The sequence below is a fragment of the Megalobrama amblycephala genome, linkage group LG17 (genome assembly GCF_018812025.1).
Source record: "Megalobrama amblycephala isolate DHTTF-2021 linkage group LG17, ASM1881202v1, whole genome shotgun sequence".
Taxonomy (NCBI): domain Eukaryota; kingdom Metazoa; phylum Chordata; class Actinopteri; order Cypriniformes; family Xenocyprididae; genus Megalobrama; species Megalobrama amblycephala.
Genome location: NC_063060.1, coordinates 20,157,724 through 20,301,902, shown reverse-complemented (window position 1 = coordinate 20,301,902; position 144,179 = coordinate 20,157,724). Strand labels below are relative to the sequence as shown.

The 144,179-nt window shown below is 36.9% G+C and overlaps 3 protein-coding genes and 2 long non-coding RNA genes across 11 annotated transcripts; 1 reads left to right on the top strand and 4 right to left on the bottom strand.

Moving 5' to 3' along the window:
• The first annotated feature begins 7,404 nt into the window (after positions 1 to 7,404).
• LOC125251508 lies at positions 7,405 to 10,429 on the top strand. Its single transcript, XR_007181018.1, has 3 exons — positions 7,405 to 7,718; positions 8,722 to 8,792; positions 9,174 to 10,429. It is a non-coding gene; the product is annotated as an uncharacterized LOC125251508 (long non-coding RNA).
• A 30,899-nt stretch (positions 10,430 to 41,328) lies between these two features.
• fgf24 (fibroblast growth factor 24) lies at positions 41,329 to 58,871 on the bottom strand. Of its 4 annotated transcripts, none has more exons than XM_048164043.1 (5): positions 57,920 to 58,871; positions 57,669 to 57,705; positions 52,747 to 52,909; positions 44,587 to 44,693; positions 41,329 to 42,877 (listed from the first exon to the last, which is right to left on the bottom strand). In XM_048164043.1, the coding sequence occupies exons 1-5, from the start codon at positions 57,949 to 57,951 to the stop codon at positions 42,599 to 42,601; spliced, it is 618 nt and encodes a 205-aa protein (XP_048020000.1). In that variant the 5' UTR covers positions 57,952 to 58,871; the 3' UTR covers positions 41,329 to 42,598. The 4 variants fall into 4 exon arrangements, with proteins under 4 accessions (XP_048020000.1, XP_048019999.1, XP_048019998.1 ...); XM_048164042.1 differs by having other exon boundaries at positions 52,738 to 52,909; positions 57,920 to 58,861; XM_048164041.1 differs by lacking the exons at positions 57,669 to 57,705; positions 57,920 to 58,871 and adding an exon at positions 55,856 to 56,933.
• A 14,089-nt stretch (positions 58,872 to 72,960) lies between these two features.
• Positions 72,961 to 84,274, bottom strand: LOC125251299. The gene is made up of 4 exons (XR_007180964.1): positions 81,695 to 84,274; positions 80,974 to 81,009; positions 75,983 to 76,221; positions 72,961 to 74,422 (listed from the first exon to the last, which is right to left on the bottom strand). It is a non-coding gene; the product is annotated as an uncharacterized LOC125251299 (long non-coding RNA).
• Positions 84,275 to 86,134: 1,860 nt separating this feature from the next.
• On the bottom strand, positions 86,135 to 125,045 carry npm1b (nucleophosmin 1b). Its single transcript, XM_048163769.1, has 11 exons — positions 124,918 to 125,045; positions 124,452 to 124,534; positions 123,896 to 124,015; positions 117,224 to 117,317; positions 116,700 to 116,797; positions 115,790 to 115,869; positions 115,598 to 115,655; positions 109,386 to 109,469; positions 94,727 to 94,834; positions 91,592 to 91,666; positions 86,135 to 86,531 (listed from the first exon to the last, which is right to left on the bottom strand). The coding sequence occupies exons 1-11, from the start codon at positions 124,964 to 124,966 to the stop codon at positions 86,487 to 86,489; spliced, it is 894 nt and encodes a 297-aa protein (XP_048019726.1). The 5' UTR covers positions 124,967 to 125,045; the 3' UTR covers positions 86,135 to 86,486.
• A 6,403-nt stretch (positions 125,046 to 131,448) lies between these two features.
• Positions 131,449 to 142,674, bottom strand: tlx2 (T cell leukemia homeobox 2). Of its 4 annotated transcripts, XM_048164573.1 has the most exons (4): positions 141,567 to 142,664; positions 135,200 to 135,437; positions 132,331 to 132,511; positions 131,449 to 131,825 (listed from the first exon to the last, which is right to left on the bottom strand). In XM_048164573.1, the coding sequence occupies exons 1-4, from the start codon at positions 142,045 to 142,047 to the stop codon at positions 131,814 to 131,816; spliced, it is 912 nt and encodes a 303-aa protein (XP_048020530.1). In that variant the 5' UTR covers positions 142,048 to 142,664; the 3' UTR covers positions 131,449 to 131,813. The 4 variants fall into 4 exon arrangements, with proteins under 4 accessions (XP_048020530.1, XP_048020529.1, XP_048020528.1 ...); XM_048164572.1 differs by having other exon boundaries at positions 131,449 to 132,511; positions 135,200 to 135,434; positions 141,567 to 142,670; XM_048164571.1 differs by having other exon boundaries at positions 131,449 to 132,511; positions 141,567 to 142,668.
• Between the last annotated feature and the right edge of the window lie 1,505 nt (positions 142,675 to 144,179).

Genomic DNA, 144,179 nt, shown 5'->3' with positions numbered 1-144,179 from the left:
TGAAAATTTAAGATTTGAAGAAAGAATATTGTATATTCTAGTAACCTGACGCTTTTGCTATATGAAGGAGCGGCATGTTATGTAGCCTAATGAAGACTTTTACCTCAACAACCAAGAAGAAACATGGTGGACAAGAATGTATTTCATTCATTCAATTCATTTAGACAGTTCAACTGATATCTTACTCTTCAATAGCATGTAATCGCTGGCTTTCTTACTCAATGACTTATGGCAATTGAAAATAAATATTAGGGATGTCAAGTGACATTTTTAATTGAGATTAAAGATCTGTTCACATCAAGAACGATGACTAAAGATAACAATAAAGCTATAGTTCTAAAAATCGTTCTAAATATAAAAGAATAGCACAGTCCACACCACCATAACAATATAGAGAAACGATTTCGTTGGGATCACTTTCAGAACGATTTTTTTTTTTTAGCTGTTGAACGATAAAACACTGACAACTAAACCATTTGAATTCAAGGGTTCGCACATTTAAAATGGCAGATGACATGGCGGAGAAATTAATTGCCGAGGTCCAGAAAAATCCACCCCCGTTTGACAAGTCAACCCCCCTTTTCAAGGATAATTTAAAGAACATGGATATATGGAAAACAATTGCCCATACCCTTGTAATAAATGAAGAGTTCATTTGCAAAAACAGATAACTCTCTTTATTACAGAGCCCCGGACATGACATGCAGTAAAAAAAATAGTAGGCTAAATCATGCGCATGATTTGTTAATTCGTTCCCTCTATTTACTAAAACGTGTGCACGATTTACTATTTTGTTCCCTCGATTTATAAATCATGATTTACGAAAATGAAATGGTAAATCGTGCGCACGTTTTAGTAAATGGTGTGTACGATTTAGTAAATCGAGGGAACGAATTAGTAAATCGTGCGCAGGATTTAATTTTTTTTCTTGCATGTCATGTGTGGGGCTCCTTATTTTTTTTATTATGCATTCCAAGTAATATCAATCAAACTGCAGTTTGGTTGTTTGATTAAGTAATAATATTAAAAGTTTGTTTCTTAGCAAAAGCAGATAACTTCAACAGTCGTTTTTTGGCAAAAGCAGATAACTCCACATTTCATGTTTCAGAGATAAAGAAAACCAAGTGGGCTAATTGCTTTGTAATTACATACACACACACACACACACACACACACACAAACGCAAAAGGACAACCAAGGGTTCAGCATGTAAGACGTGTATGGTGTACAAGGACTTGCAGGAGTTGAAATTATAAAAAACGTCGATCACTTTTAGTCAGCTTTGACGAAACTTCCCTCAGCTAGCGTGTCTTTTTGAAGTGACTAGTAGCCTTGTCACCTGACCTAAATACTGTGCGCCGATTTGCTAAAACTGTCTTATTGGTTTCTGTACACAAACAACAAGGACCCTTGTCAGTTTCTGCTGTACGATGCCTTGACAGTGGACAATACCGGCTTTTCTGACAAAACATATTTAGGGTTCATAACGTGGAGAATAACGCACAGCAGTCAGTTCATTCTTTTTTCTTTTTTTAAAAAAAAAGTGGTGTTTATCGTTTTTTGCAAATTAACTCTTCAGATGTTGAGAAGCATTTATAGTATTAACGTGAGTCCTAAAGCTCTTGCCTGATCATAACCCTTCTTTTTCCAGCGATATTCCTATGACCTTTTCTCTTTTGCAATGTCTCTCAGCCATCTCTTTCTACAGTCTTTCTTCAAATCTCCCTCTTGCTCTCTCTCTCTCTTCCCCCATCATGAATGGACACGCCCCCTTCTTCTGATTGGCTCACTCTCTCTTTTCCCCCCATCATGATTGGCTGCAGGTGTGTTGTGCTGCTCGGTCCGATCCACTTTCAACAGTGTTTTTCAGAAATCGCTTACTGCACCTTTAATCTCATCCTAAATTTGTTTCACTTGCACAATAAACATCAAATTCTGTATTTGTTAATTGGAACTAATCTGGAATAGTTTACAAATAGTTATCAGCATTAATAAAATTAAAGGATTGCTGATATCTTACTCCACAGTAAGCATGTAATCACTGGCTTTCTGATTCAACAACTCATATTTTTCAGCTTGTGTAAGAACGATGAACAAAGAGGAAGAATCTACAGTGAAGCAACCGAAATGGGCCTGACAGGCATGGCTCAAACACAGAGCAATACAAGCTGAGTAAGTACTTAAACATCCTATTAATAATGCGCCTAAGTCTGGAGCAACCGTCTGATGTTGCTGCGATTTACTTGGTTTGAATATAATTATAGGAAGATAGTATGGAATTTGTGAACACCCAAACTTTCAGCAGCCTTTCATCGGAATAGCTTTGTCTTATAAACATGTATGTAAACATACTGAATGATGCTGAGATGTTCAATGAAATCCCTTCAATCTCACCTAGATGAGTAAGTTTGCAGTGCCAGAAAGAGATCACATGTAAGCTTGTGTTGTATAGGAGGAGATTAGTCCTGTTGAATGCGTGGCTTTGTTTACGGCTCCCCGAGACACTTATGGACACTCTCGTTCCTAAATTTTTGAATTAAGGCTCTTCGTTTTCAGCTGCACTCAACATGCCGTGGCCAAAACCGCTTGTTGGGCTGTTAAAAGCCAGCGGTACATTACCAGCTCTAAGCCTTATCTTTTTACACATGCTCACATAATGCCTGAGATCAAGACGGGTCCTCTACAATGTGCCGTTAATTTCATCTTTCAGGCCTCCTTATCAAAATATTTTGTTCCAGCTTCCATCAAAATACTTCAGTAACCTTGGAATCTGTCAAAACATTTGGGTATTTTGGAGTTTACCTGACGGCAAATGATTCCATCTGAAATCGCTGCCTGAAATATTCTCCCCATCGCAGATTAAAGGGCTGTGTGCTTTAAACAAAGGTGTATTTGAGTGAGTCGAGCCGGGCTGAACTCCACCTTGAACGGTGATATTACTGAAAGCATGAGCCTTTGACTTGGTGTAGAGAAGCCAAAACGGGCTGGGAGGAAACATGAGTGAGCAACGTTTAACCTCTGACCTGTCTATCGGTCTGCCTCTTTCCCTCCCTGTCTCACTCACATACGCATCAGCACACCACAGATATGTAAACAAATAACTACAGTGTTGCCGTCACCATTGCTATTATTAGTAATTCAGTCTGAGCGCCATATCTATTGCAGGATGTATTTTAATTTGAAATCAGTGTGCAACTAAATTAACTCTATTATGGTGTTACATGATGACATTTTGGTGCCTGTATATTTTACAGTTCATAACAAAATAAATATATATATTTTTTCTGATATAATGTTAATAAACAAAACTTCTTGAAAAAAAATAAATAAAATAAAAATCTGCTGAGTGCCTTAAAGGGATAGTTCACCCAAAATGTACCCATGATGAAAATTACCCCATGATTTACTCACCCTCAATCCATCCAAGGTGTATATGACTTGCTTCTTTCAGACAAATATAATCGGAGATATATTTAAAAATATCCTGGCTCTTCCAAGTTTTATAATGGCAGTGAATGGGGGGCGAGATTTTGAAACCAAAAAAGTGAATCCATCCATCTTTAAAGTATTCCACACAGCTCAGAGGGGTTAATAAAGGCCTTCTAAAGTTATGGGTTTTTGAATGAAAAATATACATATTTAAAACTTTATAATGTAAAATAACTAGCTTCTGGCAGACAACCATATGCATACTGCGCAAGCCGACTTCCGCCACAAGAGTAACCGCTGCCCTGACGCAATGTATGGCGTACGATGTAGGACGCCTTTTGCGGTTTAAACAAATAGGGCCCCCCATTCAGTGCCATTATAAAACTTGGAAGAGCCAGGATATTTTTAAATATATCTCTGATTGTGCTCGTCTGAAAGAAGATAGTCATATACACCTAGGATGGCTTGACGGTGAGTAAATAATGGGATAATTTTCAGTTTTTCACCTTTTTGGGTGAACTATCCCTTCAAAATAGATTAATAACCACTATATAGAATGTTACTGTAAATTATATCGCAATATTTTTTGTTCTTCAAAAACATAGGTACATACATTGTCCTGGTAAATCTATTCTAAGTTTTTATCATGCATGGTATTTTATTTTATTTTATTCAGTTATGTTTTTAGTTAAAATTGCATTGCTTAAAGGTGCTACAGATGATCTTTTCGACGACTGAGAAACCAAAGACTGTTAGTGAGTTTTTGAAATGAGTGCATGCATAAAAACAACTGCCCTCCTTCACAGCTCATTTCGAGGGAACGCCTCCCAAAACTCGTGCACGAGTATTGGAACACGAGTGTTTACCACCGGCATTCGCTGTGTCATGTTAGTGGATTCATTATGTCGGACTCACCGCAGGTAACTCATAATCTGCAGTTGTTACTCCTGTCTCCTGACAAAAACATTGCATGCCGCGCCTGTAGAGTGTGGAAAGTTACTGGAGCGCGCAGCCGCGCACGTCTCTCACAAGGAACGTAATGGCAGATGTAATATAAATCTCATTTGTTTAAAAGACCTCCGAAGAACAGGCAAATCTCAACATAACACCGACTGTTACGTAACAGTCGGGGTGTACGCCCCCAATATTTGCATATGCCAGCTCATGTTCAAAGGTATTAGACAAGGGCAGCCAGTATTAACGTCTGGATCTGTGCACAGCTGAATCATCAGACTAGGTAAGCAAGCAAGAACAATAGCGAAAAATGGCAGATGGAGCAATAATAACTGACATGATCCATGATAAAATGATATTTTTAGTCATATTTGTGAATTGTCTTTCTAAATGTTTCGTTAGCATGTTGCTAATGTACTGTTAAATGTGGTTAAAGTTACCATTGTTTCTTACTGTATTCACAGAGACAAGAGCCGTCGCTATTTTTTAACATTTTTAAACACTTGCAGTCTGTATAATGCATAAACACAACTTCATTCTTTATAAATCTCTCCAACAGTGTAGCATTAGCCGTTAGCCACGGATCACAGCCTCAAACTCATTCAGAATCAAATGTAAACATCCAAATAAACACTGTACTTACGCGATTAGACATGCAGCATGACGAACAATTTGTAAAGATCCATTTTGAGGGTTATATTAGCTGTGTGAACTTTGTTTATGCTGTTCAAGGCAAGCACGAGCTCGGTGGGCAGGGAGCGTGAGCATTTAAAGGGCCAGCAGCCCTGAATAGGTGCATAGTTAATGATGCCCCAAAATAGGCAGTTAAAAAAATTAATTAAAAAAAATCTATTGGGTATTTTGAGCTGAAACTTCACAGACACATTCAGGGGACACCTTAGACTTATATTACATCTTGTAAAAAAATGTTCGATGGCACCTTTAATGTAAACATGTATGCATATCTGTGCATTTTATTCCAAAATGTTCGACTTTAATCTTCCTTCCTTTCTTTTTCAGATAATGTGACATATTGTTTCTCTTTTATTATCCTATTTTACTCTGACATATATTACAGTAAAACAGGCTGTGCTATTATATGTAGTTCTACTACATGTTTTCATATGCTACTGACCAAAGTGTAAAATTCATGAGAAGAATGAACAGAAACTAATTTGGTGATATATGCTTCCTTGTGTGTAATTGTATAAAACAATTTCTGTAGGTCTGCACATGTATCTGGGATGTTTGAGCAGCTGGTCTCTCTTAAAGGAGAGTGATTTTCTCACAGGGTCTTTCTCCTGAGGAAACAGCTCTGCGGCATTTAAGATGACCACACATCTAGCACAAACCAAATGCTTTTGTCCCACCACCCATCCTTGCGTTGAAATTTCCCAGTTCTTGAATGGATGCCAGAGCAGCCATAGTTTAGCTTTGTGCGAACCTGTTTGTTTGGGCCGTATACCGAGCAAAGCTTCTTCTGTCACAGAGCCGTCACTGTCTGCCCTTCTACTAAACCTGCGAAGATTCCTCAGGGATGGAATAATCACAGGTGAGGTTGCAGCATGACAGCAAAGTGAAATAGCCCTATATTGTATAAACATTACATCACTGCTTCTATAAGTTGGGGCTGGCAGTGGTCCACATGTCATTAGCTCTTGTGCGCTTGAGAAAAAGGAAACTGGTTTTTATACCTCGATGTCCATTTCCCATCACAAACAACAAACACTAGATATTGGTACGTACCTCGGTTTTGCGGTCACGGTTCGATACGAGTTCGGTACAACAGGAAAAAGCAACAAAACCCCAATGCTAGGTTTCTTTTTTTTTATTTTGAACAGACAGGTACAGTGGTACAGTTGGTACAGTACAGCCTCCTTTAAGCACTAAGCAGTAAACAGAATGCACTCTTGCATAGCTCTTTTTTTTTTTTTGTAGGGCTGATAAACAAAAGGTATTTGGTCACAATCAGCTTCAAAAATGATTTACTGAAGTCAGTGAAGCGTGTCACAAAAATTTATCAAAATTAAGTGTAAATAGATAACTAGCAAGCTCTTGTGTGCCATCTGATCTCTTGTTTTAGGTTGGTGCATAGATCATCTCTTCTTCTTTTGCTCTTTTTCCTGTTGTGGCAGTTAGCAAATAGTGTTGCATTACCACGCACGCCAACTTCTGGAGTGTGGATCATCGTCTGACTGAACTGAACCGTGACGTGCGTACCATGACCGTTCGTGACGAACACATGTACCGTTACACCCCTACTAGATAAACATCATTTAGATTAATTGTAATCTCATGGAAAGGATTGCTTAGACAAGCATCCCTATTACTATTGCTATTGCTCAAAGGGCTTTTCACACTTGAAATAGTTAACCCTGGGTCATTGTAAACCCTGGCTAAACTGAATCCTGGGTTATCTTGTTTCACACTGCGCATAATTTACCCTGGGTTAACAATCAATCCTTGGTATTCATAAAATGACATTGCTCACTGTACATTCCTAAACCCTGGGTTAACGTTCTAATTTGCATATTTGTGGTGCCTTTAGGGGCTTTCACACAGTTGTTGAAGTTTGCCACGCTTAAATGACATCGCTGTCGGCCGGCTTACGTCACTCCAAAGTTCCTACTGGTGGTGCGAATGCGACCAGGAAAATAGCCCTAGGGGAACAATTAGTTCTCGAGGAACCACCCTGGTGGCTAGTTCCTGTAACTAAGTTCTTATAACTACCCGGTGCGAAAGCCCCTACTGATTGGACGAGGCACTGTGCGACTTGTTTAGGCTATAGGCCAGGGGTGCCCAATAGGTCGATCGCGATCTACCAGTCGATCGCAGAGACAATGCTGGTAGATCGCACACAATTATAATAAATGCTTTAAATTCTAATAAAAAGAAACATAACGATGCCCTTCATTATGCTTTTAGGTTCTGTCTGACTTGCGTTTCACTGATACATTTTTACTAGGCAAGATTTTTGTTTATTCAGTTGCCATGGCAACTAGCCGGAGAACAGCGCGCGAAGTCGGCTTCCTCCAAATACGCACGAAACAGCCGGCTCTAAAGTAAGCGTTCACGTATTGAGCAGACGATTTTCATGGACACATCCACGATCTCTTTCATGTTCTGCATTTTCGCACATAGAGCTTGTTGGTGTAAGAAAGTCGGGAAAAGCATCCTCCTCCATAGCTACTTAATAATGAATCCGTTTGAACGGCTGACCATCGCATGTGCTCCGTCAGTTGTGATTGAAAAGTTTACACATTGGCAGCAGTGTTTTGTCGACAAAGATTATGTAAAACTGTCTGATTCTATTCAGTGCAAGTCATCAGAATAAGGTAAATTCCCTGGCCAGTTGTAATCTGTTGTGCTGTAAGTCCTCATATTATACCTTGCCAACTGTACTATTAAGTTTTTTTTTTTTTTTTTTGATTTTTCATACTATAAAGGTAGGAATGAAATGGTCTCTTCTTCACTCCAGTTGACTGGTTGCCATTTGACATTTTTTCTCCTCAAAAACTGAAACGACTGTTTATCCAAGATGCGTGTTTCAGTGACTGTCCAAAGCACGTGAATATGAGGCACGCGATTGGCTCTTGCTAAGCATCATGCATCATTTCACACTGCGCACGTTTGGCACCGCAATGCGCTCCGGAACAGGGTTTCATTAGGCTGGGTAAAAAAAGCTATGAAAACTCCGCTTCTAAGGGTACGTTTACATGACAGCGATGTACTAAAAACTGAAAAGTTTTTCTTTTGTTTTTGTCAAAACATTGTCAAAACTATCCCCGTTCACACGGATCCGCAAAAAAGTTTTAAAAACGCTATATTATCATGTCAGGCCAGTAGCTGGCGACGTCTCTTCATAAACAAACACTGCACGAATATAGACTTAACACGTAATACATATACGCATGCGCGTGACGTCAACTTTTTCACAATTTTTTGTTTTTGTAGTTTACATGGAGATGATAACAGTATCATTTCAAAAACTTGCCTTTTGAATCCAGTTTTCAAAAGTTTGCATTTTCAGGCCCCCAAAATGCCACTGTCAGGTAAATAAACAGCCAAAACAGAAAAAGTTTTCTGTTTTTAGTTTAAAACAGTGTTGTGTAAATGGCCCCTAAATTACAAGTGTGAACTGTTCCTTTTCCCAGAGTTAAAAGCGGGGTTTAGAACAATGATAACCTGGGGTTAAGCGTTGTGTGAAAAGCCAAATTTAGGGTTAAGGGTTTATACAATCAGTGTCCATAAGTATTACATTTTGCATATAACTCATCCTATACCATTATTTTGGAAATGTATATTTTTGAAAGCATTTGGATTTACCTTGTTTTATAGGCAATTTTAAAGACCTACATTTAAAGGAGGCACAGAATAAACGAGAAGGTGGGCTCTTTTGACTTGGACCGGTAAGAAATCACCTAACACCCTAAAAACCACATAATGGCTAAAAACCACTCAAAACACCTTAGCAACTGCATAACAACACCCTGAGCATCATAGCACTGACAGCACTATTTCTATTGTATTGTTGCTAATATTGTTTATTAGTATTAGACTGAATTTATTAATGAAAATATGTACTTTTTATTTCATTTTCGAAATGTATTTTATTTTTTATGATTACTGAAATGGTACTGTACATTCAATTGCCTCTCACTGGTTAATTACCACTTTTTAACTTAAACCCAACCAGCAACTGGGTCAAAACGAATCCGTTTGGAGCTCACAGAAAGGTGATTCACTCTCTGTTTCTTTGTCACGTAACATTTCTTATTTTGACTCTCTAGGATATCCGAACCCATCAGAATTGAACTTATTTTGTCTCCTTCACAATAAAAGCGGATGAAAGTATCTTTTTTCACTAAAGGCGAGAGTAAGGCCAAGACAGAGAGACAGATTGTTCGGAGCGATACGACTTGCAGCTGAGAAATGGCGCGTTTTTGTTTATGGAGTGCGCTCGAATATATTCCAGACTTTATTAAATTGTGAACTCAGTGGGAAGGAGAGAGGACCGAATAGCACTTTGGAACAAAAGGCCTCAAGTTTCATGTTATGTCTTGGTTACAAATGACACAGCTTAACCCGGCATAGGAGACAAAGGCATAAATTGAATCTGGCCCCAAACCACAGACTCCTTAAGTGAAGGAAGGACATATCTGCAACACTTCTCTGACACCGTGGAGTGATACTCTTTTATATTGTTATGGTTAGACTGACACCCCTAGCCAAAGAATGGCAGAAAATGAATTTCCACCCTACAACTTTTCCAGCTTTATCCAGCAGATTTCATTCCTGAGTCACGCTCCGAGCTTCAGTGAGTCTGCAACGAGCAGTGTGCGCGTGAACGCTTTGGAATGTGCATCATAATGAAAACTCATCAATATCCAGAGTTCGCTGTTGCGATTTAACGTCTTTTTCCGTGCCAAGAAAAGAGCCATCAAACACAGACAACTCCTTCTGCTTCTATTGTTATTCAACCCATTAATAATTCTGTTATACCTCTGATCTCCCATTGAAATTAAATATATTCCCAGATGTTTTTCTTGTCAGTTCTACCACTCCTGTCCTGAACATCTTTGCTATTGTTTAACTTATGAGCAGGAAAACCTGCAGCCTTTAATAGACTAAAGAAAACACAGGGTTGTCATCAATCATTGGCAGTGATTTGCAGCGCGGCTACACGACAAAGCAACACCTACAAATTGGCTTTGAATTGCTAAATAGTGAAATCAGTGTTTCGGGGCAGGGCGTCATTTTTTTTTCCACCAGGAATGAATCACTAAAATGTGACATTCATCTTTTTGATGAGTTTTGCTTTGATTAATGAGTGTCTGAGAGTGGAAAGTCCCTATCAAGCATGGGGAAGTAGGCAGACGTTTAGAACGCAGCGCTCATCAGAAATCAGAAGTCTTTCTGAAAACAGCCTACATGATTTCGTTTTTACTTGTCATGCACAACTTGTCAGCATGCCCCACAAAAGCAAAAGTTTGTCTATGGATTGTTTATAAAAAAAAATTTAAAAAAAAATCAACAGTAATATATATGTGCAGGGACAGTGTAAATATTTCAGGTCAATATTTCATTTCATTTTTAAAAAACTTTTTTTAAACATTTTTTAAAAATGCATGTATAACAATTCTTTTAAAAAGTATCAAAATGCTGTTTAAAATAGTTTTAGTTAGATAAGAATGCTCTATTTACATACTTTTTACATAATTGCTTTTACATATTTTTTACGTTTATATACATATATAGGCTATGTATAGTTTATATCATTTATTTTATATACTTTTTTTTTTTTTTTTTTTTTTTTTTTGAAGAAAATACATTTTCAGCATGTTTTAATAGACTATACAATTGTACAACCTCCTGATGTGGGACTTTATTTGTAAATACCATCACAGATTTCGCTTCACGACTAAGACGCAAGAAGCCTTGATAATCGTGACAGGCATTGTGAAACACTGCAGTATGGATGATAAAGATCGGAATTTCATTGTTTGTTATTGTTTTAGCTGATTCATCCTGAAATTGACTGTTCCCGGTCCAGGGCCAAGCGCTGTCATGCAAACCTCTGCTCTAATAATTTCAGAACATGTGGTAGGATGATATTTGCACAGCAACACCTGTAGGTACTTCCCCAGACTATAAAACACAAGAATGCTACTCTACCTTCACGTCTAACATTTGAGTGATGGCACACGATGTGAGTTTTTTACAGGACAGAGATTAGTGTATATCTGCTTAAGGCAGCTTTATCTGCGCTCAAGTGAAACTTCCTTGTGATTCCCTGATGGACAGATAAAACCCTCAGTAGCACAAAGTGCCTGAATACTATCTGTCTCCACAGGACCTGCTGAAGTCCAGCTCAATTTGAGCTTCATGTTCAAAGTCAGAAATCATCATTTAACTCATTTAAATTGGGTTTGTACAAAACCCAGCAATTTACGTCCAATCCACTTAAAGTTGTAAAAGGGATGTTAACTTAATCCTTTTGTGCATGAATATTTTTTGTTGTTAAATGACACTGTACAGTAGATTTCTAGTTCCCAGTATGCTTCGCATGGGAGTGCATTAAGAGAGTAAATGTTAAATTAAGTGTTTTTATGTCTTTTGATTAAAGGGAAAAACTTGTTAGTGTCCATTGTTCATTCTTATCAAACCTTAAAGAGTTTTAGCAGGCGCTTCTTTGGCCCTGTTTACACCTTTAAGATGTGTTTTGGTCGATCAGATCACAAGTGGACGACACTAAATATGGGTGTAAACGGGGTCTAAAATGTTTTGAGCTTGTCCACTTTTGACCATTTCCAGAGGTAGTCGAAAACGCATTTGACCAGATTGCTTTCATAGTGTAGATGCTCATGTGGTCGAATGTGTTCAAACAGCCACAAAAGACCTACTTTCCACCTACTGACCTAATGCGTAAACATTATGGGAAGCGCGCTAGCCAGACAGGATTTAAACTTTGTCAGCTGAAGACCCAAGTTTGGTTTGAAGACGAAAAATCACAAAGCACAATGTTCTCTCACCATTCTTTCAAACACACACTAACAGCATTCAGCGTAGTCTTGCTGTCAAGGCAGAAATGAAAGCTGCTTCATATTTATTTCCACTGTTTCTGTTCACATTCTTATGTAAATTGAGCTTATTTCGTCCGTTAGATCGAAAGATCTGAAAAAGGCCATACATCTACCCGCCCATAGACCCTCCCCTAGAAGAAATCAGGACAGAAGTGGTTGAAAGTGGACAAAAGAGACAGATTAAAACCCCAGGTGTAAACAGGAATGTGTCTGCCTCATCTACTTGTGATCCAATCCACCAAAACGCATCTTAATACAAGGCGTAAAAAGGGCCATATATAGAATCTTTTAGGGGTTCACATAATGAGATCATTTTTATGGATTTAGTTTTTATTAATTAATTTTCCTTTAAGCAGCTCGTAAACATACTTTATCACTAGAAAAAAAAAAAAATTAACACATTAAACATGAAAGAAACTTTTTGGAATAAAGTGTTCTTTAAAATTGAGTCAAGAACCCTAGGGTTCTATATAGAACCATATCAAACCTTTTTTTTCTAAGAGTGTTCAGTCTTCTTTAAAGTTACTTATTGTAAATAAAATGTGTAAAGTGGATTAGCAAAATAGTGTGCAACCAGTTTTTCATCTTGCTCATGTCATATATTGCATACAACAATCGCTGTGTCCGAAATCAAATACTTGCCTACTATATAGTATGTGAAAAACAGTACGGCAAAAGACTAGTACTATATGTCCAAATACATAGTATTCAAAAAACAGTAGGCGAAAAGTCTGACCTTCTACTTCCGCTGAGATTCTAAAATGCACATTCGATGGATGTTTTACTATCCCATGATGCCACGGGAGAGGATTTATGAATGGAAGTGAAGTGACACAACTGACACTGTTAGTTCACATGACAGTAACAACATGGCGGATGTAATATGTCCAAATTTAATTCATACCAACCATATTCATACTCAGGTCCTAAAATTAACACTCGCCAAATGCGAGTAAAAATCAGTGTTGGCGAGTATATGAAATGGTGTCAACTGCCAGTTGGGCGATAATATTTTTTTGAATTCTAGCAACACAATATTGTGAGAACACGAATGTGAACAAATGTGAATGACTCTCAGGACAGCTGACAGGCCAGCGCTGCGTCGTCACGAAAGTTTAAGCCTTGCCATTTGAAATCTATGTCTCAGACAGTGTGCAAATTGTGCTCTCTTTCATGTCTTCTTATGCTTGAACAGACATATTCAAACAAAATTATATCAAAATAATGTCAGATTGCCTGTCTGCATGACACATATCCTCGTAAACATAGTCAGTTATGTCTTAAGTGAACGTAAAAACAGAAAATGCACGTGTATCAGTATATTGAGTCCATGCATTAGTCTTAAAGTGACAGCAGCCTAATAATCCTGCTGCTGTCTGTGTTTTTAATGTTAATCTAACAACAATAGACAAAGAACAATCACTCACTGCTCTAGACTGAATAACTTTTGTAACTTTAATAAGGATTAATCTATGTTTCATGGCTGGTGAAAAAATATGTAAATGGAGGCCTGATTTTGAAGCAAAAAAAGTGTATCCATCCATCGTAAAAAGTACTCCACACGGCTAGTTATTTTAGATTATAAAGTTTTAAATATGGATATTTTTCTAACAAAAACCAATCGGTTTACATCAGAAGGCCTTTATTAACCCCCCAGAGACGTGTGGAGTACTTTTATGATGGACAGATGTGTTTTTTTTGCCTTCAAAATCTGGCCCCCCATTCGCCGCCATTATATAGCTGGGAAGAGCCAGGATATCGTCTGAAAGAAGAAAGTCATATACACCTTGGGTGGCTTGAGGGTGAGTAAATCATGGGGTAATTTTCATTTTTGGGCGAACTATCCCTTTTGACAAGTGAGCATACTTTTTCAACGGTCACGAAGTAAATTCAAATTCAAATGTAGTACCAATACTGAAACCGTACGCAGTTTCGGACTCAGCGAATACGTTAGGTTTTATTTAGCATGCTAAAACTCAAGATAACAATTTGTTGTTGTTCATCAAAATGACTTCTTTCAATAGACTTGTTCTAGTCTTGTTGTATGAACTTAAAATACGTTTTCCCCAAATTAAATTACTTTATATTATTTTTTGAGTAAATTATAATGACTCACTGAATTCTTTGCATGACTTTGGAAGCATTTTCTGCACTTCAAGAGAATGAATCGCAACCACTGTAAGGGTGGTCTCTGGTCTGCCATGTTTCTGTCTGTCTGCTTGAGTTTGTCCTACACTATAGAGTCTGTTTTCACTCTCAGACTGTCTCTCTCTATCTCAACCTCTTCGCTCACACACTCAGTCAACTCTATAACCTGTTCAGTCTTCTCTGTAACCCAATCCAGCATTTAAAACAAAAAGGTAGACACTCTTCAACAAGGAAAGGTCCTTTATCGCCTTCCCAAGAGGTTTTGAATATCAGCCTGTGGAGATAGCATCTCTCCCTGGCTATTCGAGTGTGTCATGGCCTCTTTCATTTGATCTTTATTTACATCTGCCATTGTGTGGCCTAAGCCATTAAACTAGAAGCCGTTCTGAATGGATGAGAAGTTCAGGATAATGCCTCCGCACTCCATTCAACTTCCTTCATTAGCAAGCTGTCCATCCGTAGTGACGGATGAGAGAAAAAGTAAAAAGACGAAGGGGGATAGAAAGACAAATGGAGACCCTAAAAAGATTCACTGTAATGCAAGTGAATGGCTCACCTCATAGGATGCCATTCAAATCAAGACTTGAAGGCAAAGTCAAGCTCGGTTTCCTACAGACACAAAGAGAAAAAGAGAGATAGCAACTTTCTATATGATGATGTATGAGGGGCGAATTCACTAAATAGGTACTAACCACTTTGTCCGGCAGTAGGTCCTGAATGTGCAGGTATAGTGCTGCATTATGTGCATTTAAATTCTTCATTGAAATTAAAAATCATTATTTATTTTAGCACCAACACTACCTTACTATATAATTTAGGTTTATTCGCAAAAGTTATTGCCTCATGCAATAAAGAAAAATTAATTCATTACATGATGATTAATATGTAAATATGTAACTATTATCGCTTTAAAATGTGATTATTTTTTTATTATTATTTTTAAAATTTTGTTTATATATAGCACCATTAAAAACATGCACTACTAATAATTATTATACCAAATAATTATGACAATTTAATGTTTTTGAAAAATATTGTAAGTAATATTGATAAATATTATTACAATTTAAATAACAGTTTTCTATTGTTATATAGTTTAAAATGTAATTTATTCCTGTGATCAAAGCTGAATTTTCAGCATCATTACTCCAGTCTTCAGTGTCACATGATTCTTCAGAAATCATTCTAATATGCTGATTTGCTGCTCAAAAACATTTCTTATTATTATCAATGTTGAAAACAGTTGTGCAGCATAACGTTTTATGGAAACCATAATAGATTTTTTTTTTTTTTTTTTTTTTTTTTTTTTGATTCCTTGATAAATAGAAAGTTCAAAGGATAAAATTTATTTGAAACACAATTTTTACTGGTCTTCAATCTTTACTGTCACTTTTATTAATGTGTGCTTGCTGAATAAAAGTATTATTTTATTTTATTTTATTTTATTTTATTTTATTTTATTTTATTTTATTTTATTTTATTTTATTTTATTTGATCTCTTAATCACCCCAAACTTTTGCATTGTATTATATAAAGGTTTCCACAAAATATGAAACAGCACAACTGTTTTCAACATTGATAATAATCAGAAATGTTTCTTGAGCAGCAAATCAGCATTTTAGAATTATTTCTGAAGGATCATGTGACACTAAAGACTGGAGTAATGATGCTGAAAATTCAGCTTTGATCACGGGAATAAATAACATTTTTTTAAATATATATATATATATATATATATATATATATATTTTTTTTTTTTTTTTTTTTTTTTTTAATTGCAAAGATATTTCACAATATTACTGTTTTCTACTAAATTTTGATCAAAGAAATGAGCCTAAAAACATAAAAAAAAAGTATTTATTCCAAACATTTGAGCGGTATACACTAGTATCATATAACAGATTATAAATACGCCTGAACTTTTATCATTGCTCATAGATGCACAGGGATTGTGCCATTCATATTAAGTTTGCGTCATTGCCTCATTTGCATAATGCCTGTGCTAAAACAATGCAGATTGTGTATGCAAATAAATACTATCAACAGGCACAATTCATTCTTAGTGAATTCCCCTCGGTGTGTGCAGTCTGAATGTTTTAATGCATTCATGTGTGTGTGTATGTGTGTGTGTGAGCACACGCTCATCCTGGCCCTTCTACAAATTGCACAGGGTGTGGGAATTTCCCTCCTGTAGTGATCTGTCAGTCAGAGTGTGCGTTTGTGTGCATGTGCACAACTGTGTGACTCTACTCGTGTATGTGTTTTCTCTCCATGCAGTTCCTCTGTCAGCCTCCTGATGTTGGTTGTTGTGTTAGTGATCATTCATGGCTAATCCTGCTTCTTTCCCTCCCAGGTTGCTGTGTGATGTTGGTTAAAGGTAAAGCAGGGTGGTGGGGAGACGGATGAGAGATTTTAGGCCTCCAGGGTGAAGACAAACAAGAGTTCACAAGTTTAGATGTTCATATAATCTAAAGGATGAGGGTAGACAGGATTGGTGTGCTGTCTGCAAAGGAAGTCAATCCTGAGACTCAAGATCTGATTCTTTCAAACACTTGGAGTGTTGGAGGAAAAACTGTTGAAAGAAGAGTATACAACTGTTTATTTTACTACTTGTTACCTAGCATGCTTTTGAGTTTGATCTGATCACATGCTACTGTGAAAGTGTGTGAAACATTTTAGGAAGGTGGTTGTAGTCACTATCGTTGAGCTTCATAGTCCAATAAGTATAGTGCCAGCTTGCCAATCTTGTTTGATGGTACATTATTTTCAAGTACAATGATTGCTCTCTGTATACTTGTAGTGTGTTTTTGTGATACAACAATGTTAATCAAGGGCCTGATGCATGAACACAGCCATTACTGTATGTAATGTGTGTCAAGAACTAGTTTTACCCACTAGCCAAAAGGATAATCATATACTTTTTGTTCTCAAATTAGATATTAATAAATATAGACTATAACCAATAAGCAGTGTTGGGGTTACCCATTACAAGTAACTTGAGTTATGTAATCAAATTGCTTTTTCAAGTAACTAGTAAAGTAACATGTTACTTTTACAATATACAACAAAAAGTTATTTTTTCACATCTATAGACTGACAGCTCTCCTGTCCCCATGTTGAGAGAAATAAAGTGCAGAGGTGTTGTGTGCGCTGTGTGAACATGATGGTTATTGTAGGTCTAGACTAATTGTGAACATGCATTTACTCATCTCACTTGCACAAAAACAGAATTCAGAATTCCTCAAAATTAATAAAAACAGTAAAATGCAATCTCAGAATTTTATGCAAACCTGTAATAATTAACTATATTACATTACACAAATATACTTTATGTATTTAATCTCACTTTATTAACCAATGTCTTTGATGCTGACCTTCAATGATCTAATTCAACCTTACTAATAAGCAAAAAACCTATTCTTCTTTAATCCAGAATGGCAGCACAGCTGAAAGGTTTGTTTGAGCTGCGCCCTCTACTGTACAGGTGTAAATATGCATTTCCTTCAGCCTGAGGCTTATTCATTTCACTTTTTTGTGTGAAAGGGCTTTAACATTTGCCTAAAATAGAACGTTTTTCGTTGTTCTTAAAAACAAACAAGCAAGCCCAGCCCAGGTGAGAAAAAGTAACTAAGTAATGCAATTAGTTACTTGTTTAGGGAGTAATGCACTACTGTAATGCATTATTTTTAAAAGTAACTTTCCCAAACACTGCCAATAAGAACCAGAGCTATCAATTCCCATAAGATTTGTAAATAAAATCATTTAATTACAGATGGACACAAGGAGATAGCTGCATAGTGACAAAAAATCAGATTACAACATCATTAACAGTTCCTGGTTCAAGAGCAGCATTTACATACACCCGAAAAATCTGTTAACAATCGGATTAATGGCTAAATTGGGTTGAAAAGCCTTCATGTAAACACCTCAATGGAGTTGAGTGAGCCATCAATCTGAATGAATAAATGCAATTGTAAATGGAAATATGAACTGAATTGAAAGTTCAGGGTTCATATAATAATAGAACTTTCAGAATCTGAAATCGGATTGGATTGATTAGGATTGACGAAATCAGTGGATTAAAATGTGTTCACTCAGGTGAGCTTCTGCCCCGCTCTAGTAACTGGTGCTGGTTTGTGTGTTGAGTTAGCCGTGAGCGAGGGGTGGGGATGTCGAGCCCCCGCTTTCATTGCAGACGGCACATTCCAGGCTCAGCTTTGATAAGACACAGGGCAGTAGAAGACAAGGAGTCAGTCAGCGGTGGGGTCCACAGCAGGCCAATGATTAATCCGGCCCCAATCATTAGCAGACTCAAAACTCTCACAGACGCAGAGGAGAGATGAGGGCCAGCCCTGGCTTACAGATTCAAACTAAAATCTAGCAGAATGTGGGAAAGTGTTTTCACATGACAAAAGCACCAAAATCATCATGCATACACCTGTGAATCTTCAAAACTACCAATATGATGATGTCTTTATGAGCAACAACCAACAGTTTTTTTTTTGCGAACTGAACATGGTTTTTAACCTAAGCCACCTGTATAATATATGATACGCAAATTTCTAAAGCCTCTAAATCAACATGATCAAAACTTTGCTGAAAAACCTGTTGTACACAATCTACTACATGCCTTCTGTTATCTGACTGATAGCTTATATTTTTTAGCAATTAAAGGCATAATATGTAATTTTTTGCCACTAGAGGTTACCTATTCAAAACAAGGGCGTAGCTTGATGACGCTGTGAATGAGCGTGGAATCCTGGGAGATGTCATCTTCAGCTCCACAGCTGATGAAAAGCAACCCGACGGGGCAGAAATCATGTTCATGGATGAGCTAATATATTAAAGCTTTATTAACGTTACTGTGGCATGAAGCAGGGCGGGGCTGAGAGCCGCGGGAGTCCAGCAGAGCTTTTATTATGCTTATGCTGCAGTTGGCCGCTTCTGCTTTTTCCGTTGCAAATGAGGGGTAAAGCAGAGCTGTTTTATATGGTTAAAACAATCAAACTAAATACATTTGAGTGTGTTGAAAGTTATGTTATAATGTTATGTAATGGTATAAGAGACTTGTTGCAATTTGCAATAGTCTAGATCGATATTAGAATGTCATATTAATAAAAACTGGATGACTTGTGTTGCTAAATGACATGCATTTAATTAAAAAATATATTGTATGATGGAAAAAGCTCTCTCTGATTATGCTATGTTAGCCACTTGACAAAATAGTGTCTCTGAGGCATGGTTAAAACATGGAACTCGTGGTAAAGCAAGAAAACAAGATATTCAAACAATAAGACTTATGGTGTTGAGATATATAACAATGATTAGTTTTCTAATGATAAATGTATTGAAAGAGTTGCTCACTTGTCTGATAAAACACATGTTAAAGCGTCTTTGGTGTTTCTATGGTTTCTACAAAAGTAAAACTGGAAATCGAGGGTCACACATTGACATGGTCCTTGTCCTGGTGATTTCTCTGGATTTAAACATTGTTGGAAACATTTGAGATAATGTAAGTACACAAGTCAACAAAATATATAACACTGTTCTAGTGGTTTTTGGATATTTTAATCTAAAAATCGTATATATTGTGCCTTTAAAATGCCTTTTTATTATAACTTTGACCCTTTTGTCAAGATAATGCATCTTACTGTTTTTGATTTGGACCCGTAGTAATGGGCCTCTGGGTTTGGAGATAGAAGGCAGCTGCAAAATCACTAGTCTCATGCTGTGTTTCTCCGATCCCTTCGGTCCCCTTGATTCCGCTGGCTCCCGCCTGGCCTGGTTCCTCCACTGTTGAGTTTTGATTAGTTGTTCATCAGTTTCATTAAAAGGAAACCTAACCTGTGCACTCGTTCTTACGGTGATGGATTCCCTAAAGCAAGCCTGCGAAGTCGGGAGAGTTCCTGGTACCATTTAGCATTACCAAACACAGGAAGGAGTGTTGCAGGGGTCACTGTGTGTGTGTTATTCTGTATGAACCTGCACTACAATCCATTTTTATACATCTTTCTGTTTCTTTCTTTGAGGTAGAGTTGTTTAGGGTCACCGGTTGGTTTTAACTTCTGAGGGGGTTTTATTTGGCTTGGGCTTTTTCTCACCTTGACCTCTTCACCCTGTTTAAACACTCTCGACCGCCAACACAACACCATCCAAGCCGTCAAGTGTTGAAAGAAAGGTGTGCAAGCAAGTAGGCAATCAAAGTATGCTCTCAAAGTCCAGTAGTCTGCTGTCCATGACAAGCCCAAGGCTTCCCAGCATGCTTGACTGTGTAAACACATTAGTTATGCACACGCTAACGCAAGCTTTGTGATGAGTCTCTGTTGTCAAAGCAGTCCTACGAAAAGAAAAGCACAATCAAGATGGCGAATTGAGAACATTTTTACTGTTTTAGTTGAAACAACTGCATTAATATGCTTTTGGTGTTTGTTTGGTATGGATGTACTAGAATATTAGTCAATGTAGATGTTTCAGTGTTTATCTGTAATGCAGATAATATAATACAATGACCAGCAACATAAGATGCTTTGATTCCCATTTAAAAAAACTCCTTTAAACTCCTTTAAAACTAAAATATTTACTTGAAGTACCCCCCTGGGATTTTAAGTTAATATTTCAATAATTTAGCAAAACATTCGCATGTTCATGGTTCTCAGGACTGATTAATGGTCACATGACATGCATGTAAACATAATATTTCCTCTTTTTAATAAGTGTTTTTATTTATTGTTTTTATTTTAAACTTTTAATTTAACATTTTTATGATTTAAATATTAGCTCTTCGTCAACTCGCAAATCCCCAAGAGTTTCACAAAGTCTAGTTTGGGAAACCCTATTGTAAATACAGCAGCCACTTTATTAGGTTCACCTGTTCAACTGTAAATGCAAATATCCAATAAGCCAATCAAATGGCAGCAGCTTAGTCCATTTAGGCATGTATACAAGGTCAAGACGATTTGCTGAAGTTCAAACTGAGCATCAGAATGGGGAAGAAAGGTGATTTAAGTGACTTTGAACGTGGCATGGTCATTGGTGCCAAACGGCTGGTCTGAGAATTTCAGAAAATGCTGATCTACTAGCGTGTACAGACAATGGAAGATTGGAAAAACTGTTGCCTGGTTTGATGAGTCTCGATTTCTGCTGTGACATTCAAATGAAAGGGTCAGAATTTGGCATAAACAACATGAAAGCATGGATCCTGCCTTGTATCAGTGGCTCAGGCAGCTGGTGGTGTAATAGTGTGGAGGATAAATTCTTGGCACACTTTGAGCCCCTTAGTACCAATTTATCATCGTTTAAACGCCACAGCCTACCTGAGTATCCATCCCTTTATGATCACAGTTTACCCAGGTCTCCGGCATGGGAGGCAGGCACAGAACAAAAGGCTGCAGCCTCTAACACCAGTTGCTAGTGCGAGTTTTGAGGCAAGGGGATTGAGGTTTATCCACACAGCTCTTATTATCTGGCCTCCGTTACAACTCACCCCCTGTAAACCTCACTCCCATCCGGGTCATGGCACCAATGTAACCCCTCAGATCCTACATGCCCTGCTCTGTGCAGGCCTCGAACCCAGGTCTCCGGCGTGGGAGGCGGGTACGCTAACAAGGAGGTTAAAGACTGCAGCCTCTAACACCAGTCGCTAGTCTTGAGGCAAGGGGATTGAGGTTTATCCACACAGCTCTTATTATCTGGCCTCCGTTACAACTCACCCCCTGTAAACCTCACTCCCATCCGGGTCATGGCACCAATGTAACCCCTCAGATCCTACTCACCCTGATCTGTACGGGCCTCGAACCTGGGTCTCTCTGGCGTGGGAGGCGGGCACGCTAACAAGGAGGCTATAGACTGCAGCCTTTAACACCAGTTGCTAGTGCGAGTCTTGAGGCAAGGGGAGTGAGGTTTATCCGCAAAGCTCTTATTATCTGGCCTCTGTTACAACTCACCCCCCGTAAACCTCACTCCCATCTGGGTCATGGCACCAATGTAACCCCTCAGATCCTACATGCCCTGCTCTGTGCAGGCCTCGAACCCAGGTCTCCGGCGTGGGAGGCGGGTACCCTAACAAGGACATTAAAGACTGCAGCCTCTAACTCCAGTCGCTAGTCTTGAGGCAAGGGGAGTGAGGTTTATCCACACATCTCTTACTAGCTGGCCTCTGTTACAGGATATTTAAGTGGTTCTTATAAACGTGCCTTAGAAAAAAAAAAACATTACTGGTGTGCATCTTGAGACAAAACAATGGCACTGACATATTCTGAGACATGTCAGTGCAAGTTGCTCTCAGTTAAAACAGCTCAAACATGCATTTTAGTCTGTGACTAGGCTTAAAGGGTTAGTTCACCCAAAAATGAAAATTCTGTCATTAATGACTCACCCTCATGTCGTTCCAAACCCGTAAGACCTCAGTTCATCTTCGAAACACAGTTTAAGATATTTTAGATTTAGTTCGAGAGCTTTCTGTCCCTCCATTGAAAGTGTTTGTACGGTAGACTGTCCATGTCCAGAAAGGTAATAAAAACATCATCAAAGTAGTCCATGTGACATCAGTGGGTTAGTTAGAAGCATCGAAAATACATTTTGTTCCAAAAATAACAAAAACTACGACTTTATTCAGCATTGTATTCTCTTCCGGGTCTGTTGTCAGTCCGGGTTCATGACTCCGCAGTGACGCTGCTGATGTAAGACGCTGTTGATGTGTTATCCGGAGCTTCGTTTACAGTCTGAGGGAGACGCACGCTGTATTCAAGCTATTCTACATTGTTTGTATTTTGGTATTGCTATAATTTTTAAAATGGTGCATAAGTGTGCATGTCGCGGATGTCCTAATCGCCAAAAACAACGACGTAAAAGTGCATTACCAACGCCGGCAGATGAAATGATTCAATGGAATCAATTCAATTGAATCAATTCAATGGAATCAATTCAATGGAATCAATTCAATGGAATCAATTCAATGGAAAGGATTACGGAAGAGAAGACAATGCTGAATAAAGTCGTAGTTTTTGTTATTTTTTGGACCAAAATGTATTTTCGATGCTTCAAAAACTAACCCACTGATGTCACATGGACTACTTTGATGATGTTTTTATTACCTTTCTGGACATGGACAGTCTACCGTACATACATTTTCAATGGAGGGACAGAAAGCTCTCGGACTAAATCTAAAATATCTTAAACTGTGTTCCGAAGATGAACGGAGGTCTTACGGGTTTGGAACGACATGAGGGTGAGTCATTAATGACATAATTTTCATTTTTGGGTGAACTAACCCTTTAGGCCCTGTTTGTGAAACCAGGGATTAAAATTCAGCAATATTATTGAGCGCTGACTTTTTAGAGCCGCTTTACAGCAGAAATGAACTCTGTTTGCATCATTGAATCATTTTCCTGTTATCACTGTAAAGCTTCTTTGAAACGATCAGTATTGTATAAAGCGTTATAGAAATAAAAGTGACTTGACTCGAGCGTCCAGTGTGACGAGGGATGTTTCGGTGTGGGCCGCGGAGGGACTCCCCGCTGTTGGGTGCAGCATGTAGAACAGTGGGGGGCTGTGCTGTGTTTGTTTAAAACTCACAGGAGCCCCATTAAGCCCTGATTCCACTCATTTAGGGCTTCCACAGGAACAGGGGGCCGAGCCCCTGGGAAGCGGCACGTTGCAAGGGACACCAATTATGCGGCGGAGGACACAGGCCCGCCTGTTCCTGCTCAGGCCAGCTGTCACGTCGCAGGATGACCCTCTCTGTCAAACCCATTCAGCGGAGCGCATGGAAAGCCAGCCTAATTGGTGTTGGGCAAACAGATTTTGTCACAAAGTTGCAAAGGAAGCTAAGTAGCTGAACGTTCACATTGTCCAACCCCTGACCTGCGGTTCGGGGCCGTTCCATTCTGTTCCGTTCCGTTGAGTAATCGTCTATGACCTCTGACACGTCCTTGCGAGCTCGGGAAATCCAGGGCAGCAATTAAAATCAATATTCTAGCAATAAGCAGCAACGTAAATAAGAAGTGAGCCCTTTTCTCCCTGTGGAGTGATATGATATGAACAGAGAGCTGGTAGGGGTCTTTTGGGGCACATTCGATTTGCTTCTCTATTGTCTCCTGGTTCGTCTGCCTTTTTTCTCCGCCTGTACGCACTTCTCTCCTCTGCTTTCGGGGGGTCTTTCATTCCGCATGTTAAAAAGAGGATTTTGTGAGGGATTCACTTGACATCATTAGCTCTGGAGAAGGGCCACAATGGCTGATTGCTTGTCTTGGCTTATGAAAACATATGTTGGATCAGCTCTCAGGTGAAAGGTCCAGCTGGTTTTGTGCTAGTTTATCTTTAGTTTTATTTTAGTTTAGTTTAACTTCTTTTTCCCCTTTCGGCCTCTCTGCTTTAGCATCCAATCATCAAAAACTATTATTCTACTGTGGTACTGTGACTGTCTCTTGCTTCATACTGTATCTCTCTGCTTTCTTCAATCATCCCTTACTTCTAGACAAAAATAACAGTAATTAATAACAAATCTTTGCGTATCTCTCTTTTTCTTTATCTGTTGTGATTCACTTGTACGTGCTGTACAAAAATGACCACAAAATCAGGCCATGCACAATGGTTTGACTTCAACAAAAGGGCACTTTAGTCATTTAATGAAACAAACAACACATTGTGAGTGCGTTTAAACAGCGGGATTAGGATGATGAATGAAGAAAGAGTGCAGTGATTGGGAACCCTGTAATAAAAGCTCATTGTGAAAAGCGAAAAACCTCACGTTGAGGTGGTTTTGTCATTCAAGATGATATTGCTACCTGATACGAGCAGCTCGTTTTTCTGATTAATTACACGTTAGGTGGGAGGTGACGTCAATAATTCTCAGTGGGGTAAAGAAAATAATCTGGGGCCGGCCACCCACAGAACTGAAGCGGAAATAACACTGGCTGCAAATGTGTAAATATCTGCAAATTAATGACCTTCATTTTGCTCTGTCTTTTTCAGGTCATTGATTACAGACAAACACACTCAATGGTAATTAAGTCTTAGAGAGAAAGAGAGAGAGAAATAGGGAATATATATAAATACACATACATTGCTTTTATGTGTAAGCAATAAGGTGCGAGAGGCTGTGCTGTATCGCGAATAAATCACGGCTAAAGGGCGTTTTTAGGCACGACGCGAAGCGGAGGTTGTCTCAGTGAAACATATGCTGGCATGTTTGAATGAATGTAATAGCCAACTATTTTTTATTTTATTCTAATTTTTTCAGGTCATGTGGAAAGACTGTGGAGATCTACAGCAGCATATGTTGTAATTGTAAAAGGAATCATTCAGAAACATGTATTTTCCTTTCACTGATATCCTGACACACATCTCTACTTTTCATTCCAGCCAGATGATCAACCAGTAGCTGCTCACATCTCAGCCTGCTTGATGGAAATTTTTGACTTTCACCTGGATGACCTTTACCTTCAACTCCACCTTGCCAAGACAGAAGTGCTCATGGTTTCAGCCACCCATCCATTGTGTTATAATCGATCAGTTAAACTTCACAGATCACAGTGCTGGAACTGCCCGATCTTACAGATCAAGCCATTCCTATCGGAACATGCTACACAACAGAACAACAATGGGCTCTGCAAGCCTGTACCTAAACTCTCTGCTTCAGACTTATACGCTCTCCAGAAGCTTGCGCTCTGAAAGTGAACAGTATCTTGTGGGGCACAAACTCACTTTAACTGAGCTTTATCTGGACTGTTCCCTGCTGGTGGAATAACCTGACTAACTCAAACCATTTTCAAGAGACTGCTAAAGATGCATCTTTTTTGTTTTTTTGAACAATTGACCTGTTAATACTATCTTTCTGTTTAACTGAAAAAAAAAAATGCTATGCATACTGTGCTAGACTAACTGGAAATTGTCATTGTACTTATTATTGCTTCCATTGTACTCCTAATTTGTAGTCACTTTGGATAAAATGTAATCATGTATGTATAAAATAACAGCAATATTACAGTACAAAAGTATACAGAAATTATCTTTTAATGTAGATATTTTAATGTAGATGTTCTATATACTAAGCTTGTATTTCCTATAATTTAAAGGTGCCATCAAACATTTTTTAACAAGATGTAATGTAAGTCTAAGGTGTCCTCTGAATGTGTCTGTGAAGTTTCAGCTCAAAATACTCCATAGATTTTTTTAAAGAATTTTTTTTAACTGCCTATTTTGGGGCATAATTAGAAATGCACTGATTCAGGCTGCGGCCCCTTTAAATCCTCACGCTCCCCGCCCTCGGAGCTTGCGCTTGCCTTAAACAGCATAAACAAAGTTCACACAGCTAATATAACCCTCAAAATGGATCTTTACAAAGTGTTCGTCATGCATGCTGTATGCATACATCAGATCACGTGAGTATAGTATTTATTTGGATGTTTACATTTGATTCTGAATTACTTTGATAGTGCTCCATGGCTAAAGCTAACATTACACACTGTTGGAGAGATTTATAATGAAGTTGTGTTTATGGATTATACAGACTGCAAGTGTTTAAAAATGAAAATAGCGACGACACTTGTCTCCGTGAATACAGTAAGAAACGATGGTAACTTTAACCACATTTAACAGTACATTAGCAACATGCTAACGAAACATTTAGAAAGACAATTCACAAATATCACTAAAAATATCATGATATCATGGATCATGGCAGTTATTATTGCTCCATCTGCCATTTATCGCTATTGTCCTTGCTTGCTTACCTAGTCTGATGATTCAGATCCAGACGTTAATACTGGCTGCCCTTGTCTAATGCCTTGAACATGAGCTGGCATATGCAAATATTGGGGGCGTACATATTAATGATCCCAACTGTTACGTAACAGTCATGGTTATGTTGAGATTCGCCTGTTCTTCGGAGGTCTTTTAAACAAATGAGATTTACATAAACAATGGAGTTTGAGACTCACTGTATGTCATTTCCATGTACTGAACTCTTGTTATTCAACTATGCCAAGATAAATTCAATTTTTGATTTGATGGCACCTTTAAGTAACTTGACATACAATGTCTTATGTACAATGACTAATACTGTACATGTGCATGTTCCTTTGATTAAATGTATTTGGTACTATATTTTGTTAATTTAACAGAAATTGGTTGTAAAGGTTGCTATTTTTATGCATTTCTAAGTAATTAATTTATAGATTGATTGAAGTTGTGAGTGGTTCTGTAAAAATAAAGATTAATACTGTAAAAATGCAAACATTTCTTTTTGAATTTATGAGCCAATTGCATTTTTATAAATCATCTCTTAGTTATTGTACATGGAAAATCTATATTTTAAAAGTAAATAACTGTAGATGGACAGAGCAACTGTAGTAAAATAACTCATAAAAACCTTAAATTTGCAGAGATTAACCTGAAAGTTATTTAATCTGACATAATTTATCATTTTTTCCCCCACGATTTAATAAATGATTATCAACAGTAATATACTGTAATTCAATTAATTTTGACTGTAAAGTCTGTTCTGTATTTTTACAGTTTTTACATGTAATTTTGTGAAATGGTTATTTGCTGTAATTTAACGGAATTTCTCTTGAAGCTCTGCTGCCAGACTTTTTACCGTTTTTTTGCTGGATTTTTTTTACAGTGTATGTGATGGGAAAAGGGAGAAGAGTGAGCTCCAAAAGGTGGATTTGAACCTGGTCAGTCACATCACAAGTTAGTTCTCCGCACCCAATGCGTTACTGCCTACACCGCTGAAGCCATTAATCACACAAATCCTTGTGTGGCATTGGTGGGTGGAGTTACTGTAAATTTGCATTTAGTAATAGACACTCCAAAAAAATAGACATTCTTTAAAGTGCTTGCACTTTAAAAAGGGGGAGGAGACCAAAAGAAACTCTGGGTTTACCAAACAAAACCTGCTAGCGACGAGTGACCATGGTAACTGACTCTCAGTATAAGTTAACTCTCTTTCAGAAACAGGCTTGACTTACCCTTCTTTCTCGGGTTTGACATACCTCCCATTCTGAAACGGAAAATCCTGAGTTTCCCTCATTCAAGGGTTAACATACTCAGACTTTTCACTTAACCTCCTTTCTGAAACGGCCCCCTGGTCTAACACTTATAACGCATCCAACAAACTTCTGTGCATAACCTCCTATAAATATGATAATGCAAGGTGTGCCTTTACCTGCCTTTTAAAGTTTAATTTCTGTGTTATCTTTCTGTGTTCTAAAATTTTATTTTAATTAATGACAATGGTAGAGAATTACATGTTTTCATTGCCCTATATACTGTACATTTAAGGAAATTAATTTTTGCTTTGGGGAGTGAAAATCTGCATTCTGTTGCATGTCTAGTGACATGCATATTTGCATTTTAATTGATTGTACCGATCCAATGGAATTGTAAACTATAAAAACCTTCCATGTTGCTAATAAACTTGCCTCAGTCATCCGATCTTCCACTCTCAGCTCTCAGCCAGTTAAGATGGAGATGCATACTGTTAACATTTGTGTGATAAGGACACTGAAGAGCAAGTCATGCCGCCTTGTTCTGTACTAGCTGGAGTTTACTTGAATCTTTTTTTAGTGGCATTAGCCCAGATTATCTGGAAATAGTCTAACTGTGAAAAGAAAAGTGTACCTAAAACTATTTTCATTATATCAGATGTAAAGTAGCCTATTTTCTGCATTGCCTTAATACAGCAAACACCTTACCCATTTCATTAACCGAATTGTTTATTATTAACCATATTTTATTTACCATATTGTCAAACACAATGTGTTTTGACCAAGATACCCAATAACTTAGTTTCCTTTACTTGCTGAATGAGTGTTTAAGCTCTGGTTCAGACCTTAAAGAATGATTTGAACCAAATACTATACTCTTTGTTTTAGATGCGTTAATTATCAATTTGTTTTCTAAAATCCACTTTCCTATAATATCAAACTTTTTAGAACATCCCCCTTGAGTAACTCCACATCCCACTGATCTGAATAGCTTCCATTTAAAAATACTCTCTGTGATCTATTTACTAAATAACTTTCCATCCAAGCAACTGCTGAAGGTCTAAATCCATAACACTCCACATGCACATATAGATACAGATATGTATATAGATATAGATATCGTAGATATTAAAAAGGATGTGTAGATATGTGATATCATATACCTTGGTCCTCCTCTATCAGCTGCAGGGTCCAGACTCAAGTTCTACGATGACCTGAGTATGTTTTTGACAAAACAAACAAAGGAATTCTCCCCCAAAGCATCTCTGCGCTGAAGAGAGGGGCTGTTTGGAGGGGCGGGTGGGGTGGAGGGGGGTCAAGAGGCTTTTGCCATCAATGGGAAAGCACTGATTAATTTTGAAGAATTTCTGTGAGAAAAAACGCCCCGCGCACAGTTCACTAATTACAGCCCTGCACAACGCACAACAAAGAGCCATCTCATATCGCAAGACAATGAGGAGCCCCGAGAGAGCGAGGGAGAGAGTGATAGAGTGAGAAAGAGAGAAACTAATGAGATGAATCACCTGTCAGTAGAAGAGGATTTGGGCCCCTGGTGGCCCCCGGGAGGAAGGACATGCATGAGGGCCCAAAAACTGCTCCTCACCAGACAATCTCCCTCCCCCTCTCATGACAGACAGAAATACGTCTGTCATGCGGTGCTGACAAACATCCCAGTGGGATTTATTTCATGTGCTCGTTGAATACACGGGGTCAGAGAGTAGTTTAACCTGTCAATGGAAAGAAGCAACTGTGTGAATATTTCAGACAAAAGGTAAAATTCAGCATGACATCACGCTAACTTTCTTATTACATGTTCCTGGTCTTATTGTGTATAGTGCACATTATTTCAAAGAATAAAAGTATTCGGTAACACTTTGTTTTACAGTGTCCCTATTCCACATTATGCATAATTACATGCAACTAACCCTAATCCTGACCCTATAGTAAGTACATATAGTTTATTATTATTACTCATTACTTACATGTATAAGTACACTGTAACACAGACACCTTAAAAGAAAGTGTAACCAAGTATTCATAACCAAGTATATTCATTTTTCAAAATGTTTTTTTTTTTTTTACAGTTGACGTCACCATATAGAAAGGTGATGCACTCAAAATGATAGAAAGTGCAATGCGCAACATGGCAGAATAAGTCCCGCCTTCTAAATAAAAGAGCCGAGCGCATTGGCTGGTCTAGCCTGACAAACAAGCTTAGCTTTTTTTAGCGCTATTTGAGCATAAGAAACAACATTTATGGCACAGTTCTTGTCAGATTTTGTTGCTAATTTTAAACCACATGTGCTTTGATAACCAATCACATTACAGTGTTGACATCATTGAATGTCGTTCAGAGTTGTGTGACAGCCAATCACTGTTTGCGGAGACCTAGAAACGAATGAGAAGTGCTATAAACTGAATCATACCTGTCGCGCAATTGTCGTGATTTTTATTAGATTTAAACTTTAAGAATAAGTCAACCTAAAATGAATGTTTAGAAGCAGACATGTTGAAGATTAGCCTATAGGCTGTCGAGTCATTAAATGATAAGCTATTTCCTCACAAAAGTGAAGCCTCTCCTCCATTGACATCCATTTAATTAAAAAAACGTCTTGTCTCCTTCCTTGCGTACCGCAGCTTTAGCTTTGGGTATAGTGGGTAGGGAACAATCGGGGACTGTTTTACAGCGGGAGCGTGCTTGGATTGGACTGATCGCTCAGATATAAGCTCCGAATTAGCTCTGAATTAACCAGCTATCAGTCTGAGTGAGTCAGATGTAGCCTCGCCACTGGCCTGTAGTTTTATTTGACCCCGCTAGTGGGAAAAATAATTCAAACCAATATTCAAAATGCAATTTGTTGTTCATTTTCTTTAGTAAATGGGAATATAATGCTAGTTAAAGGGATAGTTCACCCAAAAATGAAAATTTGATGTTTATCTGCTTACCCCCAGCACATCCAAGATGTAGGTGTCTTTGTTTCTTCAGTAGAACAAAAATGATGATTTTTAACTCCAACCGTTGCCATCTGTAAGTCAAATAATGCTAGTGGATGGGAACTTCTACTATAAGAGTAAATAAAACTTGCATAGACAAGTCCAAATTAAACCCTGCGGCTCGTGACGACACATTGATGTCCTAAGACACGAAACGATCGGTTTGTGCGAGAAACAGAACAGTATTTATATCATTTTTTACCTCTAATACACCACCATGTCCAACCGCGTTCAGCATTCGCTTAGTGAGGTCTGATCGCGCTCTGACAGCGGCAGTAATGTCTCGCGCATATACTTCAACGAGAGCAAGACATCACTGCCGCTGTCAGAGCGCGATCAGACCTCACTAACGAGTGCTGCACACGGTTGCTGCACACAAACCGATCGTTTCGTGTCTTAGGACATCAATGTGTCGTCACGAGCTGCAGGGTTTAATTTGGACTTGTTTATGCAAGTTTTATTTACTCTTATAGTAGAAGTTCCCATCCACTAGCATTATTTGACTTACAGATGGCAACGGTTGGAGTTAAAAATCATCATTTTTGTTCTACTGAAGAAACAAAGACACCTACATCTTGGATGTGCTGGGGGGTAAGCAGATAAACATCAAATTTTCATTTTTGGGTGAACTATCCCTTTAATGTAATAATGGATAGATTTGAATAGATTTGAAAAAGAAGAGTTACCATGATTCTTAGAGATGCTCTGGAGGGCAACTTGACCTTCATCCTCTACATCCAGATCAACTGACATTCAGTTCTGACTACTTGCTAATATGAAATGCTCAGTTTTCTTCATCCAATTGATTGCTGATGGATAAACTCTGAAATATGTCACATTACAAATTGTAATGGGTTGTGAATGCAAAATCAAATTCATTTGACTTTAAATTTGCTTGAACATGACGAGTGAAGGAAAAAAAATATATAAACAACCTCCAAAAAACTAATACTTATCATCATCCAATTGATGGAAAAGAAATGTATAATGTTACAAAAGACTTCTATTTCAAATAAACGCTGTTCTTTTGAACTTTTCATCAGAGATTCCTGATAAAAATGTATAACGGTTTCCACAAAAATATTAAGTTGTTTCAACTGTTTCAACACTCATAATAAGAAATGTTTCTAATGCTTGAGCGGCATTAGTATGATTTCTGAAGGATCATGTGACACTGAAGACTGGAGTATTGATGCTGAAAATTCAGCTTTGATCACAGGAACAAATTACTATAACATATATTCACTTGAAAAACAGTTATTTTAAATAGTTATTTTACAATATTAATGTTTTTACTGTATTTTTGATCAAATAGATGCAGCCTTGGCAAGCAGAAGAGACTTTTTCAAAAACATTAAAGTCTTACCGACCCCAAAATTTATATATAGAATTCTGGTCATCTTTAGTTGTTTCATTTTCCATTATTGGTTCTCCGCAGATCTTGAATACTTTCATAAAGCACATCTCAGAATAGTTGTCTTCAGGCACACATATGTAATCCTATAAAAACAGTTCTCCGCTACACATATGCGAACGGTCATAAAGACAGCGAAAGAATCACAAAATGCTCTCTGTGTGTTTCACGGTTTGAGCAGGGAGGCCAATTGTGGTCAGATTCACTGAGAAGGGAGACGAAAGCTTGCGGCGTCCGTGTGGTTTTGTGAAAAAAATGAAAATGACACTCAAAGAGCTGTGACAGTTAAGATTATATTAGAGGTCAACCTTTATTTTGGTTTCGCATGTTTGTTCCCCCTCAAAACCCTGAGGCAAAGTTAAATAATATTTAAGAAGACAAAGGTTGTTCTGTGTCGAGAATAGAGGGCCACCAAATTTCTGTTGACATGGCCTTTTATTAAGTGTGTGGTTGCTGAGGAGAGCAATCCGAGGAGCGCTTGGCCCCTTGTTTCTCTCGCAAAGCCTAACCCGACCGTTGAGAAACGCTCAGCGCAACAGTGACCGCCGTGCTGCGGCACACACCTTATTTTCTGCTTGTCACTCGTGAAAGAAAACAAGTGCTGACTGGCACTTACCAGGCGTGGAAAACATGACCCTTACCGAAAGCTGACCCAAGAGTGCAATATTTTTAAAAGGCAAAGGATTGGTCAACTAAAAGAGAGCAGAAGTGGCGTCCTAGACAGTCATGCACTGCTGGAGTCTTCCATGATGGAGTCAGCGCTTCTTTTGCCTAAGAATATCTGTCGGCCGCTGCGGTGAGTTCACAGAGCCAGAAAGCAGTTTCATTTATGATTCGTTTCAACATGATGGGTCAGTTCCAGGGTCATCCTACACTGATCAAAGGTTAAGGCAAAGGAGGAAAGCATGCAAGAGTCTGGAGTTAAACCCTTGTCGAACTTTAGTTTAGGGTCGGGTAGATTTTTTTCATGATAATATGCTGATTTGGTGCACAAGAAAACTATCTTATTATTATCAATGCTAAAAACTATTGTGTTGCTTAATATTTTGGTGGAAACCATTATTCTTTAATGAGCATTTAACTGAAATAGAAAACATTTGTAATATTATAAACCCAATATTACCCATATATATACATACATGCATACAGTGCTCAGCGTAAATGAGTACACCCCCTTTGAAAAGTAACATTTTAAACAATATCTCAAGGAACACAAAAATAATTTCCAAAATGTTGACAAGACTAAGTTTTATATAACATCTGTTTAACTTGTAACATGAAAGTAAGTTTAATAATATAACTTAGAGAACAACATTTTCAGTTTTACTCAAATTAGGGTGATGCAAAAATGAGTACACCCCACTGAAAGTCTCTGGAGCAAAGCTAAATTTTAGACTACAAATGTCTAATTGAGTCTAATTATTCATTACACAGGTGTCCAGCAGACAGTTGACTATAAAAGGGTGTTAAAACCCCTTCCGATTTCATGCTGTCAGCAATGGCACCACATGGAAGAGAAATGTCAAGACCTGAGAAAGAAAATAATTTCTTTACACCAGAAAGGTGAAGGCTACAAGAAGATCAGCAAAGCTTTACTTATCAGTCAGAATACTGTAGCAAAAGTGGTACAAATATTTTAAAAAGATGGAACTGCAACCATCTCACAGAGATGTCCAGGTCGTCCACGGAAGTTAACACCTCGACAGGAGCGTCTTCTGATGAGAAGTGTTGAAGAAAATCGCCATGCAAGTTCACTGCAGTTATCTAAAGAAGTAGAAAGCCAAACTGTGGTGACTATTTCCTGTGAAACAATACGGCGTACACTGCAGAGGAATGGCATGCATGGGTGCCGTCCACGAAAGAAGCCTCTCCTAAAGCCCAAGCACAAAAAAAACCGCCTAGAGTTTGCCAGAGCCCATGCTGACAAAGATGAAGACTACTCGGACTTTATACTCTGGAGTGATGAGACCAAGATAAATGTTTTTGGAACTGATGGCTTCAAAGCTGTATGGCGTCGCAAAAGTGAGGAATACAAAGAAAAATGTGTGGTGCCTACAGTGAGACATAGTGGTGGCAGTGTCCTTATGTGGGGCTGCATGAGTGCTGCTGGTGTCGGGAGCTGCATTTCATTGATGGCATCATGAATTCACAGATGTACAACTCTATACTGAAAGAGAAGATGCTACCATCACTCCGTGCCCTTGATTGTCGTGCACGTTTCCATCATGACAATGATCCTAAACACACATCTAAGGCCACTGTTGGATTTCTGAAGAAGAAAAGGGTGAAAGTGATTCAGTGGCTCCTGATCTGAACCCAATCAAACACCTATGGGAAATTCTGAAGAGACAAGTTGAGCATCACTCTCCATCCAGCATCCAGTCTCTAAAAGAGGCCATATTAACCTGCTAGTAATGTTTTGATTATTTAATACATGTTTAAATAGATCTTTCATAAAAACAAGTTATGACAGTAACTGTAAATTATTATATTTCAAAAATTAATTGGAGTAGAAAAAAAACTGAAAAATCATTTTTTGAATCAGATTTAGAAGTTAATGCAAAACCTGCCTTATGTGCAATCAATAGCCTGACTGGTTCGAGCTGATAAAAAGGCAACAGTAACTCAAACACACTGGGTGCCAATCCTGTCAAGAAACAAGAAAACTGAGGCTACAACACACCGGCTCACCAAAACTGGACAATAGAAGACTGGAAAAAACGTTGCCTGGTCTGATGAGTCTCGATTTCTACTGCGACATTCAGATGGAAGGCTTAGAATTTGGCATAAACAACATGAAAGCATGGATCCTGCCTGTGTGTGGGGTAGTGTTGTAGTACTCGAGACCAGTCCGAATTTGTACTCGGTCTTGTCTCGGTCTCAGACTAAGAGGACTCAGGATTTTATCTCAAGACGAGTCAAGACCACAACTGCGAGGATATCACTAAATTGCCGGTGCATTGTCTGATTTAATTTGTTAACATCATGTGATTTGATGTAAAACTTACTGCTTAAAATGCAATCAATAACTTATTTCTAATGTGATTTGTTTTGTTACTGTTGTGCCGGGTTCAAACTCAATGCAGGATTGTCTCAAACAAGTCAAAATGAATACAAATGCCCACAAATTCAAGATATGATTGCAAAAATGTACTTGTATGAGATCTTGTCTTTTATATTACATAGGATTTAGGCCAATTAAGCAATATCACAAGAGCAAGAGAGCAGTTTTCACAAATATGAGCATGATTGCAAATGTGATATTGATTTTATACAAACCTTTAATAAACAAGAAGTTAAGTGACTTACATTTTAGACACTATTTTAGACACAAGTTTTTTTACTTTATCAGCAACGAAAATAGTTCCAAACAAACCCATGGCAGAACTGTTGTGCATTTCCGAGCAACACGCTGCGATGTTTGGTTACTAAATGAATCTGCTGCTTTGAACAAATCGGTTGAATAAATGATTCCGTGACTCACTCATTAAGTGTTTTGTTGCCACCTACTGGCGGTTTCCATTAATCTCAATATTATTTATGCAAGTGTAATTGTACCAATTCACCTTCTGTGCCACATCTTCAACACAAAGATGAATTGTATTGTTAGTGATTTGATTGGTAACAGCTCTATATAGTGTCTTATTATTCTAATTGTATTAAATATAAGACATTTCTCAGACAGTAGATATGAATCTTTTAGATGAATTTGAGGAGTGCTGGTCTTGGTCTTGTCTTGGTCTCAACTTGGTCTTGGTTTAGGTGATCTTGGCTACAATGAGCCCCTTAGTACCAAGTGAGCATCATTTAAATGCCACAGTCTACCTGAGTATTGTTGCTGACCATGTCCATCCCTTTATGACCACAGTGGACCCATCTTCTGATGGCTTTTTCCAGCAGGATAACATGCCACAAAGCTCAAATCATCTCAAACTGAATATCTTGAACATGACAGTGAGTTCACTATAAACAAATGGTCTCCACAGTCTCCAGATCTCAGTCCAATAGAGCAACTTTGGCATGTGGTGGAACAGGAGATTCGCATCATGGATGTGGAGCCAACAGATCTGCAGCAACTGGGTGATGCTATCATATCAATATGGACCAAAATCTCTGAGGAATGTTTCCAGCACCTTGTTGAAACTACCATGAAGAATTAAAACAGTTCTGAAGGCAAAAGGGGGTCCAAACTGGTACTAGCAAGGTGTACCTAATAAAGTGGGTGTTTATGTGTATATCATTTTTTAATGAATTAATAATTTAATAACATCATATTCATTGAAATACTACATGGAACATTTGTAACATTTTTTTCCTCACAAAAATGAGACTCGGTAGTAAGTCATTTCTAGAGCTCTTTGCCATTCATTCAGAGAATGAGAGAGAAAAACACAGAGATTTATTTGTGGACACCTAGAACGTGTGGTGCCGCGAGGTTGTGTTAATGTGAACATATTTTTCAGCAACTTTAAAACATTTTTAAGTCTTATCACCTCTTGCATCAGCCCTCCTACTCACCCCATCACCAAAAATGTGTGCAGAAAAAAAATGGCGTTTGAGTCAAAGCAAACCCAAAACAGCAGCGCCGCATTAAACATCGTCATACTCGGACAGACTCCTGTGTGCGCGAGCTTGAGGATCTTCTCGGATCGGTCTGGCCCGAGTAATTCAAGCTTGGAGGGGACACCCATCTAAAAACATACGGCCTACTATTATTCAGCCTAAAGGAAGGAATAATAAAAAGGGGAAAAGAAAGACAATCCGTCAGACATCTAAATCAGCTGACATCCCCAGGTCTCCCCGCGCCGTAGGTGGCTGCGCTGCAGCGCGGCGTCTGATAACATCAGTGAGAAGTTAAACAAAAGGCATTTTCCCTCAAAACGGCCATCTTTCAGCTTGACTACTGCTGTAAACATCATTCCAGAACACAACATTATGAGACATCTTACCCTACATTCCTGATCCTCCTTTCTAAAGGGAGAGCGAAGTCTCAGAGCTTTGCCAAAAGAAGACTCCTAAGAGCTTCAAGACACACGGAGGGGGAGAGTTACAGCGCTTAAAAAATGTACCACCATTCCGACAGCGGTTTTTGCTTGAGAGCTCTCGGTTTCACCTTCGAGTCTGTTATTGACACATCGAGAATTAGAATAAATTCTCTCTAGTGGCTCATGCAGACTGTCTAATGAGCTCGCTGTCATCCACAGAAGTAATTTCTCCCAGAACAAGGTTTCATACCAGAAGTTTTGGAAATCCATTTGGAAAAGGAATAGTTCCATTGACCTTAATACCTTTCCGAACATTCTCTTTGAGCATTCCTTCACTCCCTTCGGTTCTAATTGATTTCATAAAAGCGGTAATATGTAAAGGCGAGGAGGGGCTCTGTTGATATAACCTTGAATCTAAATGATCCTTGAATCCCCATGTTGTCTGAGAAACTCTTCACTGTCTTTAAACGCCTCATAACTTCCCCATGACACATTTTCTGGACCGTGTCTTTAACTTGCAGAGTGCAATTCGCCTCTTCATCTCGTGTCCTATGGTAAATTGTCTACCGTAACCTCTGCGTAAAAAGCCAACTCCCTTGCGCCGCGTTTAGCATGCTCTGGACGCCTGCTAGTTACGGCCGTCTAAGAACATATTCGCACGCTTTCTGTTGGAAAGGCACAGTATGTCATGAAGGGAATGTGCACGTCAGATACAAGCGTGTGGGCCTGTTTAACGTATTTCAAAACTTTTTTCTTTCTTAAAGGGGTTCTTGATTATGATTTCACTTTTTTAATTTTAGTTAGTGTGTAATGTTGCTGTTTGAACATAAACAACATCTGCAAAGTTACAACACTCAAGATATTTTCTTTTACAGAAATCGCTTTTTAAGGACTATAACAAACGGCTGGTAGGGACTACAGCGAGCTTCTTCCAGGGTTGGTGACATCACAAACCCCCAAATTTACATAAACCCCACCCCCGAGAACACGCAACAAAGGGGGTGAGGCCATGTTGGGCTGCTTTAGAGAAGAGGAAGAGTTGTTGTAGTAGAGTGTTGCTGTCGTGCCGTCATTTTACACCGGACTGCTTTACAAATGAGGGTCAATTCAACACTGTATTTGCACAAAAGATTAACATGACGGCACATGCTAGTCAATGAGTTGAATCAACTCCACAGCAACTACATAAATTTATCCACTAACCATTCAGAAATATCCAGTTTCATTCAAAAAGTTGTAACTTCTTCCTGTCGACTCCGGTTTGAACAATGTAAGGCTGAATACCGTTACTGACAATCCTCATTTTGGCTGCGTGAGATTCTCCAGCTTTGTTGTTGTTGAGCAACCGAAGCACAAGCTGTTAAAGCTCTGCCCTCTACTGGAAAGGGGGCCGGGAGCTCATTTGCATTTAAATGGACACACACAAAAAAGGCGTGTTTTTGCTCACACCCAAATAGGGGCAAATTTGAGAAGCTATAATAAATTATCTGTGGGGTATTTTGAGCTGAAACTTCACAGACACATTCTGGGGACACCAGAGACTTATATTACATCTTGTGAAAAGGGGGCATAATATGTCCCCTTTAAAATGTCAGTCTTGGTTAAGTCTTGGGCCTGGAGTTTCATCCTAAAGTCAGCATGAAATGGAAGTTGTGATAGTCTTTTCTTCCCTATTGTGAAACGGCTTCTCGAACAAGCATAAACGTAGGGCAGGACTTGATTTTGTCCATGGGGAATTGATTGGATGGTTGAGGTTTGGTATTGGTCTATCTGATGTGAGTGTCAGCTTGCCCCGCCCTCACACCAGTAAATCACAGCTGTGAACAATATTTATCATGGCACTGAATGTGAATGTTTAGCATCCCAGTTGCTCTTTCTCTCTCATTGTCTGACTTAATGTTTTACAGATTTCAGCATTATGTATCTGGAGATTATGCTAAAAGAGTTTGTGCTTGTGAAGATGAAGGATATATTACACAGGAACAACTATTGCAACAATCAAACAAAATTCCAGACTTTATGTATTATTATTAGTAGTAGTAGTATTAAATATCTACAGATTTATAGGATCGAATTTTGAATTTGAATCAAAATGTTGACTATATACTGTAAATGTCAATGTTGTTTTTCATGCATCTGTGATATTAAAAGCTAATGACAGCTTGACAGTTGTTTCTAAACTATGCACACCTCAGAAAGTTAATTAGTTGTCTTCAACAACACATTAAACTGAAAGGAATACATTTGACCCACTCATTTGATTATGAAATCATACTGCATTGGTCTAAAGGAGCAAGTAGTTTGTGAGTAGTGCAAAGAAGTCAAATAACAGAGATGAAGTCTAAAGGCCCCCATATACTTCAAGCAAAATCGAAGAACAAACTGATGTTACGTCATTTCGAACTAAATCAGGCCAAAACGAAGTTCATTTGGAGTTTGATTTGGGAGTTCGAAACATTTTGCCAAAACGAACTTTCCGGAAAAGTTCGCTCTGGGGTGAGTTTCCCGAAAGCATCGTTGGTGAACCATGGTTGTAAGTCCCATTGAACTCTATTGGTAACGACGGAACTTGCGACCATAGTTCGCTTTGGGAAACGCACCCCTGGCTGGTAAACACCTTCGCACTACCATTGGTCCGTGGCTATTACGTAAAAGGTAGGTGTGTGCTAAGGCTCCGCCTTCTTTCACGAGGAAATCTCCTCTGGTTCATTTCTTCGAGTGAAACATGAACACACTGGAGAGCCACTTTATGGTAGAAAATTAAGTTGTACTTCTGATGAAATGAGACACTGACATTGTTTTTCACGATTAATACTGTAAAGATATGGAAGTTTTTTTCTGCCATGAAATAATAATAATAATAAATGGTAATTGCGCAATATCTCACAATTCTGACTTTTTTTTCTCACAAATTTTTTTCTCAGAATTGTAAGATATAAACTAATATACTGTAAGATATAACCAATTGTGAGGAAAAAAAGTGCCATTTTTTCTCAGAATTGCGAGTTTATGTCTCACAGTATCTTAGTTTATATCTTACAATTATATCGCAATTCTGAGAAAAAAATGGCACTTTTTCCCCTCACAATTTGAGTTATATCTTACAGTATCTTAGTTTATATCTCACAATTCTGACTTTATAACTCGCATTTGCATGTTATAAAGTCAGAATTTTGAGATATTTTTATCTCTTTATGTCTCACAATTCTGACTTTATAAGACGCAATTGCAAGTTTATATCATGCAATTCTGAGAAAAAAGTCAGAATTGTAATCGTAATTCTATTTTTCTCGCAATTGCGAGTTTATATCACGCAATTCTGACTTTATAACTTGCAATTGCGTGTTTAAATCTCGCAATTCTGAGAAAAAAAGTAAGAATTGTGAGATGTAAACTCGCAATTGCGAGAAAAAAATGACCTTTTATTATTTTAGTGGCGGAAACAAGCTTCCATATAAATCTGCTTGATTTTAAGCAATCTGTCGTATAAAGTAATATATATAAATAAACATGACGTGACTTTACTGAAGTACTGAATTGCAGAGCTCATGCAAACATTTTTTTTAAAAAACGTGTTTTTGTTGTGTTTATTTTGTTATTGAAAGGAAAGCGTGCATATTTACATATTCATCTAAATGCCGCTTGGCTGGAATGCTCGCTAACAGTATATTGCTGCTCACGTATTTCGAACTTCGTTTTACCCCAAAGCGAAGACGAAAAAGAACCTCAACATGAGCATATTGGGGCCTTAAGTCGCATCTCTAGCACTGTAACATTTGCCGTCATACATCCACATATCCGAACGCCACAAAACAGTCTGATAACATTTGTTCATTTTCCATATATGGTCCTCTTTTTTATTATTATTAACAGAGGTCAAATAAATTCATCAAGTCATATTTACAGAGAAAGGCAATAAATATTTTATAATAGTAATAAAATTATTATTTTTTTTGCATACATTTTTTAATCGTACGTGTGTCATGATTGTTAGTAACGTCTGACAGACGATGAGTATATAGACGTGTGAATACTACAGCTATACCCATATGGAGAGTCGACCTCACCAACAGTGGCCAGAGTCCAGCGTCTGCAGAAGGGATTTCCTCTGTGCACCTGCGTCTCCAGCGTTCTAGAACTGAGAGCAAGTGTTCTAGAATACAAAGAACATGACTGATTGTCAGGCGGACCGATTTCATTGGCTTAATGACCTGGAAGTAGTCAAAATCCGACACTTAGAAGAGCGTCAGGGACATTAAGAGCAATGCATCATACCTGGTTTTTGCATAACGGATTTTATGCATGTTTTGGTAGCTAAATTTTAGAAAGGACATCCTCAGCACATATGCAGGATCCAGCTGTAGGCTTAGAGCATTACAGCAATTCCTGAAAACGTATTCCGGCTTCCGTCTGTTGGTTCTCACACACACTATTACCACAGATATCTAGCTAGTCAAAGCATGTCGATCTAAGCTGAATCACAGAATACACAAAAAATATCAAAGCGTTCGGCCTACGAGAAGGCCTGGTGTCCGCTCAGACGAGAACAGCATCCCACAGAGAGGAACGACACGGCTCTTCAAAATATTGCACTCAAAGCTTCACGTTTACCTATGGAGGCCTGCGGAGGTCACATGACCTTGTTATCGCTCTCTCGTTGCGTCTCCATGACAGCCCATTCCAGTGGAAAATATTGGATCCTTGTTCTCGGGGGCAACACAAATGAAAATAAAAAGGTTTCCCAGGCGGTGCGGTTTGCTCTCGTCGCTATTCCAGAGTTTTAACAGGAAACGTGTCAAAGCAGGAGACACTAGTTCCTTATAGGTCATCCTTAGTTAATCCAGTATAAATAAAATAACAGACACCAATATTACATTTAAAAAAGACCCACATTCAACTGCTGGGAGAAACTCAACGCTTCTGAAATATAAAAATAAAACATCTTTGAACTTTTTTTTTTTTTAAGCTTCTTGTCTTTTTTCCGTAGCCATTGTTTACTTGTGTCCTCTTCCTTCTCCTGTTTCGGATAAGATTAAGGTGTTTGTAAGGCAAGAAGCACGTAGTGTCCTCGGGGAGCGGTGCGTACTCGTCCTCACCGGCTCAGTTCGTTTTAGGGTTGGGTTTTAAACGCCGCGCCCTTCGTGTCCGTTTCGTTACCGTTGTGAAACGGAACTCCTCCAGAGGGTCCACTTTTCCTTTGGGGTGGCGCTTCATGAAATGCACTTCCTGCTGCGTCTGCGTGGTCTTGGAGCCTTTTTTGGGTCGACCCTTTCGATTGAAACCCAAATACCAGCCTTTGTACTTGGCCGACACCAGCGCTGTGTAGTTGTTCTCCAAATATTCCTCCACGAAGACGCACTCCTGGTTATTCCCATTGGGCTGAGGAGAGAGGACAAGACGAAATGTCAAAAAATGGCCCACTTGTTAAAATCACCTCTCAGCTGATGGTCTGATTGGTTATTATACATTAAACTGCAGAGCTTTATGATCAGCACGCCGGTCATTATTGAGAAAAAAAAAAAAAAAAAAAAAAATATTATATAATATAAATATATTATTATTATTTTTATATATATAAATATATATATATATATATATATATATATATTTTTTTTTTTTTTTTTTTTTTTTTCTTCTTTTTTTTCACATATTGGTGAATCTGCCAACAACACACCCAGGTTATATTTCCCCCAAAATAAAAAAATAAAAAATAATAAAAAATAATAAAATAAAATAAAATAAAATAACAAGACATAACATAGCATAAAATAAAATAAAATAAAATAAAATAATAAAATAAAATAAAATAAAATAAAATAAAATAAAATAATAAAATAAAATAAAATAAAATAAAATAAAATAAAATAAAATAAAATAAAATAAAATAAAATAAAATAAAATAAAATAAAATAAAATAAAATAAAATAAACCCCAAAAGCAATCAATAATGATGGGCTCCAATTTTCCCATTTATTAGCCAGCTGCTTACAAAATAATTAAATAATGGACATAAAATACTTATTTAAATTCAAATCTATTATGTAAAAAGAAAAAGAGCATAATGTGATTCAAGACACAGTAGCAAGAGAATCTGAAGCACGAGAAAATTTGACTGCAAAATGTCATAATTGACATTATTCTAGAGAGTGATTAATAACCATAAATAACACATCTCAATAACTGCATCTCAATAATCAACTGAGTGAAGAAAAATGTAGAAAACATTCTCTTTTTATGATGATTTCACAATATACTATGCATCTCAGATTCAGCAAAAGCCTAGAAACTTATAACACCAAAAGGCATTATCAGTAATGATTTTACGTTAAATATCTGAATGTGGTCTGAAGAACAAGAGAAGCTTCAAAAAATGGCAAAGCTTCAAAAAAAAAAAAAAAAAAAAAAAAAAAAAAGTTGACTGGGAGAACTGATTTCAAAGTTTGATTAAAAACTGATCTACAGTTCACACATCCAGTACAAAACTGTTATATGACAGGACACATACTCCTCTTACAAAGCATGTTTTTTAAAGAATGACCAGCCTCTCTCTCAAACAAGACACAATAATTGTGCCCTTCAACTTAGGACCAGTTCAAAACAAGCCAGTGAAGCATGTAATATGTCCTATTCATGGCAAATGTAGGGGGTGTTGGTCTTTCCACTTAGATTTGTTTGTGGTATGGCAGTTACAAGAACTTGGAAACAATTTTAAGTTTAAACAGCCAGCCTCAATATTTCATTTTTGTTTAAATAGATGTTATGAAAATTTGTGTTGACTGAATCCATTATATAACCATCAGGAGTTGGTTGCAGACAGTAGCAGTGCTTTTGAAAACGTATATCAAAAAGTGGTCCCAGCTACAAGCTCATACATCAAATTAACATGCTAAACGTGCAAAACACGAGTAATTATATTCATGCAATAATACATCAGCTCCTGCATAAATCATATGCAAACACACAGAAACTGAAAACACTTTCTATTTACATTCACATCACAGTTAATGTGGCCCAAACCTGATTTTTTCTGAACAGTAAATCACATTGAATCTGATTATAATCTGAGTAAACCAGTCCAGTAAACATACCTTTCCAATAATCTTGCCATTCTTGTTCATGCAGATGTAGTATCCACTTTCTTTCCCTTTTATTCGAATGTGACTCCCGAAAGTCTCTGTTTCCACGACGAGTAGAGCTGCAGGTAAAGAAAAAGTGGCAAGAAAAAGTATGTGAACCACTTGTGTGAATAATTTTAATAAAATAAGAAAGATCATACAAAATGCATGTTATTTTTATGTAGTACTGTCCTGAGTAAGATATTTTACATAAAAGATGTTTGCATTTAGTTCACAAGACAAAAAAAAAAAAGAAGCTTTTTTTATTCATATTTTATTTTATTAGAATTTATTAAAATAACCTCGTTCAAAAGTATGTGAACCATTGATTCTCAATACCGTGTGTGGTTACCTGATGATCCATTACTGTTTTTTTGTTTTGTGATGGTTGTTCTTAAATCCCTTGATTTTTCCTGAGCAGTTAAACTCAAAAACAGTACTAAAGGGCAGTACTAAATGGAAAAACAATGATATTTAAACAAAATAAGAAAAATTGTGACATCTTCATCCTGTTCAAAAGTTTTCACCCCCCGGCTCTTAATGCATCATGTTTCCTTCTGGAGCATCAGTGAATGTTTGAACCTTTTTTAATAGTTGAGTTTGAGTCCCTCAGTTGTCCTCATTGTGAAAAGATGAATCTCAAAATCATTCAGTCACTGCTGGAAAGGGTTCAAATATGCAAAAATGCTTGAAAACAGAACAAACAAGAGACTCATGAACAACCATCACAAAACATAAAAATGGATCATCAGGTAACCACACACAGTATTGAGAATCAATGGTTCACATACTTATGAATGGGGTTATTTTAATAAATTCAGCTATTATTTTGTCTTGTGAACTAAATGTAAACATCTTTTATGTAAAATATTACATTCATATATTATATATTTCAAGAACACACCTGGGTAAAATAAAATAAAATAAAATAAAATAAAATAAAATAAAATAAAATAAAATAAAATAAAATAAAATAAAATAAAATAAAATAAAATAAAATAAAATAAAATAAAATAAAATAAAATAAAATAAAATAGTTTAAGTTTAAGATTTTTTATATTTTATATTTATCTTGGTCATAATACCAAAACATATTTTTTTTTAAGTATTTATATTATTTAAATATTATTTAAAGTATTTAAACATTGTTTTCTTAAAAAAAAAAAAAAAAAAAAATCAGTGTATAAAATAATTTCTGTTTGTTTATTTATTGCCCACATTTGCAATGAAACTATTGTCACAATTTAAACAGTCATAATGGTCAATAGTCATATACAAAATACAATTTCTTGGTTTCTTTCTTTTGATTCTGCAGTGAAATATGACCTGGACCTTTCTTTTCTTTTCTTTTTTTTTTTACGAGATTCGCCCATAGGATAGCTATGATATTTTATTTTATTTTATAGCTGTACAAGCTGTACAACTACTTTAAAAAACATTATTCACGCATATAGGATATATACTATATATAGACATTCAATGCATTTTTACATAGTATTTATACTTTTTATACAAAAGTACATTTGGCATGTGAACTATAAAAAAAAAAAACAAAGCTGTGAGAAAAACGTAATGTTTCATCATAGACTGTAGCTCCCTCACAAACACCAAACTCTCTCTCTCTCTCTCTCTCTCTCTCTCTCTGTAAGCACCTTTGTTAAGGGTCCCCTCTCTCGGGGGGAAGCAATCTGCCAAACTCCTTGGAGCAGTTCAGATCCCCAGGGATTGGGTTTCCACTTGCCTTTAGTTCGTGCTCACTCAATCAAAAAGTTAGGATGATCCATTTGTTTAACACACTGGGCTATTCAAAGGTGCTCAAAGCAGAGAGGCTTAGAGAGCAACACCAAAACTGTCCCCTTCCAAAACAGCCCGGGGCAACATGAGAGGAACGACTAATCCAGGCAGGGCACTTGAGATCAAATGAGGGTGGGAAAGATCCCTCTCCTCAGTGCAGAGCCCTTCACAAGAACATGACGCTTTAAAAGATACGCCTGAAAAACTGTGCAATTATTCCTGTGTTTAAATGAGCACTGTATCTAAAAATGTAATGCTCCGTCTGTGCATCTCGGTACAGCTTATTAATATTAAAGCACAGATGTCAACAGGACACGCCGACCTTCACTAATGTGAAAGTCAAACAGGGGTGAAACCGAAGACATTTTTGAGATGTTTCTGGGAAGGCGAGCGTTTGCTGATAAATGAGCCATACGAGTGTACGATCTGATCCAGCACGGTGTGCCTCAATGTTCAAATACATTTTCATTTTCCAGGAAACTGGCTGTTAAAGTCAACGTGAAACACCGTTCGCCAGCCATTTCACTTCCGTAACGTGACGTAAACCAAGTGAAAGTGAATATTCAGTGGGGATGTCACTCAATCCTATCCTGCATTTTTATCTCACTGAATATCACTCTTCACAAATAGGCTGCAAACAGCAAATTATGTTGACTTTAAACATTTTAACTTAAACATACACATCTGTTCAAAAGTTTTTAATTGTATTTGAATTTTGATTTTAATTGTAACATTATAAATACATTTACTGTCACTTTTCAGCAAATTAATGCGTCCTTGCTGAAAAGCAGAATTAATTTCTTTTTACAAAAATCTTACTGATACCAAACTTTTGAATGGTAATGTTGGTGTGCATAAATGCACATACATCTGAAAATCTTAACTCACTTTGACTCTTAAATCACAGCTCAGAATTAAACATGCTCTGCTCTCCTTTAGTTTTTGAATGTTAACTTTGCATAATAACTTTGACAGGACAGCAGAAACACAAAGGCAAAGCTGAGAAGGAAGCACAGTGTGCAAGCACATGTGTGTGTGTGTGTGTTCAGGTAATCCCTGCATTATAATGACAAAACGTCCCCACAAAGATGGCAATATCCTAATCCTAAAATCCTTGTTCTTGTGGAGACACTTTTTGGTCCCCATGAGGAAAACAGCTTATAAATCATACTAAGTGATGTTTTTTGAAAATGTAAAAATGCAGAAAGTTTTCTGTGATGGAGAGGTTTAGTATAAAGTACAGTATAAAAATCATTATGTCTATGGAAAGCACCCATAGAAAACGAAAACCCAACATGTGCGTGCGTGTGTGTGTGAGTGTCATGGAGTTCACAGGTGTGGGGGTTTACCTGCCTCTGCATCCTCTCATGCTAACACGGGTACAGAAGAACAACTCAGCCAAAGCTAACACATTTAAGCAGTAAACAACAGCTAGAACTGCTATAAACACTTAGAGCTGTTAGGACCAGTTCAAAACATGATGGACGATAACTAACATTGCTACAAATACGTCCTGAATAAAGAGCACTACCAGCATTGCCATACTTACTAGATCCTATTTTAACATCAAAACAACAACTACATGCTGCATTCTCAACATTGCCACAAGGGACACTATAGCAGGCACATGTATAAAAATGTCTGCTTCTATGGTAGCTCTTTTCATTTAGGTCAACTTCTGTCATGGCCAGTTTGAAGAAAAATAACTGAATAATAACACATCCAGTTTAACTGCACAGACATTTGAAGGTAACTGTTGACACACTGAATTCTTGTGAGTTGTTGTAAGACGTAATGCAATCAGAACACAACCCTAACCATCAAAACACACATATATGAACACAAACCAGTGTCAACTATCCAAATCAATCAAATTCTAAATGAATGAAAATATGATGTCTGTGATCATTTACTCACCATTTACTCATGTTGTTCAAAAAATTAATTTATGAATCAGGCATCATTATTTATCTCATTTACGTGCAAAGGAGAATTAAGGTTGATATCAAGATTTTAAGTGAATAATTACATTAAAGGGGTCCTTGATTATGATTTCACTTTTTTAACTTTAGTTAGTGTGTACACAGCAAAATCCCCAGAGTTAAATCAACTCTGCTCAGAGTACATATGGTCCCTCTCTAAATAGTGTTAAAATAACACTAAAGCAGAGTTAAAGTTAATGAGATAAATAAACAATTAATTATGTGATGATTGTGCATTAATGATGAACACCTGCTGTTAACAAGCAGAATCACTGAAGAAATAAGAAACACAAGAACTACAACTGACTTCAGTCACAGCCTTAATAATTGCTTAATTATCTCATTAACTTTAACTCTGCTTCAGTGTTACTTTAACACTATTTAGGGAGGGACCATATGTACTCTGAGCAGAGTTAACTCTGGGAATTTTACTGTGTAATGTTGCTGTTTGAGCATAAACAACATCTGCAAAGTTACAATGCTCAAAGTTCAATGCAAAGGGAGTGTTGTTGTCATGCTGTCAATTTACGCCGGACTGCTTCACAAACGAGGATAGATTCAACGCTGGATTTGCACAAAAGATTAACATGACGGCACATGCTAGTGGATGAGTTGAATCAACTCCACAGCAACTACATAAATTTATCCACTAACCGTTCAGAAACGTCCAGTTTCATTCTAAAAGTTGTAACTTCTTCCTGAGTCTCTCCATCAGTGTCGACTCCGGTTTGAACAATGTAAGGCTGAACACCGTTACTGACAATCCTCATTTTGGCTGTGTGAAATTCTCCAGCTTTGTTGCTGTTGAGCAACCGAAGCACGAGCTGTTAAAACAGCTAAAACCAGCCTAAGGTGGTCTTAGCTAGTTTAGGCTGGACGTAGATGGTTTAACAAAATGCTACAAACATGAACAAATGAAACTTCAGGTCACATTAAACCATTTATCCTCACTCGGTTTAGAACAGATTTAAGAATAAAACTTCCTTTCAATAAGAAACAACCAGAAATGGGGTACTAGAAATCCAAAGGATTATACAACTACATGAGAAACAGTATTATGCAGGTACAGGAATCCAGGACTGAAGGTTTATGGAGTCGTGTCTGTTGTGGAATCTTTATGCTGACTGACACAAACGAGCACAAGACTGGAATATAAACATGCTTGTATCAGTCGGCAAAGTTAAGTGCAGCATTCAGTGTGTTTATCTTCACACAGAGTTTCTGTTCTCACACTCGTACCGCTGGGGCACGCTGCCCATCAGTTCTGCGGTTTTTGTTTTGTTTATACTTTGATACATTTTGATTAATAACAGTTCAGGTTGGATGTTAAAGAGAAGAAGTTCATCTTAGATATGATATTAGCAGGCCCAGACGGAATTCGCTGCCGATCTGCATGGGGAATGTATTTATAATATGTATTTAAACATGGTACAATTTGTTAAATGGAGCTGAGAGTACTAAACACTTTGTGTTTGTAGAAAGCATTATAAGAATTAGCTAAAATATTACATTTTTCAATTAAAAAGCAAGAGGCAGATGTAATGATTCTGAAGCTATGCATGATTTTCAGAAAACTGACTCGAGCACGCTCACAGCCAGAGATCGCAACAAATAATGACATTTATAGGAAGGCTCGAAAACATGCAACAAAGAATATATGATTCATATATGATTCAATATTAATTCTTTCATCATTTACTCACCCTCATGTCATTCCAAACTTGTATGACTTTATTCTATCATGTTGAATTTCTGATGAATATCCTGCTACTCTTTTCTATTATCTCGAGTTCAATTCACATGCACAACAACATTCCGATATGAAATTGGAAATATTTTGATTAGTATTGAGTCAAGTGATTCAATAATACATCAATATATCAATAATACATTCAACAATTTAATACGGAAAAGGATTAGGGCCAAGCAATAATAAAAAAATAAAACCATCTCGAGATTAAAGTTGTTAAATTTCGAGAAAAAACTCAAAATAAAATGTCGAGAATAAAGTCGTTAAATTATGAGAAAAAACTCATTAAATTTCGAGAAAAGGGTCGAGATAAAATGTTGAGAATAAACTCGTTAAATTACGAGAAAAAACTTGTTACATTTCGAGAAAAAAGTTGAGATAAAATGTTGAGAATAAAGTCATTAAATTACGAGAAAAAAGTTGTTAAATTACGAGAACAAATTTGTTAAATTATGAGAAAAATGTCGTTAAATTTCGAGAAAAAGGTCAAGATAAAATGTTGAGAATAAACTCGTTAAATTACGAGAAAAAAACTCATTAAATTTCGAGAAAAAAGTCGAAATAAAATGTTGAGAATAAAGTCATTAAATTATGAGAAAAAAGTCGTTAAATTACGAGAACAAATTAGTTAAATAATGAGAAAAATGTCGTTAAATTTCGAGAAAAAAGTTGAGATAAAATGTTGAGAATAAAGTCATTAAATTACGAGAAAAAGTCGTTTAATTACGAGAACAAATTAGTTAAATAATGAGAAAATGTCGTTAAATTTTGAGAAAAAAGTCGAGATAAAATGTTGAGAATAAAGTCATTAAATTATGAGAAAAAAGTCGTTAAATTACGAGAACAAATTAGTTAAATAATGAGAAAAATGTCGTTAAATTTCGAGAAAAAAGTTGAGATAAAATGTTGAGAATAAAGTCATTAAATTACGAGAAAAAGTCGTTAAATTACAAGAACAAATTAGTTAAATAATGAGAAAAATGTCGTTAAATTTCGAGAAAAAAGTTGAGATAAAATGTTGAGAATAAAGTCATTAAATTACGAGAAAAAGTCGTTAAATTACGAGAACAAATTAGTTAAATAATGAGAAAAATGTCGTTAAATTTCGAGAAAAAGGTCAAGATAAAATGTTGAGAATAAAGTCATTAAATTAAGAGAAAAAAGTTGTTAAATTACGAGAACAAACTCCTTAAATTTCAAGAAAAAAGTCGAGATAAAATGTTGAGAATAAACTCGTTAAATTACGAGAAAAAAACTCGCTAAATTTCAAGAAAAAAGTCGAAATAAAATGTTGAGAATAAAGTCATTAAATTATGAGAAAAAAGTTGTTAAATTACGAGAACAAATTAGTTAAATAATGAGAAAAATGTCGTTATATTTCGAGAAAAAAGTCGAGATAAAATGTTGAGAATAAAGTCATTAAATTACGAGAAAAAAAGTTGTTAAATTACGAGAACAAACTCCTTAAATTTCAAGAAAAAAGTCGAGATAAAATGTTGAGAATAAAGTCATTAAATTACGAGAATAAACTCATTAAATTACGAGAAAAAAGTTGTTAAATTACGAGAACAAATTCATTAAATTACGAGAATAAATTCGTTAATTTAATTACTTTATTCTCAACATTTTATCTCGACTTTATTCTCAACATTTTATCTCGACTTTTTTCTCGAAATCTAACGTCATTTTTCTGATAATTTAACGAATTTGTTCTCGTAATTTAACGAGTTTTTTCTCAACATTTTATCTCGACTTTTTTCTCGAAATTTAACGAGTTTTTTATCGTAATTTAACGAGTTTATTCTCAACATTTTATCTCGACTTTTTTCTCGAAATGTAACAACTTTAATCTCGAGATGGTTTTATTTTTTTTATTATTGCTTGGCCCTAATCCTCTTCCGTAATTTAATATCCTGATTCCCCAAATGTTTTAACTTAAAATTTGTTGCATGTAAACACAGTCAATGATGCAGGTTCATTGTACTTTCAGTGAATAATGGCTTATTGTGCACATGTTGTATCAACTACTATTACGATACTACTTTTATTAAATTTCTGCATCTTTTTTAAGTTCCTCAGTCATTGTAATTTCATGGAAAAAATAAACACATGCAGTCAAATTAACAAAATAAAAATAAAATAAAAATGTACAGTTACTGTTTTTGGTTATGCAAACATTAAGGGAAAATTCAATTTCATCATTTTGCTACCATTATGGGAACCTTACTAATGTTCTTTGAGCGTTCTAAAACAGATGAACATTAGATGAGTGTCCAACTAAAACGTTTCAGAAAAAAAACTTGTTTTTGTGCTAACATTTTGAGAACATTATCAAATACCAGATAACTCTGAACAAACGTTCTATTAATGAATGTTTGTTCATAACTTTGAGAGAACCTTGTCATAATGTTAGCTAAAGTTTTGAGAACATTCAGTGTTAGCTAAGAAAGTCAAACCAGTTTGGAAAGACATGAGGCTGAATAAAAGATGACAGAATTTTCATTTTTCGCTGAAATGTCCCTTTTAATCATTCTGCCTAATAGATAACGATTCTTTTGAATGGTTTATTCATCTGAGAGCACAGGAACACTCCCGTACCGTACTTGCCCCCATCGTCTCCATTGGCGTTGATCTTCTTGCCCAGGATCTGCACATGTTTCCCAGTGGTTCGGCTGTAGAGCTGATATATCCGAACCTGCTTCCGACTCACGTCGTCTCGGGTGTGGTTCTCGATGTAGATCCGGAAGTCGGCAGAACTCTGGTGACATTCCTGGAATCGGCAACAACAAAAACTGATTCAGTTTCACCTTATAATGCTTGTACAATCAGTGTTGGGGAAAGTTACTTTTAAAAGTAAAATTGTAAATACTTTTAAAAGTTACTTTTAAAAGTAATTGCATTAGTTACTTTTTATGGAAAGTAATGCGTTATATTACTTTTGTGTGACTTTCTCATCTGGGCTGTATGTTTTTATAACAACAAAAAAAGTTCTATTTTTGGCAAATGTAAAGGCCACTAAAAGTGAAATGAATAAGCCTCAGGCTGAAGGAAATGCAAATTCATGGCTGTACAGTAGAGGGCGCAGCTCAAACAAATCTTTCAGCTGTGCTGCCATTCTGGAATACAGAAGAATAGGACACAGGAGATGAAGTAAATGAGTAAATGTATGCTCACATTAAGTCTAGAACTAGTCTAGAACAACCATCATGTTCACACAGCGCACACAACGCCTCTGTACTTACTCCTGATTTCTCTTAACATGGGGACAGAAGAGCTGTCAGTCAATAAATGGGAAAACAAAGTAACTTGCGTTAGTTATTTGAAAAAGTAACTCAGATATTCTGTTGTAAATTCAAAAGTAATGGGTTACTTGTTACTTGAAAAAAGTAATCTGATTACATAACTCACGTTACTTGTAATGTGTCACCCCCAACACTGTGTACAACTGCGTGTATTTTAAAGTCAACATTAAACCGCATTTAACAACCGATTTTACTTTCATCATGACACAACTGCCAAAAGTAACCCATTAATGCATGAGTAATTAAATCACAAAGGGAAAAAAAAAGTTTTTTTTACTTCAAAACAATATAATAATATAAAAATTGTGAATTTATATTTGTAATCGCTTTTGAATGCACACTCGTTTTTCACTTTCAAATTCGCTCATGTTCAGGGGAAAGGGGCACGGCCCGCGAATGCCCCCCATTGACCGCTGCCCTTGATTTATGATGACAATCTAGCAAAACATGCTGCAATAAGATCACAATAAGACCAGAAATGTGTATTAAGCAAGTAAATATGGTCGAATATCATGTTGACTTAGGTAAACACATTCAGTGAAAGTTCAGGACACAGCGATTCTTGTTTTGGTGCCCGTCTCTCTTTCTCTCTCTCTCTCTAAATAAAACATCTGAATACTCAGAGCCTGGAGCTACAAGAAGAAGTGAAGTTTTCAATTTCCACTAGCAAGTCTCCAGCAATTATCCACCTGAAAGATCTAACTCTGTCATCAAACAAATATCTGCCTAAGGTAAGAATCACACTCATAAATCACACATACACACCTGTAAGTATGGGAAGTACATATACACAACTGTTGCACTGGTACACACACTAAAGCACTAACATAATAAAATACAATGCAGCTTGCCATGGCCTCTCCTGTCGCTCACATTCACACTCACCCGAGGCTTTATACAAAAATCACCAATCCACTTCTCATCCAAAAGCCTCTATCTTTCCTCCTCCTCCTCCTCTGTCATTCTTCCATATGTGAGGAAAACATATACCTCTAAAAACCCTGGAATCTCCGTCCCAGCCAAGACTACTCTCTCGGGCTGAAACGAGGGGTAATTATCCTGTAATGAGCTTTTATGTGGCTTCTCTCAGGTGGTTAATTACACTCACATTACATGCTTCCACTCCATGTTATTTTAACCTCAGCTAATTAATGACATTTAGAGAGCGCAAGGGGAAACGCAGCTCACGGTACAGAAAAAGGATCTTTTCAACAGAGTTGAGAAAGAAACTTCCATAGAGATTCACGCCGAACGCAGGACTGCTAAGAAGCACGTCGACATGACACAACCGCCAAAATTAACCCATTAATGCATGAATTATTAAATCGCAAAGCAAAAAAGATTCTTTTAACAAAAGGGGATGGGAAGGGGGTTTTTTTCTGCTCACAAAGGCTGCGTTTATTTGATCAAAAATACAGTAAAATATCGTGAAATATCATTACAATTAAAAAAAACAGTTTTCTATTGTAATATATTTTAAAACGTAATTTATTCCTATGATCAAATCTGAATTTTCAGCATCATTACTCCAGGCTTCGGTGTCACATGATCCTTCAGAAATCATTCTAATATGATGATTTGCTGCTCAAGAAATATATCAATGTTGAAAACAGTTGTGCTGCTTAATATTTTTGTGAAAACCGTAACACATTTTTTTTCAGGAATCGGAATTAAATGAATAAAAATTTCAAAAGAACAGGATTTATTTGAAATACAAATCTTCTTTTGTAACATTACTGTCACTTTTGATCAATGTAAAGCACCTTTGTTGAATAATAGTATTTGATTCTTTAAAAAAAAAAAACTTTTCTGACCCCAAACTGAATGTATGTAAGTTGAATGTACGCTAAAAACACACTGACATACAAAGAGGACAGTCATATAGTATTATATGAAAAGGTCAAAGGTGATCATTCATGGTGGTTTGGATATAAAATCACATCATGAATGGTTAAAAATAACTGACCACTGCAGTGGACACATGCATTAAAGGGTTAAACAAACCAAAAGGCATTTCACTACATAGTTAAGTGCTATTATGGCTTTAAAAAATAAAAAAAATAAAAAATAAAAAAAAAATCACATATTAGTTCAAGTTGGTCATCCTAAAGTCATCCTAAATCTTTCAAAATTCAGTCATTGTTACATTATTTTCCAAGATGAATCCATGAATCGCATTCAAACAGCAGCAATCACACATTGTATCTACACTTTTAAAAAATAAAAGTCCTTTAACATCAATACAACCTTTCCATTCCACAAAAGCTTCTTTATAGCGGAAAAGGTTTTTTTTTTAGATTCTTCACACTAAGAAACAAACCCAAACCCAAAATGGTTCTTCTATGGCTTCGCAGCAAAAACCTTGTCAAATACACACAGAATCAAGGTTATTTTCTGCTTACAATAACACATACATACGCAACTCGTGCGCGCACACACAGCCTCTCCTCGGAAGGATTTACTCTGAAATCTGGCCATCTAGTCAAACACAGAGATGTGTTTTGTAGACAGTTGCGTATGGAGGGGAGTGGGAAGGCAGAGGGCATGCCTATGCAGAGAGCCAGCCACGGCCAAAAGTTTTTATCATGCCGCCCGATTCCCTTCAAAGCAAACCAAGGCAAACTGATCTCACTGTGACTTCAAAAGCCTGGCCCCGTCCCTACTAAGAAGCCGAGCCACTCTTGCATGTCAGATAGGCCCTATCTGCAGACACCACTCTCTGAGCAGGATGCATCTCAGGAAACAACGCTTCAGCGCACCGCCACTTAAACTGTGCTTATCGCGCCGTCTTTCACTGCATCTCCTTAATAACAACTTTGTTTGTTTTCTCAGGGAGAACCTTTAACAACAGCGATGGTTAGCAGTAGAAGCAGGTGATACCCCGTCTATCATACGACTGTCATCACTGACTCTGAAAGCAGGCTGTGCCACACTAAAGCCTTGTTTGTGCCAACTGCTTCAGAACAAAAGGGAACGCATGGAATTATGTAACCAACATGGGTCTCGTTTTCTTCAAACCAGTGGCTTTTGTTCCTGGTTGGAGGGGTGATCGCCCCCTTTTATTACGACATTCTGATGCAAGTTTTATAATCACAGTGCCTTGACCCATTTGCCAGGAGAGAGAAAAAAAAAAGAGTCTTTATTAAGCCGTTCCCGCCTTGTGAGGAATGTACATCTGTCAGTAAAGACGGATTTGAGGAACTGCACATATCTAATTACTTATTTGTTGGGTGCATTAGTCATCTTCCTGAAAAAGAGCCTGAGATTGCAGCTAGTCTTACCTTAATAGCTATTGCTACAGCAGTATGTATAGTGTATATTTTAAAGATAAATGTATATATTTAAAATATTTAATTTAATGTGGTTCAGATAATATAATAGTTTGTATTTCTGTTCGTTAAACTAATCACTTTCATTGTATTAACTCAAATTTTTCATTTCAGTTAACTCAAAGGCAACCAGATAACTTACTTAAGTTAAACCATATATATATATATATACACATACAAGTGACCAAGCAAAATATTTCTTTTTAAAAGCTATATATATATATATATATATATATATATATATACACACACATACATACACTTATATAGTGTACATTTCTACTGCTGCAAGTGTATGATTTTATCTATATTTGTGAGGTTTTTAGTTTTCTAATCGTATACTTTCATTTCATATGTAATAAATTTCAGTTTCATTTCATTGACAGTCGAACATGTTCATACATTTGGAAATAAACATTCCAGACACATAACCATTTATTTCTCTTCTCTGGAAGGTCACTGAGTTTAAATAAATACATAAATGCACAAATTGCTTATTTTGTATTCAGCGTTAAATCAGTCAAAACATGAGTTTATAGCTATTCTGGGGGGAAATAATTATGCTTTGGACAAATACAAGACTCGTTAAAATGAATTACTGGATTCATGTTCTCCCAGGTCTATATAAAACACAAAGAAGCACAAAAGGAAAACCCCCCTTTTTTAAGAGAAAGAGAAATCCAATTCCTCTGACAAGACCACCAACAAATCCAAAGGCAGTTTTTTATTATTATTTTTTTTATTTTACAGCCTCTGGGGTGTAGATTTCCCATGCCTCTGTTTTCAAAAACCTTAAGACAACAAATTAAACAAGCTTTGTGTTTGCGCACCGGCGGCACATCCTCATAATCCCTGCCTTAATCCAGATTCATGATGACAGTGAAACAGCCAGACTTACCTGCAACTGGAAGTAGAGGACCAGAAAATGTAAACACCTGGAAAGAGAAAGAGAGAGAATGAGAGAGTGTGTGAGTGTGTGTGTGTGAGAGAGAGAGAGACAGAAGGGAAGTAAGGAGGGGTGAATCACAAGCAATTACACCAGATAAAAAAATGTAGCCGTACATCTTAAACCTGGCTTTGAGCGACTTCTATTGGCAAGAATGCACGAACTCAAAGTGAATCAAAGAGATTATTAAGAATATTCCTTACACGTAGATGAACCTTGACGGCAGGACAGACATCTTGGTCAAATACACCTGTTTCCAGCGTTTGCCGCTCCAGTAAGTGGCGCGCGGAACCCCGCCAGTGTCTCACACACAAAATCCCGGAGGAGAGGTGCAATCCCAGGGAAAAGAGAGATGAAGGAAGTGTAAATGTGCCGCTGGAAGCAGCATGAGGCTGTTTCTTGTTTGAAAAAGATCTGAATAAACGCAAATCAATGTCTTCCCTGTGGTGCCTCCGTTGCTCCGCGGTCCGCGCGCGCTGCGCTCTCTCGCCAAAGCGCGCAAAGATTGAATTGGAAAAGACTGTAGCGGGGTGTCTCCTCCTCGGCGAACAATCCGCGACCTTTAGTGCTTATTCTTGATCCAGTATGCGATATAAAAGGATAAATTCCGTTCGTACCTGCCGAGGACACCGGAAAGTGCACACCTTACGTGGATCATTCCAAGCTTCCCGTGTTCATTGTTTGCAGAGGGAAAACTTCCCCAACAAGTCCAAGCTGTCAGGATAGATGAGTTAGGGTTATAAGTATCTTCTTTAGTCGTTGCTTCACTGTTATCCAAGTAGTTTGTACATAAAAGGCTCACAGACCCGTGGAAATCCTGGAAGAGCGCTGGGTGATGGTACGGGACTGTCTGTCTGTGTGCCGAAGAGGGCTGGAGCGCACTGAGGGGTTTTGGGTTGGTGGTGGGTGGAAACCTGTCAGTGGTTTTGCACCTGATAGGGTGATCTGAGAGAGTCCATCGGTGCGCGGAATGCGCTTTTCCTCTCTCTGAACACAGTTTTCTTTGCTCTTCTCGTAGTTCCTTGAGCTCTTTCGTCGTTTCACGGTCAATCTGTGAGAATTCCTTGCGAATTTCACATATGAACTCGTAAACAGGTGCATTTCATTTGAGCAAAACCAGACACTCGGTGTCGAGATAACCAAATTCTCATCTGATGGGGTAGCAGTAGAAAGAGAAAGAGGCGTTACATTCACTTTTTCGAAACTAAAATGCATAAAAATGGTCACATTTTATATTCGATGTTTTTAACTACTATGTACTTGCATCAAAATTAGTGCAATGTACTTATTGTATCGATGTTGAATTGCAAAACACTTTTGCTGCTATTTAGGTGGGATATGGTTAAGGTTAGGGACAGTTTGGTGGTATAGGTTTAAGGTTTAAGGATAGGTTAAAAGGGAATAGAAGGGTCAACAGTGTAATTACAGCTGTTATTACATAAATTGATTACAGATGTAATTACATGCAATTATAATAATACAAGTACAATGTAAAAACACGTATGTACATAATAAGTGCATTGTATCAAATGATTAATTTAAATGTTGGTACATAGTAATTAAAGACATTTAATACATTGGACCAAGTTCTTAGAAATAGAAATGTAATATTTATGTCCATGATGGTTTCATATATTTAAAAAAAAAAAAAAAAAAAATCCTCCAATTATTTTTACTTAGAGAAAGTTGTGTAAACATCAAGGAAAGTACTAAAATAATTTGCTTGCACTTACCTGTACACAAACCAATCTAATATTTCCAAAAGGTAAACTCACATAAATATGTATTTATTTCTTTGAGGTGGAGGTGTAGATCAAATCCCTAAGATGTACTAGATAATGGCACATCGACATCAAAATGTAACTATTTAAAAAACAAGAAAAAACTTTCCAAAGTGTGCTTTGAATACCCATCCACTGATTACCCTCATTTCAACTCGTTTGTTAACTTCCCAAAGCTGAAAGTGGTTTTATTGGTGGAGTTTGTTGATTCCTCTCAGACAGTATTGAAATGCAAGTGCTTGTCGAACTCGAATTTTCAATATTGTGCTATAAGTCATCCGGCATTGAAATGCACCAGAGGTGTGAATGTGTTTACAAGGTCTTCTGAACATGCCCCCTGCCAGCTGCAGGTTTATTCCCTCAACAGCCCTTTTCTCAACTGTGAACAGAGAAAAAAGAAACATTTACTCATTTACATTACTGCTCTTACATGTTTTACCAGCAGTGTAGTCTATCATTTGCACAGAATTAACTTACAAAGAACAGGTTCAATTTCATTTAAAAGGTTAAAAACTAACAAGGCATGTGGGTTGAAACATCATAGTCCCAATTGACATTTTTGTTCAGATTAGTTATATATTATGAATCTGATTAATTCATTTTAAAGTCTGGCCTATAGAACAGCACATGCCAAGAGAAGGTAGAAAAATCACACACGTCATAAACACCAAATTAAAGGAATAGTTCACCCAAAAATGAAAATGATCCCATGATTTACTCACCCTCAAGCCATCCTAAGTGTATATGACTATATAGTTAATAAAGTTTTAAATATGCATATTCTTCTTACAACAACCCATTGCTTCGCTTCAGAAGGCCTTTATTAACCCCCTGGAGTCGTATGGATTATTTTTATGATGGATGTATGCATTTTTTTGGGGTGGGGCTTCAAAATCTCGCCCCCCATTCACTACCATTATAAAGAGCAAGGATATTTTTAAATATATCTCTGATTGTGTTCATCTGAAAGAAGATAGTCATATACACCTAGGATGGCTTGAGGGTGAGTAAATCATGGGATCATTTTCATTTTTGGGGTGAACTATCCCTTTAAATCCTACTGACACTACTGCCCTGTTACTGTTAGCATGCATTCTTTTTTCATTATTTTCATGCAAGCTGCTTCTATAAAATAAAAATGCATAAAATAATATCTAAAAATAATAATAATAATAATAATAAAAAATGCTAACCTATAAATCAGGCAGGTCGATGTCGACTGAAGTGAATTTCCTTTGAAGTGAATCACCTGGACCATGCGGTAAGCTCACAATTATCCATTTGGGAACAACCAAAACAAAAGCGGTTTCAATGAAGAAACGAACACAAAGATTAGTCCGTCATCATCCAAAAAAGATCAAGGGAGGCTTTGGCAATATGACAACCTACAGAACATTTCCTGCAACAAGGCCGAGACTGGGACGCACAGTTCTAACCAAGAGGAAGTTACACTCTGGCGTTCTCTTGAATTCGGAAGTGGCTGGATCTTTCTGAATATTCAAAGCTTTGGATACCGCATCTGTCTTGCAGGGTATTCATTATTCACGTGGCAGATTCCAAGTGCAACTTATGCTAGCAGTGAGGTCCAAATTCATTTATCTGGTATGAAGCATAGACTTAGTTGTGTTTAAATTGTCTTTGTTATTTATTAGAATTGCACTACTTGGAAGAATAAAGACAAAACGAATGAGCGATCGATTCCAACAGTTATTCCTGGGAGAGCTGGAGAGGTCTACACCACACATTTAACTTGTGAAAAACTGCTAAAACATTAAAGTGGGTCACACTTTGTATGTGCAGTGGTTAAGTGGACTGAGGAGTGATTTAACTAAACAACAAAGGATCATTAGTCAAAGCGGCTTAATGACAGGATAGAATGCATTAAAAAAAGATAAATATGTCAGATCAAGGCATTCTGAACAAAAACCGAAGCCTAAAAAAAATAATAAAAACAGTGTGTCCTCAGTGCATCGGTGCAATGAAAGTTAGCAACACTGTGCAACTTCTGCATCCCCCGAAGCTTAATAAAGCAGGCAAAAAAAAGGTCACGCGCAGTTGTTCAAAGGCTTCGGAGGACCTTTTAAAGCTTGACAGAGTAACTTCACAGTTCTGGAAGTAAAGCCCAGTGTACCACATTAGTGTCAGAACACCTCCACAACACACCCAGCTTCCTCCCTGCTTCCGCTTTCATCTCTGACACAAATATATAGATGGAGGGAGTCGCAGCATCTGTGTCCTATTGAATTTGAAGGTGACGGAGAGACCTAATTGGCTGATTGATATCTGATGGGCTTTCTGAGTCCAGTGTGTGAAGAGAAAGAACTCCATCAGTGTCTCTCTCAACAGATTAAAGGTTTATCTGTAAACAATGTAAAGCATAAAAATTGATATTGTCAATACATATCCAACATTGCTTTTATTTTTTAACCCTCTGGTATTGTTCGTTTGGGGGTCACACCGTGTTGTTGATGGTCAAAAGTGACCGAACACACGATTTTTTTTTTTTTTTTCCCCCAGTAAAATCAATGTAATATATTTTTGTTCAATAATATTTTTTCTTTTGCATTTTGAGAGAATTTCATGGTACTAATTAATATTTATGCAATAATTATGATACATTTTTTCCCATTTTTTTACTTTTCAATTAAAGCTGTATTGTTAAAATAGAGATGATGCCTTTAAAATCTAATTTTTGAAGGCAGATTAGTGCCACCTGGTGGGAGTAAAAAAAAGAAAAACAACTGTAATGCCATGGTTTAACCACTAGATACCTATATAGCTCTATATAAAAAATTATAGTTATTTTTAGACATAAATGCTTATTTTTATTAAGCTGTGGATTTGGATATATATTTAGGCAGTCTCAAAGACTACATTTTGTCAAGGTTTACATTTTTTTTTAAAAAATGATTTAATTTGAAGTGTCAGTTTTTGCATTCACTTTTATTAGTCAAACTTGAACAACGAGAAAGACATGTTCTTACACACAACATCAAAATTCAACAAAAATGTAACAAAAATGAACAGTAATGCTTTATCAGAGCTATATCAACCTGATTTCAACCTCTTATTTGAGTCTTCAGGCTCAATTTTGCCATATTGTTACAGCCACACCAGTTCATTTGTGTGCGTTTGATAGCGTGTTGTGTGTTTCTTTCTGCATTGTGGCTGATTTGTATGTTGTACACACAAAAAAATTGTCTGTATTTTCATATTTTTCCCATTCCTTTCCTATGGCGGTAATTTTTGACCACGAACAACACAACTGTGACTATATTTTTTTTTACAAACGTTTGGCTTTTTCGAATCAAGAGAGACAAAAAGAGATGTTTGATCTGAGCAGCTGAGAAAAACCCTCCATTAACTGCCAAAGAATTGCAAGACAAACTGATGAAAGAAGAAAACTATTTAACTATTTACTACTAAACTATTTAATGCAGATTACAAGAACACTAAACAAGCATTGACTTCATGCCCGGACACCTCAACAAACGGCACTCTCGACCTAGAAGAACATAAAAGGCCAACTTGAATATACTAGAAGGAATTTGGATAGGCCTGCGGAGTTCTGGAAGAATGTTTTAATGAGTGATGAGACACAAATGGAACCTTTTGGATCCATGGATCAGCAGTAATTCTGGTGCAAAAAAAGTATGGCTATGAGCAGAACACCATCCCCAGGGTCAAACATGGAGGTAGACAAGTCTTGTTATAAGGGTGCTTTGCTGCTGTGGGAAGTGTAAATCTTGACTGTATGCATGCATTCTTTGAAGTATCAGGCCATTTAGGCAGAGAATATGATCCCTTCTGTGCACAGAGTGATGGGTGATGATCACTGTGCTTTTGCAATAGGACAATGATCCCCAGTATACATCCAAATCTACCAAAGCCTGGTTTAGCGATCAGTCCTCGAATGTTCAGTCCCCCTGTAGTCAATCATTTTATCTCTTAAAACTCATCTTTGATCACCAAAATGACATATTTAAACATTTTTCCTGTGAAAAAAAAAAAAAATCTTCACGCCTTAAAATAGCTTCAATGTACACCCTTGCTTCATGTAGTATATGCAGATCATGAATATGCAAATTAGCCCTGCCTCCAATCAATCGCACCAGCTCAGACTACCTGATCCACTCGGTCAACTTTGCTGTAGTAAACGCTGGACAATGGCAAGTGGAAATACTGGTTTAATTCAGCCATATATATTTGAGCCAGAATCTGATTCAGAAGAAGAAAGTGGAAGAGTGAATTATACAGGCTCGTCTACAATTCCATGTATCAGAATGATAATGCGTTTTATGTATCACTCTCTACAATGTCAAAAAATTGAGGTTAAACCACTGGAGTCACATGGATTACTTTAATGATGTCTTGGTGTAAATTGGGTTGCTCCCAATGGAGGGACTGAAAGCTCTCAGATTTCATCAAAAAGATCTTCATTTGTATTCCAAAGATGAATGAAGGTCTTACGGGTGTGGAATGACACAAGGGTGAGTAATTAATGACAGAATTTTAATTTTTGGGTGAACTAACCATTTAAAGGTGCCATCAAACGTTTTTTTTACAAGCTGTAATATAAGTCTAAGGTGTCCCCTGAATGTGTCTGTGAAGTTTCAGCTCAAAATACCCCATAGATTTTTTTTAATTATTTTTTTAACGGCCTATTTTGGAGCATAATTAGAAATGCGCCGATTCAGGCTGCGGCCCCTTTAATTGCTCGCGCTCTCCGCCCCCTCCCAAGCTCTCGACTCTATCATTGCATAAACAAAATTCACACAGCTAATATAACCCTCAAATGGATCTTTACAAGATGTTCGTCATTCATGCTGCATGCATGCATCGATTCCTGTGACTATAGTATTTATTTGGATGTTTACATTTGATTCTGAATGAGTTTGAGGCTATATGCTCCGTGGCTAACGGGCTAATGCTACACTGTTGGAGAGATTTACAAAGAATGAAGTTGTGTTTATGAATTATACAGACTGCAAGTGTTTAAAAATGAAAATAGCGACGGCTCTTGTCTCCACGAATACAGTAATAAACGATGGTAACTTTAACCACATTTAACAGTACATTAGCAACATGCTAATGAAACATAGAAAGACAATTCACAAATATCACTAAAATATTATGTTATCATGGATCATGTTAGTTATTATTGCTCCATCTGCCATTTTTCGCTATTGTCCTTGCTTGCTTACCTAGTCTGATGATTCAGCTGTGCACAGATCCAGACGTTAATACTGGCTGCCCTTGTCTAATGCCTTGAACATGAGCTGGCATATGCAAATATTGGGGGCGTACATATTAATGATCCCGACTGTTGCGTAACAGTCGGTGTTATGTTGAGATTCGCCTGTTCTTCGGAGGTCTTTTAAACAAATGAGATTTATATAAGAAGGAGGAAACAATGGAGTTTGAGACTCACTGTATGTAATTTCCATGTACTGAACTCTTGTTATTCAACTATGCCGAGGTAAATTAAATTTTTGCTTCTAGGGCACCTTTAACAACATTAAAAACTTGATTTTCACAAGAGGGGGTCTTTAAGCAGCCTGCTCTGTCTACAGATTTAAATCTCATTGAAAATCTTTGGTGGTATTTGAAGAGAGCAGTGGCAACATGGAAACCAAAGATTTTCTGTGATCTGGAAGCTTTTGCACATGAGGTATGGGTTAAGATTCGGGTCTGTCTATCTGTCTACAACCACAGCAATGGTCAATCCCACTTGTAAAACCCCTGACAGGTCGCTGTAGGGTCATGTCGTGTTGGACTCTGAAGGTGACAGAAAGGGTGTGTGAGGGAATCAAAGCCTTGATGTTGCTTTGAGGGTGTGCATGCATTCCTAATTTGTCCCCCATCACACGTCAATTGCATGGAAACGTTTAGAAGCCCAGTGAAGTGCAGGACGCGGTGTGTGTGATGTTGGATAGGTGTGTGGGTGGGAACAGGAGTGCGTGTGGGGGGTGAGGAGCATTTGAAGGTCGAGCCGAGGGTGGTGGACGTCGTGGTCGGTGGGTCTGAGAAGGTGACGCCGCCTTGGCAACTGAATTAGATAATTGCTCTGTCAGTGCGCTGCAAATCCTGGCCCGCACATAGAACGCATTAGCGCGGCCTGCGACCAGGCTGCTCAGCATGGCGCTAATGATGATATTTCCCCTCTTGCTCTACGTTCCCTGTCCAACGTCATAAACACTCGGTACAGCTCCCTTGCCACTAGCTGCTAACATATGTTTTTATTTTCATGACTGCATCAATTTCCATGGCTCGGTGAACTCGGCGCTCCTTAATTATTCCACAGTCGTTTTTGCGGAGTGTTTGCTGTGGAGTTTAATAGATTTTAAAGAGCCGGGCTGTCAGAGCTTGTCACAATAGAGTAGATGTTTCAAACCGAAGAGAGTAATTGGTTTGGGAACAGCAGGCTTCTTTGGCACATCCTACCGGCGTGACGGACGCCGCTGCGGATGCAGGACGGCGGTGGCTAATCGCATCTCGGGTTGCAGAGGACCCTGCGATTTAAAGACACAGGGAAAGGTGAGTTAAATGCGCAATGTTCTAAATCGGACACCGAAAGCGATTTGATTGCTGTAATTACACCACGACGCCTTCAGTCTTCACAATGAGGCAATGAAGAATCAAAACGTCTGAAGTGTTGACGGACAAAATTTGCGTTGTCAGTCAGAGAATTACTCAGCTCTGGACGAGGGCCAGATAACCTTGTTTACATCATCTATTTAATAAAACACAATGAAGTAGTGTCACCCACCGGTCCCGAACAGAAGCCTTGTCCTCACAATGCTCAATTATATAAAAACAGTATCTCCGATTACAGTAAACACTACCTTTGCTTCAAGCTTGGGTCATCTAAGGGCACTTTACTGTTTTAAAACAGAGACGCTTTGTTCAGGGAAGCAGACAAAACTGGAATGAGCCATATTCTTTAGTTTGAATTCACGCAGTCTCAGGTGTATTCTCTTACACCTGTGTGTAAACACACGCACACACACACACACACACACACACATATACACACTCAGATTAGCAGACTTTCATGAGAAGTGTGCTGGAGGTGTACTGTGTGTCCCTCTACAACTAGCTGAAACCAGCTTGAACTCAATGGACCAGTCTAGTCCCCCCTCCCGGGCACTTTATGGGCTGGTCTGATCCATTCCCCTGTCTAACACCTCCTTAGAGCCTGCGTTTCCTTTGTTCTGTCAATACACAAACAACCATTCACATATGGCCACTCTGTAATCAGTGAAATACTAGCCTCTGGGCTTTCAGCAAGAGAGAGAGAGAGAGAGAGAGAGAGAGAGAGTTAAGAAAGAGAGAGAAAATCATCCATGACCAATCAACTCTTAAAATACCTGTCTGGCTTTTGGTTGCAGATGTTTTCTGAAGAGGACACAGATGTAAAGATCACTTTCCTGAGGGATTCACATTTTTAAGGAAATAGTTACTGTCATCATTTACACACTCAAAACCTGAGTTGCTTTCTTCTGTGGAACAGACAAGGAAAAAATAACATTTCCATAAATCATCTCTGTATATATTTGGTATGTAAAAACTAAAACAGTGGTTGGTTGCTTTTCATGTCAGTCAGTCGGCATCTTCCTGTCTAAGTGGGTGGTTCTTGACTAGAATATAGTGCAACAGTGCCTGCCTTCTTTTTTAGTGACCTTGGTTACGGAAGTATTTCTTTCCAATAAATTTTTTCAATAGTCTTCGTTAATTAGTTATAAAACCAAACCAACAAGCTACAAGGTGAATCATAAACTATGATTTGAAGCTTCTTAAAAAATATTCAAAAATCTGAGAAAAAGGCATTATGTATTAAGATGCGTTTTGGTTGATCTGATCACAAGTAGACTAAGAAGACACATTCCCGTTTAAATCCCGTCTGGCTAGCGTGCTTCCCATAATGTTCTACGCATTAGGCCAGTAAGCCGAGAGTAGACGGTCTTTTGCGCCGTTCGAACACATTTGACTACATGAGCATTTACACTACGAAAGCAATCCGGTCGAATTAGTTTCGACTACCTCTGGAAGTGCTCAAAAGTGGACAAGCTCAAAATGTTTTAGACCCCGTTTAAACCTGTATTTGGCATTGTCCACTTGTGATCCGATCGACCAAAATGCATCTTAATACCAGGTGTAAACAGCCCTTAGTTAGTTAGGAAAGGTGGAAAATTGTCTTTGGCTTCACACACACACAGACATCAACACAACAACCTACAAAGAATACAAAATGCAATCTCTTCATCATGGAACCTGTTAGTGGGTGGATATATTAGGCAGCAAGTGAACATTTTGTCCTCAAAGTTGATGTGTTACAAGCAAGAAAAATGGGCAAGCGTAAGGATTTGAGTGAGTTTGACAAGGGCCAAATTGTGATGGCTAGACGACTGGGTCAGAGCATCTCCAAAACTGCAGCTCTTGTGGGGTGTTCCCGGTCTGTAGTGGTCAGTATCTATCAAAAGTGGTCCAAGGAAGGAACAGTGGTGAACCGGCGACAGGGTCATGGGCGGTCAAGCCTCGTGAGGAGCGAAGGCTGGCCTGTGTGGTCCGATCCAACAGACAAGCTACTGTAGCTCAGATTGCTCAAGAAGTTAATGCTGGTTCTGATAGAAAGGTGTCAGAATACACAGTGCATTGCATTTTGTTGCATATGGGGCTGCATAGCCGCAGACCAGTCAGGGTGCCCATGCTGACCCCTGCCCACTGCAGAAAGTGCCAAAAAAATGCAGACCATATACAACCTTTCATGGAAAGGTATTCCTTGGTGGCTTTGGTCTCATTCAGCAGGAGAATGCGTCCTGCCACAAAGCAAAAATGGTTCAGGAATGGTTTGAGGAGCACAACAACGAGTTTGAGGTGTTGACTTGGCCTCCAAATTTCCCAGATCTCAATCCAATCGAGCATCTGTGGGATGTGCTGAGCAAACAAGTCCAATCCATGGAGGCCCCACCTCACAACTTTCAGGACTTAAAGGATCTTGGTGCCAGATACCACAGCACACATTCAGAGGTCTAGTGGAGTCCATGCCTCAATGGGTCAGGGCTGTTTTGGCAGCAAAAGTGGGACCAACACAATATTAGGGAGGTGGTCATAACGTTATGCCGGATCAGTGTTTGTATTCCCATATGTATATGTATACATGCCTACATATATGGAAATAACATAGTTAAACAACTACAATGCCACGAAGCATAGCGAATGACAATCAAACTATAAACTAATCAAAAGATAAACATAAAACTATTATGTATACAGAAACAATTTGGTTTATGCCAATTGCAAAATATACAGGTACTGTACAAACAAATATTTAAGTAGTTTGAGAGCATAGGGAGGTTGACTATTAAGTCATTCACAGTGCTTTTTGGAAGTGGACAACCATGAATTCCACTGTTCAACACAATTATTTAAAAAATAAGTTGAAATAATGTGGGCTGATGGCTTCAACAAACAACCTTGTAGCTCACAGTAGGCCTGTCTTTAAAGATTTATAAGTTATTGTTTAGAATCAATTCCCCTGTGGAGAAAATGAATGGGATTTTTACTTTTGGAACCCAACTTGCACTCCATAAATTAGACCACACTTTATGTTGAGTCAAAGGTTAGGCTGTGTGAGACTATAGATGAAGTCTGAAGATGCTACAGAAACACTGCTATAATTAGATGTAAGTTTCTACTTTCTTTTATAATGGTTTATTGGTTGAAAGTGTGCTGAAGGGGAAGGCCTTGACGGTAAGTACACTATTACAAACAACCACCCTGCTCTCTCCAAAGCAGCAAGGCTTAATGTGGTAATTAGGGATCACGGTCTGCCTCCTCTGGATTCATTTCACAGCAAAGTTATTTCAGTAATACATTCACAGATTTGACTTTATCACACGCTTGTTTGGCTTGATTTCTCATAAAGAGTTTTATTTATTTGCATTCATTATTGAGAGGTACTGTGGAAATTGAGAAGACAGGGTGAATGAGGTCGAGAAATGACATGTCAGAACGTGTGCTGATCGTTAAGCTTCAACAAGAGTTTTGCATTTAGTAAATACTGTAGTAAATTAAGCTCAAATGTTCTTCCTCAACAAAAGGTGATCCACACCAGGTGTTTATGTCTGACTTCATTCCCACTTCAAGCCTACAATGATTATTTCTGCGGTCTTCTCATTTCACTCTTTGTACGGTAAGTCTCAGGTTGTCGGGATCAACCTCGCCAAGTTGTAAAGATAGATAGAGGACGTCGCATCGGAACAAAAAGCCTGCAAATCATATGGCCTGTCACACACCATTTAGCTGCAAATGGGTTCAATTAATCTCGATAAGGGTCTCCAGAACTCAGTCATGAAGGAAAAAACACCAAACCTCATCCCATTATTCTCAGAAAGCTACAGGTGCCCCATGCGACCCAGGCACGTTTGAAGTGCAGATCTGCCAGAAACCACTGGGACTGCAATCTGTGCAAATATCGCTCACTTTATTTTACTCAGGAGATGCTTAGGAGAGACAAATGGCCCTTTTTAGTTTCACTGTTTCAAAAGCTTGCTAATGTATCTGGAAAACGCTAAAACAAAATTGCTCGCAGTAATGCAGGATGAATTTCAAAGGCTAAAAAGGTCTTTGTAGGTAAATATATGGACTTTTGGTCCCGCTCTCATAACAGCTCATTTTAAGGCAGGAACACACCAAGCCAATGGTCGGCCGTCGGGCAAGTTTTCTCAGTGTGTTCCGCACCGTTGGTTGAAGTTGGTCCTTGTCTTCTTTTTTTCGCCCGATTCCACGTTGAATCAGCATTGGAGCTCGTCGGTCCGTCAGGCCATCTGATCATTCTGATTGGCTGTTCAGCTACTGCCACCTGCTGGTACGGAAAGGCATTTCATCTTACGCAGACGCAGAACGGACATGCTACTTGGTCGTCGGCTGTCGAGCATCGGTTTGGTGTGTCAGGGCAACTTTGGACCCATACGCTGCTGACATGAGCCAACCCCGCAGTCTGCTTTCGTCGCCACTAGTTCGTCGGCGTCGGCTTGGTGTGTTCCTGCCTTTAGAGGTGAATGATTCAGGATTACACAGATAGCCAATGAGCATAACAATATTACAGTATTTCCACTCAGAAACTGCTACTGCAGTTCTGGATAACACAACTAAGAAAGTAATCTGGTTTAATGTGGAGGTTTAGTTCCTTTATGCTTCGAAACATCTAAGCATATAATCATCAGATTGGACCAGTGCTGTCAAAATGGTCACTGGTTTAGCAAGTAATTTGAGTTACATAATCAGATTACTTTTTTAAGTAACTAGTAAAGTAATGCATTACTTTTTCAATTTACAAAAAAAAATTCTAAGTTACCTTTTCACATTTGTTGATGCAAAATGCTCAATCAAATTACAGTTACTTTTTATGGATTACATGATTACATATTATTCACACAATGGCATTCAATTATTCATAATTTGATTCACCCTAATTCTTCCTTTTACTCCTTTTGTGTGTCGAACTGCTTAACTTTTATTATATTCACAAAATAGAATGGCCATGTAAATGTCATGTAAATAAATTTGTGATGTTTCTAAATTTGCAAACAAAAGCACCTCAATTACATCATGTATGAGATGAATAGTTATGCAATTTACTACTAAACAATGCTGATATAGCTGTGAAATGCTTCATCATTTCCAGTGACCATCACTAATTATTGGACAAAAGTCTAGACAAAAATATTTCAAACCTGGAAATATCATTGCTGTTTGTTTATTATTGTTTTTTCATGTAACGCAGTAAAATAGGCCCCTTTGACCTATAATATTTACTTGGAGTCCCATGAGATTTTAAGTTAATTTTTCAATAATTTATCAAAACATTTGCATGTTCACAGTTCTTCAATGTCGGATAATGGTCACACTGACATGCAGGTAAACAAATAAAATATTAATATTTTTAGTGTTCAGTCATTTTATTTTGATTGTTTTTATTTTAATTTTACATTTTTATGATTGAATTAATCATTAGATTTTCATCAACTCACAATCCCCAGTACCTAAAATGAGTAATCTTGATTAGATTACTAACTACAATTTTCATCATGTATTTTGTAATCAGTAACAGACTACAATTTGCAAGTAATCTGCCCAGCACTGCTGATTTGTTTGATGCTTCCAAGACTATCATAAATCATTCAAAACATGTTAGCCAGCTAGACAAATGCTACCTTAGTGACCAGGGCTTGACATTCAGCCACTGTGGCTAGTGGTTTTACTAGCCACTCAGCATTTTCACTGGCCACAATTTTGACATCGATACCATGGGGGAAAACTGCCATATAGTAGGGCTGGGACAATACATTGACTCTCAATATGTGATACACAGAATCTGGAGTGATTCTGATATTTTCCGATGTATTGCAATTCCCTCTCAAATCGATTCTAAGCTTAGTTTTTAACAGCAGATGGCACTACTATACGTGCTTTAGAAACACCCGTACTCCCGCTTGCTTCCAGTTTCTTTACACACACCACTAAAACCTAAAATAATCATTCATAAAGTTCGTAAACTTTTAAATGAATTACAAGGGTGTTCGCAGCGAGCTGTTTACATTAATCTTGCATCATAAAAGCATTCTGAGCCGAGGTACAAGTGTATTTAACCACTTACATGACTCACCTGAATGCACGAGCGCTGTCCAGCGGTCTTCTTTGTGAGTGTTTGAGTGTGCAGTTAAAAACTAGCCTAGAGTGCCACCTGCTGATAAAACTAAGCTCAGAATCGATTAGAGAGAGAAAATATCAGAATCGATCCAGAATCAATGTGTTGTCCCAGCCCCTCATAATTTGGCAGCAGGTATATTAGGGTACTGTCACTTTAAGACCTGACGCACGGATCCATTATACTGTTACACATGAATTTTTTTCTCAACTGTTTATGTTCACTTAAAACATAACTGACTGCGTTTACCTGAATATGCCTACTCACCAAGACCAGCATTCTGACATTATTTTGTGTATTTGACTGTTTAAAGCGGAACTCGGAAGATTTGCGAAGCTCCCCCTACAGGTTCCTTCAGTGAATCACACTGTCGTAAATACTCCAAGCGCAGCTCTGGACTACAACGACTACAACGCTCACCAGCGCAGTAGTTTTGCAAATACAGTACAAGAAATCTCGATGGAGGTGGGTAATTTTCAAAATTGTCTTATAAAGTCATAATATATACATTGTTTTTGAATTACCGTAAAGCATTTTGTCACTCTCGCATGAACGTGAACATGAGGCGAGATTGTGTCGGGTCGGCGAAGCTCAACTTGCAAGTGCTGTTTTCTGGCGTAGACGTGCCAGAGGGGGTTAGTGCACGCCTCAAACACACCACTACAAGTCAATTAACCATCGTAAGGACTAACTATTTATGAAGGTAAAAAAAGTTACTTAGTTCTGCTTTAAGTGCAATAAGCAGCGAAAAAACTAAATTTAGTACTGAGAGGCGGCTTTATGTGCGTGCACTTTGGGTGTGAGCAGAAAATTTGCGGGAATGAGTAAAATTATGCGCAATACACATAATCCTACACTGAAATTCAACCAACAATATTCATCCAGAGCAAATAAAATGAGTGAGTGAGGGGAGGCGGGTTTGTGCGTCAACTCGCTGTCGGAGAGATAAGAAAGCGAGAAAGCGCAGCTATCATGTAGGCCTATTCTGCAGAAAATGAGTATTGGAAGCAGTTTAGATTTTCCAGTACCGATAAGTATCTTAAAATTGAAATTTCTGACACTACATTGCACTTAGTTTATTATTTCAGATGTCTTTTTAAAAGACTACAATTTAAAAATGCATATGTTATATATAAAATTCTAACTGGCGGGTGTTAATGTCAAGCCCTGTTAGTGACATATTAAATACAACAGAATGATCAACAACAATATTCAAAATATAATAGGGAAAAAAAAATAAATGTTTAAGATTGCAAGGCATTAAAACCCAAACTTAAGATGTAGTTAAGAACCAATAGAGTGATGCCAGTTTCTAAATGACCCAAAACTCTTTCACACTGGCCCTGTGTTATCGAGCCATCCTTATTGTTGAGCCCTACTCTTGGACTGGCAGTTAGTAGATCAAGATTGAGAAAGAGTCTCTCGGCTATTAACAAAGACCCATGATTCATATAGTTTTCCAAGAGTAACCACAGAGAAACCACAAACTAACCACACAGCAGCTTCTAAGAAACCAATGACAAGCTATTAAAACTTGAAATGAAAACTGGCCCTTCTCTCTAATGCCTCTCTGTGCTCTGAGACAAGGGTTTTTGTGGGTAGTGGAATGCAACTCACATCTCTGCCATAGCCAGCCGAGGAGGTAATGCACTCGCATGTTGGCACATGTTAAGGGAAGAGCGCCTTGTCTCTTATTAATAAAGCTTGGCCTCCTCTCTCAAAACTGGCAGCTCAGTCTTTACCACTTCATGAATCAAGCAGCACACATCGCAACCCACAACCGTCGCAACGTCTTACGCCCCCCATTAAAACGTAATGATGTAAGAGAGGAAGTTTTCAAAAAAAGTGGATATATATTATGCAAACTTTCACACTACACATATCATCAAGAGAATAGCTTGAGAGAGATAGAGACAGTGGTTTAGGTTCTAACTGATTAGACCAGGATAGAATGTCAAAGCTCAGCGAAGTATAAAAAAAAAAAAACTGAAATCTGACAATGACAATGATGGCTTCCTTTCTGTCTAATCTAAACATACCAGCATGATCACTTATTTTCCCCTCGGGCTATCGTATTGTTCCACTTCCATTCTGAAAGCTCTCCACAAATAGTTGAAATGCTTCTTTGCTTTTTTTGGGCTGTATCTAGACAGTGTGTTAACATGTCCTTTTTGATGTACCTGACCTCTTACAGAGATGCACACGGAGCAGGTCTGAAAGAAAAAGAGAGAGAAAAAACACATAAATGAACTCTTAGAAACATGTTGGTAATAATATACACACAAATAAACATGCAAACATGTAACGTAAGCTGACAGGAAGACCTGTTCACAAATTTATCCACAAAGCAAGGCAAGCAATGTTGTACTTTACCACAGTGATTCTCAACTGGGATTGCTTATAGATACAGATTTTACATTGGACATCAAGCAATTCAATGCAATGCACCAACAAGTTTTTGCACAAAAGTATACATAAAGAGTTCAGATGCAAAAACCTCTAAATCCATCTGACATGTTTTCTTTTAAATCAGCATTTTTACCAGAATTCTATGTTTAGGTTCAGTATTTTCTCTTTAATGGCAATGAAAAGGTTATTAGTCAGTTATTGAAATGCCTTATTTTCAAAAATGTCACTTTAATCAATTCATTGGTATTTAACAAATTTGACTGTCTTTTGCTGCAATACCAGTCTATGTGTGCTTTTTAAGCAAAAGCCTCCAAGTCCACCTCTTTGGACAACAAGCAAAAGGAACACTGTTGTGTTTACTTGCTACTCAAAATCCTGTCATAGCCATTGTAACAATGGACAAAACATAATAAAGACTTGCAGCTTGACAATTGAAAGTGGCTCATGCGCACATATAACCCCTGTTAAAACCTGGGGTCCTACTCGCCCCACTCTGCGCAGGCCTCGAACCTGGGTCTCCGTCATGGGAGTCGGACGCTCTAACAAGGAGGCTAAAGGCTGCAACCTCTAGCATCAGTCGCTAGAACATCTTTTGAGATCAGAGGAGTGAGGTTTACTCGTACAGCGACTACTAGCTGGCCTCCGTTACACTCTCCCCCCTAAACTTCACTCCCATTCGGGTCACGGCACCAATGTAACACCTTACCCAGGTCCTACTCATCCCGTTCTGCGCGGGCCTCCAACCTGGGTCTCCGTCATGGGAGTCGGACGCTCTAACAAGGAGGCTACAGGCTGCAACCTCTAGTGTCAGTCACTAGAGCATCTCTTGAGATCAGAGGAGTGAGGTTTACTTGCACAGCGACTACTAGCTGGCCTCCGTTACACTCACCCCCTAAACCTCACTCCTATGCGTGTCACGGCACCAATGTAATACCTCACCCAGGTCCTACTCGCCCCCCTCTGCACGGGCCTCGAACCTGGGTCTCTGGCATGGGAGTCGGACACTCTAACAAGGAGGCTAAAGGCTGTATGATTCGATTTGCGTCTTCCGATTGGTTCTTCTGTGGATTTAGAGGCTTTTACTGACAAAGGGAAGTGGTGTTTAGTGGTTTCTGCCAACGAACCGGTATTTCTGAATGGGATGACGCTTGGATTTAGCAGATTTGAAGCAAAGTATTTTGCTGAACGTAAATGTGCGAAGAGCATTCATTCAATATCATTATCTAATTTTTGACGGAGGTGGCGTTTATCTCCTTTTGTATCTGAACTCTTCATATATATAGGCCTAAATATAAATTGAATGACTTTTTTTCTTCTTCATCTTGGAATATAGAGATACAAATATACCTAGAATGAGAGCTTACCCTCTTTAAGTGATGCACTGAATCCAACCTTGTTCAGTTGCTGGGAAATCAAGGCCACGTTCGCGCCGACCCTGCTTCAGTGCAGATTCCAGTGTGATATTGCAGAATAATTAGTCCCTCCATCTCATACTTCAGGCATTCTTTTTTTCCATCGGCGGGGAAAGGATTATGCAATGTGTTCCTCCAGAGGCCCATGCTACCTGAGAGAAAGTTCACTCCAGCACAGGCGTAGCCAGAGACTGTGGGAAAGTGAACAGTTCCACAAGCTTGCAATGTTAATGAAACAGTTAAAAGCTTAGTTTGCTTCTAATGAACCAATGGAACAGATGGAACATATGTTGTGGAGATGATAAATTGGGTTAGACTTTTCTGGTCAGCAAAAAAGAATGAACTGTTAAATGTTATATGGTATCGTTGTAATGCGTTTGTCCCCAAAAACGTTGTAAAAATCAAAAACTGCTGCAATCAAGAAGACCAGAGTCCAAAAAAAAAGCAAAAATGGGTCATTGGTCTGTTCTGGTTTGGCTGTGGACAGCAGTCAAAAACCATGCTTAAATCCTCATTAATCCTTATAAATATGTAAAAGGAAGTAAATCATGCTTCATTTATATTGTTTATATATTGTTTATATTGTTGTTACATCAAAGGTCCAATTCAATTCAATTCAATGTTTTTTTTATTAATCTCATTAAATTAGTGTGACATTGACGTTCTCTCATCTTCAAAAACCAGAACAAAACTACTCAACACAAAACAATGGTTTCATGGGTAAATCACACAAGCAGTTTATAACTACAGTTTTGCAATGCAGTTATTAACCCAAAGTCTTACCGTTTGGTGTATCTTTGCATTTATACATTTGGCAGACACTTTTATCCAAAGTGATTTACATTGCATTGAAAGTATACATTTTATCAGTTCATGCATTCCCTGGGAATCGAACCCATGACATTGACATCTCTAGTGCCATACTCTACTCTTTGAGCTATCACTGTAAAAAATTATTACAATTAGCGATCACTTAAATGTAAAATTTTGTGTTAGAATAAATTTCCCAGTTTTTACTTGTTGACGTAACTTAAATACTGACATTTGAGTTGAATAACCTTAAAATATTAAGGTAGCACAAACTCTTACTTTTAAAGGGGACCTATTATCCCCTTTTTCAAAGTCTTGATTTTGTTTTTAGGGTCTACTAGAATAGGTTTTCATGCTAGAATGCTCAGAAAACACTGTTTCACATATTTGACATTGTTGCAGCTCCTCTCTTCCCAGTCTGTCAGTAACGCTCTGTTTATTTCCTGTCTCTATGAAGCCCCTAATTCCGAAAAGCATAGTGTGCTCTGATTGGTTGGCTGGACTAGTGTGTTGTGATTGGTCAACCGCTTCCAGTGTGTTTCAGAAATGTCACGCCCCTTACCATAACCAGGAGTTTCAACACACTACTATCTCAACTCAACCAGGCCTCGCACCCTCTTTTTGCATATGCCTTGGGTGGGAATTATTTAAATGAGGAATATTGTGACATGTTCGTTCCAGGAGGAAAATTTAAATACAATCGAGGCATTTCAGGGAGTTCAGAAAGTGATTGCAAATATAGAGAATAACTCCCTTTGGAATGACTTTGTGCTTTAACTTTGCAGACGTTTTTCATGCTCCAAAAGCAACATTACACACTAAAGAAGGTTGAAAATGTAAAAAAGCATTGTAAGATCCCTTTTAAGTTGAAACGTTTTTTTTTTTTACAGTGTGAACACTGCAGGAATATCTTATTTGTACTTTCAAATATTTAAACTTGCACCGACACAATAATCCACATGACACACATGTAAATATAGCAATTGGCAATAAATCTGAAATGACCTGTGAGGGGAAGATCATCAGTGAATAACAACTTAATTTTTGGTCTGTTCCTCACACAAACCTCTCATGTGACTACAGATGATTTGGGACATAGACTAACATTTGGCCCATGTTCTGATGAATGTTGGCGTCCAGGTCCAAACCAATCACTCACTATCACAGCTCTGCGGACCGAAATGAGACTGAGCCATACCACCGCCAAGCTCATGACAGCTGAAATTGAAGCTACGTCAAACATTTAATCAGCCTTGATCCAACCAGTTTTTGCCCCAAGGGTTCCCGTTAAACATGCCAAGATGCCATTCTTTCACTCTCCCACAGTCAATGTTTACAAATCTGTCTCCTCTGCACTTCAGCAGCCTGTTTTATCACCATGAGCATGAGTTCTTTGTTTGACCTGGCCCAGGTATATCAGACAGGTTCAGCGTTGCATCTTTCCACAGAGCACTGGCCCTATGCTGAGAGGCTGTGATATCAAAGGCCCTGTTTAGACCTGGTATTAAGATGCATTTTGGTCGATCGGATCATAAGTGGACAACAGGTGTAACGTTTTGAGCTTGTCCACTTTCGACCACTTCCAGAGGTAGTCGAAAACACATTCAACCAGATTGCTTTCATAGTGGAAACCCTCATGTGGTTGAATGCATTCGAACAGCGCAAAAGACGCCCACTCTGCCTACTGATCTAATGCGTAAACTTTATGGGAAGCACGCTAGGCAGATGGGATTCAAACTTTGTCGGCTGAAGATCCAAGTTTGGTTGGTTTAAAGACAAAAAATGTACCAAGCACAATGTTCTCTCACCATTCCTGATTTCTAACACACACTCACAGCATTTGGCGTGGTCTTGCGGCTCTCAAAGCAGAGACAAAAGCTGCTGCTCTCCGTGTGTTTGTCCATCGTCTCCGGCGAGTTCATATGTACATTGCGTGAGCTTATTTTGTCCATTAGATTGAAAGCATACATTAACCCACCCATAGAACCTCCCTTCGAAGAAATCAGGACAGAAGTGGTCGAAACTGGACAAAAGAGCCGGATTAAAAATACCAGGTAAAAACTGTCTCCCTCGTCCACTTGTGATCCAATCGACTAAAACGCATCTTAATACCAGGTATAAACAGGGCAGTACAAGCAACTTCAGCACTAGAAAGATGCACTTACTTTGAATATACTGAGATTTGGGCTCTGTTCCAAAACCTAGTAAGCTGTCTAATGTCTAGATAGACATCTACCTTTTAAGGGAGCATCCTAAAAGGAATGCTGTACTTGCCACAAACAAATTTTAGATTTGAATAGAGGTTTGGGTAACATGTTACTAAGCTAAAAACAGTGCTCTACTGTATAAACATAAACATTAGGGCTGTCAAAATATTAATTGCATCCAAAATAAAAGTTCGTGTTTGCATAATATATGTGTGTGTACTGTGTGTAATTATTATGTATATATAAATACACACACATTCATGTATATATTTAAGAAAAATCTGTTATATTTACATATAAAATATTTACATTTATATATAATATAAATTATATAAATATATATACAGTATATACATCCAAATATTTCTTAAATATATACATGAATGTGTGTCTATTTATATATACATAATAATTATACACAGTACACACACATACATTATGTAAACATAAACTTTTATTTTGGATGTGATTAATCGCGATTAATCTTTTGACAGCCCTAATAAAAATACATCATTTTTATGTACAGTCATGTGAAAAAGAAAGTACACCCTCTTTGAATTCTATGGTTTTACGTATCAGGACATAATAAAAAAATCATCTGGTCCTTTGCAGTTCTCACAACTCAAGATTATCATTACCTATATACCTATTTGATTTCATTTAATTTAAAAAATAATACTTTCAAAATACATTTATTCAAATTGCTTAGAATATAAAAAATATTAAAATGGTTAAATTATGGCTAGTGGTGGAACAATCAATATTCAATTAGCTAAAATGTATGAGATTGAAACAAATTGGATTTATTGATAAATATATAAACAAGGTTGTTTATTTAAAACATAAATCCTACCTGTTCGTATGACTGAAAAATATGCATCACATGATGTTTATTAGTTTATGTTAAAACTTTAACCCAAATGGATGGAATTTTTATATGCATTTATATTTTGCCATTTTTTGGGTCTATGATGCATTCAAACGCATCTCAATATGTTTTGGAAGAGATGGAAGCACATTGTGTATGGACTAAACTGGTTCCACTGCACCTGTAGCCATTAGAAAAAAATAGTATGCGAAAGTATGCCATATGCAACCATAAACATTTCAAACAGCAGCACACTACATTGATTTCACATGACTCATCATGCTACATGCTTAATTTAGTTATCATCTCAGAATTTGAAACTGTTATTTTGAGATTTTAAATCCAAATTTGTGTAAAAACGTTCTAATTTTTGGCAGTCTGATCAAATAATGGCTCAAGAAGGAGATGTTGAAGATGACAGATGACATTGCTTCCAAGTCATTCGTCACAATGGATGGAAGGTCAAGTCAAGCGCATTTCATTGTGGGATACAGTTTTCCCACGCAGCTCTGTTTGTATATTGCACATCAGAGTATTACGTGCATACAGAAAATCTGCATGCAGTTCAGAGTAACCATATGGCTTTCTTTAAATTAGTCAGCGTGTCTAGAAAATCTACTGTTTTCCTCACCTGTATGCTGGAGCACCATGAGAAAATTTAGGGGGTGTTTACAAGACACCATTTTCAACTAAGAACAGAACACTTTTTATGTATTTTGACTGTTTATTTACACAACATCAGCGTTTGGGGGCCTGAAAATGCTAATTTTTGAAAACGAGTTTCAAAGTGTAAATTTTTGGAAACGATACCGTTATAATCTCTGTGTAAACTACAAAAATGTGAATTTGTGAAAACGGTGATGTGTTTAATCTATAGCCGCATAGTGTTTCTTTACAAAGTGACATCGCCAACTACTGGCCTGGCATGCAAAATACGCCGTTTGTAGTCGTTTTCGCAGATCTGTATGAACGAGGATCGTTTTGACAACGTTGTCGACTGTACGCTTAAAATGGAAAAACTTTTCCGTATTTAGTACATCGTTGTTGTGCAAACGTACCCTTGTTTACGAGGTGGCTCCAGAGGCAGTCGAGGCCTAAATGAGAAAATATGAGACCAAAGAACAATAACACTTTCTTTCCATACAAGTCAGATGCATTAGTCAAGTGATATCATTTTTGTTTAGTGTACAAGAGGGCCCAAGTTCAAATACCAAACTAATGCATAATTATATTTGTAAATAAACATAGCAAAACTGCAACTGAACCGAGCCAGTGATCACCATGCATTTTCATTCTATGTAAATGGGAGCCATGACATTTTCTACAACAAATTTCAAGTGACATAAGTGGTTGGGATGATTTCTGCCACCCACATATAATAGTGCACCTGAAGTATCAAAGATACAGATTTCTTTTTTTTTTAATTTTTTTTAGGAATTTGCATTCAAAGTGCACTGGGCTTGAAAATATATCAAAGCGGCATTGGATGGAATTAGATGTCTTAGTATTCATAAGACAGAGTAGATTGTGCAAGGTAAAGGGCTTGATAAATTCTTCGATAAATGTTCTAGAGAATACAGAGATGCTAAAGAGTGATGTTTGCACAGTTAAACACTAACGTGCAACACTCAGGACAGCTGCTTCTGTCCCATTATTAAATGGGATCAAAATGGTTTCTGCTCCCAACATGATCTTGCTGACACTGTTGTTTGTGCAGTCATGACTGGACACTTCAGTCAGACAGCTGAATCAGTGAAATATTTCATAATTCCTACTAACCGCTGATTGGAATAGCTTCAGGTGAAATTTCTGTACATTCTCCTTCATCCTTGTTTCTGCCTGAAGTGTGCGCTGATCTGGAATTCCTCACCCTTGGGAAAGAGGGGGAATTCCACACAGTAATACTTCAAGTCTTGCCCCCACACACACACCCTGTCTGCTGAGCTCACTTCCTGCAATAGACTCAGACAACAGGAAGTAGGTAAGTGTCAGCAGGCATAATGAAGGAATATAATATAGGTGAGTGGTTGATTAACTGTCCCTACCACTATAGTGGGAAGGAACGTTCCATAAATCAAAATACACTGTCATCAATACAAGCCATTATCGCCACCATGTGGTGAACGCATGAAGAATAATTTCCCAACTAAATTACCAAAGGAACTTCAGGATAGTATTTATAAGAAAAGATTAATGAAAACTAAACAAGAAAATGAAAAAGAATCATAAAAATGTAAATTAAAAAAATCCAGTTGGAGAGATTATGATGGATCTCTTCATTTGAAACTTTAATCTCTTCAAAAAAAGAAAAAAAGAAAAGAAAAACATGAAAAGAAAAGTGAGAGCTGTAAAAAAAAAAAAAAAAAAAAAGCAAATGGTATAATTAAGTAAGCTTATGGAAACAACCACGGATGATAGCAAACATTTGTTCCAGAGCGATCATCATAATGGCCGTGAACTGGCCCAGGTTCTAGTGTTTTGTAACCATGTTGATCAAAATGGTAAGTTTCCCCACAAATCTCTGCTTCAGATGTTCAGAAAAGGCAGAAAAATGAAGCAAGAAAAAATAACATAAAAAAATGCAACACCATCTGTTCAGTTGACACTTTTATTCATTCTGTTTCAGACAATGATGGGACAAAAAACACTTTCTTCAAACAAGCCAATCAGGTGAACACCTTAAGATGGAGAAATGGGGTGAGACTTTTTTTTAGAGGAGGAGAAATTATATCTGAGGTTGAACAGCAGACATAATTTACCCCTTTTGCACTAAAATGGTGCTCGGTAAGATGTTTGTTGGTGAGTGTTACAAGTTTTGAGAACATCATCCAACAGATTTACTCGAACAGAGCTGCTTTTAATGCAACAGTCAGAGATTATGTAGGTCTAATAATGAATGAAATTATTGACTATCAATTTACACCTATAATATTGTAAATAAAAATTATTTTAGAAGGACACTGCATGGAGCAACTGTCCGATGCAACATGAATGGGGCATCAGCCTGTGTGTTGCATTGAACATTTTCAGATTACGTTTTGTTGATAATAATAGGAATGATCTAGTTGTGCACAATATAGTTTGTTTTGCGTCAGTCTAGCCAGACTTCTTGCACTGAAAACTCTGAGAACATGATCTGACTCTGGCCTTTAATGTTCGCAGTTATAACAACTGCGACGAGAATACTTTTTGTGTGCAAAAACAACACAAAAAATAACTTTATTCAACAATTTCTTCACTTTCCTGTCATTCTCCTATGTTGTTTACATTCAGCGCTTCCAGGTTCTACGTCAGAATGCCGACTCAGTATTGGCCGGCTCCTGCGTCAGCATCACACGCATGCGTCGTGCTGCTCACGTGTACAGCGTCGGCCAAAACTGAGCTACGTTCTGATGTAGAACCTGAAAGTGCTGAAAGTAAACATCATAGGAGAATGACAGGACAGATAAGAAATCAAGAAATCATCAAAAATATCTTAATTTGTGTTCTGAAGGTCTTACAGGTTTGGAACGACATGGCGGTAATTAATGACTTAATGATTTTTTTTTGTGTGAACCCACCCTTCAATCCAAAGACTGGTAAAAAGGTATAGGCAACTTCACATTGTTATAATTCACAGACAAAAAGTTGATATACAGTATTTATTTAACAAAAGCTGGATTACCTCCATTTCCATCCAAGAAAGGCATGAATGTAACACTGCAAGCAAGAAGCATGATGTGACAAAACTAGATTACTCCCAGTGTAATCAATATCAACAAACAACAGGCAACAGTGCAGTCGAATTGTAGACCATTTTGTATCATAATGGGAACAATATAGTTTTGTGGCAGTGCACTGCTTGTAGCATATGCATGATGCAAAAAAAAAAAAAACATTTGTACCAATTTTACTTGCGTTCAGAGCTATACAACATCAAACTAATTAAAACAGATCAAGGACAGATTTTTCCATTTTCAAAAACACCTACGTATATTGAAGGGTTTTAACTAACAAATTAAAACGGATTAGTGCAAAAATGAAAACAACTGATATGACCAAAACAACATAACATACACAAAAGATTTGCATCAAATCAACTAAACATCTTTGTTGTCACATTTAATGACCTAAACCATGGACTAACAATCATCATCATCATCTTTTTTTTTTTTTTTTTTTTAATATTCTGTATAATATTCTGGCCGCAATTCTAAAGACAAATTTTATGGGAGAGCCTATAGCACTTGAGATAATACACTCTTAAAAAAAATGCTGGGTTAAAAACAACCCCAGTTGGTTTGAAAATGGACAAACCCATTGGCTGGGTTGCATTAACCCAGCAGTTGGGTTAAATGTTTGCCCAGTTGCTGGGCGGTTTTATTTATTTTCCAACTATTATTTAAAAATTACTATATGGCTGACTTAAAATGAACCTAAAATAGGTTGGAAATTAAAAATCAGACATGATTGTAATCAAACAACAATCAAACAAATTGAACATTTATTAATAAGTAATTCAATAAGCGTTTATTGTTTAATTATTATTCATTTAACTCATTAATACATGTTCATTTATTACACATATTAATAAATATTCATTTCCAACATACTTTGGGTTCATTTTAAGCAAGCAATACAGTCATTAAACAATAGTTGAGTTAAATAAAACTACCCAGCAGGATTTAACCCAACCACTGGGTTTTGTCAATTTTCAACCCAACTTGGGTTGTTTTTAACCCAGCATTTTTTAGAGTGTAGTAAAGTTTAAATGTTGAAGGCCATTGGAATTGCAGCAAAGCAGAATCGTGTGGGCTGAACGGAATACTGAGAGCTAGACGGATTCTTTAATCAGATAGAACACTCAATGTTAGCATTGTTACACTTCAGCTGCCATCTTTACACAAAGAAATTAAGGGGACGATTTACAGTGATTGTGGTTTCAAATATACGGCAGAAGCGAATTGGTCTTGGGCTGGTAGTGCAAAAAGCTATTTTGCTCATGATAATGTTCAAGTGTTGTTGTTTTTCAAATGGCATCACAAAAAATAACCATTAAATAAATTATGTGATAAACCAGCACCAAGCAATATCAGTTATCTATTTAATTCTTAAGAGTGACACTCACAAAAACATATATTTTACATATAAAAACATATCATAAACAGGATCACATTTTACCCATAAAAATCAAAAGAAAATTTTGCATTGAAGGATTAGTTCACTTCATAATTACAATTTCCTGATAATTTACTCACCCACGTCATCAAAGATGTTAATGTCTTTCTATCCTTAGTCCAAAAAGAAAAAAAAAAGAAGGATTTTCAAGAAAACATTCCAGGATTTTTCTCCATATAGTGGACTTCACTGGGGTTCAACGGGTTGAAGGTTAAATTGCCATTTCAACACAGCTTCAAAGGGCTCTACACGATCCCAGACAAGGAAAAGGGTTTTATCTAGCAAAACAATCTGTTGTTTTCTAAAAAAATAAATAAAAAATTTATATACTTTTTAACCACAAATGCACTGCGCTACACATTATGTAATCACGTTGGAAAGGTCACATGTGACGTAGGTGGAAGTGAAAGAAAAAGTATTTGTGGTTAAAAAGTATATACATTTTTTTTTTTTTTGGGATCGTTTCACTAGATAAGACCCTTATTCCTCGTCTGGGATTGTGTAGAGCTCTTTGAAGCTGCATTGAAACCTTCAACCCGCTGAACCCCAGTGAAGTCCACTATATGGAGAAAATTCCTGGAATGTTTTCATCAAAAACCTTCATTTCTTTCCAACTGAAGAAAGAAAGTCATAAACATCTTGGATGACAAGTGGATGAGTAAATTATCAGGAAACTTTAATTCTGAAGTGAACTAATCCTTTAAGAAAACAAAGCATATTTTTATGACCATTAAAATGTTTTTGAATTAATCTTTTCCATCCTAAATTGTCATTACCGTAATGTAATGTTTCCATTATTCTCAATAATCATTCACATAATTTAGTATACTTTAATTCATTTTATACTGTATTTTTTTAAATTAAATCACCATAAATTATATTCCTTACCACAAAGCTTACATGATTAAAAAAAAAAAATCCACGTTACATTTTTTCTTTTTTTTTTCTTTTTTGAGGGAAATATGCTTAATTCTTATGAAAATGTCAGTGCAAAAAATATATTTGGTCCAAAATAGACTTCATTTTCTTTATGCACAATATAATTTCTTTTTCTTCTTTCTTTTGAAATATGACCTGGACATGCTCTTGATAAGATTTCATGAGATTCACCCTTAAGTTGCATTTTAAAATGATAACTGCCTTGGCAAAACATCCCATTAAATGTTCTTCTAAGAAACCATTGTGGATCTGACAAAAAAAGAGAATCCATAATTAAAAAAAGAAAGTAAATATAAAACATCAAGCATGATATCTCTGCCATTGCCGAGGCTCCTTCTGCTCTATCCATCTAGAGAGAAGGGCAGGCGGATCACGTTAAGAGGGGAAGAGGCCAGATCGCACAGCTGAAGTGCTGTTACTGGCTAACCCCAGACTTCTGCTGCACCGGGACGGGAAGGGGAGCGCATAGCAGCCATTACTTTTTTAGTGATTGTACAAAGTTCCAAAGGTCTTTGATCACCTGCAAGAAAACAAATGAGGGGAGAGAGAGAGAGAGAGGGGAGGGGGAAAAGGATGAGTTGGTGAAGCTGGAACGGAGTTTCTCTGATGTAGCGACTCATTTGGATGCTTAATAATTAGAGCCTTGTGAGTCAGTTTGGACGAAAAGCTCCACATTAGCGGTGCGTCTGGGGTATAACTACAGCGCCGAGCCCAGAGGAAGGGGGTGCAGTCGTTGTACATACCAAAGGGTATGACTAGTGCCTCTCTTTGACAAAGACATGTCTCACACCTCTTTGCCTGCTGTGCTCCCAAAGCCGTTTCTGCTCAGAAACACACTCACTCACACACACACACACACACACTACAACCGTTGTACATCTGAGAGGACACCTGCGCTGCAAAGCCTGACACGCTCCAGCCTTGTTTCTAGAACAGACGCGCAGGGCGCAATGCATCAAATAGCTCATAACTCATTACCGACCAAAACACAAAAACATGTAAACTCTGTTCCAAATCCTAGTGAGCTGGCTTGCTGTCTACTTTCTAAGGCAGCATCCTAACTGAAATGGGACCTCATAAGTGATCTGGAAACATCCTCAAGTGAAGCACATGGGGACTCAATAGAATTGATGATGTGTATAAAAATACAAAACACGCAAGTATTGGATAGAATCGTCTATTTTAATAGATTTACTGACAACTTTAGGTATTTAATAAAATGTGAATATTAGGGTTTTGAAGTCACGGTTCGGTACAGTTCATTAAACAGTGGTTTATTGAACAAACTGTCTCTCTCTTTAAATAAATTCATTTATAATCCTAACATTTTCAGCTAATGCTCTAAATCATAAAGGGAGCCTTATCTTGCACATTACTATAATATTAAAGGTTACAATTAACAAATTATTCAGTTGCTATTTACTTTTCAACATTCATAACTTGTTTTCATGACAAATTTATTTAAACATATTAAATAATTAAAACATTACTAACAGGTAATGTAAATATAATGAATATACAAGCTAATATAGTGCATATATTTAGTGAAATGCTCCCCTCTAGAGTTCATTTCTCTAGTGAACTAACATGCTGTGGACACTAAATGACTTGCCTGAGGTAAATGTAATGCTACGTGAGATATTATTCTCAAGCTGTTTTATTGATGTCTTTCTGCGTTTGAAACACTGGTTGAGGGATTACATGCACATACATCATCTGTTCTTCTTCTTTTGCACTTTTTCCTGTCGTCGCGGTTAGAAAACAGTGTTGCATTACTGCGCGCGCGTCCCCTTTTGGATTGGAGTGTGGATCGCCTGTGACTGACTGTATTCGTCGTCTGACTGCATGCACCGAATTGTGATGTCTGTACCGTGACGGTTCGGGACGAACACATGTAACCCTAGTTAATATATATTTATAATCAACACTTGACACATTCAAAATCTATTGGAACAGCGGTTTCTTCTGTAGCATATCTGCAATTAACGGTTGAACGATATATGTGTTTGATGGTCTGTCCATGCAAAGGATCAAAGCCTTGTGAAATGTATGCGGACAGGAGAGTTCGGCTGTCACTGGACACACACAAGCAATCAACTTTAAATTATTGGTTTTAAATATGCTGCACTATATTCAGTGTCCCGCTATACCAAATTCATGTCATTTTTACTTTATTCTGTATGTAAAATTATTGTTACCTGGTCTTTAGTTGAGAATATTTATTATTTCATTGCAGAAATTGTTACTATCTTTAAATTAAATAGTGTGACTTCATATAGGCCGATCATCTCGGCGATATATATCGCCATCGGCCACCCGGCTCTCCAAGATATCGGCATGTAGGTCATCAAAAAAATCCATACTTGATCAACCACTATATATTATGACTTAAAATGTTGTCAAAATATCAAGCTCAGTAGGTAATGGATGCCTACATGAGCATGATGTAGTAAAAATGAAAAATCTCTCAAGTCCTGGTCTAAGATCACTTTTGGGAACACCTTCCCCCCTACATTCTAGCCAGGAACTGCCTTGGCGAAATGTAAATAGTCTGACGATGTATAAATAGAGTGTATGCATCGTAACGCACACTCAAATTCTCACCAACGTAAGAAAAATAAATTTCCCTTAAAAACAAATAATATTATCATGTAGTATCATGTAGGTAACACTAGTTTAGGGTCCAGTTCTCACAATTAACTAGTTGCTTATTAGCATACATATTTTATTAGTACTTATAAGCACATATTAATAGCTTATTCTGCATGACAGTATTCCACATCCCTTAATCCTACCCAATACCTAAACTTAACAACTACTTTACTCACTATTAATAAGCAGTAATTACGAGTTTATTGAGGTGAAAGTCATAGTTAATAGTCACAGGTTTGATTCCATGAATGCATGAACTGAGAAAAATGTAAACCTTGAATGCAATGTAAATTGCTTTGGATAAAAACATCTGCCAAATTAAATTTAAATTTAAAATGTGCTTAAAATAAAAATAAGTTTACAAAGAAAAAAAAACACTATAGGTGGTCATTCCATGTCAAATCAACCAGAGGTCCCCGGCTCAAATTTTTGATTTTGTAAATATTTTTTTTCTGTTGAAAGACAAACATAAATAGCGATGAAAACCAAAATATTAAATGCCACAGATGTATATTTACTGCGTAATCCATTATTTTGTAGAGGGGGTCAAAATGACAATTTTCACCTGAGATTTGGAGCCAATTTACAGGGGTGTAAAAATAACTTTAGAAAGATGGCAGCAACATTATTTTATTTTTACACAGAGATTGGTAGGTCTATTAGTAAAATCTGTTGACTTTTGCAATCTTTTTTTCATAATATGCCAACAGTGACAGTTCAAAAATGGTAAAAAGCACTTCTTGTGTTTTGTGCCTCAAGTTTGCATGCCTGTAACTCGAGACGTATTAAAGATATCTTAATATCCTTTTAGATTCTGGTTCTTAACAAACTTTCCTTTTGTTATCTTCATGTTAAAGGCTCTCAATGGTTCAATCCCAGAGATATGGAGATCTTAATGTGGCTCCATTAGTAAATTGGTAAATTGTACACATTTTCAGAGTCACTTTGCATACAGCTGATACTTTTTTCTTTTAAAGAGGAATATCTGAAGAACAAATAATGTTGAAACTAGAAATGTATCCGTTTTTCAACAGAAAAAAATATTAACAAAATCAAAAATTTGAGCCGGGGACCTCTGGTTGATTTGACGCAGAATGACCCTAGGGTATAATGAGACCTGGACGACTTGGATGTGTTTTGTACCACTGGTACCACTAACACACTCACACACACACACAGACACTTACACTGACATTTGCACTCTCTCCTGTGTAATTCATCCCGAGAAAAGAGGAGCTCCAGCAGACATGATAGTGCACTTTACTTAAAAGAGAGATTTTTCTCTTTTGACCCAGATGTGGCCATTTGTGAGGGCTGCTTTAGACTACTGCAATATTTTAGGTCAACACCCAGCCTGACACATACGACTGCAAAAAAAGCCCTAGACTAAAAGAGACAGCGAGAGAGGAATGAGTGAACGAGAGGTTTAAATCACAGCTAAAGATGTCAGGCGTGACAGCTCCCTCCTGTTCTTTTGAATGCTAAGAGGTCAATCAGTACATATTTCATTTGCTGATAAAAAAAAAAAAAAAAAAAAAGAGAGCGGCAGGAAGATCTAAGTATGCCACCCCCAACCGGCCCATTAAGACAGAAGATGCTAAGGCCTAAAATATACTCAAATGCAACTATGTGAACGTAGATGTGATTATTTCACATAGCGTTTTTAGATAAAATCAATTCACAAACATTTAATCGCCCATTTGAGGTTTTTTTACTTATGGAAGCTTGTTTCCGTCATTAAATAAAAAATAAAAAAGGTATATTGCAACTTTTTATCTAACAATTCTGACTTTTTTTCTCGCAATTGCAAGATATAAACTCACAATTGCGAGTTATAAAATCAGAATTGTGTGATATAAAGTCAGAATTGTGAGATTTAAAGTCAGAACTGTGAGTTTTAAAGTCAGAATTGTGAGTTACAAAGTCAGAATTGTGAGTTTTAAAGTCAGAATTGTGAGTTACAAAGTCAGAATTGTGAGTTACAAAGTTAGAATTGTGAGTTTTAAAGTCAGAATTGTGAGTTTTAAAGTCAGAATTGTGAGTTTTAAAGTCAGAATTGTGAGTTACAAAGTTAGAATTGTGAGTTTTAAAGTCAGAATTGTGAGTTTTAAAGTCAGAATTGTGAGTTTTAAAGTCAGAATTGTGAGTTACAAAGTCAGAATTGTGAGTTACAAAGTCAGAATTGTGAGTTTTAAAGTCAGAATTGTGAGTTACAAAGTCAGAATTTTGAGTTACAAAGTCAGAATTGTGAGTTACAAAGTCAGAATTGTGAGTTTTAAAGTCAGAATTGTGAGTTACAAAGTCAGAATTGTGAGTTACAAAGTCAGAATTGTGAGTTTTAAAGTCAGAATTGTGAGTTTTAAAGTCAGAATTGTGAGTTACAAAGTCAGAATTGTGAGTTACAAAGTCAGAATTGTGAGTTTTGAAGTCAGAATTGTGAGTTACAAAGTCAGAATTGTGAGTTTTAAAGTCAGAATTGTGAGTTACAAAAGTCAGAATTGTGAGTTACAAAGTCAGAATTGTGAGTTTTAAAGTAAGAATTGTGAGTTACAAAGTCAGAATTGCGTGATAAAGTCAGAATTGAACAATTCTGAGAAAAAACTCTTTAAGATGCAATTGCGAGTTTATATCATGCGAGTTTAAATCATGTTTATATCATCTATATCTCACAATTCTGAGAAATGTCAGAATTGCATGATAAAAACTCGCAATTGCCAGAAAAAAAAGCCAGAATCTCGTCGCTCTGCAGGCTGAAGCGTGTCTCATCTTCTGAGCAAAAGTGTTTTAATCTTTTAAGTGGACAGTTCTTAAATAAAGAACTCTTAGAAGTATTTTGCCAAGGTCATACATGCATTTTATACAACGTAAGAACGCTAGAAATACTCCAACCATAGGGTGACAGTGCTTTATGAAAAAAGCGATACTCACTTGTTTATCAGAGATCTTGAAAGAGCTTCTAGCATAGTTCTCAAACTTCTGTTCCGTCTTTGGAAGTGGCCTCCCCTGTTTCAGAGAAACATATTTTTGAAGAAATGAAATGGCCCTTTTTCATCACTTGTGTCTCTCTGCTAAGTGTTGAGATCATCCTGACTCGGAGCCAGAGCGCTGCTGCGGTGATGAACAGGGTGAGTCGTTGGGTGTTGGACGCACTTCAGTGAACTCGCATTTTTTTGTGGCCTTCACAGTAATTCCACTTCCCCTTATCTACAGCAGACCGAATGAAATCACATGGACACAAATCATCATATCTGCTCAACACAATCCATCCGCTGTATCCTTCCAGTTTCAAACTAGATATTACCGCACAACACACTAATCATCTCACTTTCCAGTTTCTGGAGCTTCTAAAAAGTGTGCAGCTAGTGTAGAGATGGCTTAAAGAATATTACAGCTTTTTTTTCCCCAAACTGCTCTTGATTACCACATACTATAAAGTGACCCGTCCCTCAGTATATACACTACCATTCAAAAGTTTGGGTCAGAAAGATTTTTTTTTTTTTTTTTAAATAATAATATTTTCATTCAGTAAGGATGCACTGAAATGACCAAAGATGATAGTAAATATATTTATAATGTCACAAAAAAATAAAATCTTTTTCAAATAAATGCTGAACTTTCTATGTACTAAAGAATCCTGAAAAAAAATGTATCACAGTTTCCACAAAAAAAATATTAAGCAGCACCAGTGTTTTCAACATGTTTCCATCCACCTATTTTTCTCCGCATTTTGGGATATTGCATCAAATATATTGTTTGAGTCGGATACATTTTTAATCCGATAAGAAAACATGCGCATAAGCTACGATGGAAACACATTTACCGAATAAATTCCTCGATGCGCATCAAAACATATGACGTGACTTCATGTTATACGATGGCATAACTGTACTAACCAGCAAACCGATCTCATTGTACAGCATCTGAAAGCTGTTTTGGTTGTTCTGAAATGCCTGTGGTTCAGTATATTTACTTTTAGAACTGTCTTACACGATACCGTTTAGCAACAGCAAGATAACATGTTTATTGCAACGCTATCTAACGACCAATTCGTACGTATTTTACGAAGTGGCTAATTCGTATGAATTCGTACGACCTAACTTGTACAAATTCATATGATTTGTGTAAACCCCAGTGACGGGTAGGTTAAGGGGTGGGGTTAGGGGTAGGTCATTCGTGCGAATTCATATGAATTTAGCAACTTGGAAAATACATACGATTTAACAAAAAGGTCGTATGAATTTTTACGAATTAGCCACCTCATAAAATATGTACGAACTGCCTTGAGATTGGGTTGGTTTATTGCATTTTGTCTGCACGCTCTGAGGCGCAAGTAATTTATTATATACGGAAATTATTATATACAGTGGCTTCTCCTACTTTTCTTAGTGATATTTAGCACCAGTTATCATCAGGAACTGATGATTTTGTTCTCTTCGACTCACTGGATGGAAACGGTGCTTTATTCGCAAATGTTTTATGCGATATTCCAATTTTGCGCATATGTTAAATTTGCAACTTTGGATGGAAACATAGCTATTGATTGACTGAAGTTTCTTGAGCAGCAAATCAGCATATTAGAATGATTTCTGAAGGATCATGTGACACTGAAGATTGGAGTAATGATGCTGAAAATTCAGCTTTGCATCACAGGAATAAATAACATTTTAAAATGTATGAAAATAAAAAAGTTATTTTAAATTGTAGTAATATTTCACAATATTACTAATTTTACTGTTTTTTGATCAAATTAATGCAGCCTTGGTGAACAGAAGAGATGTCTTTCAAAGATCCCAAACTTTTGAATGGTTGTGTAAATGGTGCTGGCAAGAAAAGAGCATTCGGTATATTTTAAAATCAAATATTGCATATGTTAAAGGGGTCATATAAAGCCACTTTTACAAGATATAAAATAAGTCTCTGATGTCCCCAGAGTGTGTATGTGAAGTTTTAGCTCAAAATACCCCACAGATCATTTTTTATAGCATGTTAAATTTATCACTTTTTGAGGGTGAGCAAAAACGCTGTTTTTGTGTGTCCCTTTAAATGCAAATGAGCTGCTGCTCTCAAGAAGAGGGCGGAGTTTCAAGAGCTTGTGTTAGCAGTGGCGATTATCTCACGCAGACTCACTGAAAATGTCAGAAACTGTTAAGCCTTTTATGTTCAAACCGGAGTCGGACAATGATGGAGAGACTCAAGAAGAAGTGACAACATGTAGAATGCAACAGGATGTTTCTGAATGGTTAGTGGATTAATTTATGTAGCTGACGTGGAGTTAACTATCTTAAAGTCATTGATTAGCATATCATAGTCCTTAAAGAGAATTCTTTAAAAGAAAATATCTCCCTTTGCACTTAACTTTGAGCGTCTTTACTTTGCAAATGTTGTTTATGCTCCAACAGCAACATTACACACTAACTAAAGTTAAAAAAAAGTGAAATCATAATCAACAACCCCTTTAAACATCTACGTGTAGCGTTGTACTTTTGACTGCTGGGATTCCTACTTGTATTGTTCGCTTTGAATGAATCAAACCTATGGTCTGGTACTAAACAGCACATCACATATGCGGTAAATAAAATCCTATTGTATTATAGCATCTAACTGTCATGGTGTGTTTGTATGCAATCATGCAACATTACAAGGATCAGTATCAGTTTCAAAAACATACCGATACCATGAGAGACTCACAATGATCAGAAAGGTTCTTGTGAAGCTGAGGATGTGAGGATGAAGAGGGTTAGTGGTCAGGGGTACTGAGTGAATGTGCATTTGGGAATTGATTGAGGAAATGAGCAGGTGGACTCAGAAAGGCTGGTTAATCCCGATATGTTGATGTCATATAGCTGGTCATTCCCCCTCTGGCCTTCAACTCGGATGGCTCATTAACATCTGACCATCTCATCATCTGCTAAGTCAACGTACTTACTGTTAACTCACGGCACGTGTGTGTGTTTGTATGCATGTCGGGGATAAAGCATGTGTGTGGTTACAGAAAAGAAATGCATCCACAGTTAACAGAGAGACACATTTTAATGCAGAAGGGAATATGATGAGTATTCGTACCTCTTTAGCTGCTGTTGTAAGTTTGTTTTTGACCTCACTCAGGCTGGGAGTGCTGGGACTCTTCCCAGAAGGCCCTGCTGCAGACTTGTCTTTTACTTTCTGTGATGTCTGTAAATAAGAAAAATGCAAATCCTGTTAATCTAGACATGTTTCAGACGCACAGCAGAGCAAAGTGTCACATATCTCATGTTAGACATAAATAACATACAACAACAGCTCCTTGACTTATTTAGCCCTGTTAACCACTGCACTAATGACAGAACCTTTGACAAATTTAGAGGGGTACAAATAATTATTTTATTGCTTCCATGCAGGAGAGGACAAGCCCAAAGCTCTCAGATGCGGCAGTGGGATGGACGCTCTGCCAAGAGGAGGAATAAACAACTTGTTTTTCAGTGACAAGACCCATATTTCCAAACACCCTCATGTTAAGGCCGGTGTCATGAGAAATTGAGCCCCCCCCGGAATCGGGTCTCCTTTAGGACCCAGGCGGTAATGCATGATCAAAAGTTGTTATCATGATGTCTTGACTAATTATAACCCTATTTCACTACTGTATGATGTTTATTACATTAAGTGCACAAACAACATGCTTGTATAAAATAAATGTCTATTGCATATATTGATATTGGAAGCAAAAAACATACCTAATATAATATAAGCTAAGCTATCAGGCTAATTGTGACTCCCAGAGTCTGATTGGATTGTGAGGTGCCTTAAAATTCCCACCCCTACAACTCTAAAAATGCTGGGTTAAAAACAACCCAAGTTGGGTTGAAAATGGACAAACCCAGCAATTTGGTTGTTTTAACACAGCGGTTTGGTTAATTGTTTGCCTTTAACTCAACTATTGTTTAAAATTTACTGTATTGCTTGCTTAAAATTAACCCAAAATATGTTGGAAAATAACATTTATTCATTGTTTAATAAATGAACATTTATTAATAAGTTTAATGAATAATAATTAAACAATAAACATTCATTAAATTGCTTATTAATAAATGTTCACCTTTTTATTATTATTGCCTCTAGTGATTATGTGTCTGATTTTCAATTTCCAATTTTGGGTTCATTTTAAGCCAGCATATAGTCATTTGACCCAACCGCTGGGTTTGTCCATTTTCAACCCAACTTGGGTTGTTTTGAACCCAGCATTTTTAGAGTGTACAACTCAGTATATTTAATGGCTACAGTGCATATTTCTCAGTAAAAATGGAATCATAAAAAGAAAAACAGAGGAAATTTCTGAATGAATTCTTTTAACAATATGCAATTTTTTATCCTTTCTACCACAGACATACTAGTGGACAGAAAATACTGTATGCATTCTTCCACCTTACACTGTGAAGGATTTTTCAGGTTTCAGACAGAGTTGATGTATGAAGACAGTGTACCTCAAGCACACACACAGGTGCTGTAGCAGATGCTAGAAGCATCTCCTGTGACCACTTGTGATCATATTTCGGAGGGAGTGTCTCTGATTTTGTGACTACATTGGATGGTAATTTTCTTTCAAAGCCAGCAAAGTTTACCAGGTGTAAACGCGGTCTGTGCTGGTGCTTTGAAAGTAAATGCTTTACGTGCTCACTGATGCTCTGTCATAGTATAGAAGGTCTGAGATATTATGAGGGCAAATGTCTGTATTATTACAACTTCACTAAAGAATCTGGTGTCCACCCTCTAAAAGAGCAGGTCTGTGTCTGTGTCTGCTCATGGGGCACAGGTGTGTGTCCAGCTTTCAGCAGAAAGATACTGTCCTTCTGCAGACTGATGTAAGCTCACACACACACACACACACACACTAACTCACAGTGGCTTGTCCATGCATGCATCCCAGCCAAGAATCCACACTGATTGCAGGGTTACATTGATGGACAGAGCCTTGTTTTTCATAGCAAGCGAGAGAGAGAGAGAGAGAGAGAGAGATGGTAAAATAAAGAAGAAATGAAGATGGAAAGCATGAAGTCTTCTAACATATGTGATTAAATGAATGCTTCAAATGACCTCAGAGGTGACGCAGCTAAGACTTCTTGGGAGGTGTATATATATATATATATATGTGTATAGGGGGTGACTGTTTTGAGGCCCCCAAAAACTGCATCCATTCATCATAAATATAATCCATACTGCTCCAGGGTGTTAATAAAGGCCTTCTGAAGTGGAGCGATGGATTTTTATAAGAAAAATATCCATATTTAAAACTTTATTAACTAAAAAATACTAGCTTCCGGCAGACGGCCGTACACCTCGATTTGAGGCAGAAGAGCTTACGATACTACTACATCCTGCATCATACGTCACTTCAGAAGTTACTCATTTGGCGCAAGTTGACTTGTGCAGTATGCGTACGGTCTGGCGGAAGCTAGTTATTTTGGTTTATAAAGTTTTAAATATGGATATTTTTCTTACAAAAACCCATAGCTTCACTTCAGAAGGCCTTTATTAACCGCCCTGAGCCGTATGGATTATATTTATGATGGATGGATGCATTGGGCTTCTAAACAGGTCCCCCCTTCAACTACCTTTATAAAGCTTGGTAGAGCCAGGATATTTTTTTAAATATATCTCCGATTGTGTTCATCCGAAAGAAGATAGTCATATAGACCTAGGATGGTTTGAAGGTGAGTAAATCATGGGATACTTTTCATTTTTGGGTGAACTATCCCTTTAACACATTAATTTGATTAATTAGTTATAGGGAGAAAAAAAAAAAAGAGTTAAAATTATTGACGCATTTAATGCACCCGCCCCACCCCAGGCCTATGTAGGTCATCTTAAATATAATAAAGTTGATTGGTGATGAACATGACGCAGGGCAACAACTCATTGAATGAAGGAGCCTATAGAATGCAGTTAGAAAATCCCTAAAATGTAAGATATCAGTGCAAAAATGCCCCTGTGTGAGTTTTTGTCTCATATTTATATCATGATATAGTTAAGCAATATCACACAAATGATGTTTTTGTCCCAAATAGCATTAGTGCAAATGTGATATTGATTTTATACAACAGTTCAATAAATAAGTTAATATTGTGTCTGCTTCTTCTCAATTTTGCCAACGAAAATATTATCTATAAAGCCAGAGCAGAACTTCTGTGCTTCTCCGAGCAACACACAGCAGTGCATCCGCGTTTTGAGTGAATCAATTGGGTGAACCAATGATTGAATGGCCCATTCATAAAGCGAGCCATTTACTTAATTCCTGAATGAATCAGCAGTTTGAACAAATCGAATGAATGAATGACTTACTCATTTAGACTCAATTTACTTATTCATCTAGACTTAATCATTTTACCACCACCTACTGGCAGTTTTAGTTTCTTATTTAGAGTATCATTTCATTAAAAAAAAAAAAAAACATTAATAAAAAAAAAAAAATTCTGTCAACATTTACTCACCCTCATGGCTGTTGAAGCCTAAAAGTTTGTGCAATAAATTCCATTTTGAATAAAATGTTTTTCCTAAAGCTACATTTTGTAATGTCTATTTGATACTTTTCTCATTTACCACAATAATGACTTTAAATCATCTTTTGAGGGCAATTTCTCAGCCAAATTTGATGTGCAATTAATTTGCGATTAATTAGATGAGACCAAAATTAGATCTTTTAGGTAAGTACACTTTTGGGGCCAGATACAGTGCAAAAACAAAACAAAAAAAGAACTGGGTTTGGTTTCCCTTAGGTCTATGTTTGGTTCTTTCAAAGAGTGAATACAACTTAAAACAAATCATCTCTGGACCCATCAGGACATACACTGTGTAAGTTCAAGGCGATCAGGTAAACATCCCTCGAGAATACTCCAGAACTTTTGGTCGTGCTAGATGAAAGCGAAAAGTGAGAGAGGAACATAAAGTAAAGGACAATGTCTTCCAGTCTTGCGTTGTAAGAACAAAATAAATAATCCCCTTTTCCTCTGTAGCGATTGACGAGCATGCGATAGATCAAAAGGTATCAGATTAAAGGACAAATGCACTCACAACACACACACACACACGCACACACAGGACTGGCAAAGGGCCAGAGAGGCCCGGTGTGGTGCAGTCATTATATAGCAGGGCGTTTTTGTGTGTTGGGAAAGGACAGCTGTAGAGTTAAGACAGCTGACAGACAGAGAGTGCAGCGAGCTTTTTAATCTACGCCAGACACTGATTACAGATGCCAGGGGACGGCACTTAATCATTAGCACGCTAGCATTTGATGTAATCAGCTGTCCTCAATACACACACACACACTTAGTAATGATCGAGCACATAACTTCAAAACTTTACTGACCTTTAACAATCAGGGACATTACAAAGGATCTTGCGCTTTATTCGCAGCTCTATTACACTAATGTAGTTTTTATGTATGTTATGACAGGTAACTGTCTCTGCTACCTAACAGGAATGGACTTTACAAGCGTTCATAAAGAAGTCATCTCAACCTCTTCTCTGCACCCATTGTCAAAACTTCTAACATATTCTGCCACACTTATAACAAGATACTCATAAATCTAGTCTCGTATTTTTGACTCGACAACTTAATTTCCTCCTTCTGACTGAAATATTAAGATTATTTTTTTGTAAATATACATTGTAAACCCTAATGCTCAAAATAATTCATTGGTTTGAGTAGGACAAACTTAAATTAAACAAATTAGTTCAGTCAGATTAACTTTTATGAGTATTAAGCACTTTCTTTTTCTTTCAAGTTCACAGAACTGATATATTTTAAGTAAACTGAACTGTTTCATTGTTTTGCATTTTATGAACTTATTTCTTTTAATTTAGAAGAACTTAAGTTTAAGTGAATCTGGGCTGGGATTTCTATTTCCCAGAATGCTTTGCCCATGACGCTCGAAAGGGAGAGGAAATGCTAAAATTAAAGTGTTATATAATGTTTTTGTGCAAGATTAATGTTAATTGGGAGATTTAGTAGTGATTAATGTTTTGTTATGATAATTTAGAAGAGTTTCTGTTAATGTGGGTTTTTAAAGAGTTACCATCATGGTGACGAGTGGTGCATGTGGCTTGGTTTGAGACAAAGACTATAGATAAAGATGGTTCACTCCTATTAGTTATGAATGGGAGAAATTGCAACATACGTCCTGCCTTCTAAGTAAAAGAGCCAACTGCTAATTGATAAAGTCATTGCGTCACTGCAGCTGCCATTAGAAGCTTTAGTTCCCATAGAAACCAGAGACTCGCGCTTAGGACTGCACATGCACATTGGCTCGTCTAGCCTGAAAAATAAGTTTTTTTTAATGCCATTTGAGTATGAAAGAAACAACATTTATGGGACAATTCATGTCAGAATTTGTTACCAATTTGAAATATGCTATTTGATTTTTTAGTTCAAGTTTTTGGTGAACTCAAAAATTTCAGGACTTGGACTTGGAAATTGGACTTGCCCGGAGGCATTGCAAATATCGCCGCTAGGTGAACAGACTTTCAGGACCTTCAACCTTTCAGGAAGTGCTACAACATGCTATTGTTAACATGTGAGCAAATTAGCAAGTTAACATTTTCTGAATTAGCTTGTTATCGCTAGCTAAGTTTACACTAATAAAAATGTTCACATTAAGGTTACATTAAATATTTCAGATAAATGTATGAATTAGTGTGTAAATAACTGATTGCCTCAATTTTTTTGAGTTTTGCCAACTTATTGGGGCTTGCAGTGTACTAGCGGTCAAACACTGGAAGTTGGTAACTTTTTGTAATTTGAAAGAAGTCTCTTCTGCTCACCAAATTTGCATTTATTTGATCGAAAATACAGCAAAAACAGCAAAATTGTGAAATATTACAATTTAAATTTTCACATCACATGATCCTTCAGAAATCATTCTAATTTGCTGATTTGGTGCTCAAGAAACATTTCTTATTGTTATCAAAGTTGAAAACAGTTGTGCTGCTTAATTCTGTGGAATCTTTTTTCATGAATCTTTGATGAACAGAAAGTTCAAAATAACAGCATTTATTTGAAATGGAAATCTTCTGCGACACTAGAAATGTCTTTACTGTCACTTCGATTAATTTAATGTGTACTTGCTGAACGAAAGTATTAATTTCCTAGGGTGGCATAAAGCTTATTAGCGTTATTCAAAATAAGCATATCAAAATCACCTGTCAAATAAAAGGTGAGTACACAGGCCATTATGCTGAAAAGAGGTAGTCAAGTGACCAAACACAATTCCCTTTTTTTACACAACAGTGGTGCGAATCTGAAATCAGATTATACAAATGTACAAAAGGATAACACTACCAGAAATCAGCCAATCAGCATGAAGACCGCCATTTTGAGTAGGCTTTCACAATAAGATGATCAATGAACAGTCTGTGTGTGTGTTATGGCTGAGGTTGACTAACAAAACAAAACCAACTGGACTTAATGCATGAATATTCTTGTATACTTTATGACAGCCATTCACAGATGAAGGCATCTTACAGTTATGTCCCATACTATTGTACTAAACTTGTTTCTACACGCAAATACAGTCTTACAAAGCATTCCACAACTGTTCGAGCGTGTCATTGTGAAATGCAAGTGATTTCTCTTCATGCATTCATACAGATATACAGCACTCCTTTGGGAGAATGTAAAGAGCCAACCACGATTTAATGACAGAGCACTCGGTTTCCGCTCGCCTCATGGCCTGCAGGGACACCAAGCCCTAATGATTTCTAATGGCAGAGGAGTGGCAACCGGAAACAAGGGTGTGAGAAGGACGAGTAGGAGTGGCCGACCGGAAGCAGAAGTGTAAAAAAGTGCCAGAGTTTTAGAAAGATGGGAGGATGTCTGCTTGACTGTCTAATCTCGTCAGGTGTTTTAACAACCACCGCCTTGCACCAGAACATAGCCATTATGGAATTAGCCAAATGTGGGTGCACACACACACACACACACACACACACACACACACACACACACACAGCCCCCTGGGGTGTTTCTATAACAGTAGGTAATTAGCGCTCCTCACGTCAGGCATCTAAGATGCTAATAACATGCTTACCGAGTCTTACATTGTTAGGTCAAGTGAACTGCCAGCGGGAGCAATGGGAAACTCATTTAGACATTATGTGGATGCTTACGTGTTAAAGGTGGTCCGGGTTTGAATGCCAAAACCAAAGGTCACCCTGTAAAGGTATAAATCTGTCCTGAGGGTGTGTTCCAGGGGTCAGAGGTCGGACAAATTTAGTGGTGAAAGTTTAGGCTCGCTTTTGTTTGTCACCTGTCTTTCTTGTCACCCGCAAAAATCACACAACTTGCCCTCTTAGGTAATTGGTCATCGGGTATGTGAAATCACTTTGGGATGTTTGAAAGGCAAAGCCTGATGGACATTTACGAGCATATTTCAATCAGGTAATTTCTTGAGCACTCAATAGAGCGCAACAGTGACCGCCCACTTTTTAAGGATTTTTTTATTTCATTAATTTTCCCCATAGGAATTTGAAGAGCTCTATGATGAATTACTAAACAATTATTAGTTAAAATTATTTATAAAAAATGTATTATTTATTAAGTATTTTGGAATTCATAAATAGAACTAATGTACAAGTCTAATGTACGTGTCTGTCTTCTCTTGGGACACTGCGAATAATGTAATCGAATTAAAAAATATGTCGGTACAATATATTGACTACAACATTGGTAAGCCACTGATTACAAGTATTATTTGAACTCATTTTATTTTAACTGACAGAAAAGATTATGAAATATACAGTACATTCAGACCCTTTCATTTTTTCACATTTGTTATGTTGTAGCACTAAAATGCTATTAAATTAATGTTTTCCACATCAGTCTACACTCCATAAACCATTATGACAACACAATGAATACATTTGCAATAACTTTGCAAATTTATTAAAGATAACTGAAATATCACATTGCATAAGTATTCCGACCTTTAACTCAGTACTTAGTTGAAGCACCTTTGGCACAATATTATTTTAACATCTTTGATGTATTTTTATAGTTTTTGTTAAAGGGTTAGGTTCACTCAAAAATGAAAATTCTGTCATTAATTGCTCACCCTCATGTCGCTCCAAAACCAAAAGACTTTCGTTTATCTTTGGGACACAAATGAAGATATAATGAAATCTGAGAGCTTTCTGTCCTCCACTGACAGTCTGCGCAACTGACACTTTCAAGCACCAGAAAGGTAGACATCATTAAAGTAATCCATGTGATTCCAGTGGTTTAACCTCAGTCAGAGATGCGAGCACTTTGTTCGAGCAAAACAAAACAAACAAACAAAAAAAAACCTAACAGGAATCGACTTTACAAGCGTTCATAAAGAAGTCATCTCAACCTCTTCTCTGCACCCATTGTCAAAACTTCTAACGTATTCTGCCACACTTACAACAAGATACTCATAAATCTAGTCTCGTATTTTTGACTCGACAACTTAATTTCCTCCTTCTGACTGAAATATTAAGATTATTTTTTTGTAAATATACATTGTAAACCCTAATGCTCAAAATAATTCATTGGTTTGAGTAGGACAAACTTAAATTAAACAAATTAGTTCAGTCAGATTAACTTTTATGAGTATTAAGCACTTTCTTTTAATTTCTTCTCTCTTTAATTTCTTTTAATTTAGAAGAACTTAAGTTTAAGTGAATCTGGGCTGGGATTTCTATTTCCCAGAATGCTTTGCCCATGACACTCGAAAGGGAGAGGAAATGCTAAAATTAAAGTGTTATATAATGTTTTTGTGCAAGATTAATGTTAATTGGGAGATTTAGTAGTGATTAATGTTTTGTTATGATAATTTAGAAGAGTTTCTGTTAATGTGGGTTTTTAGAGTTACCATCATGGTGACGAGTGGTGCATGTGGCTTGGTTTGAGACAAAGACTATAGATAAAGATGGTTCACTCCTATTAGTTATGAATGGGAGAAATTGCAACACGCAATATGGCGGAATACGTCCTGCCTTCTAAGTAAAAAAGCCAACTGCTGATTGATAAAGTCATTGCGTCACTGCAGCTGCCATTAGAAGCTTTAGTTTGCATAGAAACCAGAGACTCACGCTTAGGACTGCACATGCACTTTGGCTCGTCTAGCCTGAAAAATAAGTTTTTTTTTAATGCCATTTGAGTATAAGTAACAAAATTTATGGGACAATTCATGTCAGATGAAATCAGTCATAATAAATAAATGTCATTTCTTTTTTTTTTTTTTTTGTATCATTAATTATTGATTGATACGTATTCATTTCAAATAGAGTTTGTGTATTTTATTTACATACAAAAATACTTATTTATGCTATTCATGATCAAGTAGTAGGCCTATCATATTTAATATAAACATATTTTTTTTTACCGTGAGGCAAAAGTTAGAATAAAGGATAAACTGAAATTCACAGCAGTTTAACACATCATTAAAGGTACAGGATGCAATCTCTCAAATTCGTTGTTGAACACTGTTGATATTTGAAACACCCCTCTCTTCATTACTCCGCCTCCAAAACTCACACTCCAATCCCAACCACCATGCTCCAAGCCAGTCTCGAACCCAGGCCCGATCGCTGCTGGCATGCAGGCGAATGCACTACCAATGACGCTAAACACCGCACTCTCTAGCAGTAGTCAGTGTGCAGTAGTTTAACTGCAAAACACTCACTATCTGGCCAGTTACACACACAATGCCAGTGGATGTCTGTTTATCACAGCTGACGCGCAACAAAATGATTCACGAAAAATAAAACACTGATGATGAAACAACGACAAGGAAGCACAAAAAATGAACGTACAGTACACAAGAGTAAATACAAACAAGAGTTTGTTGTTAATAGCCAACAGCACAGCAGCTCCAGACAATCACAACTGTGTTACTTGTGTTACAAGTGTGTTACATGAGAAGGAATCAAAGCAGCCTCTGCGTCTGTTTTCAGGCCTTCCCACTTAGCTCTCTCCAGTGCTGGAAAGCTTTTCTAATATAAATGAGGGTCCTAAAGGGCTTGCCCAGTCATAAACCTTCATTCCAGTGATATTCTTTTGAGCTTTTTTGTATTGTGTGCCATTTCTCATTCTGCAGGGTTTTGGCTATCAAGTATCGGCCCGACTAACTTCCAAACAGTGTATTTGAAATAATACTGAGTACACCTTTAAGAGTAAATATTATGCGACTATGCATTACTTTACGGAAAGCTTACAACCTACTAGCTATGTACTGCCTTAAGAACTAATGGTGCAACCAAATAAAGTACAGAGTTAGTTTCAAACTATACTGCGTTCCAAATTATTATGCAATTGACATATCAGTAAAATTTCAGTACAATAAACATTCAGATTTTAGTTTTTCTAAGAAAATGTTTGTTTGTTTATTTATCCATGTCTTTTTAGATAACTGGTATCAATCTCAGACAAAATAATTTGCCAGATCTATGGAAACCCTACTTAGAGGTTGTTCCACATTATTAAGCAAGTCACAGTTCTCATGCAATATGGGGAGGAAGAAAGATCTTTCTGAAGATGAAAAGCATGAAATGGTGCAATGTTGTGCAAAAGGCATGAAAACAACTAATATTGTTTGAAACTGAATGGAGATTATCGAATTATCATAAGATTTGTGAGTGATTTAGAGCACAGCAGAACTCGGTCAGATAGAGGCTTATTAATGAAAGTTCCTGTCAAAAAAATGTATTGTATTAAAAGGGCAGCTATAAAAAAAGCCAGTGTTGAGCAGCAAACAGGTATTTGAAGCTGCTGGTATCTCTGGAGTCTCAAGAAGCTCTCCATGCAGGCTGGCAGTTGTGCGTAAAGATGCATTTTAGACACCACTATCCAAACCTAACAAAGAGAAACATTTACAGTGGGTGTAGAAATACATTTTCAAACAGTTTAATTGCTGTGGTGTTTTTTTGCAGCATGGGATAGTGCATAGTGCATTGTACAATAGTGTATTGTACTATGCACTATCCTCCTTTTTATACCATAGCTGAAAATGGCCAGTTATGAACTCCACATATCTTGCAAAAGTCATTTTAATACCCTCCATCTCACTTCCCAGTATTCCAGCCCAAATCATCACCCGCTAGCTCCTTGCTGACGTCGCAGTCTTGTTGGAACATGGTGGCCATTCACCAACCATCCAGAAATCCATCCATTTAGACCATCCATTGTAGTACGGCATTAGTCAGTGAATAAAACTATTTTAAAATGAGTCTTCATGTATTTCTAAACCCACTGTAAATGTTTCTCTTTGTGAGGTTTGGTTTGGAGTGGCTGAAATGCATCTTTAAGCACGACTGCCAGCCTGCATGGAGAGTTTCTTGAGACTCTAGAGGCACCAGCAGCTTCAAATACCTGTTTGCTGCTCAACACTGGCTTTTTTTTATAGCTGCCCTTTTAATACAATACATTTTTTTGACAGGAACTTTCCTCAATAAGCCTTTATCTGACCGAGTTCTGCTGTGCTCTAAATCACTCACAAATCTTATGATAATTCGATAATCTCCATTCAGTTTCACACAATATTAGTTGTTTTCATGCCTTTTGCACGACATTGCACCATTTCATGCTTTTCATCTTCAAAAAGATCTTTCTTCCTCCCCATTTTTCATGAGAACTGTGACTTGCTTAATAATGTGGACCAACCTCTAAGTAGGGTTTCCATAGATCTGGCCAATTATTTTGTCTGAGATTGATACCAGTTATCTAAAAAGACATGGATAAATAAACAAACAAACATTTTCTTAGAAAAACTAAAATCTGAATGTTTATTGTACTGAAATCTTACTGATTTGTCTCTTGCATAATAATCTGGAACACAGTGTAGCTAGTAGTTACTAAGCTTCTAGTGTGGACTTTATGTTGCAGTTTAAGAACTTACGAATGGTTGGTGCAGCCTTACCCTGGTTGTTCCATGGGGCTGATATATTCCTGTGATCAAAGCTGAATTTTCAGCATCATTACTCACATTCAGCATCATGTCAAGCCCTACCCTGTTTGTTCCATTTAAGAATCATGGAGCCTTTCCCAGATCCAGACCTGTGCTTAAACACAATCCTGTTTCTGAGATCTGGAGCCTGTTCTTTGACCTTTTTGCTCTGGTATGCTTTTCACACAAATTTACTCCAATCAATGCATAGAAACATCTCAAAGATGATCCAGAGAAATTGGATGTAACTGAGCTAAATGTCAAAGGTCATGGCAAAGGGTCTGAATACTTATGTCAGTGTGATCTCAGTTTGTCTTTTCTTTTTAATTAATTTGCAAAGTTTCCACAAATCTGTTTTTTCCTTTGTCATTATGGGTTATGGTGTGTAGATTGATGTGAAATGTTTTTTTTAAGTAATTTAAAACATTTTAGCAAATGGCTCAAACACTACTACTGTTCAAATGTTTTGCTGTTTTTTTTTATTTTTTTCTTTTGAAAGAAATTAATACTTTTAAGCAAGAATGCATTAAATTGATCAAAAGAGACAGAAAGACATTTATAATGTTACATAATTACAAACGATCTATTTAAAGTAAATTCTATTTAAAGTAAATTGTCTATTCTTCACAGGATCCTGAAAAAGAATCCATATTTTTATGGTTTCCATATATATATATATACACATCTCTATTATCAGGTTGGACCGCCTTTTGCCTTCAGAACTGCCTTAATTCTTCATGGCATAGACTCAACAAGAAGATGGAAATATGCCTCAGAGATTTTGGTCAGCATCACACAGTTGCTGCAGATTTCTCGGCTCAACATCCATTATGCGAATCTCCCGTTCCACCACATCCCAAAGTTACCCTATTGGATTGAGATCTGGTGAGTATAGTGAACTCATTGTCATGTTCATGAAACCAGTTTGAGATGATTTGAGTATTGTGACATATTACCCTACTGGAAATAGCCATCAGAAGATGGGTCCACTGCGGTCATAAAGAGATGGACATGGTCAGAAACAAAACTCAGGTAGGCTGAGGTGTTGGAAAGATGCTCAAGTGGTAGTAAGGGGCCCAAAGTGTGCCGAGAAAATATGTTGATGTTAATGAAAATAAAAGATGTTAGCAGCAGATCCTTTAAGTCCTGTTGCGAGGTGGGGCCTCCATGGATCGGACTTGTTTGTTCAGCACATCCCACTTATGCTCGATTGGATTGAGATCCGGGGAATTTAGAGGACACCTCAAACTCGTTGTTGTGCTCCTCAAACCATTCCTGAACCACTTTTGCTTTGTGGCAGGGCACATTATCCTGCTGAAAGAGGCCACAGCCACCAAGGAAAACCGTTTCCATGAAAGGCTTTCAAGAGCCTTGGCCGCCCATGACCCTGTCGCCGGTTCACCACTGTTCCTTACTTGGACCACTTTTGATAGATACTGACCACTGCAGACCGGGAACACCCCACAAGAGCTGCAGTTTTGGAGATGCTCTGACCCAGTCGTCTAGCCATCACAATTTGGCCCTTGTCAAACTTGCTCAAATCCTTACGCTTGCCCATTTTTCCTGCTTCTAACACATCAACTTTGTGTATTGAGGACAAAATGTTCACTTGCAAGAGAGAGAGAGAGAACGTATGGAGAAATTGAATGAGATTTTTACTTTCCAATGGTTGCGCTCAACTTCTCTCTCAAGTTCACAGTGTTCTTTTGTTCCATCTGGATGACCGTTACCTCTGGTCATGTCTTTGAAGAATCCTCACTGTGCGTAGCGTTCCTGCTCCTGTGTCTTTCTGATTCAGCACCACAATTATGGTGAAAAAATCTACTTCAAAGAAAATTTAACCCCACGCAACTGCATGTGCACCGGTCAAAGGAGGAAAAAAATGTGATTAGAAGAAAGTCTGGTGAACGCATTTCAAATTCCCAACATCGGTCACCATGCCAGAAGGCTGTGGCTTTGAGAGTAGTTTGTTGTTTTAAAGCAGACCACAAATGACCCTTCAAATTGGACGTTTTGGGATTGTTGCCACCAGCAGCTAGTTAAGAGTGCTTCACCATTTCCTTGCATGGGAAAATGCGATGTCCCTTTTCCATGATCTAAAAGAAAACCTTTGAATGTCAAGATGTTTTTCTCAAATACGCTTGATTATTAAAAGTGTATTAAGTGCATTAACTCCAAAAAAAGATACTGAAATAATGGCTTTGGGATTGTCGTGTCCTCCCAAGACTGGGCGGTTTTCAGCTAATCACAGCTGGAGTTTTGAATGCTGTTGCACACATTTATCTTTAGGGGTACTGCTGGTCTAATTCACATTTTGCTTTTGGCGGTGTTGGTTGATCGTAAACAAAGACAGGCTGTCTCATTATCCCGTGGTTTTCTCTGTGAGGCTGCCATGTCGTCGGCATTCTAAACTGCACCTGGATGTTTGGTAAGAATTACCTCTGGCATCCAACGGTAGACCTTGGCTTTTGGTTGGCACGGCTTGGCAATTTGGAAATGGGATGTGGACTGAATACCAAAACCTGAAACCCAGACGGCTCCTGACCCAAATGAACTTATCCTGAAGTAGATCTGTGCAGTGCGGTGTATACTGTATGACCGTAAAATGTCTTTGAATGTACATCAGAACTTGTACTTGTCAAAGTAAATGACTGTATTGTGATATTATACCCTTACCATGAAAAAAAGTGACTCAAAGCATCACTGATTTGAAGATTTTGGTCGTATCACCCACATTTATCCAGCAGTGTTGCTTTCTTTTTTTTCAAAGTAAATAACTTTAAATAACTTACCTGATTTTGGGGCTTCCCTGATGTCTCCGCTTTCTTGTCTGGAGAGCCGTTCTGCTTATCTGCACTTTTCTTCTTCTCTGGGGTCTGGAAAAGTGACAGAGAGAAAGACATTGCGATCCCAGGTTAAAATGAGCAGAGAAAATATTTAACACGTGTCAAAGACAGAGCTGCTCCAGTCACCTGTCATGCTCAGTGTTAGAATCATAAGAGCGGATAATGTTTGTGAATTGAGTGATTCTGACGGATTTGCTCTTCAGTGATGTAACACAATACACTTCTCGTATGTTTTTTTCAGTGGGGCTGTCAAAGAGCCGTGATGAAAGAGAGCAGTAATTTGTAGAAAGCGTAGCCTGTTTAGTCGTGGCCTGAAGGGACCACAGGACAGTGTCATAGCTCTATAACTCTATACAGTGGAAGAACATAAAGACGAGTAAACGAAATGATAAAATAAAGAAATCTGGATGGGAGAGTTTACACTTTCCATGAACCCTATATATGTAAATGTGTGTGTGTGTGTGTGTGTGTGTGTGTATATATATATATATATATATATATATATATATATATATATATATATATATATATATATATATATATATTATTTTATGTACACACATTCCAAGCTTTGGCAATATTGTACTATTTACAGTCATGCCAATGAAGCAATTTTTAACTTGAATATAATATGTCTTATACATAATAATATGGTTATAATTACTCACAGGAACAAAGTTATAGTACAATATAGCACCTATACATAATATACAGTGTAGTACAGTCTAATACAGTGTTTCCCAACTAGTGTGCCGCGAAAGGTTGTCAGGTGTGCCGTGGAAAATTACCAATGCCAAAAAATGGCAAATTAAATTAAATTAAATTAAATTAAAGCTATACAATTAAGATTATATCATCAATGTCAGACGGAAACCTCATATCTCTACATTTTGTCATTTTTGTTTTATTATTTTTGTAGGCAAAATCCGGAAGCGAGTTAGCATTTTAGGACTTCCGGTTCCAACGCCGTCAAGTCTATGGGTTTTTTGAATGGGTTTTTGCTAAATCGCCTGAAATAAGGTCTGTGGTAAACAAAGCCTCTAAATACTTTCACGTTTTGATCTATGACATAAAACACACCAGTTATAACCCACTTGTGATTTTTTAAACTTTTACTGTGTCTTAAAATCGGCAGTTGCTAACAAATTGCTAAAAGGGACTACTTCCTTTGGCGGGGACTTTAGACGTCATCATTAAAAACAGGACATTTGGACAGCATTTCTCATGAAAAAGTGGATAAGTATTAATAACAGCGCAGATCATAATCAGCGAGCATGTTTTTAAATAGAGTTGTTTTCTAAATAAAGTTTGAGGAAGCTTGGTGGTGACGGCGTTGATCCGCAACCATGGTGTGCTGTAGTCCGTTTATAGCCTACTGTTAGCCTTTTATATCTGACAACTTTATTTAGGCTTCAAAACATATAAATGTTGTGTTAACTTGTAAAGATTATCTTGATAGACAAAACGTATAAGTGTCATAACCCTTTGTTAAACACAGAGCTTATGTTCTGCGATTTTCCAAAAGTCTATGGGAAAAATGCATAGGCTTTCAACCGAGGGAACCCGTGTGCCGCTAACTTCCGGGTTGGCCTACAAAAACACGTCATCCCTGGGGCACTCTATAGGTCATCCTTTATGCCTGTATGTGGGTTCTACAAATATTAACCAATCAAAGGGATTGAACTAAACTGTGACTAAACCTTGTAACTCCATTGGCTCCTCAAACTATCAGTCAATCCTCATAACTCCGCCCGCTTCTATCATGAATGAAGTGCCGCGGCCCGCATGCAGTTTGGAGATCTCTGCTTGTTTGCAAAGCAAAAGTAAATAAAGAACTGATGTTTAAATAAGTACAGCGTTTTCTTTACTCAAGAAACACTATGTCTATAACGGCTAATGTTTTTTGTATTTAAAGAGCGGAGAAGAGTCTCAGTCTGGTATTTGCCATCTAGTTGTAGCTGTTACTGTTTTAAATATCCCGCTTCATCTATTATATCATGAGACTTTGTCCAAATGTATTCCGCAACAAGAAAAAATTGAGAGTCCATATAGCTACAATAAACTTTAAAACCTCTAAGTTGATGAAAATGTAATGTGACGCACTTACTGCCTCAGCGCATTTTCACTGGTCATCTAAGCTTGATTTTCATAAAATGGTATAATGATGACACATGCACGTGTTTGACATATATAAAGTCGCAATACCAACTTTGATGTTTAATTATTAAAGGTGCCCTAGAACTTTTTTTTAAAAGATGTAATATAAGTCTAAGGTGTCCCCTGAATGTGTCTGTGAAGTTTCAGATCAAAATACCCCATAGATTTTTTTTTTATTCATTTTTTTAACAGCCTATTTTGGGGCATCATTATAAATGAGCCGATACAGGGCTGCTGGCCCTTTAATTGCTCGCGCTCTCCGCTCACGGAGCTCGCGCTTGCCTTGAAGGTGCTAAAGAGGATTTTTTCGTCGACTGAGAATCCAAAGACTGTTACTGAGTTTTTGAAATGAGCGCATGCGTAAGAACAGCCCCCCAAAAACGCCTCCCAAAACTCGTGCACGAGTATTGGAACACAAGTGTTTACCACCGGCATTCGCTGTGTCGTGTTAGTGGATTCATTATGTCGGACTCACCGCAGGTAACTCATAATCTGCAGTTGTTACTCCTGTCTCCTGACAAAAACATTGCATGCAGCGCCTGTGGAGTGTGGAAAGTTACTGGAGCGCGCAGCCGCGTCTCTCACAAGGAACGTCACGGCAGTGATTGACAAGCCAGAGGGCCAATCGTTTATGCGATGATCGCGTAAACAATTGGCTGATGTTTTTAAGGCCCTACCTCGTGCACAGATGATGTATATTAATATTATTCCTTTCAGTGCACCTAATAAATAGTCTTTTATCAGTTAGTAAAGACAGTTTCAAGTAATATTGCAAAAATGTATAAAACAAAACATCCTCTTTAGCACCTTTAAACAACATAAAAAAAAGTTCAAACAGCTAATATAACCCTCAAAATGGATCTTTACAAAGTGTTCGCCATGCAGCATGTCTAATCGCGTAAGTATAGTGTTTATTTGAATGTTTACATTTGATTCTGAATGAGTTTGAGGCTATGCTCTGTGGCTAAAGCTAACATTACACACTGTTGGAGAGATTTATAGAGAATGAAGTTGTGTTTATGAATTATACAGACTGCAAGTGTTTAAAAATGAAAATAGCGACGGCTCTTATCTCCGTGAATACAGTAAGAAACGATGGTAACTTTAACCACATTTAACAGTACATTAGCAACATGCTAACGAAACATTTAGAAAGACAATTTACAAATATCACTAAAAATATGTTATCATGAATCATGTCAGTTATTATTGCTCCATCTGCCATTTTTCGCTGTTGTTATTGCTTGCTTACCTAGTCTGATGATTCAGCTGTGCACAGATCCAGACGTTAATACTGGCTGCCCTTGTCTAATGCCTTTCATAATGTTGGGATCATGGGCTGGCATATGCAAATATTGGGGGCGTACATATTAATGATCACGACTGTTACGTAACAGTTGGTGTTATGTTGAGATTCGCCTGTTCTTCTGAGGTCTTTTAAACAAATTAGATTTATATAAGGAGGAGGAAACAATGGAGTCTGAGACTCACTGTATGTCTTTTCCATGTACTGAACTCTTGTTATTCAACTATGCCAAGGTAAATTCAATTTTTGAATCAAGGGCACCTTTAAATAAATTTTTTTTTAAAAATACCCGACTTAATCTCAAGTTTCACATTAAATTAAATGTGAGCACTACTTTTAATATAATTTCAAGTTTTGATATGCCATTTGAAGCAATGCATGTTTGTGCAATTCTGTTGTTTTAGTGAACTGTGGTGAGCCGTGGGATTTTTTTCTTATCAAAACTGCCATGGCAAAATAAAAAAAGGTTGCAAACACTGGTCTACTATACCTATTCATTATATAATAAAGGTGCAAACATGAATAAGCATGCATTATAATTTATGAAAAAAAGGAATTAGCCCACTTTTCTCATTCATAATGTGCAATTTGAACACTGGCATAACTTAATAATGCTTTTTATACAGAGTGTGTAGAACGTGTTTCCAGCAAAACGAACAGTGAACGAATAAACAATTTAAAGGCCTGATGGGACAGAGGTAGAGCACAAGATGGCTAAAGAAAGAGAGCGAGAGACTGAAAAGCTGCAAGAAGAGAAGAAAGCGTTCAGGACGGAGGGATCAGAGGGGATGTGGAGTGTGTGACAGAAGTGCTCGTCTGTCGTTCCCCCTCAGGGCAGGAATCAGTCCTCACAGAGCAGGTATGTGCCTGCTTTGATCTCTAAACACACATACAAAAACACACTGTCACGCTCTCTCAAACACTTCAATACACAGCAGGGTTACTGGGTTTTATAAGGGTTGTCAATTTCAGTTTAGTTTTCGAGTTTTAATGGTGCATAAATAGTTTCAATTGTGATTTTAACTACCGTTCAAAAGCTTGGATTCAGAAAGTTTTTTTATGTTTTTGACTTTTTTTATTAACCTCTCCAAGGCTGCATTTATTTGATCAATAATACAGTAAAAACAGTAATATTGTGAACTAATATCATACCTGTTTACTATTGTAATTATTGTAAAATGTGATTTATTCCTTTAATCAATGCTGAATTTCCATCATTACTCCAGTCTTCAGTGTCTAATATGCTGATTTTGTGCTCAAAAAACATTTATTATTATCAATGCTGAGTTAATATTTTTCTGGAAACCATGATTCATTTGAAATAGAAATCTTTTGTAACATTATAAAAGTCTTTACTGTCACTTTTGATCAATTTAACACATACAAGTACTAATTTCTTATTCATATTCATTTTCTGAACCAAACAAATTTTTAGCAAGATCTGAGCTACTTGAATGAGGCACTATTTTGCTACAGCTTATGCAGGTCTACGATCACAGTAGCATTATTCATTATTTATATCTATAATAATAACTATTATTATTATTATTATTATTATTTTATAATATTTCACTATTTACCTCTGGCATGTAAAAACAAACAAACAAAAAAACCTGTCTGGTGTGGTTCTTAGACCAAATAAACCAATTGTCAAAAGTCTGGACTGCAAGGGGAAAAATTGTATGTAGTTTTTATTTTTATCAAATTATATAAAGCATTTTAACCGACTCATTCCATCATTTCTTTATATCAGATTCTTCACAGCAGATTAAAAAGCCACATACTCTGCAGTTGTCAACACATGTATAAGAGTTAGAGGGAGAGATAGTGACGGGTAGACAGGTGAAGTCACACTGTGTACATGTGATCATTATGCTCCAGACAGAAAGAAGGTGTCTATGAAAACAGACAGATGAGTAAAGGATGCAAACAAGGTATGATAAAGATGACAGAAGACACGGAGGTTTTATAAATGTGACATGAGAGAGGAAGAATACGTCTTATATGAAGAGACAGACAGAACGTAAAGTGATGAGATAATCACAGGTACTGATGAATGTGATGGGGGTAACTTCCTCTCTCTCTCTCAGGCAGAGACTGGCACCTGCTGGTCAATCTGGTGTTCAGTTGAATTCATTCAGGACAGCAGTGGTAACATGCAGCAATGTAACACACTACTGCTCAAAAGTTTGGGGTCAGTAAGACTTTTTTAATTAATACATTTATTCAGCAAAGATGCACTAAATTGATCAGAAGACATTCATAATTTTACAAAAGAAAGGCAAATAAATGCTGTTCTTTTGAACGTTCTATTTATCGGAATTTTGAAAGACAAATTAAAGCAACAAAAAGTGTTTTTAACATTGATAAGAATAAGAATTGTTTCTTGAACAGCAAATCAGCATATCAGAATGATTTCTGAAGGATCATGTGACACTGAAGACTGAAGTAATGATGCTGATTGATCACAGGAATAAAATATATTCAGATAGAAACAGTAATTTTAAATTGTAATAATATTTCACAATATTATTGGATTTTCTGTATCTTTGATCAAATAAATACAGCTTTGGTGAGCAGAAGAGTTTTAAAAAATATTAAAAACCTTAACGACCACAAATTTTTGACAGGTTGTGTAATACACAGCATTTCCTCTTTCCTGATTCTATGAACTGCAAGAAACAGTAAGACTTACTTTTTGAGGGGTTTTGATGGGGCTCTTTTTAACTGTCTTTTCTTCTTTGTCGTCGTCCCTAAAAAGAAAAACAGACTTTTATGAACAAATAAAAATAAAAATGATCCCTCTCAAAGTGAAATCTAGTTCACCGAGAGTGTAAAAACCTTTTTAAAAAGCACAAGTTATAACTGAACAAACAAGAGTTCTCACTCTTCATCATCATCGTCATCATCATCATCTTCCTCGCTGTCCTCATCCTCATCTTCATCGGAGTCCATTTTCAGCTTTTTCTAAAAAGACACAACACCATCATTGGAAAAAAAAAAAGTATATTTTTGATAAAGCTGAGAGTTCTGCCACTATGATCTATTTGGAAGAGAGCGGTGAGCTGCTAGAGGCAAGAATAATCATACTATATTATTTAAAAATAAATTAAAGGTTTAGTTTGAAAGATATTTGTGAGACGACATGAGCTGAAAAGAAAAAAAATTACGTTTGCAAAGTATTTTTGCAATTCCGCTAAAATCAGTGTAAGTGACAGCCTCTCATGGCTTATTGCTTCAATAAGAATTTTGGGATCATTTCAACACTCTGCCAAAAGATTTCAAACAGTCTCTCTGAGTATCACATTAATGACAAGCTGTTGCTTGTCTCAGACACTTATCTAGAGGATTAAGTGTGTATTGAACAATGCGTCTCTTTATTGAGATTCCATGAAAGTCAACTTGGCAACCTCACAGTTTTCTGGACACCTAGTTAAACCCTTTCATTTCTTAAGAAAAAAAAGAAAGACTCAGTATTTTTGTCCTTTTTCCAGTACAAATATCTAAACATTCTTAAATCAAGATACATTTAGTTGAGAAACAACATGACACAAGATATTAAGGGCCAGATTTACTAACCAGCGCAAACCCTCTTTTGGCAGTAAAATACTACTGTCAGGATTTACTAAAGACACGCAGTGCAAAATTAGCAATGAAAAGCAAATTGCAAAAGCAAAATTAGCAAATTGTTCCGGGTAATTTCGGTGGAAAAGTGGCTAAAGTTTATTGCACCAAAAACAATCATAATTTAGTAGTTTTAATTATATAAATTTAAAGTGAGATTAAAAACAAATCACCTGAGGCACTTTAGTGAGTGTCATGTTGGACGGTCTTTTCACTGGTGATGTGTTATTCTCCTCTTCTTCCTCATCCTCATCATCTGATTCCTTTACACCTGAAAAAAAAAAAACACAGAGATCTTCAAACTGTAGTTTAAATAAATACAATACATCTTCACAGGTTCATATGACAAATCCAGTCTGACATACGTAAGTGCTGCACTTGTTTAATATCCTGAGAATACTGACAAGCTTAAACTGTCTGAACAGCCTGCGCAAACATATGGAAGCCATTATATCCACACAAATGGTGTCACATGGTGCTGGTTAATTCATTCTAAGTCCGTATGGAGAGTGCAGGGCCCTTTAGGAAGGCCGGATTAGTCCCTTGGACATCACAACAGGTACAGAGAAACATTCCATCAAAGAGGAGAGCAAACAACAGAGGCAAAAGACACACCTGGGAAATGGTCTTCCTGAACTCTCTGTTTTGAGTAGTCATGTTCAGCCCTAAGAAATGAGAAAAGAAGAATGGTACTCACTGACGAAATGCTGACCGCTGATGTAGACTGGCCCCCCTCCGGACCGCAGGCGAAAGGACACAGGAGGTGTGACCTCAAAACCTCCCAGACTTAGCTAGAGGGAAAATGGAGACATACAAACAATAGCAAAAAGTTATGATCTACTTTTAAAACACAAAGAAATAGGTCCACAGACTGACATCAAACATCAAACCACGTCGAGGATCTGTTCCAAAATCTAGTGAGCTGACTTGCTGTCTACTACTTACACTACTGCACTCTAAAAACTAATTCAGGGGCCCTTTAGTTATTACTTAAATATATATATATATATTGTTGTGAAATAAAAAATCAAGTTCTGAAATGCTGTTAGACTTTTTATTTGTAATTGTTATTTTATTGAGCTTGGATGACACACAAATTATGCCTATTGATTCGATATACTATCATGACTTGTCATAGTTTAACATTTTCATTTAATCAAAAATGTATTTAATTTTAAGTTCTGTTAATGTAAAATACAATCTGATGACGTGTAAACGTGTTTTATTGTTTTGAGTTGTATGAACACTTCTTTTAATTTAGACGAACTTAAGTTCACTGAAACTGGGCTGGGATTTATATTTCCCATCATGCTTTGCCCATGGCACTTGAAAGGGAGAGTAAATGCTAAAATTAAGTGTAATATAATGTTTTTTGCACAATGGTGTTATTTGATTAATGGTGAGGGAGATTTAGCAGTAATTAGTGTTTTGTTATGCTAATTTAGAAGAGTTTCTGTTAATGTGGGTTTATGGAGATTTACCATCATGGTGACAAGCGGTGCTTGGTAAGTTCATGTTACTTACAAATGCGTTTTATTGTGTCCAAAAAGCGTCTTCACCTTACTTAAAACATTATGTTGGATCAACTTAAATAGTTGCATTCATGTTGACAATTATTAAGTTCATGTTACTTATAAATGTGTTTTTATTGTGGCAAAAGAACGTCTTCACCTTACTTAAAATGTTATGTTGGATCAACTCAAAATATTGCTTTGAATTAATGTAATTCTCCCAATTGGCTTAAGTTAAAAATTCTAGTGGAAAACGTTAACATTTTTTTTTTTTTTTTTTGAACCAATGTTTTATTTTTTTAGAGTGTGTTCAAAAGTTTGAGGTCAGAAAGATTTTTTTTAATAAATACTTTCAGGATTCAGCAAGACCAGGGAAGCCTTAAATTGATCAAAAATGACAGTAAAGACATTCATAATGTAACAAATAACTTACATTTTGAACTAAATGCTGTTCTTTTGAACTTTCTATTCATCAAAGAATCCTGAAAAAAATGTTTCACATTTTCTACAAAAAAAATTAATAAATAAATAATGCAGCACTTAATAAGTACTGATAATAAGAAGAAATTGTTTTTGAGCAGCAAAGCAGCATATAAGCATTCACACTTGTAGTTCTGTTCTCTTGGTTCTTTAGGTACAGACCAAAAAAAGAAAATAATACAGGTTCGCATTTTTAACACCAAACCTAAATATACAAAACAAAAACCAGCTTTTATGACCAAACATTTAAAACAATGTCGTGTGTGCCACCTGACAACTCATGCAGAGCATACAAAATGTGTCAAAACAGCACCTGAATTTTCTCCTTTGCACACACAAACAAAGACCTGCTGCAAGGAGATGGGAGTTCCGACACCTTTACAGAACTGAAATGGGCAACATAGTGCCTAATTTGAAGAAAAGAACCAAGTATAAGCATTCTGGTTGCCTTTTTAGGGTTGCATGTTGTGACATCACTTCCTGTTTTTGTTCGTTTAGATGTCTTTAGTCCATGTTGCATGCATATTTCAGTTGAACCGCATCAGAGTTCATTTGGAAGCGGTTTAAGACTCTCTGAAAAGTCCGCTTTTCAGGTGCGTGAACCAGGGTTCACACGACAGCATTCACACTTAATCATATAATCCCACTAACAGAGCAATCGCACCAGAGTTTGTTTTAATCGAGGTGTGAACACACCCTTAGAATGATTTCTGAAGGATCACGTCACGTGACACTGAAGACTGGAGTAATGGCTGCTGAAAATTCAGCTTAGTTTGCCATAACAACAAATTACATTTTTAAATTTATTTTAAATTGTAATAATATTTCACAATCTAACTTTTTTAGGGCTGTTACTAATGATTATTTTGGTAATCAAGTAATCAGTCGATTATTTTGATGATTAATTGAGTAATCAGATTTTTTTGTAATAAAAATTGACCTAAGCCTTTAAAATGATTTAAAATACATATATAATAATAATAGGAAATAATATTTGGTTCAAATAAACAAGAATATGTGGACATCAAAACATGCCAACTCAGAACAAGCTTTTATTTTGAAAACGCAATGAACAGTTTGCATATTTAGAAAATATTGATGTATTCTCCTGTGTTGGCGTAGATTTATAAATTATTTATCCTGCTGAAAGAGGCCACAGCCACCAGGGAATACCGTTTCCATGAAAGGCTGTTAATGGTCTGCAACAATGCTTAGGTAGGTGGTACGTGTCAAAGTAACATCCACATGGATGGCAACACCCAATGTTTCCCAGCAGAACATTGCCCAAAGCATCACACTTCCTCCGCCGGCTTGCATTCTTCCCATAGTGCATCCTGATGCAATGTGTTCCCCAGGCAAGCGACGCACATGCACCCAGCCATCCACATGATGTAAAAGAAAACGTGATTCATCAGACCAGACCACCTTCTTCCATTGCTCTGTGGTCCAGTTCTGATGCTCACATGCACACTGTTGCTGCTTTCGGCGGTGGACAGGGGTCAGCATGGGCACCCTGACTGGTCTGCGGCTATGCAGCCCCATACGCAACAAACTGCGATGCACTGTGTATTCTGACACCTTTCTATCAGAACCAGCATTAACTTCTTGAACAATCTGAGCTACAGTAGCTCGTCTGTTGGATCGGACTGCACGGGCCAGCCTTCGCCCCCCAAGTGCATCAGTGAGGCTTGACCGCCCATGACCCTGTCGCCGGTTCACCACTGTTCCTTCCTTGGACCATTTTTGATAGATATTGACCACTGCAGACCAGGAACACCCCACAAGAGCTGCAGTTTTGGAGATTCTCTGACCCAGTTGTCTAGCCATCACAGTTTGGCCCTTGTCAAACTCACTCAAATCCTTACGCTTGCCCATTTTTCCTGCTTCTTACACATCAACTTTCAGGACAAAATGTTCACTTGCTGCCTAATATATCCCACCCACTAACAGGTGCCATGATGAAGAGATAATCAGTGGTCATAATGTTATGCCTGATCGGTGTGTGTGTGTGTGTGTGTGTGTGTGTATATATATACACACATATATATAATGTTTTTAAAAGAAGTTTCATCTGCTCACCAAGGCTACATTTATTTAATTAAAAATACAGTAAAAAACAGTAATATTGTGAAATATTATTACAATTTAAAATAACTGTGTACTATTTAAATATATTTGACAAAGTAATTTATTCCTGTGATGCAAAGCTGATTTGCTGCTCAATAAACATTTATGATTATTTTCAATGTTGAAAACAGTTGTGTACTTTTTTTTTTCAGGATTCCTTGATGAATAGAAAGTTCAAAAGAACAGCATTTATCTGAAATACAAAGCTTCTGTAGCATTATACACTACCGTTCAAAAGTTTGGGGTCAGTAAGAATTTTTATTTTTATTTTTTTGAAAAGAAATTAAAGAAATGAATACTTTTATTCAGCAAGGATGCATTAAATCAATCAAAAGTGGCAGTAAAGACATTTATAATGTTACAAAAGATTAGATTTCAGATAAACACTGTTCTTTTGAACTTTCTATTCATCAAATAATCCTGAAAAAAAATATTGTACACAAATATTTTGTACAATTGTACACATTAAATGTTTCTTGAGCAGCAGAACAGCATTTTAGAATGATTTCTGAAGGATCATGTGACACTGAAGACTGGAGTAATGATGCTGAAAATTCAGCTTTGCCATCACAGGAATAAATTACTTTGTGAAATATATTCAAATAGAAAACAGTTATTTTAAATTGTAATAATATTTCACAATATTACTGTTTTTTACTGTATTTTTAATCAAATAAATGTAGCCTTGGTGAGCAGACGAAACTTCTTTTAAAAACATTAAAAATCTTAGTGGTTCCAAACTTTTGGACTGTACTTTATATGATTTTAATATATTGTGCAGCCTTAGAAAACGGTCTAATAACGAGGTTCATAGATTTTCGTCTATGGAATGCGCCACTTCCAGTATTTTTCCGGTTAATCGACACGGGTAAATTGCAATCGAGGATTTTTTAAAATCGAGTCCTCGAATTTTATCGAGGAATAGTGACAGCAATACTATTGTTAATTAATTTTTACTCTACTATATTTTGAAATAAATGTAGCCTTTGTGAGCATTAAATACTTTAAACATTAAACATTTTCAAATCTTATCCAAACTTTTAAACGGTAATGCAACTGATTGAATCTTAAAACATGTACTACTAAGCAAGGCTACGTGTTGTTTATCTGGCAATTTTGTGCAAAATCAGATGATTAATGATTCCCACCACAAACAACCAAACAAAATTTGTTTCCCAGAAAGAATTCATGACTGGGAGCTGTCCCAATCATTCCATGCCAGTACATCTAAAACAGGCCTACAGCTAAACATCAGTACACAATTGCGCAACTCGCGAAATACAAGCCACGGCCAAAACTTCTGAATGAACATTCCACCGCACCAGGCAACGGCACTTGCATCGATGGCAACCAGATGTAAACAGCTGAGGGCGCGATGGTCTGCTTAATGCTTTAAATGACAGCTATGTAACTGTTGCAATTACGCTGAATGGCGAGCAATCCCTCACGTCCAAAATCATCTCAGATGATCTGTTTCAACATAAACGCTGACTGATGAGTTGATTGTCTCCCGAGCAATCAAGACAAAACCTTGTAATTAAGGTACAATTATTGCTTGACTCTTTTTTGAGTCAGATATCCTGGGGCGTTTTCTAATTTGGGGGATTGAATAAACTGAATAAAATCCAAGATCTTACAGACAGGGTCAAAATTACACACACACACACACAAAAGGACAAAACAGCAGCTATGCAGTAAACTCGATGACCACAAGGTGTGATAAAGGTCAAAACACCAACATTAAAATTCCTGAAACTCCACCCACTGTGATAATCGTACCGGCAGTTGGGATCTATCTGAACACAAATAGAGTTGCAAACTCTGCGTTCTGTTCGCATTGAGCCATAAAACATAGATTCCTCCCAGTTCTTTGGAAATGCTCATGGTTTCCATAGCTGATATAAAACAGAGGCGAATATGTGCTGATGTCATGGAGAGCTTGTGCCTGCTGTCCTGATGATGCAACAATGGCCCAGCCCCTTCCATAAACAATCTGTCAATCACAACTTGACCAGCCTCGGCACAGCTGGAATTTTTATTAGACACATTCTTCCAATACCATAAAACACCCATAACAGGCATCCCTCCACAGTATAAATCCACATTCAAAGTGTTATTGAGGGCATAATAACACTTGGCTGTTTCAGTAAAACTTTAGAATAAGGTCCTATATTAGTTAATGTTAGTTAATGCATTAACCAACAATGAGCAATACATTTGTTACAGTACTTATTAAACGTTGTTAATTTTAGTTAAAAAAAAAAAAAAAAAAAACTGTTCATTGGTAGTTCATGTTATCTTAGGTCCATTAAATGATAATATTAACATATACAAATTTTATAATAATAATAATAATAATAATAATATGAAATAACAGTAATTTAACTAAGATTAGTAAATTATTTAAATGTCTTTTTCATTGTTAGCTCAGGTTAACTAACGTAGTAAATGTTAACAAATGAAACCTGATTGCAAAGTATAACCATATTTTCTTTTTATTTTACAAAATGAATTATAGTAAACTTATGGAAGCTTGTTTCTGCCACTAAATAAAAAAGGTAATTGCGACTTTTTATCTCACAATTCTGCCTTTTTTCTTGCAATTCTTACTTTTTTTCCCTCAGAATTGCATGATATAAACTCGCAATTGCGTGTTATAAAGTTAGAATTGTGAGAAATAAAAAAAATTGCATGTTATAAAATCAGAACGGCCCGATATAAACTCACAATTGCGTTATAAAGTCAGAGCTGCGAGATGTAAACTCACAATTGTGTTATAAAGTCAGAACTGAGGGATATAAACTCACAATTGCATCTTATAAAGTCAGATTTGCGAGATAAAAAGTCGCAATTATCTTTTATTCCGCGGTGGAAACAAGCTTCCATATAAATTTGTAACATTATCTGCAAAGTCTCTAAATTAAGGGAACCTTTGGTTACACTTTATTTTTAATGTGTCCTTGTAATTACAGAATTGAGTATTGAGTAATATTAATCAAAAACATGTTCGTACAATAGGGTTAGTTGCTTGTAATTATGCATAATTTACTGTTTCTGCTAGAGTACATGTAACATATACACTGAACAAGGACACTGTAAAATAAAGTGTTACCGAACCTTAACAGTCATGGCATTAATAACAGTAGCCAAATTGCAGTAGAATCATTTGTGAAGGATGCAGGGACTAAATAAATGACTTCACAAATAAGATTTTCTGTTCATGACATATAAATGCAGACTAGCACACTTACAGAAGGCAGAACGGACGGCTTCAGTACAGCGAGAGTGATTTTGGTCATTTTGCCATCGTAAGTCAATCCCTCCATCTCCACGGTGTGGAATTTATCCTCCGCCTCTGTACCCAAACACACCTGAGAACACAGGTGAAGATGTGCATGTGAGAGGGGAAACTGCTTTGTTAATGTGAGATTATTTCAAATAACACATCTATAATATGGATCATTTGCACAATGATGATGAATACTGACAACAACATTACCATTAGATCTATTCCAAGTGGATAATTCTACAGATACTCATACAATAATATTATAGAACTGAATGCAATGTTATAGAACAGAATGATGAAAGAAAACAGAATGTGATCAGACCAGAATAGAATGTTATTCTTTAGAATAGAATAGAATAGAATAGAATAGAATGGGCTGTCCATGACTAAAAAGAAGGATGATACTTAATACTATGAACTTTAAAGTTTTTTAACAATAGGTAAGAGAATTCAGAGTTAAATATCCATAAATAACAATTAATAATTTTAATGACAGTTCAATAATTAATCTTCCTCACCGCCTTGAGTGACAGCTGATGTTCAGCCTCATCATCATCCAGCTCAACTTTGTACTCTTTCTTATCTGCTTTCAATGAGCAACCTACAGGAAGACGGCAAAACTTGTGTTTAATTCAATAATGTTGTAAACGTGATGCAAACTTTAGGAAAATCCCTCCTCAACGATCCCACATACTATACAACCTCTTAATACAGGGAGTAGGCACGAGATCATAGCAAACAAATGGGGAAAATAAACACTCATAGTCATATTGTCCTTAAAAAAATAGCATGGAAATAGCATTATGTTTATATTAACATGAGGCGAGAAACAAACAAAGGCACGAGGCTAGCTGCATTAGCCACAACTCCTTTATTACACTGCAATACTGCAGCAGACGCATGTATATAATATATTGCATGATAGTATATTATTGATCAACGCACATATATGATTATGCAACATGAGGTTTTATTTCAGCTCACCAAACAAATACATCTGAGGTCGGCTGAGGTCTTTAATGTTATCCTCCATTTTTGCGCCACAGAAGGTCCTGTTAATCGTTGTTCCGGCGTGTGGATTGACAATTGAACGGACGAATGAGAGTGCTACAGTGGGCGGGCTTTTGGATGTATCATCCAATCGCATGCACCCTTGGTGCTTAAGTAAACTGCCCGTTTTCTTTTTCTTGCTTTCAATATCTCATTTATCCGCCAGATGACGCCCTATAATAAAATATTCGGTATATTTGTCTCTTTTCAGACGTCCATCCCTTCTCCAAACTGCTTATCGGCTCAACCGTTTTTCCCTAAATAAAAATTTGTTTTTTTATAATAAGCTAAATGTTGTACTATGATTAGATGTATGATTTAATCCAATTTGACATCCATTCCAAATAATAAAAATAATGGCACATTATTATTATTATTATTATTATTATTATTATTATCATTATTATTATTATAACACTTGGAATTTTAATTTTTTAAATTCTAGACCATTTTTAATTAACATAAATTATAAAACTGATCTGAGATCAGTTATTATATTAGCCGTAAGTTCCAATAAAGATACATTATTGTAGTAATTTATTAATTTGTAGCATTTATTTTGTTTACCAACCATCCTGTAAACACTTTAACAAATGAAATTTTAAGACATTTAAAGTAAATTCTACTCATTTTTTATGAACATAAATTATAAAACTAATTTGGGATCAGTTACAACTATATATTAATTTTTGGTTTCGAAACAATGGCGTAACGCTGAAATTATACGTCACTTGGTAAGTTTTTAAAACGCGCTCCAAAGAATTGATTCGAAAGATCAAAAGATTCGTAAAGTGTTCGAAGCTTCGTTTCGGCTGCAGACTCTCTCAGGCAACAGACGCCTCGTAGTTCACTAGGCCATGTCGCTCTTCGACTATTTATTAAACTCTTCAGAGGATTTACTTGATTTCCTATTCACAAGAACAAAGGTTTTTGCTTTGTTAGAGGTGACAGCCATAAAAAAGGACGAAGATAATCGCTTCCACCCTTCATGCAGGCGCTTGGCGAAAAGGGCCATCTTGAAAGAAAACAGTTCAAAACAGGCAGCACTTTAACGTGAGTGACCCGTATACACACAGAGACATGCCGGTCTGATGACACACCCCAAAACACATGCATGCCTGTCGGATCTCAGAGCTCTCTGTAGTCTCTGGGCCCTGTCAATACTTTGCTTAACATTCACACAGACAATTCCTTCTCAAATCCTCAAAAGGAGATTGGAAAATCATGTTTAGAATGGGGAATTTATCAACTTTTAATTCAGTGTAGGCCTATCTTTTGATATAAAATTGCATTAGTGGATGTTCATGTTATGGATCATGTTGTGTCATAATACAGGGATTTGTCATATTAAAAAGTGGATTTAGTGAATCTGTTGAAAAATGTGTTTTAATGGTCAGTGCTGATATCTATAAGCAGAGATAAAATTACTGAAATATACATTACAATATTTAAACATTTTTCTACTAGCTAAATCATCTCAAATTGGTCAAAAATGAAACCCAGTGTATCATATCTGATACATTAATTTTTAAGGCTTTTAAGTAATCAACATGATTAAAATTAAAAAAAATTAAAACATGCTGAAAATTAAAAACGTGTTGTACGGCTTGCCTTCAGTTGTCTGGTTATACTTTTCTAGAAAGTAAAAGGTCTTGAAAAAATGTTTTTGCTGTGGAATCTTTACTGAGTTTTATAAAGTAAACGTAAGAATAACTTTTATATTGTTAGTAATATTTCAGAATGAACATTTTTTGGACTGAATCAACTTAAGTTTACTTGATTATATATTTTTTGAATTTTTTTTAGAAAAACAATATGATACAACAGGCATTTGAGTGATTTGTATACCTCTCAATCATCATTGTATTGCATTGTATTTATGTTTTTCTATAGAGCTTTGATCATAAAACTAAGCCTTTAAATATCTTATTAAGACACTGTAAGATATAGAGTGACGACTAATATTTATATGCATTTTATGAAAGAAGTCTGCTATATGTCATAAAGTTCTCATTGAAGCTATCGGAATTTCATCTTACGTTTTTGGCCATAACAACATCTGCACCATATTATTGCTCAGTTTGGGTTCTGAATAAAATTGATGTGTTTTTTGAGTTTGAGCTCCATATTCTCAATATACCAGACTATATGAGCCACAAAAGCCTGATAAAAACACATATGCAGTTTTTTTTATTTTCTGAAGTTTCAATTAGCTGTATATATATATATATATATATATATATATATATATATATATATATATATATATTATAATATTTATAATAAAATGTAAAAAATATTTTTCAGGCTTTAAAGGGTTAATGTGTCTGTCTTTTGTACTTTATTATAATGATGAGAAATTCAGTTCTTAGATATTTTCCCAACTTCTCACTTTCACAGAAATGTTTTTTCCAGACCTGTATCGCTTTCTGGAAGAGAACCAGCTATCTGATTTTCACAAACGCAGAAGAGCAGATCAGCGATTTAGATGTGTCAGTAAAACGACATGTATATCAGTTGTTTTTGTGTGTTGCTTTCCTTTGGTGATGCTTTTGACGACCCGGCATTTGGCAGAGATTGTTCCACGGATGCTGTGGAAAATCCTTTTTATGCTACATTAAATTGTATAGCGAATGTCCCGTGGTACTCCATTCTTTGCTTGATAAAAAGAAATGTTGGCTTTTATTGAATTCTCTGGTGGGACTAGACACCTAGACATCACTTCATCTATATAAGATAAAAATAAAGCATGTCAATACAGTCTATTTTCAGCACACCATGATATTTCAATGAAGGACAGGAGTTTGAAAAAAAGATACAGTTACAAAATGGCCAAATACTGGCTGATATGTCAGTCTTCTACTAATTATTATTTGCATTAGCTGCCAAATGAAACTGTTGAAACTGACATGAGATGTATGGATTATTGTATGGATAATGCATTGTGCTTTTCACATTTTCGGCCTAAAGCCCTTTGTTAGAGTTGTTTGTATCTTTAAAGGGTTAGTTCACCCAATAATTAAAATTTTGTAATTACTTACTCACCCTCAAGTTGTTCCAGACCTGGGGTGCGTTTCCCGAAAGCATCGTTGGTGAACCATGCTCGTAAGTCCCATTGAACTCTATTGGTAACGACAGAACTTGCGACCATAATTCGCTTCGGGAAACGCGCCCCTGTATGAGTTTTTTCTTCTGTTGAACACAAAAGAATATATTGTGAAGAATGTTGGTAATCAAACAGTTGACGGTAGCCATTGACTTCCATAGTAGGAAAAAAAAATACTATGGAAGTCAATGGATTGGTTTGGTTACAAACATTCTTCAAATGTGTTCAACAGTAGAAAGAAACTCATACAGGTTTAGAACAACATGAGGGTGAATAAATGACGACAATAAATGGGTGAACTATCACTTTAAGGACTGTGTTTACCCTTCTGTCTGTGTTTGGAAAATGCAGTGTTGGATCTTTGAACTGTTGGACATCAATGTAATCTGAAAATGTAGACGTATTATGAAGAAGTGGAGGCCATATAGGTCATATTGGTTTGTAGCGTCTGTGAGATAAACGGGAGCCTGTCTAGGAACATTGAGTGAGATAGGAAGTGAGATATTTTAACCTCTCGCTTCTCGCTCATCTTGTGTGGCAACATTTTATTGGATAAGGTGAGGGCCCCCAGGTAGATACGGTAAAAAAACATAAAGGCACATCATGAGGAAGAGAAGCTCAGAGCACCTGTGGCCAAACACAATAGAGATTTTTCGAAAACAGAGGCAGAAAGGAATTTCAGCAAAATGAGCCAAGTCACGTCGCAGTGGCAGAATAGACAGGAAGATGAAAGCGGCTGGAAGACTGACAGAGGAAATGAGGGTAGAAGAGGCGTCACCGCGGCAACCGACTCACACTGACAGGATCTTAACCAGGCGAGATGGCATCAAACTTGACTAAACAAACTAGGAGCGTGATGGCTAATAAAACAGACATTGTCGTTCTGCTTAGGGTATAGTCTGGAAAATTTAACCACTCACTTTATAATAGAATTAATATATTGCTTAATATACTATACTTTACTTGAATTCTAATGAAATCTAGGGGTATTTTTTAAATATATGCAATTCAAAAGTTTGGGGGTGATAAGTTGTTCTTAAATGTCTCTCATGCTCGCCAAAGCTAGTAAAAACAGTAATATTGTGGTGATTATATTGTGAATATTATTACAGTTTAAAATAACAGTTTTCTATTGTAATATATTTTAAATTTTTATATTTTCTTTGATGTAATTCTGAATTTTCAGCATCATTACTTCAGTCTTCAGTGTCACATGATCCTTCAGAAATCATTTTAATATGCTGATTTGCTGCTCAAGAAACATTTCTGATTATTATCAATGTTGAAAACAGCTGTGCTGCTTAATATTAAAAAAAATAACTGATAAAATGTAAACGTGCACCTTGAATGCTTTGGATAAAAGTGTCTGCCAAATGCATGAATGTAATATAAATGTATTTTTGTGGAAACTGTGGTAATTTTATTTTCAGGATTCTCTGATGAAGAGAAAATTCAAAAGAACAGAATATATTTGAAATAGTTCATGTAAAAACGCCTTTACTGACACTTTTGATCAATTTAATGCATCTTTTCTGAATAAAAGTATTAATTTAAAAAACATCGGTAACACTCAGTAAGGTTAATGTATTAACTAACATGAAATAACATTGAGTAATACATTTGTTACAGTATTTATTAATCTTTGTTAATGGTAGTTAAAAATACAGTCGTTCATTGTTTGTTCTTGTTAGTTCACAGTGCATTAATTAATGTTAACAAATACAACTCTTGATTTTAATAATGTATTAATAAATGTTGAAATTAAAGGGTTAGTTCACCCAACAATGAAAATTATCCCATGATTTACTCAGTTCTATTAAAAATATACTTTTTTGAGCTTCAAAATCTTGGGTACCATTCACTCCCATTATAAAGCTTGGAAAAGCCAGAATATTTTTAATATAACTCAGATTGTGTTGGCTGAAAGAAAGTCATATACATTTAGGATGGCTTGACCATGAGTAAATTATGGGATAATTTTCATTTTTGGGTGAACTAACCCTTTAACATTAACTAAAATTAAAAAATACTGTAGAAGTACTGTTAATTCTTAGTTAATGTTAGTTAACCAATGTTAACTAATGAAACCTTATTGTAAAGTGTACTGACCCCTTACTGACCCCAAACTTATACTTGTATTAGTGTGTGTGTGTGTGTGTGTGTGTGTGTGTGTGTGTGTGTGTGTGTGTGTGTGTGTGTGTGTGTATGTGTGTGTGTTTGTGTGTGTGTGTGCGCGCACATTTTTGTGATTTATGAGGACACAAATTTGTATAATGACATGGGCATTACACTGGTATTACGATGTAAACATGAAATATGAGGACATTTAACGAGAAAATAGCTTTAAAAACATACTAAACAATGTTTTATTAAAAATGTAAAAATGCAGAATGTTTTCTGTGATGGGTTGGTTTAGTGGTAGTGTAGGGGGAGAGAATGTACAGTTTGTACAGTATAAAAACCATTACGTCTATGGAATGTCCTCACTTTGATAGCAAAACAAACCTGTGTGTGTGTGTGTGTGTGTGTGTGTGTGTGTGTGTGTGTGTGTGTGTGTGTGTGTGTGTGTGTGTGTGTGTGTTCTTTAAATGTCTTCTGTAATTTCAAAAACAATTTCCGAGATTTTAATGTTTAATTTACCTGCCCTAGAACTAAATTGGATCATGATTATGTGTAATGAATTTTAAAATGAGCTAATCACACAAATCCAACAGTATTATTGTTCCCGTTGAAAGATGCATGTTGTGTTCCCGGCCTATGGTTGGCGCAACTGCTGGTTGTTTTTTGAAAGCCACAGGCTGTGGAGAGCCATAATCAGTTTACAGCTTTAGCATTTCCTGGGAGATGCAGTCGTGTGTAGAACAGAATGTAAAGGCTCATTTACTGCGAATAAAACTGCTATGATTCCACGTCCCCTCCCTGGCTTACGTGGGTATCACTCCTCTGTGAGAACCAATGAGGAAACTCCTGTTTTGACTGCTGTTTTGGCTCACAGAGATCCCATCAGTTGTTTACGCCCCTACGGTATCTGGGTGGACATGGTTGATGAATGCTTTCAAAATACGTGTCAAGAACTTTGTTTTTTGTATACAACTGCAATCACAGGTTCTCACCATAAGGTGACAAATGATGATTTGGACTAAAATTAGGTAGTAAAATTTAAAAGAGATGCGTGTAATTTTTTTATAAATGTTAAAATAAGCCATTTGTCGGTTGGTTTACCAAAAAAATTATAAAAAACCAATTGCATGCAGCTGTTCGGTCATTATTTCTGGAATCGTCTGTTCTGTAGTTGTGCAAAAATGACACACTTGGAGATTATACTAAAGTAATTTCACAGTGGAGGAAGAAGAAAAGTCTTAGAAGTCACAATTCTTTTTTAATATAAAACACCTTTAAACGTCACGTCATGAAGAATCCAGAGAGAGCGCCTCCAAAGTTGCTTCCAAAGTGCGTTTTAGGAAGGACTCCGGCTTGACAGAACTAACAGTTTTTAGTCCATCTCTTCATACAGGAAATGTAGAGAACATGCAGCACAAACACATCTTACAAAGTCCAAAGGAAAAGAAAACAAAAACACAAATAAAAAGAACAAGAATGAACGAGTCTGGGGTTGAGTCAGTCTCCTTGATGCCAAATGGCACGTAGACAGCCGTCTCGATGGGTGAAATTCATCAGACAGCTTTGCGGTTTTGGGTTGGAAAGGACATAGCCCGTCCCTCTCTTAGATGGGTAGCTGAAGAAAGAGGAACGAGAATGGAGCGTAAGGGTCGAGATTCAAATGACCAGTCAGATTCAGGTGGGAATGAAAATGTAAACTGGGTGTGCTTGTGTTTTGTTTTGATTCCACTTTAACTGGGAATACATTAGGGTTTTTGCTTCACGCCAAGACTTAAATAAGCACGTTTCTGAAAAATGCTGATAAACAAATCGGTTTAATCTGAAATGAATCTAGCGATTTTTAACTCGGGCTCAAAGCTGATCCTGTCAAAAATCATTGAAATCGAATAGATTCTTTCCATGTATGATTGGAAAAGACATTTTTACAAAGCAAGATCTCAAAAACACGTATGGCGTCGTATACAGATGCTCTTGAGTCCGAGTGAGAATATCAAAGATCCACCCAATTTAAGGTCTAATCGGCGTCCTATAATGTACTATAAAATCCTTTCTCAGTTAACTAGCACACTCATCAGAGTTGTAGGTCAGACCACAGATGCGACTGAGGTGACGGACGTCACCTTGTTGTCTTCGGCCCAAGGCTGTAAGTTCTGCAGGGCGTAAAGCGAGGAGTTGTGTAGGCAGAGAGGGTCTTGTTGGAGCGGTTGACTCAGGGTCTTCTGAAAGGCCTCCTGTTGTAGCTGCAGCATCAGACGGTTGGCTTGCTGTCGCTCAGCCTCTCTCTCCTCAGCGGTCTGCCTCCTGTCATCAGAGACGCATGATTGAAGTCAACATGATGTGCAGTGACAGAGACCCTTTTCAAATACAAAAAAGCGGATTATGTCAACTAACATGTTTATCTAGTGCAGGTCCTAGGCTGGTTTTAATTACCTTCAGAGATCTGAGCTCTCCGCATACACAAAAGAGATGTCATGCCTTTGTGAAAAATAACAATGTGTGCGTTATGACTAAAGTCATTTTGAATGAAACATGAATGTTAATGGTTCTGTACGTTTAATAATGCCTTGAACGCACACGTGAGGAGCCTATTGGAGCTGTCAGATGTGAATATTATTATATAACAGTACATGACAAAACAATGAATAAATATTGGTCCGGAGACCGGATGATATATACTTTGATAGATTGGATATGATTAATCTTTCTACCAGCTGAATTCATTTTAAAGGGATAGTTCACCCAAAAATTCAAATTTTCATTGTATGGACAAACAACCGTATGAAGAAATTAAGTCGTGCAGGTTTGGAACAACATTAATATATGATAAAAGAATTTACATTTTTGGGCAAACTATCTCTTTAACATCACATTCTCGATAAATGTATTTAATTTGAATGTATAAAAGTACATAGAACTATGTAACTAAATATAATTTTATGCCAAAATGGTTCTATATAAGGAGAAATGTCTTAAATTATTGCATGATACTTTCATGTTTAATGGGTTCTTTCAATTTTTTTTCTAGTGACTAAGTTTACAAACTTCTTAATTCATCAAATTGAATTGAAATTAAAAAATGAATTAAAACAAAACTAATTAAAACTAAATCCTACAAGGATCTATATGAAGCGCCTGACAGAACCCTTTAAATTTCTTTAGAAGCTTTTTCTTCTAAGAGTGAGCGATGCAGAAAACAAATGCTAATGCAAAATGTTTTGTCGAGTGAATTATATTGATTTTATTAAAAGTCAAAAATATGATTTAATATCTCACATGGTTGCACCGACAAAAGTATTTTTAAGGATAACAGTAGCTCCTTACAGTAACAAAACTACATATTTTTAGAGACACGTATAATTTAAATGCATATATATTTTAGACCATCACCATTTATTTATAATGCCATATTTGAATATTTTATCACATTTAAGATGATAAATGGTTCATGTGTGATCCCGTACAGCACGGAAAATGCAAACAAAAACAGCTAAAAACAAATGAGTGCTGCATTTCACGTCAGGTTTTCCAGTTTTATCGTGATGTATAATATTCGACTGTAGTCTGGAGACACTTTGAGAATGAAGGATGTATTTGTGTGTCGATCGTACGTGTAACAAGCCTGTGATCAAATGAGCCAAGTGCAATCACATTACTGTGATGCATTTAGCTGCGTGTGACGTGTGGCTAATGGACGCCGGGCGGCAGGTACGGAGCAATGATTTAGACCCACATGGTGGACAGATTTTGTCAGGGATGATAAAGTCTTTAGACTGTATGATTTTCATGGAGGCCTTCATTTTGAGAGCAATTGTGTTCAATGGTTTGGTAGGTATCCAGTAAGATTTACCAGAATTTCGTTCCTAAGAGGCCAAGCAGTGCAAATTCAACAGTCCGGAGAAGTGCCCTCGCTAATGAACGTTTCCCAGCAGCTTTCAGCGGATACAGATAATTGTTGAATTAAGTTGAGCTCCATAAATATTGATGAGTAGGCATACTGAAACAACCATAATAAATTTTTATTTGTTAAAGGCCATGACTCAGCTTCATTATAAATAAATCACGTTGAGCCAGCTCTTGTCTGCCTATTGCAGCCTGTTGGTAAAACCAAAGGTAAGTAAGCCTGCTCTTAATTAGATTGGGCACTTATTTGCTCCAAAAGAGCCAACAGCAAAAGCTTGAGTAGATTATGGGGAAAGGATGGACATGCGCTCAATTATTCAGAAGAATAGCTTCTGTACTGCATGGACAGCAAGTTTCCACAGAGCCTTTTAAGAGCTTCAATGTTTCTGCTTGGTCAAGGCAATTGGTGTCCAATATAAAATAAATAAACAAATAAAAATGCAAACTCTGCAAATTCACAGTAGTATTATTTTCCACTAGGCCTTCGCTTAAGCTCATTTCTTATAGCTTCTATTGGAAATATATATATCTAATCATGTATTGCCAACAAAATATTAATTATTTGAAAGCCTTTGATTCAGATTAGTTCTGTCAAGTGATTAATCGCGATTAATCGCATCCAAAATAGTTTGTGTTTACATAATATATGTATAATATATAATGTGTGTATATACAGTATATACATGTAAATATTTCTTAAATATATACATGCATGCATGTGTATTTATAGATGCATAATAAATATACACAGTACGCCTATATTATGTAAACCAACTATTTTGGATCGATTAATCACTTGACAGAACTAATTCAGATATAATTATTTTCAGAAAAGTCGCAGGATTTTAGTTATGTTACTAACCACAAATACATAAAGACTATCAAAGGTAGCACAATAAAGTTTTTTTTTTCTTTTTTTTTTCGAAAGAATAAATAAAGAACAATATGGATGAGTTCTAACATTTCTAATGGAAGGTCATTTTAAAATGTGTGCATACATTCATTTAGTTCAAAATGGGATCCATTTTTTTACTGATTGGGATTGAACAGGCGGGCATGTTAAAAAATAAAGCCTATATTTTCACTCACCTCCATTTTGTTCTTCTGTTCTGAAACCAGGTTTTGACCTGAGCGTCTGTCATCTTCAGGGCCTTGGCGAGCGTGGCGCGCTCCGCAGACGCCAGATACTTCTGCCGGTGAAAGCGCTTCTCCAGCTCACAGATCTGCACTCGGCTGAACGACGTGCGCGGCTTTTTCCTTTTCGGCGGAGTTCGGTTCTGGTACGGATGACCGATCCGTCGTGTCACGGAGAACGGTGAAAGAGCTGCTGAAAGAAAAACAGTAATTGGGCGTGAGTAGGCCTTTATGTGAAAAATATTTGCATTCGGTAACACTTTCAGTAGGCCTAACATAACATTCACGCAGAGCCATTAAATAATGCTTAGATATGCTAATTGTAAATGTCTTTAAATTTGGATGAGAATAATTTTATTATATAGCTAAAGTTATTATAAAGTGGTATCGTTTAAAAGTAAGTTATTATAAATTGTTGTTTTCATTTTTTCTTTTTTTCTTTTTTTTTTTTTGTGGTCATAACAGTGTAAGTAAATGCATGGTCAGTAGGGCAGAATCAAACGCTGGGTCATTACTGGTGTGATGGTCCTGATCTCACTGAGCCTAGATGACATATTCTGAAATATGTATTTAATGAATCAAATAATAGGCTATAATGGCGCGATCTTTAGAAGTTCTTAACGACGTTTTAAACAAAACGCAAACGTTTTATGTGATTTATATTAGTGATTCGTTTTTGTGATCGGTTCGATTGGCATACCGTTGCTATGGTTACCTCCGAACGCGACAGTTTTTAACTTCAGCACATGGACACAATGTAATTCAGGTTTATCTAGCAGCAGCAGCAGCAGCAGTGAACTCGGGTTCATTTCTCACTCAACCCTTCTGCAGGCTATCGGTTATGCATTATTCATGGTTTTACAACAGAGATCTTGATTTTTTGCATTCAGCATTCTTTGTATGTATTCATTTGATTTTCTTTTCACCTTTCCCCTCCTTCCTGTAATTTTTTGCCACTAATATTTGTAGTGGAAACAGCTTTGAATAAGTGATGTGACCTTTTATAAAAAGTAAGACTATATATCAGAAACATTTTGGAGTCCTTAAGTGGACTAAACGATTCCCAGACATGGTGAAATAAGGATGTAACCACATATTCAGGAATAAGTAGACCAAATGTCATAAGAATCAACCATTGGAAAAGCCCATGAATTGTGTCCCTAACATGTCTGTGGAGGTTACACAGCTGAATATAAATGTATATAAGTTTCTATGTCCATATTGTTAATATAATAAATTAACATAATGAGAATATGATGTGTGTGTATGTGCTGCAAAATGAATTCAACACAGTATCAGTGTGGGTACACTGTAAAAATAAATATTTTCATGATTTGTTATCACAACATTTTTTCTTTTGTCAAATCAACTTAATTAATGTGATTCAGATAACATAATATTTTGAGTTTCTGTTGATTAAACCAATCGCTTTCATTGTTTTAACTCAAATTTTTGATTTCAATGAAATAACTTTAAGTTAAACCAACAATTCTTTTATATATATATATATATATATATATATATATATATATATATATATATATATATATATTAGACATGTCACAACAATTAATTCCGGTATTGGGAAAAATCTGTTTGTTTAGTACAATAGAAGCCCAATATGGAAAATCTAAAGAAAATGTTTACAAGGACAGTATCTGTTTATTGTTGTGTATGAGTTGTAATACAGAATTTTCTGAAAAGAGAATGTAAAAGAGAGAGATTAATTATTATATGCCTTAGATCATTATTTTAAATTACATTACAAGTTCACATATAGATGAATAACTTGTCCATCATAAAATGAAGAAAAACATGACATTAAGGAACTGATGACAAATGACAAATAATCGGAGAACATTCAGCACTCCACTGCAGAAAAACCTGTTTTTGACTAAACCAAGAGAGTGACCTTTGACCAAGATGTTCTGTGATCTTGTGGCTGAACTTGGGTCTTGCAGTGATTGCCTGGCCATGTGTGAAGACCGAGAGAGAATTTTCTGTTTGGCAGGTTGGAGTTCAGATAATACCATGTTAGAGATCTGGTAAATGTCTGTTCTTGGCGACTCAACTACATTCATTCACGTTCTGGTGTAATTGAAGATTCGCTGCTGTGCTGTCGGTGGCTCACGGAAGAACTTCTCAACAGTTCACACAGCAGTCACGCTGGGATTCCTGACATGAGGTCAGGCTGACATTGAATCTGTTTTGGTCCACCTCAGAGATGCGGCTTAATTTTGTGACTGATAATAAAAAATAAGGTGTCATGATTTATTTATTTAGATATTTTATTTTGATCAGAACATTCCCAATGCCTAGATCATTAGTTTATTTGTCATATTTTATTAGACAAGCTAGTAAAAAGACTTCTGATTGGATTAAGCGCAAAGACTCTTCATTCCTGTGCGTAATTGGATTTGATTGCTTTTAATTAAAGCGCTGATCTTGAGTGACAGGCGGCACGCGTCATCATCAATTAAGCACACGGGTAATGTTCGGTCGGATCCCAGACCGTTTGAGATCAAAATTCTGTTTATATATATATATATATATATATATATATATATATATATATATATATATATATCTTCTATGTATAAGATGATACACTTTACACTTTATGACTCCGTGGCTATGTGTGATTTTTATTTTCTTTCTGTCGATGTGATGTCACAGCTTGATCGGTGTTATTTTTTCTTTTCTACCATATGTCAGGTGTGCAGATTGCAGAACAAAACTAATAACAAATTTCCCAGAAACACTCCTCCGCAGATACATATGTGGGTCAAATGGAAACAAAAACAATCCCCGCGTATTCACTCTCGACAGCAGAGGGAATTCTAAATGATAAGTCTGTGTAATAAAATTTATGGTGAGCACATCAAAAAATCAAAGCTTGCCTTAGAGAATATGCGGCCAGTAATAAAATCAGTTATACGTGATATCACCTTCATGCGACAGCGCCTGCCTTTCCCATTGCGAATATTACCTTTGTAGAAATCTAATAAATATACATGTAATGGATTCAAAGCGCGATATTGAAATATAACATGGGCATTTGTCGCTATTTACGCGCAGTGAGGCAAAACAGAATGTGCCTTTAAATTTCCCCTCATGCTGGGAATTGAAATATCGAATAAAATAAAATAATTGTCAGGAAAAGCCATAAACCGTCCGCTCAAGAGCCTAGACACTGTCACCATGGCTACACGGCCTCGTCTCAGTTTCATAATCATTTGTATTTATGGGTGGGAAAGATCATTATTGTCATTTCAGATTGAGGGCCATCCACATGCAATTTCATTTTCCAATTTCTCCAAGGCCAGTCATATCAGATTACGACCATCACCTGCCCCATGTTGTGATGCAGCTGGACCCAATAGCCCCCACCACCAGCGTAATATAAATAAATTTACCTACTGATGAATATACTGTTATGTGAATCAGTGCAAGTGGCTGTGTTTTTTTTTTTGTTTTGTTTTTTTTTTGCAGAGCGCGCGCGGAAGCAGATACAGGCACTAAACAGAAGTCTGAATTGGGATATCAGATTCTGGCATTGTGTATATTTGAAAATGGTCTATTAAAGCAGCTATTTTGCTTACAGAGTTGTATTTAGCCTCCTTGCACGTCGCAGTTGTCACCAACGCTGTTAAACAGGAACAGAAAAGCCGTGCGTAAAGGCCGCGCTCCGCCACCATCGCCAGAGCACCTGTGTTTATTGACTTGAGAGCGACTGATCTGTTTATGCATTTCTGGATTTTTATAAACTTGCAAACTGCCAAGGAGTCAATTAACAAAAGAACATGTGGTATAGCCTTTCATCGCCTCCCAATCCGGCATGATATGTCCGGCCTGCAGTGCATATCGAGTCTCAGGCCTGTCCGTGCACCTATACGCGCCCTGACACTTGTGGTGAAATGCAGACATGCAATTCAAGCTGACGGAGAAAATAACTGGAAAAAGAGAAATCTATTCCAGACAGGCATCGTGACTTTACAAGACGTATGTGCGTTATGACTAATAACCAAATTAATTGCAATATTTAAACTATTATTATAGCTTATAATGTAAATGTCTTTCAGCATTCAAGTTTCTTGACGCAAATTCTGTGATTTCAGCAGTTAGGCTACATTATTTTGTCTTTGTATATATATATATATATATATATATATATATATGTATATATGTTTATTTATTTTTATATCATATAATGTTTATATATTTATATGCTGTACAGTCAATTTCTTTAAAAATAAATAAATAAATAAAAAATAAATAGGCCTTGCGTTTGTATCCAGCGCAATTCAAAGGCTCGCAAGAGATAAAATATAATAAACGAGTGGCCCAAAGTGACTATGAGTAAAATTGATAAGCATATTTACAAAAGAGCATTTGCAGTTGACATATCATTCTCTCATTTGAATAATTAATGAGAATAGAGCGGAATTCTGAATATTTAATGCGCAGAAATCCATATTCTTCTTCATTTTCGTCTCACTATGAGTGACGTCATTTGAAGACGCGAACTGACCGAAAGGAAAACTGAGGAGGATGTTACACGGCTGCAGACTAGACATATCCATGCAACGATATTTTCGTATTATTATCTGGAAATGACTTTATTAAAATATAAATTTAAAACTATATTTGAAATACTTATATAGCCTACATAAATAAGTCTTAATAATACAAACATATTAATCTAATTATAATAATAATAAAAGATCATCGTTTCCTTCTCTGTAATCATACACAGGCTAAAGGCTGTATTTTTCTTCAGAAGCGCGTGCTTTTTTCGTCCCACTTGGAAATGTTATCCAAAATCGTCCTCTGTTGGATCTCTATTGGTATTATGTTTGCGTAGATTAAAACGATTTGTCAACATGCCATTACGCATCAGTACTGGCTGTGACATACTGGCAACATTGAGCTCCCTGCAACACTGTATCATGATTCATTTGTCCTAAAGGCCCAGAGAGACAGTAGCTCAAGAATACAGACGTGACTTGGTGTCATAAAACCATTCCACAAGAAATTGTGATTTTGAAAGCCACTGTGTTTTTATGAGCAACACACACACACACACACACACACACACACACACACACACACACACACACACACACAATATCTACAGGCCGAGATGATGCTGGTGCAACACCATGGGCTATCTCAAATAAAACGGAATTATTGTGAGCGTGCTGCATGCTTTAAAAGATTGTCTCTTCAGTTTTCACATGCTGTAAAGCTATAGTGACGTGTTTAGAGGATTTCCAATATTAATTCAAGCGCAATAAAAAGACGTTAGACATCAAGTGTTTTTAGCAAGAAAATGTCTACAGCAATCATCAACCTAAACATAAACACTAAAATAATCGATAACACTTTATTTTAAGGTGACGTAATTACATAATAAAAGTAAATGATGCATAATTACAACTAACCCTAAACCAAACCCTAACCGTAACTCTATAGTTATGTACATGTAGTTAATTAATATTACTCAGTACTTATTTGAGTAATTACAATGTAACTACGTCACCTTAATATAAAGTGTAACCAAATAATCTTCTTGACTAAAGTTAGAAGGCATTTATTTTAAATTAAAAAATAAAATGATCTTGAAAATTCTGTAAGGCTAAAGTATTTTTCTGCATATAGGCCTATATAATTATTTTATATGCAAATATGTTATTATATTGAAACATGAATATTGCATTTTCATGGTAAAATATCGTAATGCATTGAAATATTTCTTTAACAAACGGCACAGAGTCAAAGAAAGGGGAAATGGGGACCTGAAAGGGTCTTTTAGCTTTGAATTTCTGCTATGATATTTTTAATTCGTTGCTTACAGCAATAATATTCTTTATTCTTGTTATTATGAGATTGACTCTTCTCTTTTTAAAAGGAGCAATACAATAGGCCATATATGTAAGTCATTTTGTATTTAAAAAAACGTAGCTTTTTTTTTTGTTTAGTTTTGTTTTTGTTTTAGCCCATTTTTTTTAGCATGTTCTGCTATTAATTAGACTGCCGCTGTTTTTACAACAGCATTTTTTTATTATTAATTTATGAGTTTAATTTAGGCTGTGAGAAATCATTGGAAAATCTGCAGCAATTTACGTTTAATCAGCAATTAAAAATGTAAAAGACGTTCATTCAGTTTTCTGAGCGAATGAAACCATTTTCTCAGTGTAGCAGACAACATTGACCTTAAAAGTCAGCAACAAATGAATTGTCCGTCTTCGTTGATGTTAGTAATAATTATAGCCTGCTTTCTAACATAAGCAGAAAACCGGGACGTATAATCCAGTCTTACCGGTCAGCCGATCTTTCGCAAACCTTCTGCTGCTCTCCATCCAGGGGAACGTGAAGCTGTGGGGACTGCCCATGCTGGAGACCGTGGGCACGGTGGGCATCCCCGCCGCGATGCCCGGTGGATGGGCGGTTGTCGGCGGGTGATGTGCGGGTGGCATGGGTCTGTGGGCCGGGACGCGGATGACACCGCCTGCATTCCCTGAGTTCACGTTAACGTTCATATTCATGCTCACATTCATGTTCATGTTTACGTTGTAGGAACCTGCCAGTCCGGCCGCCATCGAACAGGCCGGATTGTACACGCTGTTGTAGCCGTTGGAATAGACGTTCGGGGCGAGCGCGTAGTCCGGCTCGCCGGTTCGGCTCGGCAGCATGCAACTGCTCGGCTGATCGGAACCATTGAGAATCTGATCTATTCCAAAGCTGATGGGTTCGTGCTGCTGGTGGGTCTGGTTCACCTCTTCGATTCCCGTGTGCTCCATCGTCGCGGGTCTGTTGCACACAGATGTTTAATTCCTAAAATTTACGGTTTATTCCCAGAGGTGTATAATTTATTATTTTTTTAAAAAACAAATATTCTTCCTTGAAGTGCTCAGAGCTCGTGGAATTTATATCGCTGCCATTTGATGTACAAAAACAACGAAGAACAGAAATCACAATGACTCCTTCACGATAAAATCAACGTTATCCAACACTTTCTTGCATTGCGTCTGGCTCTTTTTCAGTTCCATGATGATGCCTAAAAAAGCGACTCGGCGGTGGAAAGGGTTCCGCGCTCACTGTTAAATCCCGGAGTGATGAGTTGCCAAGTTGTAGCAAACAAACCCGACGCGTTTCTGGAGTGGTGCTGTACCTCAGAAAGGCGCACGGCCCAGACTTGAGCTCATCGCTGTTATCTAAAGTGAAGTGTTAACTGTCCGATACGTGCGTATTAATTGTCGCGAGCTGAAAACGTCCTGTTCGCGCTCCTCTTGAAGTGATTTCGAGCAGGTGAGACAAACCCCTTCTGCCCAAACTCTGTCACGCGCCTCTCCATTGGCTCTTGCGCACTTCTGTAGAGACAATGCCTCGCGCCCGCACCCCTCTCTTAAAGAACCCGCTTCTGTTTTTTTTTTTTTTTTTTTTTTTTTTTTTTAATAACAGGGCTGTTGTTTTACAGCTCACGTTTAAAAATTAAATGTTTCGTGCAGTGTAGTGTAATTATTAAAAAAGCTTTGGTAAGTAGTTTGGCGAAATCTTATAGGCTATCCTATTATTGTTTCTTTCAAAAAGTGATTTTCTGTTTAAATTTTATTAATATTATTTCTTTGGTGTGCCAAATTAAACTCTGTGTGGTGTAACCAACTTGCAGGAAGCCATTTTGTTGTCATGTGACAAGAAAAACAAATAACAGATAACTTTTGACCTTCAATACGGTGAGCCACGAAGGTCATGTTTTATCAATATCATATTTTAACTTTTTTAATAATTATATTATATGATATAATTATATTACATTATATTTGTTAAAGTTTTGTTTTTAATTTTTGATTTAATATTTTAGACGTTTTTTACGTCGCAATTTATTTTGTGTTGCACTTACTGGGTGATATATTTTTTGGAGACATTACATCCACGTGTAGCTCGAAAATGGTAGGCTATATGGAGGTTTAAAAAATGTGTGAAACCAACGACTACAACTTGGTGAATTGTTAAGTTAAAACACACGAAATCTATGCAGGTACTGACATAATTGCACTATATAAGAATAATAACATTTTTAATATTGCGAAAGATAACACATCAAAATAGCTTGTAAAGCACAGGGTTGAAGCTGTTAATTATCCCATCGAATAAAGGCCAAGATGTTTAGTTCAATTGTGAAAAAAGCTCTTCAGGTTTTGTCAAGGGTACACAAACATGCAGCTTTACACATGGCGATGCGTTTGCTTAATCAAATGAAACTGAATTTCATTGAAGTGCACTAGCCTTTGGGTGCGTAAAATGAAGGGTGAAGCCAGAGAAGCATCAGTTGCCTTCAGTGATGCAGAAGCCAGTGTGATTGGCGCAAATAATTTAACCTTTTTTCGCCTGAAGCTACAGTGGAAGATTCTCCGCTTTCAATTCAATAAAAATGAAAAATGGCGCATAATAAAACCTGAAAGCAAGGAAAACGAATTTAATATATCATCGTTTTATTACGTACTTATTTCAGCTTTCGCACGAATAAAAATATTTCTCCGCAGCACAAAGTGGCTAGAGGGAAGCATAAAAATCAATTTTCTGAATACAAAGCGGTATCAATAATAAGCGCTCTTGTGTGTGTGTCTCTCAATAGCAGGAAAACATGTTGTCGAATAAAGCATCCCGGAGTCGTGGCTTTTAACTGCACGAGGTCGTGTTGTGCAACAAAAACATCTCTGGCTGTATCAAAATGCGAGTTTGTTCCCTTAAACATGAAGAGTTTGTCATGCAGTAGCTGTTTCTAATGCTTCTTTGAAGGTAAAGCTGACATCGTTTTCCAGAAATGATGATTGTATTTCGTTGCTCTGGCATAGTGATGATGATGATGATGACGATGATGATCTCGGTTTTAAAGGCCCATCTGAGGTCATGATCATCAGACACGACTGAG

Bases quoted from the DNA above. Each gene is read 5' to 3' on its own strand.
- npm1b (XM_048163769.1), bottom strand. From the start codon at position 124,966: ATGGAGGATAACATTAAAGACCTCAGCCGACCTCAGATGTATTTGTTT. The intron at 117,318-123,895 runs GTAAGTGTGCTA...TTTTCCCTCTAG, and splicing joins AGCCGTCCGTTCTGCCTTCT to CTAAGTCTGGGAGGTTTTGA. The intron at 86,532-91,591 runs GTGAGTATCGCT...GTTTTCTTGCAG, and splicing joins TCAAGATCTCTGATAAACAA to GTGATCAAAGACCTTTGGAA.
- tlx2 (XM_048164571.1), bottom strand. From the start codon at position 142,047: ATGGAGCACACGGGAATCGAAGAGGTGAACCAGACCCACCAGCAGCAC. The intron at 135,438-141,566 runs GTAAGACTGGAT...TTTTTCTTTCAG, and splicing joins TGCGAAAGATCGGCTGACCG to CAGCTCTTTCACCGTTCTCC. The intron at 132,512-135,199 runs GTGAGTGAAAAT...CTCTGATGACAG, and splicing joins AACAGAAGAACAAAATGGAG to GAGGCAGACCGCTGAGGAGA.
- fgf24 (XM_048164039.1), bottom strand. From the start codon at position 55,987: ATGCCCTCTGCCTTCCCACTCCCCTCCATACGCAACTGTCTACAAAAC. The intron at 52,910-55,855 runs GTATGTGTTATT...TGCCGATTCCAG, and splicing joins TGCGCGCACGAGTTGCGTAT to GAATGTCACCAGAGTTCTGC. The intron at 42,878-44,586 runs GTATGTTTACTG...CTCTCTCCTCAG, and splicing joins ATGGCAAGATTATTGGAAAG to CCCAATGGGAATAACCAGGA.